Raw genomic sequence first — 116,821 nt, 5'->3', positions numbered from 1 at the left:
ATTGTCCCTTCTCTCACCGATAGCCCTGGTGGCCATATTAAGTCTGATTCTCTTGACCTTGATCTTGATTGCTGGGCATTCTCACTATTCTGTCTCGCGTTATTCTCTGTCTTCTTGCTGTGGCGGCTACTCTCCTCCCATTATGCTCTCTCCAACTCTCTCGATTCCTTACTCTGGTAACATTCAGTCTGCTTTTTCTCTCTGCTCTGGACTCTTCCAGATGCCTCTCTCTTACTTACAAGAAACACCTTTGCCTTAACCAAATCATGGAGCAATCTTGTTGGCAAGTTCTTTACTGTGCCCCCTCACATACATGGGCCACTTGTGTGGCTGGTGCTCAGGGAGGGGTTAGGGTGCCAGGACTAATGGTGTGAGCCATCATGCCTGGTCCTTAAAGGGTTTTTATCAGGTACTTGTCACAACAGTGAGGAGAGCAACTGATAGAGCTTCTGCTTTTGTCGTGTGGTGTATAAATTCCAAGATGAAACTGGCTGTGCTGAGTCACACTCCTTCACCTTTGGGGGCATGGGAAGCCCTCAGTTTTTAGGGTCAAGGTTACACATGATCTTCTTGCTGTCAGTAGACCAAAACTACAGTCAGCTCTTACCCTCATCCAGATTCTGGGCTCTAACACATACCTGAAGTAGAAATTAATTTATAGCTTAAGAGGTATTGACAGAGTATTAAAAAAGAATACAGAGGAGAAAAATATTATTTCCTGCCCTCATCAGTCAGGCAGAATGGAATGAATTCACAAGGAATGGGAAGGTAGTTTCTCACTCACCAACCACTGAACACTGAACAACCGGCTCCAAGTGTTGTTTTATATGTAATCCAGAAAGACTTGTCATCTCTCTTAGAGGGTCCCTGAGGTGATGTTAGGCAAAGAGGAGAGATAAAACATATGGACACGCCGGATGGTGGTACACACCTGTAATCCCAGCACTCAGGGAGGCAGAGGCAGGTGGATTTCTGAGTTCGAGGCCAGCCTGGTCTACAGAGTGAGTTCCAGGACAGCCAGGGCTATACAGAGAAACCCTGTCTTGAATAACCCCCCCCCCCCCAAAAAACCAACCAACCAAACAAACAAAAAGCAAAAACCAAAAAAAAAAAAACCAAACAAACAAAAAACAAAAAACATATGGACACATGAGTAGCAAAGCTGACCCACAGACTCAGCGTAGAGAAAAGCACTGATTCACAAACACTAAACACATAGTTTACAGGACTGGAGATATGGTTCTGTGGTTAAGCGCATATGCCCTCTCTTAAAGAGCAGAGTTTGTTTCTCAGCACTAGTGTTGGGTGGTTCATAACCATCTGTAACCCCAGATCCAGGGCATCTAATTCTTTCTTCTAGCCTCTGTAGGCAGCCGCATTCAAATGTACATACTTGTGCAAAGACATACACAAGCATATATTTAACAATAAATGGAAAAAATAAATTTTTTTTTTTTTTTTGGATTTGGTTTTTTTTCGAGACAGGGTTTCTCTGTATATCCTTGGCTGTCCTGGAGCTCACTCTGTAGACCAGGCTGGCCTCGAACTCAGAAATCCTCCTGCCTCTGCCTCCCAGAGTGCTGGGATTACAGGCGTGCACCACCACTGCCCGGCGAAAAATAATCTTTAAAGATATAAAAACAGCTTATAAAAATTCAAAGAGTAGTTGCAGAGGCAGGTGGATCTCTAGTTTAAGGCTAGCCTGGTCTACAAATTGAGTTCCAGGACAGTCAAGGCTACATAGAGAAACTGTGTCTCAAAAAAAAAAAAAAAAAAGCAAAATTCAGAGTGGAAAATAAATACCACTTAAAGCTTGTATTGAATAGTTTTGTGTCAACTTGACACAAGCTAGAGTCATCGGAGAGGAAGAAGCCTTGGTTGAAGAAATGAGGAGATCCAATTGTAAGGCTTTTTTTTTTTTTCAATTTGTGATCAGTGAGGAAGGGCCCAGTCCATTGTGTGTGTAGCCATGCTCCCTTGGGCTGTTGATCCCTGGGTTCTATAAGAAAGCAGGTTCTGGAAGGCAAGCCAGTAAACAGCACCCCTTTACTGCCTGTGCTTCTTATCTGATTTCTGAGATAGGATCTCACTATGCAGACTTGGCTGGCTGGACTAGAACTTGCTTTGTAGACAGGCTGGCTTTAAATTTACAGAGATCCATCTGTCTCAGCCTCTAAAGTGCTGGAACTCCAAGTGTGCACCATTATGACTACTCTAAAGTATTATCTTTACTTGACCGCAGTGGGTGGTTTGGGGAAAACCTAGGCATTTCCTATGATGTAAGCAATGCTGTAGCTAATAGTGTAAAATTATTTGTCTGACTTTGATTCCTTGCTATTTGTACATCATAGTAACTTAAACAAGTAGCAAAATAGTATAATTGTTTTGTGTGAGGTTATAAAGTCTTAAGTTACTCACTGATGAATAACAGTCTTAGATGATTCTGCCTCTCTCTCTCTCTCTCTCTCTCTCTCTCTCTCTCTCTCTCTCTCTCTCCAGGAAATTGAATCTATGCAGGTAGGGTAAGCCTCTCTCAGCTCTAAGTTGCCCAGAGTGGCCTCAAACCTGTGATCTTCATGTTCCAACATCCAGAGTAGGTAGATTACAGACAAGTATCACCGCACTGGCTTCCTCCTCAGTCTGTTTTGTGCTACTGTGACATAATACTTGAGACTGGGCTACATTCAATGAAATGTATTTATACATTTATTTAACTTTACCTTTAAATTCATTTATCCCATTATTAAATGTTAAATTAAATCAGTGGATTGGCGAGATGACTGCAAGCATGAGGACCTGAGATCAGAGCCACGGCACTCATGGGAAAGCTGTGCTGAGTGGCGTCCACCTGTAACCCCACTGCTGAAGGATATGGGTAGGAGGACATAAAGGCAACTATCATTATTCAGACGTCCTTGATTTTATAGTCAACCATTCTCTGTAGAGAGATGAAAATAAAATATATCAATATAAACTTTGTTTTCTCTTTTTCTTTTTGGTTTTTTGGATTTGTATTTTTTGAAACAGGGTTTCTCTGTATAGTCCTGGCTGTCCTGGAACTCACTCTGTAGACCAGGCTGGCCTCATACTCAGAAATCCGCCTGCCTCTGCCTCCCAGAGTGCTGGGATTACAGGCGTGCGTCACCACTGCCCAGCCTATTTTTCAATATACTATAATCTTTAGGAGGACATGAACTTTAAATGCCTTATTTAATGTTAGTTAAATGTCTCCCATTGTTTGCCTTCATGTAGCAGGTGCTTAACAAACATTTTCTGGCTAGCCGAGCCTACAAAGCAAGTTCCAAAACAGACAGGGCTCTTACACAGAGAAACCCAGTCTCAAAAAACCAAAACCAAAACAAAGAAAAAGAGATTTGTTGGATGAATGAATAAAATTCAAACAATTGTCAGAGAACAATCATTGATTAGAATTGTCATTATAGATACTCCTAAATTACAAATAATATCCTTCATAATCAGGCAAAACTTTGATCTTTTTAACTTTTTATATAATCTGAATTTCAAGACTACCAAAAAATTTAGAGTTATTGACAATTAAATATTAAAGAAAAAGCACATTAAAAGAAAAGCTAACAGAATTATAGAGAAACAAAGTAGAAGGATTGAACAGTCTGAGCCACCTAGTTGTGAATTCACTATGTGGTACATAATTATGCTCATTAAATGTTTGCTAAATGAACACAAATGTTCATACATTTAAGACTGTTTAATAGCAAGGATAGTACATTATAAGCAACTGGCTTAACCAGATCATCTAGGTAGTTAACAACAACAAATTCTTGAGAACTCATTACAAGTTCAGGATAACACCGTAGCCATTAAAAATACTCAGGTATTTCCCTAGCATGGTGCAATTCAGTCATAATCATAAATAATCATAAATTATTTCTTCCTTTCTTCATGATACAAAATCTACTTATGGTGTTTAGTTAGTAGTATTTTAAAGGAAGCCCATAAATGAGCTATTGGTCCTGATTAGGGCCAGTTATAACATGTTCAAGCAAAAAAATGAAGAAAGTACCTTTGGAATATACCTGGATATTCATGTGATGACAGGGAGTCTTTATTAAGAAATTCTCTTAAGGATTTTGTTCTTATCCTTCCTGCCACACCAGGCAGATGTATTTCTTTTAATTAATAGAAAATTTAAAAATATGATACTTGCAATTTTCAAAAAAGATTTTTATTTTGTATACATGGTATTTTGCCTGCATGTCTATGCATTATGCATATGTCTATGCATTATGTTCATGCCTGGTTCCCAGAGAGGCCCAGAATAACATGTCAGATCCCCGGAAGTGGAGTTACAGGCAGTTGTGAGCTGCCACGTGGGTGCTGGGAATTGAATTTAGGTCTTCCCAAAGAGCAGCAGGTGCTGAACCATCTCTCCAGCCCCTGATATTTGCAATTTTTTATACTTTCAAGACATTTGATAATTTAAAACTAGTTTTGGTAACTCAGTCAAAACTCATAAATTATAACATTTCTTCAAGAGAGATGGCTCAATGTATAAAAATGCTTATGACCGCCTTTAATCCCAGCACTTGGAAGGCAGAGGCAGGCGGATTTCTGAATTTGAGGCCAGCCTGGTCTACAGAGTGAGCTCCAGGACAGCCAGGGCTACACAAAGAAACCCTATCTCTAAAAACAAAAAAACAAAAAAAAAATGCTTATGATCAACCTAGCAACCATAATTCAACCTTGGGTTACATGACAAGGTCAAAGGAGAGAACTAATCTCCATATTCAAACACACACACACACACACACACACACACACACACACACACACAGAATGAAACATAAAGAAGAAAGTCGTATTGTATGCTTAGTGCCGTTTGTTGCCAATGGAAGTTTGGAAAGTTTTGTTCATTTTTGTTTTTTGTTTTTTTCCAAGACAGGATAGCCTTGGCTGTGCTAGAACTCACTCTGCCGACCAGACTTGTCTGGAACTCAAAGAGATCTGCCTGTGACTGCCTCCAAAGTCTAGGGTTAAAGATGTGCACCACCCAGCAGGGCAGTGGTAGGGCATGCCTTTAATCCCAGCACTTGGGAGGCAGAGGCAGGTGGATTTTTGAGTTTGAGGCCAGCCTGGACTACAGAGTGAGTTCCAGTATAGCCAGGGCTACACAGAGAAACCCTGTCTCAAAACAAAACAAAAAAAAAAAACAAAAAAGAATTGTATTTTAGTGACAGTTGTTAGGTTTATTTATTCTACTCCTTTAGAGGAATAGTGTTATAAAACTTTTTTTAGGGCTGGAGAGATGGCTCAGTGGTTAAGAGCACTGACTGCTCTTCTAAAGGTCTTGAGTTCAAATCCCAGCAACCACATGGTGGCTCACAACCATCTGTAACGAGATCTGATGCCCTCTTCTGGGGTGTTTGAAGACAGTTACAGTGTACTTACATATAATAAATAAATACATCTTTTTTTAAAAAAAACTTTTTTTTTAAAGTTGAGGTCTTCACAAGTGCGTTTGAGCTATGTTTTAGGAATTAGCTATTGAATTAATGTAGCATTTCAGAAATATTTGTTTGAATCTGCATACTTGGCTCTACAGCAAAAGCAGTGAATGCTGTCAGTTTTTTACAGTTGATTTCCATACTTTGTAGCAAGGAACCAGTATCAAGTTCTGGGGAAGATAACATTCTCTTTCCTACCAATCCTCCCCGGATCACTGAACCAGGTGTTATGGGCTGCCAGGCTTAAGGAGTATCACAATTACACTTTCATTTCTTACTTTTTCATCTGAAAAGTTACTTCTGGGTCTTCCTCCTCCTTCCTTCCTCCTCAAGCTACAGAACCTCCCTTTTCTTTTTCTCTAGATTACTCCCTTTCTTCTAGAATTGCCTCCCTTTTAAATTTTCTTTAGAAAATTTAAATGTTAAATTTAGATGTTCGATCGTATATTTCACATGGAATGGTGTGTGATTTTGCTTCCACTTTCTCCCCTCACAAGTGGTTTTTCTGGGTTGAGGAGCTCTTCGCGGCTGGAGAATTTGTGTGTTTTCAGAAGGTGGCACCATTCCCACGGTAATTACTACCATGAAATTCTCGCAGAAGCTTGAAAACTTCAGTCCAGTGGGCAAAGCAAAAACAACCCAGTTATGGGTTGAGTCATGTTTGAGAGGGACAAGTGGGAATTAGTGAATGGATGAAGTCAAAATTGGGACTTTATTATACGACTTAATAAAGCCGCAAGAACGAAACCTCTGTTGGAGAATTGAAATTTTATGTGTGCATGTGGTGTGTGGAGTGAATTTGCAGAAGTAGGTTCTCGCCTTCAGGTGGTCAGGCTTGAAAGTACCAGTTGAGCAGTCTCACAAGCCAGGCCCTGAAAGACAGAAAAATGTAAAGCTCACCTTCAAACAGAATTTAGGAAAAGCAGGAATAAGTATAAACTGAGTGCTTCCACGACAACTTTCTCTTTGCCACCTCAAGGCAGAAACTGGGCATAGGTGCGCGGAAGCTGCAAAAGCAGCTTCCAGAACTTCCCAAGTTCTTAAGGGGTGCTGTTGGGTGAGAACAACCCTCACCTTTACACCTTTCGCGTCCTGCCACGCCCCCGCGTCGCCTCCTTCCCCGGGGCGTTTGTTTACGTGACGTTGCGTAGTAGGCATGCCCCGCCCCCGTCCCTGCGGGCCGCCGCGTTTCCCGCGCCTCGCTGCTTCTCCCCTTAAAAGGACAATAGAGGCCGCGGGGACGCGCGCGGACGCCCTGCCCTCTCCCCGCCCAGCCCGCGACGCGCACGCGCCCGTATGCAAATCAGCTCGATTCAAGAGAATTTGGTCCCAGGAGCCGCGCCTGCGCAGAGGGAAAGCGGAATCTATACCTCCGTCCGCGGTAGCAACTGAAGAACTGCTGGAGACAATCTTTCTGGACTCGGCGCTGGCGGAGGGAGTGCTTGCAGGGGGTTGGCCTGGTGCAGTTTGCACCGTGGGGACGTTGCTGCGCGTGGAAGGTGAGTGGTTCTTGTCCAGACACCCGTGCAAAACTGTCTCCAAGGTTTTGCTTTCTGTGATTTTTTTTTTTTCCTTTCCTCCCTTTACCTCCCCCGCCTCCTCCGTCCTTCCCATACACAAACACACAGGAAGTTTTGTCTTGGAGATGGCATTGCGGGGAGCGCTCCCCTCGTGCTCTCCGGACTCCAGATTCTTTTGTACAGAGGTGTTGGAGATGCGCTTCTTAATTGGAGAGGATATTTGAGGTAAACCGAAAGTCAGGGTGTGGGGAAAGTGAGTGCAGCTTGGAAACGAACGAGCAGCGGCGGACTTGCATCCATGCTGAAGGTGACAATGACTTTTCTCAGTCGTAGTGTTCCCTGCCGACCTCGAGAGCAGGGTCCGGGTCACAGATCCTGTGTGGGCTCTGGCCGGGGGCTCGGGCGCCGCGTGCACCCGCGTGTTGCGCTCCCGCGGCGCTCGCGATGGTTTGCACGCGGGTGAACAACAAAGCCGGAGCTCGGAAACTAACTTGCCACTGCCTGGAGACAGCGGCCACACAGGCTGAAGGCAGCGGGTGAGGGCCAGCGCCGGGGTTGCGCGACGCACGCGGCGTGGCGTTGTTGGAGAAGTCCGCAGGGACGCGGCTGCGACAATGAGCGCGCAGCACGCGGTCTTTGCACTCGGCCGGTGCCGAGTGGTCTCTGCAGCCCAAAGTTCGCTGTCCGTCTGGTCACCTGTAGCGTGGGTGCGGGCGACACGGGAGGGGTGGCCGTGACCTGCGGAACCCAGCCGTGCGGATGAAGGTGGCGGCGCGGTCCGCTGCGTGAGGCACCCAACTCTTTTTCTTTCTTTTTTGTGTGTGTGCTTCACCTGACAAGCCACGTGCTTAGGGCCGCGACCGTGCTGCATCCCAGTGTCCAGCTCGGAGTGAGCCGCGGGATGCGGTCGCCGTCGGGGCTGTCGGGAGCAGGACAATGTGATTTCCTGGTGATGGCGTCTTGCCAGTTTCTAAAGCACAGCGAAAGTCGCCAACTCGGAGCATACGCACGGCGGCGGGGACCTCCGGGCGTTTCTCATCCGGGACTCCGCAAAAGTTTGGCCCTAGGGGCCAGCGGCTAAGGACACCCGAGCTCGCGTGGGTCCCAGGGCGCGGGTCCGGGTCGCCCCGACGTCGCCGATGCCGCCGGACAACAAAGGGCCGCGTGTGCCCTAGCGGCGCGGGCCGGGCGGGGCGCGGGGCGGCTTTTGTCCCTCAGGTCCTCTAGGAAACTTCAGCGGCGGCTCTGCGAGGCTGTGTCCGTGGGGGCGCCTCGGCCCGCGGGTCACCCGTGCGGCGCGACAGAGTGCCGCTCGGCGGGGCGCACGCGTGGCCGGGGCTCCGCGGCACGGGAGGCCGCGTCTGGGAGGTCCGTGCATCCGCCTTTGAAGTGGAACTGTTGCCATGTTTGAATTACGTCAGGCCGAGCGTGCGGAGCGGCCCCGGAGCAGAGGCGCGGCCTTCGGGCGGCGCCGGCGGGGCGCGGGCCGTTGTTCCAGCGCAGGTGAGGGCGACGAGTGGCGCGTGGTGCCCGGAGACCCAGGAGCGCTGGGCTCCCTCGAGGAGTGGCGCTCCGCGCCCTACCCCAGGACCTCAGACTACACGCGGCGAAGTTTCGGGGCGCCGGCACTTGCTCCTCCTGGTAGTGGGGACAGAGGAACTAGGGTGCGTGCCGCCTTTGTGTGTTTACACGTGGGGCGATCGGCGAGGCGCAGGGCAGGTTGGGCTGGGCAGCTTTTGAAGACGGTACAGTTCTGGTAACCGGCACCCCAGTCCGCCTCTTGTTATTTTCTTCTCACCTTTCCTTACTGCAGGTGAAGAATGACTGCGGAGCCAGAAGTGCACCGAACCCCTCTCCCCCCTCCATGTTAGGAGTTCGTTCCGAGTAGGCTCTTCGTCTTCTCTTAATGTTTTCTAAAGAAGGTTCAGGCAACTTTTTTAGTAAGAGATGTACGTAAAACTTGTTTCTGGCAGTGTACGGAAAACACCTGCTTTTGAATTGAAGTTTGTCAGACTTGAAAATAATTTTAATGATTTTCGTGCTGCAGAACTGAACGCGAAAGTCTGGGGTTCGTTTTTTTGAGTTCGGGAAAAGCCTAAATGAGTTTAACTTATTCAGAGGATGATTTGAAGGGTGTTTTGTATTTTGACTTTAAAGTATGCAGGACTCAAGATAAATCTCAGATGACCTTGAGAACTGCATTTGGGGAGTAGGGCTTTTTAGAGATAAAGGATGCTGGGAGAAGTTGCCAGAGTATCACTCTGCTAGGGAGCCCTTGCTAGTTTCACGATTCCTGGGAACTGGGGCTGGCCTTCTAGTTACCCTCTTACACTTTTTTCAAGCTAACTTTTTGGTATGTGGCTCCAGGCATAGCTCAAAAATTATGCTCTTTTGACACATGGATGCTTCTTTGGTATTTGGGGTTTGCTTGCAGTCTAGACAATCCAGCCAGCAACACCGTATCTGTTGTGTCTTTCACGATTTCTCCTGTGTTTCAGTTAGCTTGTTTTCATCTAGATGTGGCTTCGACTGGGAAATAGTATTTTATGAAGTGAAGTGAGTGTCAAGAAAATAAAAACTTTATATATTACAACCTTGGCTTTCCTTTGGGTGACTCCAGGGACATGTGAAAAGAACACGAGGTACTTTGTAAATATTGTTCTATTTTTGCTTAAGTATTTTTTAGACTACTTACTGCAAGACTTCAGTTTCCTAGGAAAGTTTTTATGCACACTTTATGTAGAACTAAATTATTCTGTTATAATCAAGTCATGTCTGTAAGAGATTTGAATGAGTTAAGAGAAAAAGAAAGGCAAGATCTTCACTGCTTTCTGTTATTTTTGTGGGTGGTTGGAGATTTTTAAAGAATATCTGTGTATGTGTATCTTCATATATGAGGCCAGGTGACTCTTAGGGAAGTTGGATCTCTCAACCACATGAATTTAAGGATCAAATTCAGGTAGGTGGTCAGGCTTTATTGGCTGAGTCATCTTGCCAGCTCTGTTTTAAATACCCACCTTTAACTTGCTATGCTTGTTTTGAACCCCATGGTATAACACCTGTTAAGTGTTGTACCAACTCCACAAGAGGTTAACCTGCCTCTGCATTCCAAGTGCTTGGGCCTTTAGGCCTGCCAGCCAGCTAAGATAAGCCTTTAAATGGAAAAATCTTTTGTTGTTGTTTTTGTTCTCTCTCTTTCTCTTTCTAAGATTAATTTATGTGCGTTGGCATTTTGCCTGTATGTATGTCTGTGTGAGGGTGCCAGGTCCCCTGGAACTGGAGTTACAGTTGTGAGCTGCCATGTGGGTGCTGGGAATAGAACTAGGGTCCAGAAGAACAGCCATAAATCCAGCCTCAATGGAGAAAAAACTGTTAAGCCAACTTCCTAAGGCTGCTTTGAGGACAGTTAATTTCCCATGCCAAGCCCATAGCTAGTTGCTTTGGAAATATGTCCTCGGGGTTGGAAAGTGGACATCTTGACAGTAGATAATACTAAAGCTTGGTTCAGTTCCTTTGCCCAGAGAAACCTTGAATGCTGAAGGAAAAGAGTGGGGGTGTGGCCCCTCCCCCACCATCAGAAACCAGTTCTGGGAAGGCACTACCCTCAACTTCTGTTTGTTGTTCCAGATCTGATTCAACCATTTTACACCAGAAAGTCCTGTGAAGACCTAGTAAATGTCACTGCTTTGTTCCTGATTTCTCTACAGTCCCGCCAGGGGGTCCCTGCACTTTTGAGACTTTGCAGATTTAATGAGGAAATTCTTGATGTCATTTGGTTCTCAAATTTGTTTTCTTCTTAAGAATTCTAGTATTGTAGGAATAATCTTAAAAAATCTATTCTAAAAAGAAAGGCTTTTGTTTCCAAGGTGAGAAGGCTTTCTTTCTCCACCAGGAATGCAAAGGTCACAGATAGTTGCTTTTACAGATTTATTTTGTTGTAGTACAAAAGTTGAAACCTGAGCTAACATAATTCATTTTGTTGTATATTTTGTTTCCATCTATTAATACACAAAATACATGTTGTGTATTTTGTTTCCATCTATTAATCCACAAAATACATGTTATGTGTTTTGTTTCCATCTATTAAAAGTTTGATTGGGTTTGACATTTTTATGTGGTTAATGTTAATGAATGCTGGATTGAAGTAGGCTCATTTCTCCTAATTGCCCCCTCTTGAAATAATAATTTTGTACCATTTGTTATAAAAATTGTTTACTATTAATCTTCTTAGTAATTCATTTCATTTACATTTTCTAGAAATACTTAAACTTTTTTTTAAACTATAGGAGCCCATAGATTAGAAAGTTACTTTTGGAAACTTAAAACCTTTTTGTTAATTTATGTGTATAAATGTTTTGCCTGCATGTATGTATGTGCACCAGATATGTACATGGTTCTTGCGAAGGCCAGAAGAAGGTTTCAAATCCCCTAGAACTGAAGTTAATAGATGTCTGAGATGGGTTCCTATCCATCCCTTGCCAGGAAAAGTTTATTCAAAAAAACTTTTCCATGTCTTCATTCTTTCAAAATTCACGTAGTTTTTATTCATGTGTGTGGGTTTCTACACGTGTGAGCCACCATGTGGGTGCTAGGAATTGAACCTGGGTCCCCTGGAAGAACAATAAGTGCTTTAAACTGCCAAGCAATGTTTAATGCTCTTGGTTTTTTTTTTTTTTTTTTTTTTTTTTTTTTTGGTATTTTTACAAGACAGGGTTTCTCTGTGTGGCCCTGGCTGTCCTGGAACTCAGAAATCCACCTGCCTCCCAAGTGCTGGGATTAAAGGTGTGCGCCACCACGCCCGGCTTAATGCTCTTGTTATAAATTATTATTTTCTTTATAATAATATAGTTGTTTTTCTAGTCTTTGCCCTTTATGTATGTTCATCTTTGCTATCCTGCTTTTTTGGAAGTACACAGATGGCCCATTTCTGTGTGTAGAGTTAGTACCTGGGTGTAATGTATGGCCTCTCGTCCTGCCAGGGTTAATTAACTCTGTGTGTGTGTGTGTGTGTGTGTGTTTTGGTTTATCGAGAAACACTCTGTAGCTTTGACCATCCTGGAACTTGCTCTGTAGACCAAGCTGGCCTCAAATTCAGAGGTCCATTTACCACTGCCTCCTGAGTGCTGGGATTAAAGATGTGTGCCAGGGCTGGAGAGATAGCTCAGCAGTTAAGAGTACTGACTGCTCTTCCAGAGGTCCTGAGTTCAATTCCCAGCACCCACGAGGATGCTCATAACCATCTATATAATGGGGTGCCCTCTTCTGTGTCTGAAGAGCAGTAGTGACCTCATACATAAAATAAATCTTTAAAAGAAAAAAGTGTGTGCCACCCACCACCTGGCCAGGGTTAAGCAATAAGTGAGATCTTATTTATTTGTTAAGCATTTTATTTAATAAATAAAAGTGTGAGAGAACTAGGCATTGTGACACAGTCCTGTAATCCTAGACTGGGAGATTAGGGGGAGAATCAAGAATTTGAGGTTATCTTCAACTATATGGTGAATTGAGGACCTCCTGAACACATGACAACCTCAAAACAATAAAATTGAGTTGATTGCACATTCTTAATCCCAACACTGGGGAGGCAGAGTCAGTTGATTCTGAGTTCAAGGACAGCCAAGGATACACAGAATTCCTGTCTTCAGCAATCAACTAAGCAAAACAATAAAATAATGATGAGGGGCTTGGAGAGGTAGCTCAAAGTTAAGCACATGAATTTTGGAGGACCCGGAGTTCAGGTCTTAACGCACACAGCTGCCTGTAACCCCAACTCCATTGGGGTTACATGCTCTCTCTGACCTCCACTGGTACCCACACAAATGAATATATGCACACATGTAAAAACCCATACACATGAATAAAAACTAAGTGAATTTTGAGCCGGGCTGTGGTGGCGCACGCCTGTAATCCCAGCACTCTGGGAGGCAGAGGCAGGAGGATTTCTGAGTTCAAGGCCAGCCTGGTCTACAGAGTGAGTTCCAGGACAGCCAGGGCTACACAGAGAAACCCTGACTCGAAAACAGAAAAAAAAAAAAAGTGAATTTTGAAAGAATGAAGACATGGAAAAGTTTTCCTGAATAAACATTACCTGGCGAGGGATGTATAGGAAGCCATCTCAGACAGAATGTCAGCCTGAGTCCTGGAGTGGCTAGTTGTCAAATCTGATTTGGCCCTCTTGGAATACCAGTATTACAAGGTGGGAGCAGCTGGTAGGCAGGATTAGATTCTGAGAAGCTTTGAATTCATTGCCAAGGAGTTCAGAACTTAGCCTGCCGCCAGAGTTGGTACCCTGGATGATTAATATTTGAGTTGTAGGGCTGCTGAGATGGCTCAGCAGGTAAGAGCACTGACTGCTGTTCTGAAGGTCCTGAGTTCAAATCCCAGCAACCACATGGTGGCTCACAACTATCGTAATGAAGTCTGATATTCTCTTCTGGTGTGTCTAAAGACAGCTACAGTGAACTTACATATAACAATAAATAAATCTTTAAAAAAATATTTGAGTTGTAGAAGATAAGCAAGTTAGTCCTGACAGAAGATCAGTCTCCAAGATGGACAGAGAAAATTAAGCAGCAGAATATGTAAGGATCTTTGAGATCTGCTGGAGGGCCATGGACAGAGTGAGAAGTAATCAGTTAATTTTTCAGATTTTTGTCTGTGGGCTGTGGATCATAACCAAGGAAGCTAGACACTGAAGAAAAGATTTGGAGGGGGCAGTATTATCATCAGTTTGGGACATTTAAAGATTAGAATGGTTCGTAGTCACAAAAGGAAGAGATTGGATCTGGTCAAGGATGTTGGAGAATTTCCTGAGAGTGGACTAGTCCAAACTAATGGCAAAATGTGATGTTGTGGGAGAGAACTCGCTGGCATTATTAAAACCGTCAGTTGAGTTGCATAGTGGATGCAGCCCTCCTGGTTCATCCTTACCACCACAAAAAGCAGTTGTCAGTGCTGAATGCTTGCCAAATGCTAGCCCTCCTGTTGGTCTTTACTATGCAAGAGTTGGGATTTAGTCCTATTTTAAGATGACATTAAAGGTTAGGAATGCACCTGAAGTTTGGGCCAGGTGTGTTTCTGTCATTCCTACTTTTTCCCTGAAGAAAATACTCAGTCGAATACACAGGATATACTCTAGGAATAGAAAGCTTTATATTGCAATTATGTACAGATCTTACCAAATTCAAGGGGAAAATGTATTTTGGTATTTTTCATATACTTGTTTTGTAGCATCATTGTCAACAACTGAGGTTTGAGGTTTTACTTTAATGTTACTGAAGGGCCAATGCAATCAGAAGCAATTTTGTTTGTTTGTTTGTGTGTTGTTTCGAGACAGGGTTTCTCTGTACAACCCTGATGGTGCTGGAGCTTACTCTATAGACCAGGGTGCCTCTGACTCAGAGATCCACCTGCCTCTGCCTCTGAGTGCTGGGATTGAAAAGTATTTGCCATCATGCTTGACTAGAAGCAATTTTCTCTTTTTTCAAAAAGAATAAATTTTAATTATGTCTAAGTGTGTGTATGCATTTGGGTATGTGCATAAATTCAAGTACCAGTGGAAACCTTCCTTTGGACAAGCAAGTGCTCTTAACCACTGAGCCATCTCCAGCCTCCCTAAACATTTTTTTAAATACCACCTAAACTTCAGAGGCCTGGGTTTGTGATTTAATTTTTAACCTCTCAGTAGACTTGTTCATGAGTTTGTATGCCATTCTTTAAGGTGAGTTTTAGGCTCTGCCAAATGCAGGCACAGTTAAAAATGCTTCAGCATATGGTTTTTCAGAGATAGGATAAATCTTTGGAGCTCTTGGCAAACAAGTGGGGGTCTACCTCTACTCAGCTTCCAGGCAAATTAAAATTCATTGCTTTAAAAGTGTCCTGGTAAATTTGGAAGCATTAATGCAGAGAACAGGCAGGTATCTAGGAGAGGAGAGGAAACAGTAATGACCTGTTGGTCTCCTACTCTCCCCCTGAGTGCTCATCAGTGACTTTCATTGAGTTCTGTAGCCAAGGGGCCTGGCAGTGGGAGAAACAGGAAGCTTCTTCTGTTGACCCTTTGTGGAGAGTGTTACTCCAGTTACACTTTGTTTGCTGGGTCCTGTGAGCGCAGGTGGTTAAAGAGAGCTGCAGTTGATTCAAAGCTACCATGAGCTATTGCAGCAACTTGTGACCCTTACCATGTGGTTACCAGTGGGTTTTCATGTTGACTTTCCTATTTTCCCTTTTTGTCTTTGCTTCTATTCTGTAGTATCTGCAGTGGAGTGGATTGTCTAACAGGTAGGTATCTTTCCATCTGTTTTGATTTTTTTTTTAAAGGATTTATTTATTATTATATTTAAATACACTGTAGCTGTCTAAAAGATGCACCAGAAGAGGGAGTCAAATCTCTTTACCGATGGTTGTGAGCCACCATGTAGTTGCTGGGAATTGAACTCAGGACCTCTGGAAGAGCAGTCAGTGCTCTTTTTTTTTTTTTAAGATTTATTTATTTATTTTTATGTATACTGTAGTATACTGTAGCTGTCTTCAAACACCCAGCAGAGGGTTTCAGATCCCATTACAGATGGTTATAAGCCACCATGTGGTCGCTGGGAATTGAACTCACAACCTCTGATGAAAGAGCAGTCAGTGCTCTTAACCTCTGAGCCATTTCTCCAGCCCTAAAGGATGCTTTTTAGTTTATTATTATTATGTCTTATGTATATTTTGTTTGCATGTGTGTCTGTGTAACCTCATATGTTCTGGTGCCCAAAGAGGCCAAGAGACGACGGTGTTAGATCCCTTGGAACTAGAGTTAAAGATGATTGTGAGTCACCATGAATATGTTAGGAATTGAACCTATGTCTTATAGCAGCAAGTGCACCTAAGTATTCAGTCATTTCTGCAGGCTCTTTTCTTATTTTACATAGTATCTCATATGGTCCAAGCTTGCCTGGAATTCCGTGTACTGTGATTAAGGTGTGCGTGTGCGTGTGCGTGTGTGTGTGTGTGGTGTTGGGGGAGCTGCTATGTGCATGAGTATGCAGTGGAGGCCAGCAGAGTTTTGGATGCTCTGGAGCAGGAGTTATAGGAGGTTATGAGCCCACCCATGTAGATGCTGAGAACAAGAGTAATAATCCTGAGCCATCATTCCAACTTAGACCTTAATCTTTCATATGGAAGGTTAGCTCACCTCTTTTGTTGTTCTAATAGTACCTTTAATTTTATTAATAGAGCATAGTGTTTATAATCATTCATGCTCTATAATTTTTACCAGCTATTCACTTTGCAACAAACTAACCACACTTTGATATCAATGTGAATAGAATATTTATACAAGGAAGTTAAAGGAAAGAGTGTGTATGTTGAATGGATACATTATTACGTATTAACTATATTGTGGATAATAAATTAGAAATCATAGCTTGTGGTTTCTGGTCTGCATGCATTTATGACTTTGAGATGCAGTTTGTATGCTATAAAATTTACTATTGGTAAAGCATATATAGTTCTGTGGGTTTAGATACTCAGTTTGTCATTGCCACCACTATCTGTACCTTTAGAGAAGACATTGCAATTTTAATCACTATTTTAAGTCCTTTCAGATTTTTTGCTTTGTTTCTAAATCCCTCAAACACATACATGCAGATGAGAGTGTGTGGGGTCTTCTCTGCTGTGAGCTGCACCTGACTTAGACTCAGTCAGAAGCAGGTGATGGCATATAGTGCAGAATGGTGTGGTGAGGATGCTTGCCTGTACAGGTAAGATAGCTAGCTGAGTAAGCTATTTGAGCAAGTGAGACAGTGCCACAGGAACCACTTACAGATTCATAGAGTTGGGAAGAAGGACTGCCACCAAGTTGCCAGACCCACACACCACCTTCTCAGATATATAGTATGATGGAGGGGAGGAGCTCTGCTGTGTCTGTGAGTTTGCTCTAGAGATTTTGAACATAAATGACTCCTTAGCGTTTATGAAAAATATTTTCAGTTGATCAGGGTTTCCCAAACCTCAAAATGGTTAAATACAATCAGCACTTAACCAGGTATAAACAAAGTGTTTGCTGCAAGTTCCCAGGTTCCTCTTAAGGGCAGCTCAGAAGGGGCTTTAATAGCTCCTTTAATACCTCAACACCTCTGTCCAATGAAAGACTTCCTGGGTACTTTTTTGGGAGCGTGGGGGTTGGATTTGTTTTTTTCCCCCGAGACAGGGTTTCTCTGTATAGCACTGGCTGTCCCGGAGCTCACTCTGTAGACCAGGCTGGCCTCGAACTCAGAAATCCGCCTGCCTCTGCCTCCCAGAGTGCTGGGATTACAGGCATGCACCACCACTACCCTGCTCCTGGGTACTTTTTGAATAGTGCTTCATTTCTCATAGCACAGTCTAGGAGAGGCTGGACCCTGGGTCTCTGTTTCCACTTACCCTTGTTCAAGCAAAAGCCCAGACCACAGGACCCTGGTGGATTGTTAAAAGCCACTTGACAGGGGCTGGTGGCTTTTGTGTTTGTACACACCAAGGAAGTTACTGATTGACAATGACTATTGTTTAAAAAAAAAGCCTCACTGTCATAGCCTCACAATGGTCATAGCATTTCTTCACAGTTTATTAGTATGGTAAATGGACTGATCTGGTTTCTCTTCAGATCCAGTCTTGAAGGCTTATCTCACAGCTTACACAGATAGTCTGAGTGCCCTGTAGTTTTAATATGGTGTTTTTTTGCAAGGAAGAAAGGGGGGTGAGGGTAGGATTTGGAGACTGCTTTGCTGTGTGTACTTCCTTTGTCCTTGCTCAGGAGGAGGCTGAAATTTCCTAGTGCAATTGATGATTGTAAGAGGAACTGCAGACTTTTGACCTTGATGGCCAGGGTGTTTAGAGAAGAAACAGAAATATGCACCTTCAAGAACTACATTGTCTACTTTCTTGAGTCTGTCACTTGATACTGTGTAGCTAAAGTGGCTTGACTGTTTGCTAGCAAGGACATTTCTTGATAGTTTTTCCTTGAGTTCAGTTTAGGAAAAAACTCATCTTTGCAAGTCTCATTCTTTAGTTTTTTGTATCATGTAGAGTACTGTTCTCATTTTTCTTATACTATCTAATGATCCAGCTACTTTGTTTTTTTTTTTTTTTTTTTTTTTTTGTCTTAACAGATTTTGCAGGTGGCTCTTGGTTTAGACTTAATAATTAAAGAGTGTTACTGATCTTACTTATCCATTTTTGCATGACTTTAATCCTAGCACTCAGGAGGTTTTTTTTTGGATTTGGTTTTTCGAGACAGGGTTTCTCTGTGTAACCCTGGCTGTCCTGGAACTCACTCTGTAGACCAGGCTGGTCTCGAACTCAGAAATCCACCTACCTGCCTTTGCCTCCCAAGTGCTGGGATTAAAGGCATGTGCCACCACTGCCAGGCTACTCAGGAGGTTTTTATTTAAGTCAGTATTTTCAGACTTTCTTCAGTCTCCAAAAATGATACATATGCCTCTGGAAAGAGGTTACTTTTGAACCTCTTTAATTGTACTTTTCTGTGGTTCACTGAACAACACTGGACTCCTGCAAAAGATAATTAGTAGCAGAAAGGAAGTTTTGTTGCTCAGACATTTCTTGTTTTTTTGGATTTGGTTTATTTGACACAAGGTTTCTCAGTGTAGCCCTGGCTGCCTGGAACTCACTCTGTAGACCAGGCTGGCCTTGAACTCAGAAATCACCGCCTGCCTCTGCCTCCCAGAGTGCTGGGATTACAGGCGTGCACCACCACCTGGCCAGACATTTCTTTAAAAAAAAAAACAAAAAAAACCTCCCATTACCACCCTTCTTCTCCTCCCAGTACCCCCTCATGAAAGTTCTCCCCATCTGCCTTTCCCCTTCTCTTTTGAGAAGAAGCCCCCTTCTGAATGTCAACCACCCCCATTTATCTCTAAAATAACATAAGGGTGGTTCTGTGGTTATAAATTCCAACACTATATGTACAAAGGAAATGGTCCCTTTTTCTTGCTTTGTATGATGCCTTTGTGGTAATTGGTAGTTTGGTACACACATTCTCTGTCTGGTTGGTCCATTGGGGTTTAAGTTACCATGTTTATTGTCCCTCTACCCACCCTCCCATGGCAGATAACAGCAGTCCTCCTGCCCCAGCTTCCTTAGTGCTGGGATTACAGGCATGTGCCACCACACTGAGCATTCACTGTCTTTTTGTCCCCTAATCCAGATCTTGAAGTTGACCTTAGCTGTGCATCTCAGTGGTCTCCAGCCTAAAGACAGTTTCTTCTTTCCTTAGTATATTTCCATAGAGGAGTTTGATCAGAGGATTAATTTTCACTCAGCAGTGCATGGACATCATTCTAAACTCTTAAGCTTAGATTTCTTTGACTTTCATATCTTTCAGCAAAATGTGACTGTATAGAACTTCCTGCTTAACAAAGAGAACATCACCACCCCTTCCATAGAGCACAGTAATAAGGTTAATATATATGTAGCTTCTTGTCTACTTGGACAGAGTGGTCATGGTGAATGCACATACTTTCCTAGCAGAGAATTGTATTAACTCAAAGGCACAGAATAAATACCAAGATTGTTTTATTAAAGTTTTACACTCAATCTTTTTTTGGGGGGGGGGGGAGGGCTTCGAGACAGGGTTTCTCTGTGTTGCTCTGGCTGTCCTGTAACTCACTCTGTAGACCAGGCTGGCCTCGAACTCAGAAATCCGCTTGCCTCTGCCTCCCAGAGTGCTGGGATTACTGGGTGTGCGCCACCACTGCCTGGCATACTCAATCTTAATGGCCTGTGGGGTATATGAGAAACTGCAAACATGGCTGCTCCATGATATGGTTATGGTTTTTATTATAGATATGAGAGCGAGAACTACCAGAGGAGGCATCTGGAAGAGTCCAGAGCAGAGAGAGAACATGTCCAGGGCTCTCTGAGAGAGAAGGGAGAATAACTAGAGTTAGAGAATAGAGAGAGCACAGTGGCAATAGCTGGGTTCTGAGAAGGATGAGTAACTGGAGGGAGGGCGCTTGAGGGAGTTTAGGGTAAAGGGGAAGGTGAGAAGGACTAGGGTACAGTTTGAAAGATAATACAGATATTTGTGATACTAGAGTATTTGCACAAAGAAGAAAAGGAGGTAGTGGATGCCTCCTAGTGAACAGTCCTTTTCTGTATACTGGCCCTGGTACTATACTGAGTAATAGTATGGATCTGGGGCACCTTCTCTACTTTGTTTGACTTGGTATTTTATAAAATTCACTGTGCTGGGGGTTGTGTAGAGCAGAGAAAAGTCCTTGCATGTTTTTTTCTTATTGCCCTCAATCCCTTTGTCTTCATAGCTTTGAACCAGAAGAAAAGATGTTTGGTTTTCACAAGCCAAAGATGTACCGAAGTATAGAGGGCTGCTGTATATGCAGAGCCAAATCCTCCAGCTCACGGTTCACGGACAGTAAGCGTTACGAAAAGGACTTCCAGAGCTGTTTTGGGTAAGATTAGTTATGTTCCATTCTTACAGGGAAAAATGTGGGGATATTTCCATGCAAAGCAATGTGCTTATAATTAAAATCACCAGTTTTCTAATGCCTGGGTTAGTGAAGGTTTCGTGTTCTTAAAATGAGTTGGTACTCACAGCTTACTCTGCCTAACTAGTTGTTAAACCCTTTATGGTTTTAGTTGGATAAACCTTTTTGTTCTTAAAAGCGTGTTTTAAAAATATATCCTTTTGGTCTACAGAGTGAGTTCCAGGACAGCCAGGGCTATACAAGAAAACCTGTATTGAAAAAAACCAAAAAATCCAAAAAAAAGTATCCCTGCCGGGCAGTGGTAACACATACCTTTATTCCCAGCACTTGGGAGGCAGAGGCAGGTGGATTTCTGAGTTCGAGGCCAGCCTGGTCCACAGAGTGAGTTCCAGGCAGCCAGGGCTATACAGAGAAACCCTGTCTTGAAAAACAAACAAACAAACAAAAAGACAAAAAAAAAATGTATCCTTATTCTCTGACCAGTAGTGGTCCTCCTGTGTTCTTTCTGCATTGCCTTTTGAAAACAGTTACAATTTAACTTGCTGAGGAAGATGGTGGTAGTAGTATACTTAATATTCTGCCCTGAAACTTAACAGGGTATGTTAACTTTTCAATAGATACTTGAATAAAATATTTAATATTTAACCATTTTTCATAGTAAAAGATAAGTATGTTTGATAAGTAAGTATGCACTTGGATGAGACATTGATTTTGAATGACTACGTATGAACCTTTTTCTTCCTTTTTTGGGGAGGTGTTGTTTGTTCGTTTGTTTGGCCCGTGAGCTTCTAGAGATTCTCCTGCTCCTACCTCATAACATTTACATATATTATATATAAATTATAGTGTGTGTGTATTTAGAACACTTGGGGTATAGACGTGGCTCAACAATCAGGAACCCTTGTTGTATTTCCAGGGACCCTAGTTCAGTTCCCAGCACCCACACGGTAACTCTATAATTCCAGTTTGAGGAGACCCTACTTTTTCTGTTCTCCATGGCACACAACACACTGATTTTTATAAATTTTAATTTAATTTTGTTTTTTTTTGTTGTTGTTTTGTTTTTGTTTTTGTTTTTTTTGAGACAGGATTTCTCTGTGTAGCCCTGGCTGTCCTGGAACTCATTTTGTAGACCAGGCTGGCCTCAACTCAGAAATCCACCTGCCTCTGCCTCCCAAGTGCTGGGATTACAGGCGTGTGCCATCCCTACCCCCTGACATAAATTTAATTTAAGAATACTTTTAATAATTTTATGTACATTAGTTTTTATCTACATGTATGTCTGTGTGGGGGTATCAGGTCCCTTGGAACTAGAGTTACAGATAGTTGTGAGCTGCCATGTAGGTGCTGAGAATTGAACTTGGGTCCTCTGGAAGATCAGTCAATGCTCTCAACTGCTGAATCATCTCATCTCTCTAGCTACTCCCCCCCCCCCCCCCCCCCCTTTTTAAGGCAGGCTCTCACTGTGCAACCTTGACTGTTCTGGAACTCACTATACGGACCAGGGTGGCTTTGAACTGAGAGATTCATCTGTCCCTGTCTCCCAAGTGCTGGAATTAAATTAAAAGTGGCATGCACCACTACACCTAGCTTAAACGATTTTTTAATTGGAATACATTGATTTGATTGACTGGGTCTCTTTAAGCTAATTTCTTTTTAATTGACAAGTTCATATTTCTCTGTATGTTTTAATCAAGTCTATCCTTCTCATCCTTCCAACTTTAACTGTCAAGATTCGTTCCCGCCCCTCAAGAATCCACGGATGGGACAGGCTTGGTGGTGCATGCCTTTAATCCCAACACTCTGGAAGCAGAAACATGAGGCCAGACCAGTCTACAAATTGAGTCCCAGAGCAGCCAAGGTTGCAATAATGAAGTCCTGTCTAAAACCAATAAATAAAATACATTTTTAAAAATTCTTTTAAGATGCCACTGAATTCATTCACTCAGTGCTGCTTGTTTATATACATGGGTGTAGAACCACTATCGGAGCATTAATTTTCTATCTGAAATGTACTAGAGAAACAATGGGAAGAATATGTTAGAATCGTCAGAAGTTAAGTTGCATTTATGAACCATAAACGGATGTGGTTTTCTCCAAGAGAAGTCTCCACTCGAGTCCTCACGAGTGAAAAGCACGATTACATGTTGATTTCCTTTCAGGTTGCATGAGACTCGCTCAGGAGACATCTGTAACGCCTGTGTGCTGCTTGTGAAAAGATGGAAGAAGTTGCCGGCAGGATCAAAAAAAAACTGGAATCATGTTAGTTCATCTTTTTTTCTGTCTCTTAACACTGTTAACATCACCATCCCCAATTTAGGAAATTCTGTATCACCAGGATAGAAAAGGCTAAAAGAATAAAGAAAAGCACTAGGCTGGCATGGCATTTCCTAGACTAATAATTCTGATTTAGACACGGTTCCTCTTCACAGAGAGTGGCATACATACTTTAGCTCATGACACACAGATTTAGTCTTGTTTGCCTTTTGTTTACTGCTTGCTAGTTGTAGGCTTCTGGCAGGTTACAAAGCTCTTAGCTGTCCATAGAGCTATTCTAGGGCCTGAATGAGATGGTGCTTGTGAAAGAAAAAGCTAGATGGTACTGTTTTGTATTTAAGCTGTGATCAGGTCAGCAGTGTAGATGTGAATTTGTTGGCCTTTTTTGCTCATGTTACTAGAATTTTCATAATATGTATTTTTAGATATATTTGCATTTTGTGAAATTAAATCTACCTCTCCGAGTATTCCACCTGTGTGAGTGAACCATAGGGGACTATGGGATCCCTTGGGCTGAAGTTTCAGGCAGTCGTGAAATACCTGGTACTAGGCATGGCAGTCTAGTCCGCTGGAAAAGCAGCCTCCTCGTAATTTAACTTAGATGATATGAGCAACAATTTACTTTTATTTTTAAGATGTTTTTATTTTAATGTATATGAGTATCTGTCTACATGTGTATATATACCATATGTCCTTGGTACCCACAGGGGCCAAAAAAAAATATTGGATCCCCTGGTACTGGAGTTAGGTGAACACTGTGAAACCAAACCCACTTCTGCAAGGAACAGCAAATGTTTTTAATCCCTGTGCCATTTCTCTATCCCCAAATACAATTATTTTTGTGTGCCAGGGGCTAAAGTATGCAAGACTAAAGCTGTGGTATTGAGTCCCCTAGTCTAGAGTTTTGTTAAATTCTTTTATAATATTAGCTGTATTTTTAGATGTTTGTTTTTGTTTTTTGCTTTAAGACAAAGTCTCGTGTATTCCTGGCTAGCTTCCATCTCCCAGAATGACAGGGTACCTTTGAACTTTTAATTCCCCCGCCTCCCAGGAATCAGGATTACAGGTGTGAGACACTATCTGGCTAAGACTTATGAAGTTTGCTTCATATATAATATTTTGCTTAAGTAGGCAGACATTTTTCTTTACACAACACAGTGCTGTTATCTTTTAGTAGTGATAAGTTACTACAGTAGGTTTCTTATGGCCCATTAACTTAATATATAAATAAGCTTTTCTTAAATAGCTTATCTGAAAAAAACCACACATGTGGTATTTGAAGGTGATGACTCCCTTCTTGTATTGAAGGCCTAAGTAGAACCATGCCATGCCAGACAAGGGAGAGAAAATGCTTCTGTAGTTGATGAAGTTTAGGGATTAGCATATAGAATGTCCGTAAGTAGTGCTTATTCTTTTATGTCATTCATGTAACAACAGGTAGAGATATCCATGAACCCTTAACTCTTGAATATAAAACTGGTTCTCAAGTAAGCATGGGTCTAAGTGGTATTAAATATTCAGTATTTTCTTCCAGGTGGTAGATGCAAGAGCAGGCCCCAGTCTAAAGACAACATTGAAACCAAAGAAAGTGAAAACTCTGTCTGGAAACAGGATGAAAAGCAACCAGATCAGCAAACTGCAGAAGGAATTTAAACGCCACAGTGAGTTTGCTGTTGAACACTAAGAGTGATGTTTCAGTGTGTTTTATTTTTGACTGGGGCTGGGTGAATGAATCCATTTTCTGCTTATAGTCTATTAAGTACTGAGGTAGTCCCCCACCCCCTTCCTTTTTGACTTGGTTCATATTTCTGTGAAATATAACTGATATCTTAAAGTAACTAAAGGGGCTTAGGAGATCCTGGAGTGGATAAGGGACTTGCTGCAAAAACATGAGGGCCGCAGTCAGAGCCTCTCACCCACAGAAAACCTGGGTGGAGGTCTGCAAAGAGCTCATTGGAAAGGTGGATGTTGTCCAGGCCTGACAACCAGAGTTCTGATTCCTCAGGACCAACATATTAGGAGAAAAACATTCACATAAGTTATCCTCTGACTTCTACATGTACACTATAGAATGTGTATGCCTACACGCGCACGCACACACACACGCTGCAATAACAACCAAAAAATTGGGCAGATATCTCTGTTTGTGACCACAATACTCATGAGCCAGCGATAAGGTATTCCTGGGACTGAGCATTAGGTTCAGTGAGAGACACTACCTCAGTAAAGTCTGGCTTTCACATATCAATAGGTACATGAACAAAAACTCAACATTCTCTCTCTCTCTCTCTCTCTCTCTCTCTCTCACACACACACACACACACACACACACAGTACTTAAAATAGGTAGCTACTATCTCAAGTCATTCTAAGGCTGTGTCTTTAGACTGCACTGCTTAACTGGCTGTTTTATACATAGGGAATTCATAAGTTCAGGAGATATGCAGCAAATTGGTGGACACAGAATGCAACCAGAAAGTTACATTTTAGAAAAAAACTTTAGAAATCATGACTCACATGGAGAAAAAGTAGCTTCTGACCTGTCAGGTGTAAGACACGTGTGCTGTGTGTGAAAGTCAAATTCATACTCTGTTCATATAGGTTGGTAGAGGTTGTTGTGGTTATCTACATACTCAGTTTAGACTTTGGACTCTGAGAAGGGAAGCAGCCTCTTATCACTGAGTAATACGTGTTTCACCCTGAGTTTATCCTCATGGATAAAACATATGAGTATTTCATATTAATAATGTAGTTCACAGCAGGTAGAATGAACAGGTTGTTGTCTCTTTTTTATGCACTTAGTGAGTCATCCTACAGTAAAGATAAACTAAAATTGCTAGGAGTTTTGGAGGTCCTCATTCTGAAAAGCTTGTTGCCCACCTGCCTTTGTGCCTAACTGATTGATCCTCGGTGATTAAGACTTACAAATTCAGTTCTCACTTTATGTAATTATACTTAGTATTTTAAGGTCTTAGATTAAATCTAAGAATATTTCAGCTTTTAAATGTAGAAAAAAATGGTACACACTGAAATTTCAAATGGTTCAAAAAACACTGACTACTTAGAATCATGAGCCCCCCTGCTGGTGTTATTGAGAGGTTTAAATGTCATGTTAGATTTACTTCTTTAAGGTGTGGTACTCTTGAAGATTTTGTTTTTAGGAAATTGAATGCTGTTTGTTTGTTTGTTTATTTTTGTTTTTTTTGAGACAGGGTTTCTCTGTAGCCCTGGCTGTTCTGGAACTCACTCTGTAAACCAGGCTGGCCTCAAAATCAGAAATCCGCCTGCCTCTGCCTCCCAAGTGCTAGGATTAAAGTTTTACTGCCCAGCTTGAATGCCCTTTATTAAAGTGAATTAACATACTAATAGACACTAAACTTCAGTTTAGGTGTCTAATTTTATTTACGTAAACATTTATTAAGAGGCATCTGTGAGATCCTTAAATTTGTAAGCTTTTCTTTTCCTTGCAATGGCAGAGCTCAAACCCAAGGCTTTGTATGTGTGCCAGGGAAGCACATCACTACTAAACAGTACTTACTGCCCTTGTAAGCACTGCAAACAGTGTTTTAATAAGGCCGAGGAGATGGCTCAGCAGGCAACAGATCTTCCAGAGGACCAAAGCTGCCCAGGAAAGCATCCATCTCTAGTAGATCAACTGTCTATAACTCCAGCTCGAGAGCATCAGATAACTGTGGTCTTCAAAGGTGTATGCACATCTGTACATGTGTGTGCACGCGCGCACACACACACACACACACACAATTTATTATTAGACTATTAGGCTTTGTTGTTTAGTAAATGTCTAATAATTGTTTCCTTAGGTTAGAGGACCATTTGGTCTTTCCATGTCCTGGATAGATGCAAAATTTAAGTGGTGCTTGTAATCTTTACAGTCTATAGCGTAGTATCTATTAACCAAAAGACTTAATTTCTGGCATTTATTTATTATTTGCTTGCTTGCTTGCTTGCTTGCTTGCTTGCTTTTTGACATCAGTTCTCTACATAGCTCTGACTATATCTGCTTTATTTTTTGGCATATAAATACATGGTGCAAACATGCTGTTGTTGCTTTAGGCTAGTAATTTACCTTTTTTCCTTAAGTTTTTTGCCTTCTAGAGATGTGGTACAGCACCTGGACTTTGAGGTTGCCATGATGAAGCTGAAATGTCTTCTTTTCTTTTTAAATGCAGATTCTGATGCTCACAGCACCACCTCAAGTGCCTCTCCAGCCCAGTCTCCATGCTACAGTAACCAGTCAGATGAGGGCTCAGATACAGAGATGGCTTCCAGCTCTAATAGAACTCCAGTTTTTTCCTTCTTAGATCTTACCTACTGGAAAAGGTAAAAGCAAAGAGAAATCTGTGTAGAGTCACTAGTCTATCTCAGCCACTGGCCACGGTATTTTCTATGTGTGTAGCAATTGAGAATAACTGGTGGCATGAATAGGACATTGAGTTAGTAGGAATTGTGTAGACCTTGGATTATGCATGTTCTTTCTGTTAAAGATCAATGTAAGAAATACATCAGGAACCAGGCTCTGGTGGCACATGCCTTTAATCCCAGCACTCAGAAGGCAGAGGCAGCCGGATTTCTGAGTTGGAGGCCAGCCTGGTCTACAGAGTTAGTTCCAGGGCAGCCAGGGCTATACAGAAAAACTCTTAAAGAAAGGCAGACAGACATCAGGGCACTTAAATTTATATTGATGGAGCAGATTAGCTGTTCTCACAGTGCCTTGGTTTCCTTTCTGCTTGCTACGATGAAATACTTGGGTTTTATCATAGCAATATTTTGGTTCACAGTTTCAGAGTAGTGCCCATCACCCTGGGGGAGTCACAGCAATAGAAGCCTGAGAGAACCAGCTATGCCACATCCCTGTCATGGGCAGGGAGCATGTGTGAACCCTTGAGTGTCTGTGCTCAGCCCACAGTGTGTGGCAGATCCTAGACCTTTCCCACCTCAGTTCTAGATCATTAGTAATGGGGACCACTTGGACCAGATACGATTTTAAAAGAGAAATACCTTTAAAGAAAAATTAGACTTCCTAGAACGTAGAAAACGGTTTTCTGTAGTTGTGCTTAGAACTATAAGATGAAAAACAGTACAGGGTGTACAGACAAAATAAACTCCTTTCACAGGAACAACTAAGACACAAAGTCAAATCTTTAGAAACTTACATAAAAAGCAAGCAAGAAAACGTATATGTCTTCAGTTGGCCAAGAGATACTAGTTCTGAGCCAGGTGTGGTGGCCTTGAATCCTAGTACAGAGGTCGCCCTGTTCTACATAGTGAGCTCTGTATAAGCCTAAATTATATTTAGCAAAACAAAACAAAAACAAAAAAACCCTACAAACAAGTGCATAGTGAGGAGGAGCTAATGAGCTTGCTTGGTGGTTAAAGCATGTTTCAATGAAGAGCAGTTGGTGCTCTTAGAGAGGGCCTGAGTTCAGCTCCTAGCGTCCTTGTCTGGCAGCTAACAGAACTGCCTAAAACTGTAGTCCTAGCTAATTTGATATCTTTTGGCCTTAGTTATTACCTTTATACACACAGATATATTAAAAATAATAAAATAAAGGGCAAGGGCTAATTATTTGTCTGAGGTATTAAAGATGCTAGCTAAATAAAATATACTGAATAGCTAGAATTTGAAAGAGTATCGAAAGCCAGTAGCTGGATTAGCATAAGTTAACGCACAGAAAAGGTGGCAAAACTGGAAAGTAAAGACAAAAGAAGCAGAACAGAGAAAGTGAAATAATACACTAGAACAGGGCTGTGGCGGGGCAGTGGTGGCACACACCTGTAATCCCAGCACTCTGGGAGGCAGAGACAGGCGGATTTCTGAGTTTGAGGCCAACCTGGTCTACAGAGTGAGTTCCAGGGCAGCCAGGGCTATATAGAGAAACCCTGTCTTGAAAAAACCAAATCCAAAAACCAAAAAAAAAAAAAAAAGAGAGAGAGAGAGAACAGGGATGTGTAAGGACCTAGGTTCAGTCCATACCTAGTTCTGCCCAAACAAATAGAACCCAAATTAATTAGTGGTTATAGTGATTACAGTTTCAGTTACAACACTCACAGCTAGCTATTGAAAGACCACTTAGTACCTTAGTACTCTAGCAAGCAGTAAAGTATTTTCTATACAAGATAAAGTTTAAAAATTAAAGAGGGAGTAAAATTACTAGACAAACAAAGTAATAGAAACAAACCCATATAAATGGAAATGTCAGTATAATACAAATTGGAACATAACTGTGGGGGCTTGAGGTTGATCCTTGGTTTCAGCAGAAGTAGGATCCCAGGCCTTTGCTATGACCAGGAAGTCTAACTAAAGTGGAGCAGTGAGGAAGGCTATTGTTGAGCTCTAGTTTCCACACCCATGTACATGCGCACACACCCCCACACCAAATAAAGATGTGTGGACAAATGATTACCAATTTTAGGAAGTAGAAGTGGGATGAGTATCTACAATAGATAAAATATGGAAATCCTAAACAGAAAATGCATGTTTGTAATATATCTTGTTCTCTTTTTTCCCCCCATTTAGACAGAAAATATGTTGTGGGATCATCTATAAGGGCCGTTTTGGGGAAGTCCTCATCGACACTCATCTCTTCAAGCCTTGCTGCAGCAGTAAGAAAACTGCTGCTGAGAAGCCCGAGGAGGAGCAGGGCCCGGCGCCTCTGCCCATCTCCACTCAGGAGTGGTGACTGAGGTTAATGTAGAGGGGAGCAAAGAGCGGTTTAAACTTTGGAAAGACCACAAAACAAACTGACCCTCCTATTTTTAAACTTGGACACCTGCTATTCTGCCAAAAGACATTTTCTAGAATAGTTTTTAATGGGTTACTCTCCTTACCCTTCATCCAACAAACTTTGAAGCCAGTCTCTAGCTTACTGCAAGAAAAGAAGTGTACATAATATTTAAGATGCTGAGTATTTCATAGGAAAGCTGAATGCTGCTGTAAAGTGCTCTTTAAGTCTTTTTTTTTTTAAAACAATCCCCTCTAATGAATGGAATTAGGGGAATTTCAGGGGACAGAGATGGGGTTTGTTGTGTGATAAACCATATGTAGTTTAGTCTTTCTGTGGAGAGGCAGTGGTTGGGGCATTTTTAAATGGCTGGCTACATTTGTTTTCCCTCATGATAATTTGTCATAACTCAGTAGCATGACCTGCCCCTAGAAGGTAGTTAAAAATTTTTAAATGCTAAGGCGTTGCCAAGGTTCTGATGATTCAGACCTGTACTACTGATTATTAAGCAGGACAGACTGAGCTTTCTTGCAAATAGCTTGAAGGAGGAAGCAATTTCTGAACACAAAAGTAGCACCGTGTCGCCTCCCTTTATCTTCATATTGATAAGACTTTATGTGGATCTCGTAAAACAACCAGATCTCCTTCTGAGGAAGGCCTGCCTCTAGCAAGGGCAAGGCCCTATAGGGATAGTACCAAAGCATCACCACAAAGTAGAGGACACATGTGGTTAGAAACTACTTAATCAAAGTGTGTAAGTCCTGGGGATGCACGGGGCACCGTTGATGCTGCTTGGGACACATTTCTTAGAGGGCTTACAGTATGTAAATAATTGACATTGGTGTTAACACGACTGTCTAGGATTCACTGAAATCCACATGATTCAGTTCTAGCTCTGGATTACCTCAGTTGACCTTTGTGGAGGTTTTATCTATAGAGTAGTTCTTTGCCTTGTCATAGACCTTGTTAGGGTTTGGGGTTTTGTTGTTTCGTCGATTTCCTCCCACTATTTAAAGTTGACTAGAAGAGAAGAGTTGTGTGTTGAGGCGGAGTTCTTTGGTTGGGTTGACTTCTTAACATCAAGATAGCTGAATGGAGTTCCACACTCCTAGATCTCAATGGCTCAGTGGAACCCAACTGAAGTTGTCCAATTGCCTCTTCTCAAAGTTCAGGAAAAACAGTAGTGCCACTTGAGACCTCGTAGCGGAGGTATACGTGGCTGCCTTAGAGTTCTGTTTCTCATGATTATTTTAGAAACTGGATTTTAAAGTCTTTTAGAATTTCACAACAAGGAGAAGCCACAGTCTGTGGCATCCTATAGTTTTACATTGTGTATTTCTTCCTTTTGGGAAAAATCTACCTAGTACAAGCTACCATGTGCACAGACTGCCCAATGAGTGGGTCATTTCTCCACAGCCCTGGGGTAGTACAGAGTCCAGCCATTACCATTCTCCTGCGTTACTTTAACATGGGATTTTTTTTTGTACATTTTGGCTGCAGTATTGGTGGTAGAATATACTTTGATGGATCATCTCTACTTCTGTATTTATTTATTTATTACTAGACCTCAACCACAGTCTTCTCCCCTTCCACTCTCTGCCTGTAGGATGTACTGTATGTAGTCATGCACTTTGTATTAATATATTAGAAATCTACAGATCTGTTTTGTACTTTTTATACTGTTGGATACTTATAATCAAAACTTTACTCTAGGGTATTGAATAAATTTAGTCTTACTAGAAAATTAAAGTTTGTCTTGTGACTTTGTTTTAAAGGTCTCTGGTAAGATTTTTTTTTCAGGGCCAGGAGAGATAGCTTAGTAGTTAAGAGCACTAACTGTTCTTGCAGAGGGTCCAGGATGGATTCCCAGGACCCACATGACATCTCAAATCCATCTTTGGCTCTTGTTTCCAGGGCTCTGATGTCTTATGTTCTCCTTGGGAACTAGGCAGGCTCAAGAGGCACAGATGAATGAAGATAAAACGATCCACTTACATAAAATGGATATAAAGTGTTTTTTCATGGAGACATGGTATAAGCTTTATTTTTGGTGAGCAGGAGTTGGGTAGCAAATATTCTTCAGACTCTAGGATAAGTGTATATGATATACAAGTACTTCAAGCCATGGTTTTAGCTTGAATGGAATGTCAAGGGTTGCTTATCTGTGGGAAGAGTTAGACCTGTACATTTGTGTGAAACAACTTTACAGAATTATGAGGAACTTGAAATAAAACCAAATATAGAAATTTTTAGCAAAGTTTTTGCTATAGTTATGTGTCCGGGCTGGCCTCTAATCATTGTTTGGCAGGTAAGATGGCTAAGGGTATGTGCTGCTGAGCCTGGCAATCTGGAATTTGGTCTTTGGAATCCACAAGGTAGGAGAAAACTAGCTCCCACAATTTTCCTCTGTCTTTCACACATGTGCTGTGGCACACTAGAGATTGCTTTTTCCTCTGACTTTAGTGTGCCAAGAGTCAGAGTGCTTTTTTTTTTTATATACAAAATATGTTTCTCAGAGTTCATATTCCAGTTTCTGTGAGCTGGAAAGCTTGAGTATAGACTGTTTGCTTCTGTCCTTCCAGAGTCAACGAGTCAATGTCAAGGCAGGAACTGAAGCAGACAATAGAGGAAACTGCTGACTGTTTGCTTTTCATGGTTCTACAACCTGAGACCACCTGCCCAGGAATGGCAAATTCCCCAGTGGCCTGGGCCCTCCCACATCAATTATTAATTAGGAAAATGTACCACATACTATGGAGACTGCCTTAGTTATTCTATTGCTGTGAAGAGACACCATGACCAAGGCAACTCTGATAAGGCGTTTAGTTGCGAGCTTGCTTATAGTTTAAGAGGGTTAGTTCGAATATGGTGGGAAGATTCTCTTTCTAGAGAAGTCTAGGCCTGTGAAATTGACAAATCACTAGGACAAATTGAACCAACACACTGGCATTTTGTGCTATATAGTTACCACTGAGTATGGAAGTAGGAAGGGGGATCTGTTCTGAAACACCTATGACCCAGGTGATCTTAAACATTTGGCCAAATGCCCTGCAAGGTTCAATCTTAATTACTTTTCTGCACCATGACCAGAGTAACTTAGAGAAAGCATTTAATTGGGGCCTTGGATAACAGTTTCAGAGGGAAATTGACAATGACTGTTATGGAGCGCGACAGCAGGCAGTCAGGCATGAAGTTAAATTGGAAGCTGAGAGCTTACAAATTGAGACAACAGTCATGAGACTTAACCAAGAGGTAGAGAAAGCTGGGTGGGCTTTTGAATCCTCAAAGCCTAGTCCCAGTGACATACCTCCAAGTCCACACCTAATCCTTCTCACTCATCTACCAGCTGCAGCCCAAACATTCAAACAAATATATGAACCTGTGTGAGCCAGTCTCATTCAAATCACCACTATACTTAAAACAAACCAACTTCTACTGCAGCTGAGTGGAAGTGTAAAGAGTTTAACTTGAATAAAGCCTGCTTTTCTGATTCCTGTTTCCTTTCTTTTTTTCTCTTCAAAGCAGGGTTTTTCTATAGCCCTCATAGTCCTGAAACTCGTTCTGAACACCAGGCTGGCCTCAAACTCAGAAATCCACCTTCCTCTGCGATTAAAGGGGTGTACCACCCTGTCAGGCAGTGTTTGCTTGCTTGCTTTTTTTTTTTTGTTAATTTATTCATAATTTGTGTACATTGGTGTTCCTCTGGAAAAGGAAAAGTCAGTGATCTTAACTCTCCAGCCCCATTGTTTGCTCCCTAAACCAGCTTGATGGTCCAGCAGTCAGTGCCTCTTCAATACAATAGAAAAGTTTTCTGCTTCCTGCAAAGACTGGTTATGGAGGATGAGTTCACCTGTTTGTGTGTGGTTCATGTGTGCACCATTAATGTTTGAAACATGATCTCTTATTAAAGCTGGGGCATAACTAGAAACACCAGGGACCCTCCTGTCTCTACCTCCCACCACTGAGATTGCAGCTGTGCCCCAACATGACTGGATACTAGGGATTTGAACTTTGGTTCTTGGCAGCACTTTGCCAGCTGATCCAGAACCCCAGACACACCAGAGGAAGGCATCAGATCCCTTTATAGATGGTTGTGAGCCACCATGTGGTTGCTGGGAATTGAAGTCAAGACCCCTGGAAGAATAGTCAGTGCTTTTAGTCGCTGAACCATCTCTTCACTCCCCACCATAGTTTTGTTTTTTTGTTTTTGTTTTGTTTCATTTTGGTTTTTCTTTTTCTATTTTTTTTGGTTTGGTTTTTTTGTTTTTTGGATTTGTTTTTTCAAGACAGGGTTTCTCTGTATCTCTATAAACTTGACTATAGAGTATGTAACTCTAGGTTGGCCTCAAACTCAAATCCACTTGCCTCTGCCTCCCAGGTGCTGAGATTAAAGACATGGGCCACCACTATCCAGCCCAGTTTTTGGTTTTTTGGAGACAGGGTTTCTCTATAGCTCTGGCTGTCCTGGAACTCACTCTGTAGACCAGGCTGGCCTGGAACTCAGAAATCCTCCTGCCTCTGCCTCCCAGAGTGCTGGGATTACAGGCGTGTGCCACCATCGCCTGGCCAGTTTTTTTATAAAAAAGATTTATTTATTATTATATGTAAGTACACTGTAGCTGTCTTCAGACACACCAGAAGAGGGCGTCAGATCTTTACGGATGGTTGTGAGCCACCCTGTGGTTGCTGGGATTTGAAATCAGGACCTTCAGAAGAGCAGTCAGTGCTCTTAACCTCTGAGCCATCTCTTCAGCCCTCAGTTTTGTTTTTTAATGCCAATTTGAAATGTATTATAGAAGGTGGAGGCACGAAGATCACGATTCTAGACCACCTGAGGTATATGAAATCCTGTGTTAAAAACAGCTTCAAAACAGCCAGAATTTACTGCCAGCTGTAATGTAGAACTGCAGTTCTCCAGGCACCCTGAATCCAGTGTCAATAGATCCAGCATCCTGATGCCTGGTAGTTTTTGTGTGATGTTTAATGAACTGGGACTGGGAAGGGAGGAGACAGCTGAGTTGGATCAAAGGTAGGTAATTTCATGGGCTCATTCATGAGAGAAAGGAACCAGAGAGTTCTGTTAGACAGTTTAGTTAGCTAGCAGTGGAGTTTGGTTACTCATTGTTGGTATCATGTTCCCTATCCTGTGGACAAAGGCTACTTATTATTGTGGTATGTTGAGTCTAGGGGGTATTAGATAAATCTATTCAGTGTAGAAAGTAACTAAAATCAGAGCTGCCCTTTTGTCTCTATGTCTGGAAAGGAGGAAATTACTCTGTTTTGGAATGTCTATACTTACATAGCTTACCTGCACTTAACTTCAGGCAGGGCATTTTGCAGCTGCAAGGAAAGATGGGGTTTGTGCCTGTGTTTATGTTTCAGTCTCTTTTTTTTGTTTTTTTGGAAACAGGGTTTCTTTGTGTAGCCCTGGCTGTCCTGGAACTCACTCTGTAGACCAGGCTAGCCTGGAACTCAGAAATCCGCCTGCCTCTGCCTCCCAGAGTGCTGGGATTACAGGCATGCACCACCACCACCTGGCTATGTTTCAATCTTAAATAATGGCTCAGCAGTCTCAAGTTGTTAAGCAGGTCCCTGGTTGTATTAGAAAAGGAACTGAACAGTTGTGTTGCTGTTTAAGTAACAAGTGTATTCTTGGTCTTGAGCTACCTTTACAAACTCACCCTTGATTGTTCCACAACTCAAGGTCCTTGCTTCCTATAAGAAATAGCAAATCCCTTATAACCCTACAGCTTTTCTGCAGGTTACCTGGGGCCTCTGAGCCTTAACATCAGGTTGCAAACTCAGCTTCAGTTAGAGCCGAGTTCACCTGTCCTCAGACTCACAATCCTGGCTAGGGGGACAGGCTACAACCCCCAAGTTGAGTAACAAAACCATTTCATAGGCTGCAAAGTGGGTCGGAAGTACTGAGAAAACTGACCTCGGAAGCAGGCTCAGCCAATTTTCTTCTGGTGCATTACTTAATGAATGTCCACCAGGTGGCATTAGTAGAAAACCCACTGAGAAAACCTATATAATTTCAGATGGATTTATGTAACCCAGGCTGGCCTGGAACCCACAAAGATCTTGCTGCCTCTACTCCCCGAGCACTGGGATTAAAGGCTTGTGACCCCATGCCCAGTAAGTATTCCTCACCCACCTTTTAATGACAAAATGTTGGTGGCTGGAGAATGGCTTATCAGTTTACTGCTTCTGCTACAATCTTGAGGAGTGGGGTTTGGATTCTAGAACCCACATAACAAGGCCCACACAAACACTTTTTAGCCCTGAGTTAAGCATGCTGTCTCCTAAGGAACAGGTAGAAAGTGATAGAGATCACCCAAAGTTCTCTAGGCATTCACACACACTCACAGATACATATGCACAAGTAATCATTTAGAAAAAGTAAGAAAAGACTTTAACTTTCTTAATACCTTCATTTTAGACAAACTCCCTGGTCACCCTAATATTTTAGGGCAAAAATGAGTTAATCTGTTGCTTCACCCATAGTTTATTAATTACTTCAGCCCAAATGTAAATGTTAAAAATGGTTTCTTTTGTGTGTGTGTGTGTGTGTGTGTTTTGCCTATATGCATATGTCTTGGATTCCCTGGAGCTAGAATTAAAGTTGTGAGCTGCCATGTGGGTATTGAGAATAGAACCTGAGGCTCTTAAACCACTAAGCGATCTCTTCAGCTCCCTTCCCCTGACAGGATCTCACTTTAGCTAGGCTGGCCTCAAATTTGAGGCAAACTCAGGGAATCCTGCCTGTGCTTGCCTTCTGAGTGTTGATATTACAGTCTGAGTCACCACACTCAATTTACAATCTGTTTCTGTTTGTTTAGCCAGGATAATTCCAGAATTGAGAAGCAGAAGCAGGACGACCGTACTAAACTCAGAGCCTCACCCGTGACATTTTAATTTTTTTTTTTACAGTTTATGTGAATGTTTTGTGTATAAGTGTTTTGTCAATATGTTATGTGTGCTGTGTGCCTTCCTGTGCTCTCAGAAGCTGGAAGAGGTTGTTGGATCAGGTCAGGATTAGTAACTAGCAGCCCTGGGAACTGAACTGAGATCCTCTGTGAGAACAGACAGTACTTAACTGCTGAGTCATCTTTCCAGTCTGCTAATTTTTCTTGGTACAGTCTCAATATATAGCACCCACTGCCTTGGTACTTCACAGCAGTCCTGTCTTAGCCTCCTGAGTATTGGGCTTACATATGTGTGTAACATGTCTAGCTCTTTTACCTTTTTCTGTAGTTAAATTGTCAAGGATAGAAAGAAGCACATTGATGTCCTCCTCTGCATGTTTTACCCAGAAGACTGCCAGACACATGCCCAGAGAGTGCAATGTGAGTAAGCTGGCAACCATTGACAGCAGCTTCATACTTGTCAGCGTATTTTTATTATTAACTTACTGTTTGTCTTATTTAATTTTAAAATTTTTAATTAACTTTAATTAAAATTTTAATTTAGCCGGGTGTTGGTGGTTCACGCCTGTAATCCCAGCACTTTGGGAGGCAGAGGCAGGCTGATTTCTTTTCTTTTTTTTTTTTTTTAAGATTTATTTATTTATTATATGTAAGTACACTGTAGCTGTCATTAGACATACCAGAAGAGGGAGTCAGATCTCATTACAGATGGTTGTGAGCCACCATGTGGTTGCTGGGGATTGAACTCAGGACCTCTGGAAGAGCAGTCAGTGCTCTTAACCACTGAGCCATCTCTCCAGCCCGGCAGGCTGATTTCTGAGTTCGAGGCCAGCCTGGTCTTACAGAGTGAGTTCCAGGACAGCCAGGGCTATACAGAGAAACCCTGTCTCGGGAAAAAAAAAAAACCCAAAAAAATTTAATTTAAATTTTAAATTATTTAAATTATTACTTATTTACTTTGTGTGTGTGTGTGTGTGTGTGTGTGTATCCCATTGATTGAATTCAGGTTGTCAACCAAGCCTGTGTTTACATGGGAATCTGACATTCTCTTCAGGTTTATGTCAAAGTCCTCACTCAACATATACATCCTGGCTGGGCAGTGGTGGGCACGCCTTTAATCCCAGCACATGGGAGACAGAGGCAGACGGATTTCTAAGTTCGCAGCCAGCCTGGTCTACAGAGTGAGTTCCAGGACAGCCAGGGCTACACAGAGAAACCCTGTCTCGAAAAAACAAAAAACAAAACAAAAACAAAAGCAAAAAAAACAAACCCAAAACAAAAGATATACATCTCCCTCCTCCCAGAAGATACATATACACATAATTAAACACAAAAATAAAAATCTTAAAAAGAGTAATTTGAAGCACATCATTGTGATTGTGGATTGTATTAAGAAAGCTGAACTAGATATATTTTAGTCTATATCAGGCTTTCCAGGCCACAGTGAGATCTGTCTTTTGTTTTTTAAGTGTAGCCCAGGGTGGACTAAAGCTCACTACATGTAGGTAGGAATAATCTTGAACTCCTGACCCTCCTGGTTCTGCCAGTCAAACGCTGGGCTTGCAGGCGTGGTCTGCCAAAGCTTGGCCAATACCTTGTCACATTTAAAAGAAATGATCATTTTTAAATGTTTATTTTGTGTCTATGTGTGGTCAGTTTTTATTGTTGTTGATTTTTGTTTGTTTGTTATTTTGTTTGTTTTGATTTTTTTTTGAGAGGGTTTCTCTGTGTAGCCCTGGCTCTATATCCATCTGTCTTAGTCATCAGACCCAGAGGCGTGGGCCCTGCTTTGGAGTGAAAGAAAAGATTGTACTCTGAAATAGTTGTAGGCCTTGGCTAATTTGTATCCTCAGGAACTGGGCTATGTATGTGGGACTGGATCCTGGGGACCACAGGGAACTGAATTTAAAATGGGAAAAGGGAGAGTTTACTTACAACATCTTTTCATTGTACAGTGTTGATGCCCTGGCTAGTCCAGGAGATGGCGCTAATACACTGTACGGCTGTGTCTTTCAAGTATTGCTTCTGCGACCTGAGGAAACACTGGAAGCTCTGCTGTAGCTAATGGTCAAGAAAGGAAGTGGCTATGCCAAAATTCGTATATTAGGGCTATGCTCCCTGCATAGCTACTGGGGAGGTTGAAGAAGGAGGACTATGAGTTGAAGATCTGGCTTCAAAACAGAAATGTAAAAAGGAGGAGGAGGAAGAGAAGGAGGAAGAAGAAGAGACGAAGGAAATGGAAAGAAAAAGAAGGGAAGGAAGGGGAAGAGGAGGAAGACAAACAAGTGGTTATCGCAAGATCTTGAGAATACCATGTAAAGCAAGCGATACCCAGCAACAAGAAGTTGCTAAGTTAAATTTATTATAATACATTTGACTTACTGCTAAAACAAATTAGCACGGAGCTAAAATAAATGAGCATTCTTCTCAATAAAACTGTATTGTAAAAAAGAAAGGAAAAGGAAGACAGAAAGAAAAGAGAAGAGAGGGAAATGGACTGGTGGGGTGTGTGACTGGCATGTGAAAAGTTCCTGGGAGGGCTGGCAAGATGTTTCAGTGGGTAAGAGCTCTGCCTGCAACCACATGGTGGATCATCTGTAGTGAGATCTGACACCCTTTTCTGGAGTGTCTAAAGACAGCAACAGTGTACTTACATATAATAATAAACAAATCTTTGGGCGGGAACGAGCAGGGACTGAGCGAGCTAGGTTAACCAGAGCTGACTGGAGCGAGCAGAGGTCCTAAATTCAATTTCCAGCAACCACATGGAAGCTCACAACGATCTGTACAGCTACAGTGTACTCATATACAATCAATCAATCAATCAATCAATCAATACATTTTTTTTAAAAGAAAACCTCTTGGGTTTGATCTCAAGAACCTCATATTTTGTTCAGAAAACCTACATCACTCACATTAAATGGAAGACCTGAAGGATGTTCTATTCCATACATACACACACACACACACACACACACACACACACACACACACACACGCATGCACGTATGCAGAGAGAGAGAGAGAGAGAGAGAGAGAGAGAGAGAGAGAGAGAGAGAGAATAACATGCAGAAAAGGGGACCAATGTGAAAGGCAAGAGCTGGTGAATATAGTTAGTGACAGGAGATAGTATCAGAGAATCACAGTACTGGGCATGTCAATTCTGAAATACCAGAGGCCTGGCCAGAGCAGCACTGAGCAGGGTGGGGGCAGCATCAGATGGACAGCCAGAGCAGCTGGACATGGAAGTCAGTGTTGGAACAGTCAGATCAGCTTGTAGCCGCTCACCAAGGCCCAGAGTCCTCCCTCCTGAGGTAGATTTGTTGTTCTGAGACAGGATCTCGTTCCTTAGCTCTTTGTTCCTCTCCATCTTTTCCTATACTAAACTTGTGCCAGCCAAACTCAGGGCCTCTTTGCTCATATCATTATTCAGCCAGTGTTATGAACCATATTTCAAAAACCTACCCCTCTGCTCAGACATGTTATTACCAGTGTGCTTCACCTGAGTACGAGCGAGACGTTGCTAGTGCAGAATGCTAAACATTTCCCTTGCTTGTCTCTCTGCCTCACCCTTGACATGTAACTATTATTCCATACTGAAGCCAAAGAGTCTTATACAAGAACTAAGACTCAGATTAAAACATGACATCATCTAATGACTCTGTTTAATGTCCTCTCTTCATTTCCCATCACACTTAGAATAAAAAACTAAGCCTCTTCTATTGCCCTCAAGACCCTGAATGACCTTGGCTTCCTTCTCTGTTCTGTTTTTTTTTTTTTTTAAATCACTTTCTCTCTGGCTTGAAGCTCTAGACACACACACACACAGGATCTCTCTCTCTCCTCCTCTCTCACTCCTTTTCCCTCTCTGTCTCCCTCTCCCTCTGTCCCTCTCTGTCTCTCCCTCATTAAAAACATCTCAACCTTGGGCTGGAGAGCTGGCTCAGCGGTTAAGAGCTCTGGCTGCTCTTCCAGAGGCCCTAAGTTCAATTCCCAGCAACCACATGGTGACTCACAACCATCTGTAATGGGCTCTGATGCCCCCTTCAGCTATGTCTGAAGACAGCTATAGTGTACTCACATACATTAAATAAATAATAATGATTTTTTAAAAAAACCCTCAACTTTAACTCAATACACTCCTGAAGTGTTCTTACTCAGATATTCATGAAGCTTGTTCTGTGTCAAAGATGAAGAGTTAAAAAAAGAGAAGTGTAGCTCTCTATCCTTTCTGCCACCACCACCATGCCATCCAGACTGAGGAAGACCCAGAAACTCTGGGGCCACATGAGTCATGGCCGCGGCCACATCAGAAGGCACCCACAAGCACCCACGAAGCCTCGGGAATGCTGGAAGCATGCATCACCACAGGATCAACTTTGACAAATATTATCCAGGTTATTTTGGGAAAGATGGTATGAGGCATCACCACTTGAAGAGGAACCAGAGCTTCTGCCCAGCTGCCAACCTGGATAAATTGTGGATGTTGGTAAGTGAGCAGACATGGGTCAATGCGGCAAAAAACAAGACTGGAGCTGTTTCCATCATTGACGTTGTTAGGACTGGGCTACTACAAAGTTCTGGGCAAGGGAAACCTCCCTAAGCAACCTGTCATCGTGAAGGCCAAATTCTTCAGCAGAAGAGCTGAAGAGAACATTAAAGGTGTTGGAGGAGCCTGTGTTCTGGTGGCTTAAAGCCACTCTGGAGGTTAATCAAATGCTAACATTGAGAGAGAGAGAGAGAGAGAGAGAGAGAGAGAGAGAATTGTAAAGTGAATAAGTAAAAAATTTTTAATTAAATATTTTTTTCTTCTTTTTAGTTTGATAAACTTGGAGTGAGTGGGTCTATTCACTAGGATGTGTGTATTAGGGGAAGGAACTATAGAGTTCTGCCCCAGCTGATATTTGTAGGGTGCTTGATGCTATTTAACCTATTGCCGCAAAGGAAATTACCCCTAGATTTAGTATATAGTGACTTAATATAACTTTTTGTTGTTGTTGTTGTTGTTTTGTTTTTGTTTTTTGTGTTTTTCGAGACAGGGTTTCTCTGTGTAGCCCTGGCTTTCTGGCTGTCCTGGAACTAACTCTGTAGAACAGGCTGGCCTCGAACTCAGAAATCTGCCTGCCTCTGCCTCCCAAGTGCTGGGATTGTGTGGCTCCCAAGCGCTACCACCCAGCTTTTTGGTTTTTTTTTTTTTTTTTTTTTTTTTTTTTTTTTTTGTTTTTTGTTTTTTGTTTTTTGTTTTTTTTTAAGACAGGATTTCACTATACAGCTCTATCTGGCCTGGAACTCACAAAGATCCATCTGCCTCTCCCTCATAAATTCTGGGATCAAAGGGCATACACAAGCATGCCTGATTTAACACAGCTATTATTAGTTCAATTTCTGTGGATCAGGGATCTGATTGTACTCTGGCTATGTTTTCAGAGACAGTTAAAACTCAGTCAAGAAGGACCAGCTGCCTACTCATTTGGACGGTTAGGTGGGTGAGGTTCCTTGCAAGTTCTACTAAGTCTTCATTTTCTCATAGCCTAGTAGTTAAAGGCTTGCCCCAGTTTGTTTCTCTCTCTCTCTCTCTCTCTCTCTCTCTCTCTCTCTCTCTCTCTCTCTCTCTCTCTCTCTCCTTCCTCCCTCCCTTCCTCCCTTCCTTTCTTTCTTTTTATGGTTTTTTTATTGGATATTTTCTTATTTACATTTCAAATGTTATTCCCTTTCCCCAGTTTCTTACTATTCAAGCCTCTCTCCTAAGAGCACTTCACAGTGCTGTGGAGAGATGAGATCATTAGCAATAGGAGGGGAAGTAGGAAGTGGTATCAGTTTGCAAGTTGGAGACCTAGGAAAACCATTGGTAGAGAGTTTCCTTCTACCTAAAGAAAAGGCCTGAGGCCAGGAAGCACACGGCAGTAGGCAAGATTGATCAAAGTGTCTACCTTAGCTCAAGCAGAGTAAATTTATTCTTTGTTATGGTTGTGTTCTTCTTGGGTTGGGTGATGCCCACTTCACTGGAGAATGTACTTTCCTTTACTCAATTCATTCATTCAAATACTAATCTTTTCTGGAGATATCTTCACATATGCAGACAAATGCAAATTTTTTATCAGCTATCTGGGTGTCTCTTAGCCCAGTTAAATTCATTTATTTAAAAAAAAACAAACAAACCAAAACACCATCAAAGGCAAGTGGTGGTGGTGCATGTCTTTGACTCCAGCACTCAGGTGGATTTCTAAATCCAAGGCTAACCTCGTCTACAGAGCAAGTTCCAGGACATCTAGGGCTACACAGGGAAACCCCATTTCAAAAACAAACAAACGGGGCTGGAGAAATGGCTTAGTGGTTAAGAACAGTGGCTGCTCTTCCAGAGGTCCTGAGTTCAATTCCCAGCAACCACATAGTGGCTCACAACATCTGTGGTGAGATCTGATGTCCTCTTCTGGTGTGTCTGAATACAATGTACTCACATAAGTAAAATAAATAAAATCTTTAAAAAAACAAACAAACGAACAAACAAAAATTCACCATCCACTGTCACTTTTGTTATAGTCCACGTGTTAAGAGGAAGCCATTAGGTTCCAGCTCACACTCAAGGGAAGGTATGACAGATCTGAACCAAGAATCAGAGATCACTGGAAACTGTTGGGAAGATGGGTCATTCAAAACACTCTAAATGTCTTAATTTACTTAATCTTTTTTCTTTCTTTTCTATGTAAAGATTTGTTTCTCTTATTTTTAAGTTATGTTCGTGTGGATATGTGCACATGAGTACAGTGCCCGTGGAGGTGGAAGATAAGGAATCCTCTGGAGCTGCAGTTGAGGCAATTGTGAAAACTCACTATATGGAACTAAACTATGGTCGTCTGGAAGAGCAGCAAGTGATCTTAGCTGCCAAACTATCTCTCCAGCCCCAACTCGTAGGAATCTGATTGCACCTTGGTCATCTTAAACTGTGCTAATATTGTTTCCATTTATAACGTCAACATCTAAAGTGACTGTCTGAGGTTTATCAGCTTTCAATCCAGGCCACCCACTTCAGCGTTTGTGTCTTTTTCTTTTGAGTGCTGGGCACTGAAAGCAGAATCTTTAGTGTACTAGGCAAATACCAAGCTGCATCCCAATAATGCTATTATTTTTAGATAGGATCTGTCTTGCTCTGTAGCTCAGGCCGGCCTTGAACTAGCCATCTTCCTGCCTCAGCCTCCTGAGTGCTGGGGCATCTGGGATATATCATCACATCCGGCTCAGCATCTGCATTCTCAGAGAGTTGGCTAGAATGTGATGTAGAGGCTGGAGGTAGGATCGTGTGGAGAGCAGTGGGTTGGCAAGGAGAACTGGAGGAAGAAATTCCCTAGCGCTGAAAGGAGAATCTAAGCTAACCCTTAAACTGTGCTAATATTGTTTCCATTTATAACGTCAACATCTAAAGTGACTGTCTGAGGTTTATCAGCTTTCAATCCAGGCCACCCGCTTCAGCGTTTGTGTCTTTTTCTTTTGAGTGCTGGGCACTGAAAGCAGAATCTTTAGTGTACTAGGCAAATACCAAGCTGCATCCCAATAATGCTATTATTTTTAGATAGGATCTGTCTTGCTCTGTAGCTCAGGCCGGCCTTGAACTAGCCATCTTCCTGCCTCAGCCTCCTGAGTGCTGGGGCATCTGGGATATATCATCACATCCGGCTCAGCATCTGCATTCTCAGAGAGTTGGCTAGAATGTGAAGTAGAGGCTGGAGGTAGGATGTGTGGAGAGCAGTGGGTTGGCAAGGAGAACTGGAGGAAGAAATTCCCTAGCGCTGAAAGGAGAATCTAAGCTAACCCTTAGGTAGCTCCTCTCTTGCTTGCAAATCTCCAGTGCCAACGATGGTCACTTGTTCCTTCCTTATTTCCTTTCCTTCTTTAAATGTGACAGATGTGGTGGTACACACCAGCACTTGGGAGACAGAGGCAGGAGGATCTCTCAACTCCCACTCTCCCCTCAAAAAAGACTCAGATATTTAACTCACTGTCATGCAGAGTTCCTGGGACTGCCTTTGTAGCTCACTGGCTATAAAGATGAAATATAACTTGAGATTTTTGAACAACTTACTCAAATCATTCACTTAACTGTCTTTTATTAAAATTGAACTCTCCCTATTAAATGTACCACTGTGGATGCTATGATAGTGGAACATAAGCAATTTGTAAGTTGCTCACACAGATTTTACCAGGCTCGTGACTTTGGCTTTCTCTATTATCTACATAGCAATCAAAGTATCTCTGTCACTTAACATATGAAGTTGAAAATAATTTCACAGTATTTCTGGTTAAGCTGCTTTTCACATTGCTGCTGCTGTTTCTGTAACTAAGTTTTGTTGCATATCTTAATGAATCTGTGCTGTGTTCTTCCATTTGGTTCACTAATAACTCACTATGGTTTAATTTTAGGGAAATTGAATTAAATACTATTCTTCAAAATATGCAATAACCATTTTCTTCAAATGAACCATAATTCAAAGCTAACTACTTTTTCTTCATTTGTGAAAATCGATAACAAGTCAATGCTTGAAAGCTCGTTTTAGCTAAGCAGAATGGGCAGAATTCAGGAATTAATTGGTAGGAAGTCTGACCTAGAACCCAGAGAGGACATTATTGGAGAAAAACAAAATCACCTGTTATCTAATTCATAATTTAGAGTTGTAGAGTATAATTGGAAGGCAACTTTGTTTCTTGTTTAACAAACTACCTAAAGTAGAACAATGTTGTTCTGCATTCAATACTTATTAAATAGTTATGAAGAGAGATAAGTTGTAAAAACCTACTTATAAAGTGGGTGTGGTGTCGATCAGCTCTGATCCTAACATTGAGGAGGCAGAGACAGGAGGATCAATACAGGTTCAAGGCCAGCCTGGTCTACATGTTGAGATATATATTGAGACAGGTCCTGCCTTTAAAAGAAATGGGAACAAGACTTGGGAGAAGACTCAAGGGTTAAGAGCACAGGCTACTCTTCTAGAGGACCCAGGGTGGACTCCAAGTATACTCTCGGCAACTCACAACCGTCCGTAACTCCATTTCCAGGGATCACAACTCTTTTCTGAATTCTGTGGGCACCAAGCCTGGGTGTGGTGCACAGACATACATAGAGGCAAAACACACATATACAGAAGATAATAGCCATTTAAAAAATTAAAACATCTTAAAAACAAACAAACAAACAAACAAACAAACAAACCAAAAAGCCAATAGTGTATAGAGAATGTTGGAAAAGTAGTACCAGCTGGGGAAATCTATTAATTTTTGTTGTTGCTTGAAGAAGCATCTTGCTGCGTAGCCCAGGTTGCCTAACTCTTACCGTGTAGCACATGCTGGCTTAGAACTTGCAGCAATCTTTCTGCCTCAGTTGCCCGAGGGATGGGCTCACAGGTGTGGGCTGCTCTGCCTTGCTTAACTATTTAGTTTTGATAAATGCATGACCTTTATGGTTATACTGTTAGATTTAGGTGAAGGACAATCAACTTCTAAGGGATACAGTTGTCAAGCTGATGATTACTCCATTTATTAGGCCAGTTTTATATATTTTCATGTTGTTGCTTGGGAAGCACTCCAATGATTTACATGGCTCTGCCAGAGCCTTCTTATCTACTAGAATCGTTAGACCTTCCTTTATGAAAGTGTTCATTTTTATGTAACTAAGAGACCAATACAGTTATTCTCCAAAGAATATCAATATCAATATTTAAATTTAAAAGGCAGCATACAAGAGAGTCACATTTGAATCCTGAAAGTGTTCTGTGGATCTAAATAAGTACATCTGATAAGCTTTAGTCGCCTGAGACCCTTGTCATGTGGCTTAGGCTCAGCTCCCTGAGGACTGGGTTATGGGCGAGGCTGCTCTTCTTTCTCCCTTCCTTCCTTGATTGACCCCCTGCTCCCATCTTCCAAACAGGGTTTCTCTATGTAGCTCTGGCTAGGCTGTCCTCAGACCTGTGGCAGTCCTTCTGCCTTAGATTCCCAAGTGCTAGGATTATAGGCATGTGTATTTCTGGGTTCTCAAGCCTGTGAAACATCATATACATTGAACACCAAGATATAACTCAGGTTTGTCAAATAAGCCAGTGAACAGGTCCCTGTGGCCACACTGCTGGAGAACCTAACTGGGTTCTGGCAAGGACTTTTGTGCTTTTTGAACCTCAGTTGTGATTCTGATGGAATACTGGGCCTGGTAACTCTGTCAGTCTGCCCCCTTGCCTTACACTATTAACAACACCAAGGGGGAGCTTGTTAGACATGTGTGTTCCCATCCCATCTAGTGGAGCCCAGAGTCAGGGACTAATAGTCAAACCTTCCTGGTGATCCTGATGCTGGGTAAGTCACCCTGTAGTCTCCCAGCCTTTACAGCGGTGCCGATGGGTGTCTGTGTTCTCCCTTCCCACAGCAGTAAGGAAACAGGACTTGAATACAGCTCCTTCTCCCTTAGTGTTCTTTCACTTTTACCATATCTGAAGAAGTATGTCTGCAAGTGATTATGCTTTTGTTTTGGGGAGTGAGTCTGAAATCTGATGTAGAACTCTCAGCTAACTCTGCAGCACCATGTCTGCCTGTGTGCCACCATGCTTCCCAATGAGTTGACAATGACAATGACAACGAGTTGAACCTCTGAACTTGTAAGCCAGTTCCAATGGAATGTTTTCCTTTATAAAAGCTGCCATGGTCATGATGTCTCTTCACAGCAATAGAAACCCTAACTAAGACAGAAGGGACTGGGGTATTGCTGTGTAGGTCTGTCAACAAAGCTGAAAGGAGTTGGAGATCTGAACTTTGACACCAGGCTTGGAGAGGCAGAGTTTGGAGTTTGCCTAGTTGTCTTTTGGTCTTGCTTTGGTGCAGCATTTCCTCCTTGTGTTCCCTTCCCCTTTTGGAATGGTACTGTATTGTATTCCAATGATTCATTGGAACTTCCTCTGTAAACCAGGTTGTCTCCAAACTAAGATCTGCTTGTCTCTGCCTCCTAAGTGCTATGATTAAAAGTGTGCACCACCAGCCGGGTGGTGGTGGCGCATGCCTGTAATCCCAGTACTCTGGGAGGCAGAAGCAGGCAGATTTCTGAGTTCAAGGCCAGCCTGGTCTACAGAGTGAGCTCAAGGACAGCAAGGGATACAGAGAAACCCTGTCTCGAAAAAACTAAAGGAAAAAAAAAAAAGTGTGCACACCACCACCACCACCACCATCTAGTTGTGATCTTCTTTTTCATTTTAATTTTACAGGGAGTTACTGTTAAGAGATTGCTGTGAGTCTCAGAAGAAACTTTGAGCTTTGCACTTTTAAACAGAGTTGAGACTGTGATAAACTGTGGACGGGGACTTTTGAAGTTGGACTGAATGAAGTTCTACATTATGATATGCCACAAGCCCATGGGAAACAGGGAGTGGAAAGGGGTGGTTTGAATGAATGTGGCCCTCATAGTCTCAAAGGGAGTGGCACTATTAGGAGGCATGGCCTTCTTGGAGTAGGTGCAGCCTTGTTGGAGGAAGTGTGTCACTGGAAGGGCCAGGTGACAAGGTGATGTGGGCCAAGAGAGACCAGGTTCAACATCTCTTTCTCCCTCTGCCTGCCCATCCAGATGTAGAACTCTCAGCTAACTCTCCAGCACCGTGTGTGCCTGTGTGCTGCCATCCTTCCTACCATGATGATAGTGAATTAAACCTCTGAACCTGCAAAGCAGTCCCAATTAAATGCTTTCTTTTATAAGAGTTGCTGTGGGCATGGTATCTCTTCATAGAAATAGAACAGTAACTAAGACAACTTCTCTCAATCAAAGAAAAGAACAGCTTTTTTTTTTTTTTTTTTTTTTTTTTTTTTTTTTTAAATAAGACGGGGTCTCACTATGTAGCCCAGACTGGACCAGCTAACTCAAAGTGACCCTTCTGCTTCTTTTGCCTTTGTAGAGATGAGATAAGAGAATGCTAGCTCACTTTCTTGGCTGTATCTTGTCCTTGCACTCTCCCATGATGGGCTTCTTAGCTGCCATGGGGTAAGAAGCTTTTCCTTGCAGTCCCCACAGGCCAAGACACAGCCACGCAACCAGTGGTTTGTGGAAGGGAACCTCTGAAGCCGTGAGTTTATTTTTCTTCTTTGGATTGATGTCAGTTATTTTTGTCATAGCAACTCAAAGTGAGTAATATGGTGGCAGATAGGTAAGAACACCAACAGCAGTTGACCTGGAGAAAATGCTACTCCAGTGTTGACCTGGAGTCCTGTGTGTTCCTATTTGCAGCTACATTTGTGCTGTGTCCTTGGACATATGTACTGAAACCTGGGCAGCTCCAGCAGTGTGAATCATGTGAATGGAGATATGTGCTCTTCTAAGATGGGGACTGTCTTAATTACTTTCCTATTGCTCTGAAGGGACACCATGGCCAAGGCAATTTACCATCATGATGGGGAACATGGCAGCAGACAGGCTGATCAATAGTTGAGAATTTCCTTTTTTTTTTTTTTTTTTTTTTTTTTTTTTTTTGAGTCAGGTTCTCTCTACATAGCTGTGGTTGTCCTAGAACTCCATCTTTAAATCAAGATGGCCTTGAACACATAGAAATCTGCCTGCCTTTGCGGTGTGAGTGCTGGGATTAAACATGTGTCACCACTCCTGGAAAGAGCTCACATCTTAGCTACAGGAAGCAAGCACTGAAAAACAGACTTGATAGGCCTGGCAAGGGCTTTCGAATCCTCAAAGCCCACCTCCAGTGACACACCTTTTCCAAAAAGGCAATGACTCCTGATCGTTCCTAAATAGTCTGCCAATTGGGAACCAAACATTCAAATAAATGAGTTTTGAGGGCCATTCTCATTCAAACCACCACAGGGGCTTCTTGATTTACTCTTCTGTAAAGACCCAGCACCTTGCCTTTTACTCACTGCAGGAACTTTCCATGGGTTATGTATTTTCCAATTTCTTTTCTTTTCTTTTTTCTTTTTTCTTTTTTTTTTTCTTTTTTGGTTTTTCAAGACAGGGTTTCTCTGTGTAGTCCTGGCTGTCCTGGAACTCACTCTGTAGACCAGGCTGGCCTCAAACTCAGAAATCCACCTGCCTCTGCCTCCCAGAGTGCTGGGATTAAAGGCGTGCGCCACCACTGCCCGGCATTTTCCAATTTCTTATGAAAATCAGTTTGTTAATTTCCTTTTATTTTCCATGACCTGTAGGTTGCTAACCTGTAGGAAGAATATCATTCTCTCAGGATTCCCACTGAGATTACAGGAAATATTATTTTTTTGAATAATTAACCGAATTTATTCTGGCACAGACATTCGCTTTAAAGCTTTAATGAATGTGGCATGATTTGAAAGAGGCTAATTTCCAATAGCTTTAAAAATAAAATTATGATGGATGAGGCAGATGGATAGCAATTTATATCAATGAGTCAGAAGCTCAATTGCCATAGGGGATATAGAGCTTCCTTGCACAGCTTTGTCTAGTTAATTTTTTTCATTGTGATATGTAGTCTATGTTCATATTCCTTTGTGTGTGTGTGTATGTGTGTGTGTGTGTGTGTAAGCTAGAGATCAATTCTGGATGTCTTCTTTAGTTGCCCTCTATCTAATTTTTTTGAGACAAGGTCTCTTGCTGAAACTGGAACTCCTCACCACTTATGCTAGACTGGCTCGGCTGGAAGTCCCAAGGTATTATTCTGTCTCTGCCTCTCTGCATGTAGTTTACAGAAACATCCTATCATACTGTGTTTTTCATGTGGGGATCCAAGCACTTGGGTTTTCATGCCTATATGGCAAGCAGTTATTGACTGAACCATTCTTCCATCTTGTTTTTATGAGACAGATTCTTACTTTGCCAACTAGGTTGGCCTCCAACTTGCAAAGATTTTTCCTTTCCCAGTGTCCTGACTGCTGAGATTAGAGGCCTATGCCACAACTGGCTGCCTGATAGTAATCACAAAAAGAATTCAAAGTAGCACTTTTAAAAATTTATTTATTTTATGTATGCAAATATTATTATCACTGTCTTCAAACACACCAGAAGAGGGCATCGGATCCCACGGTAGATGGTTGTAAGCTACCATGTAGTTGCTGGGAATTGAATTCAGGACCTCTGAAAGGGCAGTCAGTGCTCTTAACTGCTGAGCCATCTCTTCTTCCCTACTTTTAAATTCTTATTTATAATTTCTGTTGTGCTGGCGATGGAATCCTGGGCCTCATACATGGGCCTCATACATGCTAGGTAGGCAATCTACCACTTTACCCCACCCTCATGCCTGTCATCCCTTCTCTTCTGTTTTTTTTTGCTTTGTACCTAAGTGGTACAAGCTGGCCTGGAGTTCGTGATCCTCCTGCCTCAGCAGCTGGCATGAAAAGTTGGGAGTTTTTCTCACCTCATTCTTCTTTCTTAATTTTCAAAAAAACATTGCTGCAACATTATTGTGGGGCATTCTTTTACTGGTGTTATTACAGGCTTATTGCAACTGAAATTTAATTATTTGTGATTTTATATTTTCTCTTGATTCATCCTATGGTCCATGTTGTTAAATAAATTAACAGATTTATTAACAAATCTTCCATTGAGTAGTTAGGATTATGGCTGGATCTAATGACCCAAATTATAGTTATGGTAAATCTGGAAATCCCGTTTTTTGGGGTGGGGGTATCAATCTCCCTATGTAGCTCAGATTACCCTCAAAATTATAATCCTCCTGACCTACACAGGTACCAGGCAACCATGATACATAAACATACATGCAGGCACACATAATAGGTAAAATAGAATAAAACACAATGAAAGAAGATATATACTACTACCAGGATGGACTCAGGATAGGTCAGAAAAGAGTGTTGGATACCCTGGAACTGGAGTTATAAACAATTGTGAACCACCATATAGGTGCAGAGAATTTAACCCAGGGAGGGCCTATTGAAGAGCAGCCAGTGCTCTTAACCACTTGGTCATCTCTCCTCCCTGTCCTATTACGTGCCTTAATGTTGTTTTAACTTTGAATCTCTGAACCCCACATGCAACTTGAATATTAGACAAACATTAGGTTGTTTGTTTTCCTTAGCCATCCTGATAGCAATTATCAAGAAGTGCCAAAGCCAAGATAATTTTATGTGTTTTTTTCAGATTTCTTTCTTTTCTTCCTTTCTTTTCTTTTTCTTTCTTTCTTTCTTTCTTTCTTTCTTTCTTTCTTTCTTTCTTTCTTTCTTTCTTTCTTTCTTTCTTTCTTTCTTTCTTTCTTCCTTCCTTCCTTCCTTCCTTCCTTCCTTCCTTCCTTCCTTCCTTCCTTCCTTCCTTCCTTCCTTCCTTCCTTCCTTCCTTCCTTTCTTTCTTTCTTTCTTTCTTTCTTTCTTTCTTTCTTTCTTTCTTTCTTTTTTTTCTCGAGACAGGGTTTCTCTGAATAGCCCTGGATGTCCTGGAGCTCACTCTGTAGATCAGGCTGGCCTCCAACTCAGAAATCCACCTGCCTCTGCCTCCAAAGTGCTAGGATTAAAGGCTTGCATGTGCACCACCACTGCCCCGGCTTTGTCCAAACTTTCAATTTGTTTACTTGATTATGCTTTTGACTATCCTGTACTAATTATCCTTGCCTCGAGGATAGGACTAAAAACCAATTCTATTTGGTAAAGTACTTGGGGGCAAGTTTTAATTTATTAACTTTATTATTTTGTTTATTTAGTTTATGAGGTATTGTTTTTTGTTTAGGTCTGTTCCTGCCTCCCTGGGATTAGGGAGTAAGCCACCCCAAAACCTCATTTGATAACTAGGAGTCACCACCAGTCCTTCAGAAGCTGATATTCTTCGTGTTTTCTACTAACTTTATGCAATCCAACAAGTAATTCTACCAGCTCTTTCTGTGCCAGTGAAATGAATTGCTTCATAGCAACACATAGCCTTGGCGCATACCCTCCTATTACAAAGGCTGCAGTCATCTACTCTGCTCTGGTGGCAGGGCTGTCCCATAGCATTCTGCTCTTACAGGGTGAGTCCTCTGAAAGGAAATGGCAATCTTTCTCATTCAACAATGAAAAATCATCTGGGGGCGGGGCAAGGGTGCTCTTGTATTTTAGAAGTGCCCATTTAAACCATTAGAACCTGAAGGCTGGTTTATCTGGTCATTCTGCGCAGGACTTGCTGCTTTTTTTTCCCATGGATTGAAATCATCTGCATTAGGGCACCCAACCAGCCAGTGCTGGCTGAAACAAGCGGGCCCATCCAAGCCACCAGGTGCAGAGCCTCAGGCGCAACAGAGAAGCACAGGGAAGGTACGCGCCAAGAGCAGACTTGCAGAGAGGGGCACCGGAAAGGATCAGTACCCCGCAAGTCCCGGGTACCGGAAAAGGGCGGACTGTGGTGGTCCAGAGTACGAGGAGAGGGGCGAGGAGTGGGAGGGGACACCGGAAGGCGAAGCTTCCAAAGGGCAGCTCGCGCGCTAGAGGGCGGGGCAGGGTACCGGAAATAGGCGGTATTTGGGCGTGGTCGCTCCGTGCGCGGCCTACATAAGTTGCGCGCGCCTTGAGGGAGGACAACTTGGGCGCGAGCAGCGGAGTTGGCTGGGTGCACTGTCGGCGGTGGCCGCAGGCAAAGCTGAGGAGGGAGGGAGGGACGGGAGGAGAAGGAAGTGCGGGGTGGCGTCGGCCCGCGTTGCAGCGCGCCGGGCCCCCGCGCGCTTTCAGAGGCAACTGGGGAGGTGAAGCAGGGCGGCGGTGGGGTGGGTGGGTCTGCGCGGCCGCGGCGGGGTGGAGAAGCGTGGTGCCCCAGCCTTCTGGGGTCGGGCTCCTCAGCGGCTTTGCAGAGCGCTCTGCGTCTGGTGGGTTGCGTGGGCCCTGAGACCCGTGACCCTGGCTGAAGCTCCTCTACTTGGGCTCTTGGGGCAAAGTTGTGCAGGGGCTATCTAGGTCTGGTCTTGCTCCTTACCGGCATGATTCTTGAATAGAGGTGAAGTGTCCGACTTCTTGGTTTCCCGGTTCCTTGGTGCGGGCAGCGGAAGGCTTGACAGTATAGGAGTGAATGATTGTGAGTTACTGTAAACACAACTGGAAGCCACCTCGCAGTGCAGTTTGTAAGACTTGGCCGTGGTGTCCAGGGGGATGCACTTGGTTAGGCTCTGGACAGCCAAAGAGGTAGTTCAAGAAACTTGGTTCACTTAGACTTTGAGATAGATTGAAGTTGGGGCTGCAGTAAAGGCTCAGGTAAAAGGTGCTAATAATGTGGAAAGTGATCGCATATCCCTCCGCCCCCATGATGACCATAGAAATTATTCAGAATGAGGAGATCAGAAGCCTTTTGCTTGCTTGGCAGTTCTTCTCCATGTGGGGAATAGAACTTCTAGAAACGTTCCTATAGTGTAAATTTTGCCTACGTATAGGCTGTCTTTATTGGCTATAGCTCGCAGCCAATTAATTACCTTAGTAGGGGAGTGGAAGTAAGCTGTCCGAAGCAACGTTATGTTTTGAGTTAATTTTATTTTAAAGAAAGGGTTTCTAGAGAAGTGAAAGCTCATTGTGCACCCTTAGTTTACATTGGTACTTAACTCCTCCCACCCCCATCCTTTAGCCTCATCTGTTTCAGTGGTGCAACTCTCTTCATCCCTTTTCGGTTACCAGTCACCTTCAGGCCATTCAGAGGAGGGAAGAGTGGGAAATATGAAGTCAGCCAAGTCCCAAGTGAACCCCAATCAGCAAGGGGAAAACCAGCGGACTCTGAGCCCCCTGCAGTCTACTGTCAGTTCTGCTGCATCTCCTTCCCAGGCATACGAAACCTATATTGATAATGGACTTATATGCCTTAAACACAAAATTAGGAACATCGAGAAGAAGAAGGTAACTTTTTACCCCTCCTATCCCTGAATGTGCATGACCTTAAGCCAGGTTAAGGAACTGACATTCTTTGTATCAGAGAACATAGATCTTCCTACAAATTTAATTGACCTTGGTATTTAGTTGCCTGGGAATAATTAAGCATCCAGGCTAAATGTTTGCTTCCTTTGCCATCATAGCTGAATAACTATTCTTCACACACTGCTTTTGAAATATTTGAAGAGTTGGCTATTTTAGGTCTGATTCATTTCTTGAGTTATATTATTGTAGCTTGGATAAGGAATCGCTTGATATTTTAGTTTGTTTTCCTTGTGACTATAGCAAGTGATACAGCAGTACTGCTGCTGCAGTCTTTGGAAGCATTTTTCCATGAGCCAGAAAATATTTCAGCATTAATCCTCCACCCCCCTGCTGCTAGATAGTATTGTAGACAGTTTTGTAAAGAGACTTGGATTCTTATTAGCCTAACATTACAGTAAGAAGTATGGTAAAGATCCAGATAATTTCTCATTTCCTGAGTCATTTAGCCTGTGATCCAGTCATCCCAATCCCTTGGGAAGCACTGTTGTGTCATGATTCTCATCTGCTTTTGACAGATAAAGCTGAATAACTATCTCCATCTACATCTTTCACAAAACTTAGTAATATCTTAGAAAGGTTGTTTTATTTTTGTTTTTCGAGACAGGGTTTCTCTCTAGACCAGGCTGGCCTCAAACTCATAGAGATCTGCCTCTGCCTCCCGAGTGCTGAGAATAAAGAGGAAAGCCACAGCCACCATCACCACCTGGCAGGATGGGGGTTTTATGTTTTTATTTCTTATTTTTTTAAGTGAAGAGGTATATGTACTTCCCTTGCTTTGGACGTTAGTGCTGAAGCCAGTGGCACGTAGTTTCTGTTTATCTTTTTCCATACATCTTTGGGATGCATGCATTTGATTAGTAAGTTGTTCCTGGGTCAGCACAAGTTCCTTGCACTGAGAACTAGTCAATGCAAGGTCTGTTAGTGGAAATTCATTAATGTTTTTCCTCAGTGCAGAAACTGAATATGTGTATTCCAGTATTATTCAGCCTTACCATAGTACCCCTTTAATTCCAAATGCCTGTCTGCTAGACCAGGTGCCTTTGTTTCCACCCTCTAGGAAAGCATTTTAAGACTGATATAGTATAGTGGTTTATGTCATGAATTTGTGACTAATAGATGGATTTTATTTTTATGAGTTTTATCTTTAAATGTATGTTTTTAGTTTATGTGCATTGGTGTTTGCACTGTGATGGTGTCAGATCCAGGAGTTTCAGACAGTTGTGAGCTGCCATGTGGGTGCTGGGAATTGAACCTGGGTCCTCTGAAAGAGGAGTCAGAACTCTTTTTTTTGTTTTTGTTTTTTGTTTTTTCAAGACAGGGTTTCTATGTGTAGCCCTGGCTGTCCTGGAACTCACTCTGTAGACCAGGCTGGCCTCGAACTCAGAAATCTGCCTGCCTCTGCCTCCCAAGTGCTGGGATTAAAGGCATGGGCCACCACCGCCCAGCACAGTCAGCACTCTTAACTGCTGAGTCTCTCCCCAGCCCATTTTATATATTTTCTTAACTAGAAAATTTAGTATGAAAGATAGCTTTACATTTTGGCACTTCTGTTCTAAAGTTAACTGTTACGACTATGCCACCCAGGTCAACAGGTAACAACAGTATATGCAAGCATGAGCTAGTGTAGATGAGTTGGTCAGATGTGGTGCCTCTGATGTTTTGTGCTGGATCAGTTGTTCTCAACCTTCCTAATACTGAGGCCCTTTAATACAGTTCCTCATGTTGTGGTGACCCCTCCATTATAAAATTATTTTATTGTTACTTAATAACTAATTTTGCTACTGTTATGAATCATAATGTAAATATCCAAGACACAGGATATCTGATAAGAGACCTCAAAGGGGTCAGGACTCAGAGGTTGAGAACCACTGTGCTAGATTATTCCCTGTTGTGAGAGGCTGTCCTGAGCATTATGGGATGTTTATCAACAACCCCGGTGTCTGCCTAAAAAATACCACAAGCACTGTGTACCTCCCCTAGACTCTGTAATTTGTGATAACTTGAGCTATTTCTGGGAATAAATTGCCTTGGTTGAGCACCTCTAGTTTGGGGCGTATGATTGACTTAAAACCCTACTTAGGAAGACTTATTATAAAAAGAGGAAAAATTCAGGCTGTTGAAATGGCTTCATGGTCATTGGTAAATCTGCTTGCTGCACAAACCTGATGACCTGAGTTCAATCCCAGGATTCTGCAGTGGAAGGAGCTCCTCAGCTCCCAAAGTCCTCTGACCTCTACACATACACATACACATACACTAATAATGATAAAAAGATTTGGGTCTGGAGAGATGGCTCAAAGGTCAAGAGTATGTGCAGAAAGCTGGTCATTGTGACAAATACCTTTAATCCTAGCAACTGGGGTAGAGACAGGCAAATCTTTAAGCTCAAAGTCAGTCTGGTCTGCAAGGATTCCAGGACAGCCAGAGCTATGTAGAAAGACTCTGTCTGAACAAAAATAAAAAATACTTACAGTCTTCTAGAGGACCTCTGTTTGATTTTTCGCTCCCATATCAGACAGCTTACAAACTATCTACAACTTCAGTTCAGTGGTGGTAGTGGTGGTTGTGGAGGAGGAGAAGAGGAAGTGGAATGTTCAGTGATGACTCTGGCCTCCTGGGGTACCTGCACTTATCTTGCATATACCCCCACATAGATACACATAATTAAATATTAAAAAAACTTAATTTTTTGTAATTTCAGAGTAATATTTTTTAAAATGTTAAATGTTTTTATTTTGAGATTCTAGAAATAGAGTTATTTCATGTAACTGGCACATGAGCTAATATAAAAATTTCCATCAGTGGATTATATATACTAGTTAATAGCAATGAACTTGCCCTACCATACTGACAGCTCTATCTATCTTATTAGCTTGCCACATATTTTTCCCATAATTTTTTTTATCAGTGTTGATATATTCTAGTTAGGTAACTGCAATGTACTCATTCACATTTCAGTATGCTACACACATCAGAAACTCTAAACACACTGACCTGTTGTTTTTGTGCCTGATTTTGGGAGACTTAAGTTTCTACAATGTATTTAAATATAAGGAGGAGCTTATTCTTAATAGTGCTACTATAGTTCTTTTTCTAAAATAAGCCTTAATGTACTGGGATACCACATTTTTAGTATTGCTATTATTCACAAAGAAAGTTATTTCTGTGAGGTTCTTTGAGTTCATCTATGTTGGGAACTGAATCCTCTGACCTGTTCCCTGCCACCCCTCAGTTTTTTTTTTCTTTTTCTTTTTTTTTTTTTTTTGAGACCGGGTTTCTCTGTATAGCCCTGGCTGTCCTGGAACTCACTCTGCAGACCAGGCTGGCCTCAAACTCAGAAATCCACCTGCCTCTGCCTCCCAAGTGCTGGGATTAAAGGTGACCACCCCTCAATTTAAGTTGAGAGACTGGACCTATCTCAGAATTGTGAATGTTAAATGACTGAGGAATGAAACATCTGCCACACTGTCCTGTCACCACAAGCACTGCCCATTGTTTTAACTCCTTTGCAGGTGTACCTCCTGATGTATGACTGGTCGGTCCACTTTCCTGTTTTAAGTGTAGGGAGAGATAATAGAGATGAAATACCAGCATCAGAGTTTCCCAATGACAGTGGTTTGTACCTATAGTGTTCAAATTGTTCTCAGAGCTGAGGCTGCTGCATTTTTGAGATGCAGACAAATTCTAGGGAGTACACAGCCCTAGTTAGATGTATGTTTTTTTTTTTTTTTTCTATTGGTCAAGTACCCAAAATATTTACCAAGTTGTGGTAAGTCTAGCTAGAATCTGCTGGCCTGATTACATGGGACAAAGACAGACTGATAATTGTTCTGTTTTGTTTTTCCACCTGACTTGGGACTCAAATACAGTTGCTCTCTGCCTGTATGGAATTGTAGTCTGGCACCCTAGTTTATTTCAAGACTCTTGCTTGCTTCAGTTTTATATCAGACTATACCATAGATATATGTTTCTCCTTTTTAGCTCAAATTGGAAGATTATAAAGATCGCCTAAAAAATGGAGAGCAGCTTAACCCAGACCAGTTGGTAAGTAGTTGTAAGAGTCTTTGTTAGACCTACTGATCTGCTTTCTTTTCTTTTTTTGTTTGTTGAGCTAGGTCCTCTACATAGCTTTGGCTACCCTGGAACTCACTGTATCATTCAGGCTGGTCTTGAACTCACAAGTTACACCTCTCAGTGCTGAGATTTAAGATGTCACCCCACCTGGCTGGTTTCCTTTCTTGATAGAACTTGATAAGGATTTAGTAAAGCTATAGACTTGATAGGCTGAAGAGGAGATAGAATCCACTGGTTTTCCCCAGTGACTTTTGCTGTTTTGCCTGTTAGATCTTACAGATGGGCTTCTTTCTGCTGTACTATTAGATGATACAGGTTAAATAGCACAAATTAGATTAGATGAGTTACCATAGACATTGAAACTTAATTTATGCCGGGAGTACTGAGTATACTCAAGTTTTTAACTCTTCACTGGCTTTCTATAAACTTGACACCTTTCTATTCTAAAATCTGTTCCTTGTAGCTTTGTCTCATGATTCTTTAGTTGCTCTCTTTTAATTTCTTTTATATTTGAGCTATGACCCCAGCCTTTTAAAAATTATCTTTACTATAAACATTGGTGATAATTTTCTTATTTTGAACTCACAGTGATACTCTTGCATCATCCTTTGATATTCTGGCATCACAGACAAATGAGGCATCATGCCCAGCTACAACTTTATCTTTTAAGTGTTTGACTTGTTAATGGGTATACTTGGTAATTTCAATTTTTATCTAATTTGTGGAGTTCCACAATTTTACAATATGGACTAAAAAGAAATATTTTATTGATATTTGCTGTTTGGCTTGATGACATTTCCTGGTTTTTTAAGAAGGGACAAAATATACTTGAAGTTATTTAAGATTTAGTTCTTAAAATGTTTGTCTATGCATGTCTATGTGTGGGTATGTGCATGTTAGTGCAGGTGCCTGTGGAGCTATTGGATCCCCTGAAGCTGTAGTTATAGGCAGTGCTGCTAGCTGCCCAATGTGGGTTAGAGGAACCAAATCCACATTCTCTGGAAAGCAGCAAGTGCTTTTTGACTACTGAATTGTCTTTCCAGCCCTGAAATTATTTGATCTGGCTCATGGGTCTGTACCTTTTCAAGTAAAATGACTCGTTTTGTATTGTAGATTTTAGGCATTTAAGGCATTTTCCTCCTTGCAGTATTGTGATCTTCTCTGGCCCTGAAGTTCTGTGGTGTAGCAATTAAGATTCTGTTGAGACTTAGTTTTGAATTGTGTGAACTCTGAGTATGGTGTACCCTGCAGCTGGTGAAGAGGTTTGCCTGATCAGCCAGGATTTATTTCTTTGGTGGTTGGCTTCATGCTCTGCCCACTAACTTAAAATGTGGAAGCTTCTCTTTCTGTAAGAGTTATAGAGTGGTATCACTGATGTTGTTGTTGTTATTGTTGTTTTTTAATCTGAGGTCAGGTAAAGTGCTTGGTGTACAAGCATGAGATCCTGAGTGCAGTCCCCAAAGTCTTTGTAACAGGCTGAGTACAGTCGTGCATTCTTGCAGTCCCAGCACTGGCATGGTGGAGACAGATCCCTGGGGCTTCCTAGACTATTTGGCCTGTTTCAGGCCAGTGGAATCTGTTACAAAACAAAACAAAACACCAAAATAACAGTGTAGGACTGGAGAGATTATTCAGTAATTAAGATTTATTTCAGAGAACCCGAGTTGGGTTTTCTTTTCTTTTCTTTTTTAAAAAATATTTATTATTTTATTTATGTAAGTACACTGTAGCTGTCTTCAGACACTTCAGACACTAATGTAGATCTCATTACAGATGGTTGTGAACCACCATGTTGTCGCTGGGATTTGAACTCAGGACTTCTGGAAGAGCAGTCAGTGCTCTTAACCGCTGAGCCATCTCTCCAGCCTGAGTACAGTTTTCAATACTCTTATCAGTCAGCTTACAACTCCAGCTCCAGAGGATCTGATACTTTTGGCTCCTTGGTCACCAGAATTCATATGCACATATCTATACACATACATGTGTAGCACTAAAAATAAATGTTGGGGGCTGAAAGGATGGCTCAGTGGTTTAGAGCAGAGGTCCGGGTTCAAGTCACAGCACCCACATGGTGGCTCACAGCCATTTGTAGCATCATCCATAATGGCATCTTCTGGCCTCAGTGACCAACAGGCACACAAGTGGTACACAGACACACATACAAACAAAACACTCATACACATTAAATTAAAATTAAAAGAAGCCTAAAAAAGACCAATGGCCTAGGCTTGGTGGTGCACATCTTTAATCCCAGCACTCTGGAAGCAGAGGCAGAGGGATTATGAGTTTGGAGATGGCCTGGTCTACACAATAAGTTCCAGGAAACCAGGGTACATAGAGAGATTCTGTCTCAAAACAAAAGAACAATAACTACGAATGTGGACAGTGCTTGGAGAATTACATCTGAGGTTTCTCTTTGGCTTCCATACTCACATGAGAACATATACACACAGTAACATAAATGAGGAATCACAGAGATTTTCTGTGAAGGCAGAATTTGGTCTAGGACTAGGCTAGGAGGACCTTTCTTCATGGGGTGGAGAGAAGGAGGAATGGTACACATTAGGACATTGAGATAGTACCTGGTTAATATTGCTGCCTCTTGAGAGGGTGTGAATGGTACTCCTTCTAGTTTTAGAGCCCTCTAAGGATTATGTGCCATCATTACATTTTCTGCCCATATAGCTGGAGGGCTTCTTTGTCTTCTCTTTTATGAAGTAATATGGTACTGATAAAATGTTCCCCATGGTCACAATCTTTTTTTTTTTTTTGAAAGATTTATTTATTTCACGTATATGGGCACACTGTTGCTTTCTTCAGACACACCAGAAGAGGGCATCGGATGTCTATTACAGATGGTTGTAAGCCACCGTGTGGTTGCTGGGAATTGAACTCAGGATCTCTGGAAGAGCAGTAGGTGCTCTTAACCGCTGAGCCAACTCTCCAGCCTCATAGTCACAATCTTAATGGATAATGAAGCAAACATCAGTGCTCATCTTGACTCAAGTAATACATACAAACACCACTGATTCTTCTTTTTGGTATTTTTTTTCCTCTTCTGTGCTCTTAAAATCTTTCCCTTCCCTTATGCTTTTTTCCCCTTACCTTAGATTTTATTTTTGTGATTTTTTTTTTGTTTTGTTTTTTGTTTTTTGGTTTTGTTTTTTTTTTGTTTTGGGTTTTTGGATTTGGTTTTTTTCGAGACAGGGTTTCTCTGTATAGCCCTGGCTGTCCTGGAACTCACTCTGTAGACCAGGCTAGCCTTGAACTCAGAAATTTGCCTGCCTCTGCCTCCCAGAGTGCTGGGATTACAGGCGTGCGCCACCACTGCCCAGCTTTTGCTTGTGTGTGTGTGTGTGTGTGTGTGTGTGTATCACATGTGGGCTTGGTGCCTTTGGAAGTCAGAAGAGGATATTAAATACCTTGGAACTGGAGTTCTGGATGATTGTGAGCCACCATGCAGGTGCTTGGAATTGAACAGAGATCCTCTGCAAGGGCAACAAGTGCTCTTAACTACTGAACTGTCTCTCTAGCCCCTGCTTTTGTTTTTAGCAAAACCTGTTCTATTAAATCTGATAGAACTGCGTTTTTTTATACTTTATGATTAATACATTGCTATATATTTTACAGGTGTTTTTCATTCTATTTGGGACTATTCCCTAAATTTATAATAATGTACATACCTATTTTAATTTTTGTTTACTTACTGTGTATAAATAGATGAATATTTGAGTTTTTGTTTTTAATAGTATAAACAATTCAGCTTTCATCACTTTTACATATTTTAATAGGTGGAAGGCTTTCTAGGGAACATATTAAAAATTGGTCTATAGCAGTGGTTCTCGACCTTTCTAATGTTGTGAACTTTCAATACAGTTCCTGTTGTGACCTCCCCAATCATAAAATTATTTTATCATTACTTCATAACTTTAAGTTTGCTATTGTTACAAATTGTATTGTAAATAGCTGATATGCAGGATATCTAATAGGCAACCCTAAAGGGGTTGCAACCCACAGGTTGAGAACTGCTGGGCTATAGAGTTTATCTGTAGTTAACTTTATAGATAAAGGTGTCTGATTTTTAGAATTATTGTATTCATTTATACTAAGAGTATTTAGGAGTTCCTCTGTCTACATACTGTTGTTGTTATCTTGGAGATTGAACCCAAGGACTTGCTTTTGCTAGATCAGTACTCTACTTATCCAGCTTGTCAAACTTTTTTCTATTAGCTGAAATAAACAATAATGTACATATCACAAAAGAAACCTAAATGTACAAATTAATTTATAGCATGTTTGTGTAGTCAGGCAGTTATTACCATAATCCAGTTCTAGGAAATTCTGTCAACTTCTGAGGTTCCCTTTTATCATTTGCTGTGTTTTTAATCTCTATAAATGTTCATTTTCTAGACATTTTTTTTAAAGATGGTATATACTTTTAATCTTAGTGCCTGGGAAGTAGAGACTCTGTGAGTTCAAGGGCAGTGTGCTTTATATAGTGAGTTTCAGGACATCTAGAACTATATCATAGAGAGACCCTGTCTCAAAAAACAACAAAAGAATTTTTTTTTAAATTTTATGTGGGGTTGGAGAGATGGCTCAGTGATTAAGAGCACTGACTGCTCTTCCGGAGTTCAATTCCCAGCAACCACATGGTGGCTTACAACCATCTGTAATGGGATCTAATTCCCTCTTTCTGGTGTGTCTGAAGATAGCTGCAGTGTACTCACATACAAAAAATAAATAAAATCTTTAAAAAAAGTTTTTATGTGATTGAGTGTTTTGTCTGCATGTATGTCTTTGCAACACTTGTGTGCCTAGGGCCCTCAGGCCAGAAGAGGGTGTTAGATTGCTCATGTCAATGCTTAGAATTGACTAGAGTTTTCTGGAAGAGCAGCTGGTTTCCTTAACTACGTAGCCCTTAAAATAAAGGCTTTGAATCTGGAGTCTGTTTTTTAAAATGTCGCAAAGACTTTTTCTTTTGGTGAGGGAAGGTGGTGCTAGGAAATGAACCTGGGGACACAGGCATTGCTTTCTATTAACTGAACTATATTCTCAGAACTATGTCTGACTTTTTAAATTTAGCATAATATTTTTTTGAGGTTTGTCTGTTTTGTAGTGTGTAGCAATGTTTTATCAGTTTCTGTGTAGTTGGGTTTTTATTTGGGACTGTTACGAATAATACTTCTAAATGATCTATTTTTACTTTATATGCATTGGTGTTTTACCTGCATGTATGTCTAAGTGAGGGTGTCAGATCCCCCAGAACTCGAGTTACGACGGTTTTGAGCGGCTATATGGGTACTGGGATTGAACCCAGGTTCTTTGGAAGAGCATTTAGTGCTCTGCTGAACCATCTCTCCAGCTCCATGAATAATCTTTCTATGTATATTGACATATACATGTATGTAGATATGCTTTCTTTTGAGTAACACTTAGGAATAAAATAATGCACATTTTGTAATTGTGTGTGTAGTTTTTTACATATATTTACTTATTTTGTGGATGTGTGGATATTCCTTCGCTATAGCATATATGTGAAGTCCAGAGAACAACAGTAGTCTGTTCTTTCCTCTTACTGTATGGTCTCTAGGAATCCAAATTGTCAGTTTTGATGGCAAGTGCATTCATCCACCAGAAATCTATTGGTCCTACTGCACTCTTTTAATTACTGAGACTTTCCTATATCTCTAACTGTTTGAATAAGTTCCAAAACTTGTTCTGTTCCAAGTTGACCTTTTTCTTCATTTTAAATTAAAAGGGGTCTGGGTATGGTGGTATACACTATTAATCCTAGAACTCAAGAGGCAAGGTAGATCTCTGAGTCTGAGCCTAGCCTGGTCTAAAGAGTGAGTTCTAGAACAGCCATAGCTACATAGTAAGACCAAGACTTTGGCTCAATAAAATAAAAGCATTGGACTGGAGAGATGGATGGCTCAAAGTGGTTAAGAGCACTAACTGCTCTTTCAGAGGACTTGGGTTCACACCTGTCTGTAATTCTACTTTTAGAAGACCTGATAAAACACCAATGGACATAAAATAAAAATATTTTAAAAACAATAATTGTGAACAGAATTATAAACAACAATAAAAAGCAAAATCACATTTATGTACTTGTTTTGTTTGTATGTGTGTGGGTAGGAGGAGGTCAGGAGATAGCTTGTGAGAGTTAGTTCTTTTCTTTCACCTTGAAGTCCTGGCAATCAAAGTTGATAGTCAAGCTTGACAGCAATTGCCTTTACTACACTGAGCCATCGTATCAACTGGCCACAAACTGTGTCTTAATCCACATAGATTTAAATTTCTAGGACAAGCTCAACTCATTTCTGATTACCAGTTTAGTTCAAGTATAATATTTCTCTCCCTTTCTACCCCCTCTCTAACTTACGTGTATGAAGTGTTTTGCCTGCATATGTGTATATCTACCATGTGTGTGCATGGTGTCTGTGGAGACAGAAGAAAGTGTTAGATCTCCTGGAACTGGAGTTACAGGTGGTTAAGAGCCATTACATAGATGCTGTGAACCTAACTCAGAGCCCCTGCAAGAGCAACAAGTACTCAACTCCTGAGCAATTTCTTGGCCCCTCTAAAAATCTTTTTGTTGTTGTTTTTCGAGATAGGGTTTCTTTGTGTAATAATAGAGCCCCTATTGTCCTGGAACACTCTTTGTACACTAGACTGTCCTGGAACAGAGATTCCCTTGCCTCTGCCTTTTGAGTACTGAGATTAAAGGTGTGTGCCACCACACATCCAGCTTAAAGGTAAATATGCATGAAGTATTAAAAAAATATTGCTTCTTTAATTTTAGTAAGATATTGCTTGTTACTGTACTTATATTGTCTGCTACAGGTAATTATTTACACACTTTTCATATGGCTTGTTACAGTATTTTTGATGTCTGTTACTGGTAATTATTTATACCTTCCCCCCCCCACCATATTGTAGATGTTTTGCAGTTGCTGTTCTTCGGTATATTATTTCTGTAGTGCATTTGAATGGTGAATGATATTGACCAAGGTATCTTAAAGCCCATAGATATCTTTAATGTAAACATCATAGATAGGATAGAATTAGGGCGTGTGTTTACTTATTATTATTATTAATTTTATTACATATGTATATGTATGTAGGTGGGCCAGATGACAACTTGCTGGAGTTGGTTTTGTCCTTCCACCATTGTGTCTGAATTCAAGTCTTCAGTTACATCTCACTGACCCATGGCTCTAATTTCTAATATAAAAATTGAAGCCAGCATGGTGGTATATGTAAAGATGTGTTTGAGGATTGAAGCAGGGGAATCACAAGTTTGAGTTTAGTCTGGAGTACATAAGAATGTGTACATGTATGTAGGTATCCATGGAGACCAGAAGAGGATGTCAGATCTTCTAGAGCTGGAGTTACGGGTAACTGCCTGATGTGGTTGGTGGAAACTCATCCCCTGGAATAGCAGTGTGTGCTCTTAACTACTAAGCCATCTCTCCAGCCCTTTAGCAATTTAAGGAACACTTATTACTTCTGAGATTGCTGCTGATTTGTTGTTTTTTAATTCTATCTGGTAGGAAGCAGTGGAAAAGTATGAAGAAGTACTTCATAATTTGGAATTTGCCAAGGAGCTTCAGAAAACCTTTTCTGCACTGAGCCAAGATGTGAGTATGTTTTCATTACTTATCTTAGAATCATTTTAATCACTGGCCTTGAAGAAAATACTACTACCTAAAATATGGTGTTTGTTTATTATTCTATTGCTGGACTGTCTTGACCCGCCAGCTCCCAACTGTGACATAGAGGCTTTTTTTTTTTTTTTTTTTTTTTTTGTAATTTATGAAAGCTTAGGTACTATAGCTTAGGCTATTTTCCAACTAGCTCATATAACTTTATCAACTGTTTATTCTAGTCCATGAGAAGGTAATATACCTTTTCATTCAGTCCTGTTAAGTCTAACTTCAACTGTGTCTAGCTAGTGAATTTCCTGCCTAGATTCTTCTCCTTTTGCAGTCTGGAAGTCCCACCTTCTCTTTCTTGCCTACCTATGGCCATCAGCACTTTATTAAAGCCAATCAGAGAAAGCCTTACAGGTGAGGAAGGACAGAGACATACCTTTACATAGTGTTCAAAAATGTTACCCCAACATCATTCGTTTGATACCGTTCTGATTATACTGAGGAAGTCTCACTAAGTTGCCTAGGATGTCCTTGAATTCACTACATAGCCCAGACAATTCTAGAATTAGTGATTCTTTGCCTTAGTTATCTGAGTATATTGGATTATAGGTATGCACCATTGTGCCCAGCTCTAGAATATTTTTAATTTTTTGCTAAATTTATTTAGGTTTTGTCTAGTTGACTATGAATAGATTTCTCATATCTTTTTGTTTAGGTAGGTAGATGTATATGTATAATAATTAAAGTTCTGTCTTCTCAAAGCTGCCCTGTCATATTTTAGTTTCTACTCAGCCTTTTTCCCCTTCAGCTATGATGTTCATTTTTTTTCTTTTTTCAGATTTATTTATTTTATGTTTATGAGTGTTTTGCCTGAGTGTATGTTATATGTACCATGTACATACCTGGTGCCCACAGAGATCAGGAGAGTTTGTTAAATCTTGTGGAATTGAGTTATAGATGGTTGTGAGCTGTCATGTGAGTGCTGGGAATTGAACCACGGCCTGCTGCAAGAGCAGTGCTCTTAAACACTGAGTCATCTCTTCTGCCCAAGAATTAAATCTTTCTAAAAACATACCAGATGCTAGATGTCTGTGTGGTTCCACTAGATTTTTTCAACAGCATAGTTAGAGATATAGTAGCCCTGTTTTAAAGGTTTGGAATCTGAAGCTCATTGCAAATGGCCAGGACGTGACCTTGGGTTTTTTGATCCCTTGGAAGATGTGTTCTTTTTCCTAGGGCATGGATACATGTTCTGCTGCCATGGTGCTCTAGAGATTCGCATGTGCCTTGTCAGGTTATGGTGGTCCACGAAGCGTTCTAGTTGCTGTCTGTGCTTTACACTCATCCCTTCGTCCTTCCTTCATTTCTTTTTTCCTATCTCTCCCCAGCCCCAATCTCTTTTGAATCAGGGTCTAACTATTTAGTACTTGGCTGGTCTAGAACTCAGAGATATATCTGCCTTCCTCTGCTTTCCCAAGTGCTAGGATTAAAGACGTTCATCACCACGCCTGGCCACTGCTTTAGATTTCTTTCCTCTTGTGATGTGACAGTAATCTAGAGTTTGCCACCACCAGCTCTTTTATGTATTTTTAGATTAATTTATTTTTTAAAGATTTATTTATTTTATGTATATGAGCACACTGTAGCTGTCTTCAGACCCACCAGAAAAGAGGGCATTGGTTCCCATTACAAATGGTTGTAAGCTATCGTGTGGTTGCTGGGAATTGAACTCAGGACCTCTAGAAGAGCAGTCAGTGCTCTTAACTGCTGAGCCATCTTTCCAGCCCAGATTAATTTATTTTTATGTGTGTGTTTTGCTTGCATGTGTATATATGTATACCATGTGCATAGCTGATGCCTCAGGAGGTTCCAGGATTACCTGGAGCTGGAGTCAAGAATGGTTATGAATCACTATGTGGGTGCTGGTAATCAGCCTAGGGTCCTCTGCAAAAGCAACAGCTGCTCTTAACTGCTGAGCGATCTCTCCAGCCCTGAGCATCACCTCTTGAGTTAAGTTCCCAAGGTATTTGCCATTCCCTTCTGTTCTCTTTTTTTTCTAGTAATTTTTGGGCTGCTGTTAAACATTTCTTTATGGCTGTTGTTTGATCACTTGTATAAATTGTGGGACTTTTTTTCAATGCTGTTTATTCACCTTTTCCTTAGTTTCTTGGGGTGACTTGTGTCCCTTGGCAAAAATGTTATCCTAAGTCATGGTTTAGAAAATAAACTTTCATTCAACATTGCTAATTAAATTGTTTATTTTATATAGTCTCCTTTCCAGACTGTCAACAAAGCAGAAGAAAAAGGTCTAAGGTCTTCTTAGTTTCTACACAGATAAGGAGAAGCAAGTCTTTAGTGGCTTTTTATATCATCTGATCATGAATTAGGAGATAGTGTACTTTGTTGACTTATTTAACATATGTTTGAGTTTCTGTTACGTATAAGTTTCTGTACAAGAAAGTGATGTTTTGATGAACAACTAAAATATAAGTCTTTGCCATCATGGATGCAGAAAAAAAAGAGATACATAGAGGCCAGAGGTATAGCTCAGTAGTGATAAAACACCTACCTAGTGTGCACATGGCCCTGGGTTTGATTCCCAGCACTGCTAAAAAGTAATAAATAAATAGATGAATTACACACATGACTGTTTGATGTGACAAATACTTTGCTGGAGGGCTTTCAGGTTGGCATAAACCCATAAAAGACCTGATTTAATGTTGAGAAACAGGCTAAAGAGAATTATGAGGTGATGATATGTTATGTAAGTACGTATGTATTTCTGTGTGTTGTGGGTATGTGTTAGTGTTCATGGATGTGCATATGTGTGGAGACCCAATGTTGACTTTAGGTTTCTTTCTTGATTATTTTCTACTTTACTGAGATAGGATCCCACCTGAATCCAGAGGTTGCCTGTCAGCTAGTATAGTAGCCGGTTTCATCAGGGATCCTGTCTCTGCCTGCTGAATGCTGTTGTTATAGGCAGCCACCATTCCTGCCTGGCTTTTATGTGGATTCTGGGGATACGAGTTCTTAGCCTCACACTTGTGCTTGGGCAAGTACTTATCCACTGAGCCATTTCCCCAGTTCTCTATCTATGGCATATACAATCCTGAACCTTTCAGGTAACTGCTTTACTTGTGTATACAAAGATAAAATCTCTTGGAGAGTTAGAAGTATCTTTCCACCCTCAGGCAGACACAGACCCTATAGCTTTGGGAAGTGTGACTGATGCAGTCCATATGTAGGCCTCAGAAGAAGCCTTACTGATCCTTTGCTCTCTTCAGAACACAACCCTCTTTATATAATCCCTTCCTAGTGTCTCCTTTCTCTACTAGTAACCAAAGTTAGCTGCTTCCATACCATTAGATAGGAATGACTATTAAATGTTTCTCGAGTGTTTTTCTTTAATCTTTTAATCTCAATTTATTAGGATTTAGGAACATATTTTAAAAATTTCTTTTTGTTTTGCTTCCTTTATATTTTTTCCCATTCTTTTTCTTTCTTTCTTTTTTTTTTTTTTTCGATCCTTTGTCTTGCTGTATAAAAAAGGGCTTGTTTGGATCTTATCACATAGCCAGGATATGCTCAAATTTGTGATCCTGTCTTAGCCTTGTCCATGCTGAGATCTTAGGCATATACCACCATGCCTGTCTGGATATATTTTTGTAGACTTTAAGATACTTGGTACTTGTATTAGTAACCCATTTATAGGAAAAAAATAATAGTTTTTTTATTTCTTTGCTGTTTTGTTTTTAAAAATATCCAACATTATGGAAATATAATCATAAAAACTATGTAGAAGAACTGTGTTTTCTTAGTGGAAACAGGTACACTATTATTTTAAAACTTTTAGACTTTGTTTTATTTATTTATTTATATCTATCTATCTATCTACTTATTTATTTATTTGTCTATTCATTTATTTATTTTTGAGACAGGGTTTCTCCGAGTAACCTTGGCTGTCCCAGAACTTACTCTAGACCACACTGTCCTTTTTTTTTCTCTTTTTTCTTTTTGGTTTTTTTGATTTGGTTTTTTTTTTTTCGAGACAGGGTTTCTCTGTATAGACCTGGCTGTCCTGGAACTCACTCTGTAGACCAGGCTGGCCTCGAACTCAGAAATCCAGCAGCCTCTGCCTCCCAGAGTGCTGGGATTACAGGCGTGCGCCACCGCCGCCCAGCTTTAATTTTTTTTTCTTTTCTTTTTTTTTTTTCACACCGTCCTTGAACTCACAGAGATCTACCCGCTTTTGCCCCTCTAGTGTTGAGATTAAAGGCATGTGCCACCACGGCTTGTCCAGACTTATTTTTCATTTTATGTATATGAGTGTTTTACTTGCATTTATTTATGTACACCATGTGTGTTGTGTGCCTGGTGCTCAAAGAGTCAGAATAGGGTATTACGTAGTGAACTGGAGTTATAGGAAATTGTGACCCAGCATGTAGAGGTGAGCCTGGACCTGAGTCCTCTGAAGAACAAGTGTTCATCACCACTAAGCCGTCTCTCCAGGCTCCAGTTGTCGTTGTTATTATTATTGGCTTTTGGAGACAGGCTTCTTTTCTGTCTGGGAACTCGCTCTGTAGACTAGGCTGGCCTTAAATACACAGAGATTCATCCACCTCTGCTTCTCGAATGTTGAGATTAAAGGTGCTACCACTGATCGGCCAGTTATTATTTTTGAGATAGGATCTCAAAACGTAGGCTGAGGGGGCTGGAGAGATGGCTCAGCTGTTAAGAGCACTCACTGACTGCTCTTCCAGAGGTCCTGAGTTCAAATCCCAGCAACCACATGGTGACTCACAACCATCCGTAATGAGAACTGATACCCTCTTCTGGTGTGTCTGAAGGCAGCTACAGTGTACTTAGATATAATAAATAAATCTTAAAAAAAAAAGTAGGCTAGGTTGTTCTGAACTCCCTATGGATACCAGGCTAACCTTGAACTCATAACAGTTTACCTTTCTGTGCCTTCTGAGTACTGGGATTCAAGGCATGTTCCATCATGCCTGGCAATATACTTTTTATTTAAATGGTATGTCATCTTGCTTATATAACATGTTAAGCTTCAAGATATAGTTATAAACCTTAACATAGACTCAGGGTGCATAATTTGCACACAGAAATTATTTCAGGGGAAACTTAAGTAGCATTACTATTTTAATGTCTTTTTAAAAATCAATTTAATATAGCTCCATCTAGACTGATAGACAAACTGTTACTAAAAATGAGTCTTGTATAAGACCCTGTGTTTAATACTCAACTTCATGATGAAAAGCAATCACAAGCCACTTATTTCTCAGACTCCCTTTGCTTCGCCCCAGCAGGGGAGCTAATGCAGGTGATGGCAGCCGAAGAAGGAAGTTCACTTTTCTTTGGGGAGGGTAGTCTTTGGCACATGATGTTTCATCTTACACATACACAAATACACAGTACTAACTGGACTTCATGGGCTTTAAAAAGATGGTTAAAAAAAAAGTTGAGGGCTGGAGAGATGGCTCAGCGGTTAAGAGCAATTGACTGCTCTTTCAGAGATCCTGAGTTCAATTCCTAGCAACCACACTGGGATCTAATGCCCTCTTCTGGTGTGTCTGAAAACAGCAATAGTGTACTCATAAAATAAAAAAATAAATTAAAAAAAATGGTTGAGAAGGTAGATATGTTGGGGTGGCTGGGTGGATGGAGTGAGCTAGATGGAGGGATTAGGGGATGGGTATGACCAAAGTTCATTGTGTTATACATGTATGGAATTTTCAAAAAATAAAAAATGAAAAAAATCCTAATTCAATTAAAACTTTAATGGTTGAAGAGGGTGACATAACATATTTGCTATAGGTATTTTTAAGAAAAGGTTGAGTTTCTTGTCCCAAATGTCCGGGGTCAGAAGTTTTGGGTTTTTAGAATAATTAATTACATATATAAACTTAACTATCTTGGGGATAAAACTTCTTAATATGGAATTCATTTAACACAGCCTAAGGGTAATTTTATATAAGACCTTTAGAGTATCTGTATATTTAATTTCATATGTATTTATTTTGCATGTGTGTGTTGAGGGGTGGTGGTATGTACATGCATTCCATAGCACACGTGTGGAGCTAAGAAGGCCACTTGTACTTCTATTATATGGAGCTCAGGATTGATCTGTCAGGGCTGGGAGGCAATGCATTGAACCACTGAGCCATTTCCCCAGCCCAGTGTGCCTGTGTTTTAACTCTGACCCATCACATGGAGATGTTGAACATTTCATTTATATTTTCACATTGGTACTCACGTTCAGAATTTGGATTTTTGAGTTGAGGATACTGAACATATATTATGTTTGAAGATGTTTTATGTTTATCAGATTTCACTTTCATATACTTTATTCAGTCTTTGGTTGTTATAGACTGAACATTTAAGTTTTTAATATTTTAATTTAATTTTTCTTCTGGCAATGAAAAAAAATAAATTCCAAATTAATAAAAAAATAGTTACTCCAAAAAAATTGATACATACAAGTAAGGAAAAGTTTTTTTGTTGTTGTTTTTTTATTTAGTTTCTTTGTTTTGTTTTGAGGGAGGGTCTCATGTAGCACAAGATGACTTTGCCAGTGACTAAGGATGACCTTGAACTCCTGATTTTCCTGGGTGTACCACCATACTCCACTTAGAGCTCTGAGATTAGTGTGGACATCTGTTGGTTCTTTGGTCTGTATAACTTGGAAGTAAGAGTGAGCTGTTTCAACTCCTTATGTTCTGGTTACATAAATAATAAACCAGTTTATTACCCAGTGACAATGAAATGGATTAAACTATTCAGTTGGTTTTGTTTTGTTTTATTTTGTTTTTAGGCAGGGTGTCTCTACATAGCCTTGGTTGTCCTGGAATTCACTATATAAGCCAAGCTGGCCTTAAACTCACAGAAATCTGCCTGCTTCTGCCTCCTAAGTCCTTGGTTAAAAAGCATGTGCCATCACACGCAGCTTCTGTTCAGGTTTTCAGTTGCGAAATGTATCATCTAACCCCAGGTATTTGTGGTTGGCTTTTGTTGTATATGGATTGCTAATACAGGTGGTTGAGGTATGTGAACCTGCATTTCTTTTAACAGCTACTGAAAGCGCAGAAAAAAGCCCAGAGAAGGGAACACATGCTAAAACTTGAGGCTGAGAAGAAAAAGCTTCGAACTATTCTTCAAATTCAGTATGTATTACAGAACTTGACACAAGAACATGTACAAAAAGACTTCAAAGGGGGCTTGAATGGTGCAATGTATTTGCCTTCAAAAGAACTTGACTACCTCATTAAATTCTCAAAACTGACCTGCCCTGAAAGAAATGAAAGTCTGAGGTAAGTTAGTCAGTAAAAAGATTTTCCTGAAATAATAGAGCTTGCAGCACTTGTAGCTCTTCTCTTATAGGTATGGTTAATCCCTAATTTACAAAGAAAATATTAATTTGATTCAGTATGGGAAACTTAGGTGTGTTTGTTAAATCATTTAGAGATTCAGTAAATTTGAATGTTCTCATTAACATTGTCTTTAGTGTAACACTAAAGACAAGGATTTTAAAAATATTGCTTGGCTGGGTGTGGTGAGACCCTTTCTCAAAAACAATCAAACAAACAACAACAAAAAGCTTGATAATTCCTTTAACCTTATGTAGATATTAATTGTAATGCTGATTATAAATAAATTAATAATTTAAAACTATATAATGAGGCTACCTAATATTTCCTTCCATAATTAATTACTGTTTTTATATTGGTATAAATCAGCTGACAGATCTTTATGCTTTTGATTTGTTAAATATGGAGTGGCCCAACTCTTTGTTAGATGTAGAAGCAGAACTAAGCAGAATTCAGCTGTTATTAACATTAGCCTGCTGTCAGGAGAAGCTGGCTAAAGCTACGACTGCTCTGCTTAGAGAGCTGCGTGCCTCACTCTGGGCTGCCGCTCTGCTGCATTGCCACCTGCTTGTTGCTTGTTGGTTGCCTCCTTCTCACTTCAGTTGGCTTAGGTAATGGAGCTTCCTTCACGTTGAAGAATAAGCTACCCTCTATAAAGTGACCTTAAATGAAGCTTTGAATGTTTTTATTTCATATTTTTTCTGAGATACATATTTGATAATTAATGATACTGCACTGGCAGCTTAAACTCTTAGGCTATTCTTTGGTAATTGTATTTGATAAAATCTTTTTTTATTCATTTAAAGGAAAACATTAACTTTTGATAAATCTTTATAAAATTGAATATTTTCTTCCAAATAGTAAAAGGGTAAAGTTAGCATATTTGTATATTGTGACTTTTGATGGGTTGTATTTCATACGTTGTAGTGTTCTTCATGTATATATGTATGTCTAAAGTCACTCTGTTTTGCTGCTGCTTTTCCTTGTCAGTGTTGAAGACCAGATGGAGCAGTCATCCTTGTACTTTTGGGACCTTTTGGAAGGTAGTGAGAAAGCAGTGGTAGGAACAACATGTGAGTTTTCTCTCCTTTGGACTTAGGCAGAAAATAGTAAACTTTTTGTCTAGAAGTTTAGTATGATATTGAGGGTCTACTTTGTCAGTCCATCAGAGTTTACATATCTGACAACACTGTATTCATTGGAAAAATGGTCCATTTATTTATGTTAAAGTAGTTACCCTATATTCCTATTTACTAAAAGAGAACTAGTGAAATTTTGAAGTGACAACTAATATGATTTGGGAATAAAATCTAAGAACTAGTTCTGACTTCAATACTATCTTAATCATTTTGAGGTTCAGTTTTATATTCTGAATAGTGTGGTACATGTTCTATTATTTAGTATGTCATCGTAAGAAATGACAGATATTTGAGTAGTCTGCTGAACAATTAAATGACAACATTCAAATGGCTAGACATGAAATATGAAGTACATAGCTTAGGATCATGAAGACTCCCTAGAAGTTAATGAACATTTTTTTGTCATTAGCTAATTTCTTTCTCTTTAGAAAATATCCAAGTCTGGGGCTGGTGATATGACCTGTTAAAATGCTTGCTGTGACAGCATGAAACCTGAGTTTGATCTCCTGGTACTTGTGTAAAAAAGACAGCATGAAACCTGAATTTGATCTCCTGGTACTTGTGTAAAAAAGACTGGCCATGCAGTGGCTGAAATCCCACTGCTGGGGAGATGACAGAGGACGACCCCTGGGACTTGCTGCCCAGCCGGTCTAACTGAATCAACAAGTGTCTAACTGAATCAACAAGCTCCAAGCTTAATTAGAGAGTGACTGGAAAAGACCCCTGATACTGACCAGTTGCCTCCACTGGCATGTGCACATGCAACCACACACACATACTCACACCTACAGGAAAAATACTCATGCGTATATAACTATGAAGATTTGTAACTCCATTTAAAACAAGTGAAAGTTTATATGTTTAACCCCGGCATGGTGGAATGCATCCCTAGTCAGTCAGGAAGCAGAGGTCAGAAGATAGCTTACGCAGAGGAATTCAGGGCCATCCTGAGCAACATGGAAAATTCTTTCTTGAAAAGAAAAATAATCAGAAAACAAAAATAAAGAAAAAACTGGTTTGAAAAAGAGCTTGGCTTATAGAATGAAATATGCATTTATTGTATAGTCAAACAATTGCATGTCTAGAACCCATCAGAAATGAAAACATGTGCTCACTTAAGTACCTGTATGTTTATACTATCTATTCATAGTGGTTTTCAATTGGAGTTGGTGTAGATGCGTGGCAATAAATTGATAAAATATGATATATTTGTCCAGTAGATTTTTAGCAGTTAGGAAATGGCTGAAAAGAAAACCAACAAAAGAAAAACAAACAAAAAAAGGCTGGGTGGTGATGGCGCACACCTTTAATCCCAGCACTCTGGGAGGTGGAGGCAGGCAGATTTCTGAGTTCGAGGCCAGCCTGGTCTACAGAGTGAGTTCCAGGACAGCCAGGACTACACAGAGAAACCCTGTCTGGAGGTGGGGGGGGGGGGAATAAGAAAAACCAACAAAAGGAAATGGCTGGGCATGGTGGCTCATGCCTGTAATCTCAGCACTTGGCAGGCAGAGGTAAGAAGATTATTACAAGTTTGAAGCCAGCCGGGTCTACACAGTTCTAATTCAGCTAGAGCTACACAGTGAGAAACAAAGAAAAACCTAAAGCCCAAAACAAACAGTAACAACCAAACAGCTCCTAATGCATACAACAGCATGGATGGATCTCAGAGTAATTATGCTTAGTAAAGAAGCCAGACAGTACATGAGTATATAGCATATGACTTCATTCATGTGGAATTCTAGAAAAGGTCACTAGTTGCCATGGAGGAGACTATTTAAGAGGGACTTGGGAGATTTGGTAGGTGATAAAAATGCTTTAAAGTTGTAGTTCTTTTGGTGGTAACATGACTTTCTATCCATTAAAGCTATGCATTTGAAGTAGGTGAAAAATTTTTTTGTAATACTTCAAAGCTAACTAAAATATAGCCATTGTACATGCCTATAATTCCAGCATCCAGTTGGCTAAGTCTGGAGAATTGCTGTGGAGTTTGAGGCCAGCCTAGGCTACAAAGTGAGACCCTGTTTCCAAAAACACAAAAGGCTGATTAAAAAAAGAATTAATGTTATTCTCCTAGTTAGGGTTACCATTGCTGTAAAGAGACACTATGACCAAAGCAACACTTACAATGGACAATATTTAGTTGGGGTTGGCTTACAGGTTCTGAGGTTCAGTCCATTTTCATCATTGCAGGAAGCATGGCAGTGTCCAGGCAGGCATGGTGCTGAAGGAGCTGAGATTACTACATCTTGTTCCAAAGGCAAAGAGGAGAAGATTTTCTTCCAGGAAGCTAGGAGAGAGGTCTCAAAGTCCACTCCCACAATGACACACTTCCTCTAACAATGCCACACCTACTCCAACAAGGCCACACCTCCTAATAGTGCCACTCCCTGGGCCAAGCATATCCAAACCACCACAGTTAGACTATTCCACTGAGTAATAGACACAGACCAATTGTAGATGTTCTGCCTGATTTGGAATTGGTTTTTATTGGGCATTTAAAATAAAATATGCAACTTTGACATTATTTTTATGATTTTTATTGATAGATTTTAAAAAACTATCAAGTGCCAGTATGTTAGGAGTGACAGACAGTATAACTTGAATGAAATATTTTTCTTTTTTGGATTTGTTTTTTTTGAGACAGGGTTTCTCTGTATAGCCCTGGCTGTCCTGGAACTCACTCTGTAGACCAGGCTGGCCTCGAACTCAGATATCCGTCTGCCTCTGCCTCCCAGAGTGATGGGATTACAGGTGTGCATCACCAACGCCTGGCTTTGAATGAAATATTAGTGAAGGAATTTTGTAATTGAAAAATACTTAGCCAGAACTGGTAGATCAAGCCTATAACCCCATCCCCTTAGGGGGTGAAAGCAGGCGAATAGCCAATTTGAGACTGCCTGGACTATGTAGTGAGAGCTAGTCTTCACATAACTGACCAAATAGAACAACAACAGAAACAGAAGTGTCCACGATAAGGTTTCCAATTGGTTATGATTGAGGAACTAGCTTTTAATTCTGCAAATTCTTAATGAATGGTTAACACAGAGTAGTGACTACATATAGTGTCTTGGTGGCAGTTGATAAAAATGTCTCAGCTCAGGGAATATATGCCTTGTCAAGCTCTCTGATTTAAGTTCGTTGATTTTTAGTCATTTTTCAAATAGTGGAAATAGAGATTCAAAGAAATTTAAGTGATTTGTTAAATATCTAGTCTCATCTTTTTTGTTTATATTGATTCATCATGAAGTGTAAAGATGAATTACTCTTTATTTTTTACAGACAATTCCAGGTATCACCCCTCACCCCCTTGCCAATCCTTTCTTGTGATGATTGACTATAAATAGGATAGCATTGAGAGTCTTAATCTCCATAACTTTCAATGACCTCTTAGGTTATGTGCTAACTAACCTAATTACTCTTTCTTAGACAAACATGTGAAAGACCTGCTGTCTAAATTGCTGCACTCTGGTTATTTTGAAAGTGTCCCAGTTCTCAGGAATTCTAAGGAAAAAGCAGAAGAAATGCAATTGCAATCAGAAAAGAAAAAACAGTTACTGAAGATTGAATCTATCAAAGAGTCAGGTTTGTTGTAATCTTTGAATTTCTTTAGCGTGTATAACTATGTAGCCCAGGTTAGTTGGACTTGTCAATTTATAGTAGCCTGGTCTTGAACTTGGAAGATTGTCCTGCTTTTATCTTCTGTATACCAAAAATAGTCAGTTTGTATCAGGACTCCTGTTTTGTTTTGTTTTTAATTTTTTTTGCTTAGAATACAAAGAACTGGTTACATTATGACATTTATTCCTAGTAACTCTTACACTCCCTCTTGGTGGTGTCCTTCTGCTTCCATGATATATACTTCATTATAGAGGTTGCATCTCTTACTGCACTTTAAAACCGTCATTTTGAAATAATTTAGTTTCTATTTTGTTTTGAGAAAAAGCATTAGGTTAAAACAAGGCATTTGTGAAACTTGAACGAATCTCTTTGTTAAACTATAATAGGATAATTCCATTTATAGTATAGTTTAAATGTAAGTCATAGCAGAAAACAGTATTTTGTAGAAAAATGTAAATTTGAGTTCAGTTATTGATTTAGGGGAAAAGAAACAAAATGAGGGTTTGGGGATTTAGCTCAGTGGTAAAGGTGGGTGTGGAGTCGCATGCCTTTAATCCTAGCACTCCAGAGGCAGGTAGATCTCTGAGTTTGAGGTCTGTCTGCTCTATGAAATGAGTTCCAGGACAATGAGGGCCATTAAACAGAGAAACCCTGTCTTGAGACAAACAAACAGAAAGAAAAGAAAGAACGAGAAATGTATTACTTGACTAGCCATTTATTTTCTTCTTTCTCTTTTTAAAATAAAAAAAATTGTGGCAAGGTCTCATGTAGCCCAGGCTGGCCTTAAATTTACTATATAACTAGGATGACATTGAACTTTTGATCCTTCTGTCTCTGTCTCTCCAGTACTAAAATCAAAAGTTTGTACTTAGTTTCCTACTTTATATTGTGTTAGGCGCCTTACTGAGGAACCCAATTTTTTGTGTATAATAGGCAAAAATAACCAAGTAAGCTACCTCCCAGTCCTACTTCACTGATTGGACTAGGACTATGCTAGGAAATGAAGCCTTCTCAAATGCTGGAATATGCTTCCAGAACCAGATGGTCAAGAGAGGAGTCCTGGGATTCATCTCTTAAGGTCCAGTGCTTCCGTGTCTCCCTCTCTTACTCTCCTTACCATAGTATGGTTTGGCAGAGGCTCCATTTCAAGCTGATTTGTCTTTGTAAACTTTAACTGTCTTTATAGTTTTAATAAGGCTATTTGTGGGTCAAAGGAGAGAATTGAGGGCAGCCTGGTCTACAGAGAGAATTCTAGAACAGCCAGGGCTGTAGAGAAACCTTGTCTCACGAAACCAAACCAAACCAAACCAACCAAACAAACAAAAAGCAAATAAAATATTTTTAACTGAGTATGATGATCCACACTTGAATCCCAGCAGCCAGGACTACATAATGAGACCCTGTCCTTAAAGAAATGAAATTTTAGTGGAAACTTGACTTGAGTCAATCTTGTTTTTTGTTTTTTTGTTTTTTGTTTTTTGTTTTTTTTTGGATTTGGTTTTTTAGAGACAGGGTTTCTCTGTTATAGCCCTGGCTGTCCTGGAACTCACTCTGTAGACCAGGCTGGCCTCAAACTCAGAAATCTGCCTGCCTCTGCTTCCCAGAGTGCTGGGATTACAGGCGTGCGCCACCACTGCCCCGTGAGTCAATATCTTATATAGGAGAAATACTAGCTTCAATTATAATTATCCCTAGAACCCATCCCTTTTTTTCCTGTTTTCTTTTGTGTTCCACTCCTTGTTATGTGGTGTACAAGTGCTCTGCCACTGAGCTATAAAACCTGGGCCCTCCACATACATATGACCAATAAGCAATAGATGAAATAGTCCAGCTAATAATCTATTTAATGGTATTAATTCTTTCTCTGTTTTTTTAAGTCCTTTAAAATTCATGGTTGGAATGAATTATAGGCATAATAAGAAAACTTAGAACTTGTCTTTATTAATACTTTTATCTTCTCAGAATCTCTTATGGAACTTGTACAGCCAGAGATACAGCCACAGGAGGTAAGAAGAGATCAGGTCCTTTGCTATGGTTGTTTTCAACTTTCATCTGTTACTTGTGGTTTAGTCTGAGGCTTGGGCAGACAGACTGAACTTGAATCCTGCCTTGTGGTTTATTGGCTTAGTGTCTGGCTGGATTTTTGTTCTCTTCTATGTAGTGAAGAGGAGGACCACATCTATCCCATGGTGAGAGCTAATGGGGCTAGTCTGACAAACAGTAACCATTCAGCATTAGCTATTACTGTTTTAAACCCTTATGTCAGACTTTTAGGATGTTCAGAATTTTTTTTATCAGAATTTACATAGTAGCAGAAAAGAGTGTTTACTCTTTGAAAGTGACATTAAAATTTGTGGAAGTTGAAGAGACCCAGAGAACCCGATGCACAATATAATAGATAATGTGAGCAAAATAGAGAAAATCTAGGCATTGAGGAGACGTACAGATAAACAGTATAATTTAATAATTGAACTATCCTGGCTGTGACTTTTAAAGGAGGGTGACAGGTATGTAGAAACACTCAGGCTGGCAAAGGCAAAAGGTAAAGGGACTTCTTAAATTGATTGTGGTTTCATATCATGTAGTTTCTTTTAGTCTTAAATGGATTTCTATTTTTGAAGTGTCAAAGTTTACATTTCTGTTAATTGAGAAGAAAGAGTAGATACAAAAATAGGCCAGTTTCCTCAAATAGGGTAAGGACAAGAGTTTCATGTCACATGGTTTCATGTGAAACTAATGGACATAGGAATTCTAACAGAGTTGAACATTATATTCAGAGTCTGTGCATTGTAAGCCTGAAGCACATTATTTCTCTGACTTAGTTTCTTAACAGACGCTATATGACAGAAGTAAAATTTTCAAGAAAACAAGAAAATGAACAATCCTGGGAAGAAGATTATGCTAGGAAACCAAGCCTCCTCAAATGCTGGAATACACTTCCAGAACCAGATGGTCAGGAGAAGAAGAACGAGTCCTTGGAGTCCTGGGAGTCTTCTCTTAAGTCTCAGGAGGTGTCAAAGCCTGTGGTTTCCTTAGAACAGGGGAAGAAACTCAAGCCAGCATTTCAGGACAAGCAGAAGCAGCAGGTTTCTATGGCACCTGTCAGTCAGTGGAAGCCAGAAAGCCCTAAGTCCAAGGTGGGCAGCACTCAAGAAGAGCAGAATGTACAGGAGACGCCAAAGCCATGGGTGGTTCAGTCCCAGAAAGATCAAGATCCAAAGAAGCTACCTCCTGGAACCTGGGCAGTATCTGTACAGAGTGAACAGAGTGGCAGCAGATCCTGGACTACTCCTGTGTGCAGAGAACAGGCTTCAGTGCAGCCTGCAACTCCAGCATCCTGGGAAAACAATGCTGAGAACCAGAAACACACCATAGTTCCACAATCACAGATTTCTCTAAAGTCCTGGGGAGCAGCTTCGGCAGACCTCTTACCAAATGACCAGGTCTTGCCCAGGAAGTTAAATGTAGAACCCAAAGATGTGAGTAGATGTCTGTGTCTGCCTCTTTCTGTTAATGATAAGATCTCAGGATGTGAAATTTGTATGGAATGATCCTTGTATATAATCTTTGCTGGTATGGTTGTTAAATTATGTTATTAATTATATATAATTAATTGTAAATTATAATTATAAATTATTTAATTTATAAATTACTTAATATTGCTTATGAAGCAAATCACTTTGGTTTTTTTTTTTTTTTTTTTTTAGTCAGAAACTTTCTGATCAAGTCTTTGGTCATCTAATAGTGTGAAGAATTCTCTCCTTTGGAGAGATGAAAGCATCAGCATTTTGTAAATAAACAAACTACTTCCCAATGCTGCCTTATAGAAAGAGAGTTTTAGAGTTGTCCTTTTGTTATTTTCTTCTTCCCAAAATAAGATTTCTCTTTGCAATAGCCCTAGCTGTCCTGGAACTTGCTTTGTAGACCAGGCTGGCCTCAAACACACAGAGATCTGCCAGCCTCTCCTTGAGTGCTGGGATTAAAGGCCTATGCCACTACACCTGAATTTTGTTTTTGTTTTTGAGACAAGATTTCATTATGCAGCTCTGGTTGGCTTGAAACTCAGTATATAGACCAGTTTTGCCTTAAAATTCATAGAGATTCACTTGCCTCTGCCTTCTAAGTGCTGGGATTGGAGGCATGTGCCACTACTCCTGACTTTTTCTTCGCCTTGTCTTTCCTCTCTTCTAGTCCTAACTTTTTTCTCTCCTTTTCTTTTATACAAGTGCTAATGTGCTTATATTATTCCTGCCCTTGTAGAAATTTGACAGCTATACCTTATTAACTTATAACATTTAATAGTAATTGTATGATTGCTGTTTTTTGAGAAGCATATTAAAAACCCAGGTTTTATACTCCAATAAAGCTGTTCAAAACAACAAAACTCTAATTTGAGAGTTTGAGACCAGCCTTGTGTACATAAAGCAAGTTCCACACCAATTAGTGCATAATGAGAGCCTGTCTTAAAACAAAAAGCAAACAAACACATAGAAAACCAAACCAATCAACCAACCAATCAAAAAACCCCACAGGGTTGGGTTTTTTTTTTTTTTTTTTTTTTTGCTTTTGTTTTGTAGGTGCACTGGGTATTTTTACCTTCACCGTACTAGAATATTGATCTCATGATATTTTGAATGATATTGAAAACCAGGATGTTTAATTGTAAAAGTCCAAACATACTGAATTTGCTTTTATGAGACAGGCAACATTGTATTGAAGTTTTAGGCTCTTTCAGTAACTAAGAAGGCACTCACTTCTCTGTGAACAGCTGACCTCAGCTATAAAGAATATGGCTAATGACTAGAGAAGTGGCTCAGTAGTTAAGAGCATTCACTGCCTGTTCTTCCAGAGGAGGCTGGGTTTTAATTCCCGGAATCGTTGTGGCAGCTCACACTACAGATAATTTAATTCTGGGTATCTGATGCGTTTTAAACTTTGCATGCATCAAGCACATAAATGGTATACACACACACAAAACACATATATGTTAAAAAATAACAAGGGACTGGAGAGATGGCTCAGTGGTTAAGAGCAATGACTGCTCTTCCAAAGGTTCTGAGCTCAATTCCCAGCAAGCACATGGTGGCTCACAACCATCTGTAATAGGATTGATGCTCTCTTCTGCTGTGTTTGAAGACAGCTACAGTGTATTCATATGCATTAAATAAATAAATAAATAGAAGAAGAACTTTAAATTGTTAAATTGTTAAGGTAAATTCAGTATGTCTAGCAGTTTATCATGAGAGCTTCTAACAGTAGAAGCCTCCAAGAGTATACTTTATAATTAACTATAATAAAATACTTCATTTCTGTTGTGTATGTATTGCATATGGGTATATATATAGTTATATAGTATTTATAAATATTTTAATGTCTCTGAAATCATATGCATCTTAAAAATGTGATAATAGTAATTCTTGTCTTGATGAGAAACATACCATTGGTATGTGTCATAGTCAGTGGGTTCTTATCACAGAGAACAAATGGTAGTAACTATCTATAATGGAACACTTTTAATGAAGGCCCTTTATTCTTCGTCCTTTTATTTTTAATTAATTAATTAATTAATTTTTTGTTTTTCGAGACAGGGTTTCTCTGTGTAGCCCTGGCTGTCCTGGAACTCACTCTGTAGACCAGGCTGGCCTCGAACTCAGAAATCTGCCTGCCTCTGCCTCCCAGAGTGCTGGGATTACAGGCATGCGCCACCACTGCCTGGCACCTTTTATTTTATTTTTACTTTTTATTTATTTATTTATTTATTTATTTTTTGGTTTTTTGAGACAGGCTTTCTCTGTATAGCCCTGGCTGTCCTGGAACTCACTCTGAAGACCAGACTATCCTCAAACGGAGAAATCTGCCTGCCTCTGCCTCCAAATGCTGGGATTAAAGGTGTGCGCCACCACTTCTCGGCTCTGCGTCCTTTTAGAAAGAGACTGTTTAGCCAGGTGTGGTAGTGCATGCCTTTATAGCCCTCTGGAGGTAGAGGCAGGCCTGATCTACAAAGTGAGTCTAGGAGGGCCAGGGTTATTATAGAGAGATACCTGTCTTCAAAAACAAACAAAAAACAAAAAGCGAAAGAAAGAAAGAAAGAAAGAAAGAAAGAAAGAAAGAAAGAAAGAAAAGAAAGAAAGAGACTGCTTTATTTTCTATTAAAGTTGTTTTGAAAGGGGGAAACTGAAATTAGAAAATGGAATTATGTGAATCCTTACTCTGATAAATCTAATAAATACTTCCATTTGATTTCCAGATTTGATTTACTAGTAATGCAAGTTTCCTGGTGAGTCTCACATCTGGTGGGTTTGTCTCGTAGGTGCCTAAGCCCATGCCCCAGCCTATAGATTCTTCCTCTGCCTTTCCAAAGGATCCAGTATTGAGGAAGGAAAAACTGCAGGACCTCATGACCCAGATTCAAGGAACTTGTAACTTTATTCAAGTATGAGCTGTGTTATTTTATTTTTTGCTTTTTGTTCTTTGACAATTTCTTATGTGTATCGTGTATCTTGATCATATCAAGTTTAAATTCCCCTGTCCGGTGGTTCCTTGTGTCCACTTATACTTCCCAATACCACCTTCATATTCTTTCTTCCCTCTTAAAAACAATACAGCATTTCATTAGTTCTGTCTGCATGTGTGTGTGTGTGGCCCATTTACCAGAGCAAAAGTAATCTACTCACAGGCACAGACCTAAAGAAAAGTGGTTATGTGTCCCATCTCCTATATCGTGTCTTCCCCTGCCTCATGCATGATAGCACCCCAGAAGCTATCAAAGGTGATAGCTCTTCATATAGGGGTAGAGCTTCATGAGTCCCTATCTCATCCTTGCTGGACTATAGACTGGCTTGGGCTTCTGCAGATCACCATAGCTTTTATGAGTTCATGAGTGCAAAAGCTATGTCATATCCAGAAGAGAGCATTTAACGACACACCTGCCTATCTGGATCTTGCACTCTTTCGGTGCTCTTCTCTGGAATATTTGCTGAGCTGTGAAGGAGTTGATATAAATGTCCCATTTAGAACTGAGCATTCAAGTCACTCTACACTCTTTGGCCACTTATGAATTTATGTGTTGACTGCTGCTCACTGCCAAAAAGCTTCTCTGACCAAGGATGAAGGTAGTACTAATCTGTGGGTATAAATATAAATATATAAAAGGCAGTTTGATAAAAATTCTAAAACGATAGTAGTTTTTCTTCCTAGGGCCCTTGGTCCCTGCAGCTCTAAGTCATGGTCTACAGTATCAGGGACGAATTACTTCCTGTGGAACAAGCATAAAGTTCAGTCAGGAAATGGTTGACTACTCTCATAACTTTCCTGTTACATATTGTGCCTATGAGACATTTTAAAAATGAATTTTAAGTGATATCTGTGGAATTAGTAGCTTGTGTATAAAACATTGTGTTGAAATTCTTAAGACTCTAGATCATGGGGGCTGGAGAAATGGCTCAGTGGTTAAGAGCACTGACTGCTCTTCCGATGGTTCTGAGTTCAAATCCCAGCAACCACATAGTGGCTCACAACCATCCATAATGAGACATTACATAAGACTCCCTCTTCTGGAGTATCTGAAGACAGCTACAGTGTACTCACATAAAATAAAAATCTTAAAAAAAGACTCTAGATCACATTATGTTGAATGGTGTTCTGGTTCTGCAGTTTCCTTGCTATTCAGGGCAAGTTGTTTCACTTTCCGCTTAGTTGTTGTTATTTTTTAATGTGGAAAAAAATTGTAGTCTTCACTTTCTAAGTTTGTTGTATGTAAAGAAATTAATTAGACTTATCAAAAACATCATGTGTATAAGTGTCAGGGCTGCTGTGGATCTTTGGTAGATGTATTAAAACTGAGAACCTGTTTGCTGCTTGGTCTTCCCAGGTCCCACTGCCTAAAAAATTATGAGACACTCATCACCTGACTTCAAAGCTATATAAGATTGGAAACTTGTGCTTAATCAATAGTTAAATTGTGTAAAAGACTATTTTCTCTATGAAGACAGGATCTCCTCACTGTGCAGTTCTGCTAGCATGGTACTCACAATGTAGACCAGGCCTGTCTTGATTTCATAGAGATCAGCTTGCTTCTGCCTCCCAGGTGCTAGAATTAAAGGTGTGATCACCAATCCATTATGAAATGCTGAGTTTAATGAATTGTATGACATAGACTCTTAGAAAATTTCAGAACAGCACTATATTACTGAGGCCTGACTAAAGTAAAGAAAGTAAATTTAAATAGAGGAGATAAGTATTGAGCTTTGGATATAGGCCTGGGTGTAAACACCAGTTCTATTTCTTGACAGCTGCATAACGCAAGTCTAGTTCTTTCATTAATTTCCAGCCCTCTAGTTTGCAAAATGAAAGATAATTTGATTATCTTTCATTTTATTTCAGGATAAATGAAAGAAGTAAGATACTTTCTGCAAATTTCTAGCATCAGTAAGCAGTGTCTGAGAGGTTTTCTTAAGAGAACCCTGATACACGGATATGAGAAGGGAATAGTTTCTCATCATAAAATGTTTTACCAGCATGAACCAGTAAGTGGTTGAGATAAAAATAAGTAGACCTTCTCATTCGTTAGGTATAATAAAAATTTAAGTTCAAATTGGACTAGACTAACATTTATGCTTAAGACTCAGATCAAGTGTGCATATCTAAATTGGGCCTTAGTATCCTGTTCTAGTTTTAATATTTGACTCAGTCTTGAGGTTTGTTTGACTCTTTAACTTGTTAACATTACAAGGTAAGAATTAGTTAGTTGCCTGAAGCTTAGCCAGCATCTTTAGTAATAGCTATGGTCAATACAATGAACTACTTATTAAATGAATCATCTTTGTTTCTTTTTGTTATCTAAAATCTTCTCTTTAGGAGTCTGTTCTAGACTTTGACAAACCCTCAAGTGCAATTCCATCGTCACAGCCGCCTTCAGCTTCTCCAGGTAACCCACTAGAAACATAGTAATTTTAAAGACTTAAACAGCTTTGGAGCTAACAGTCATTTCTTTTATAAGTTATTCACTCACTCCAGCTAGCTTGTGTTTGTTAATTTATTCTACTTGTATCCATCAATCAGCAGAGTTATATAAGGATAAATTATCATTAGGACATAAACATCCTTCAGTAACATATTTACATTTGTTAGAAAATGTACTGTCCTCAGATTGACAAGTAAAAATGCCTAATAGCTGCTTTAGCATTTTTCCATGTTCTTTCTGGGACCATGATTTCTGAGTACAGTCTACCTGACCTTTGAGTTGTAAATCTAGTGTGGATCACATGGTAATGAATGATGGAGTTCAAATCTAAAACTGATGTGATGCTTCAAAGCTTAGGGCTCTGGTTCCTGTGGTAAGCATTTAACAGCTGCTAAAGACTGATGCTGTAATGCTGGTGAAACAAGGAGAATAGTTCACATAATAGTTAACAGAAGTGACCGACATTAATGAGCAAAGCCAAACTGAAAACTATATAATTGTAAAAAGTATATTAATATGTTTAACCACAGTGAGGAAATCCAAGCAGATGATCAACTAACACTTATGAAAATTATGTGTATCAGTTAGTGACAACTCACAGTGGCTTAATCTTTGTCTTTCACATTAATTTTTTTTAAAGATTTATTTATTATATGTAAGTACACTGTAGCTGTCTTCAGACATCCCAAAAGAGGGTGGCTCTCATTATTGTGAGCCACCATGTAGTTGCTGGGAATTGAACTCAGGACCTTTGGAAGAGCAGTCAGTGCTCTTTGTGTGTGTGTGTGTGTGTCTATATTCTTTGTTTATATTCCAAATGATTTTCCCTTTCCCGGTTCCCCCCTCCCCATAAGTCCCATAAGCCCTCTTCCCTCCACCCATTCCCCAATCAACCCCTTCCCACTTCTCTGTCCTGGTAATCCCTTACAACGCTACATCAAGCCTTTCCAGGATCAGGGCCCTCTCCTTCCTTCTTCTTGGGAATAATTTGATATGTGAGTTGTTATTATCCCCAATAATTAAGTCATAGGTTTTTTTTTTGGAGGGGGGGAGCTTTGGAATGTTGGCTTTACCCATATAACCTTAGAAAGTCATCCTGAACCACACATGGAATTATTGTTCCTGACTAGTATCCAGTCTACTCTCTTCTAAGTTATATAGGAACATGTTCTTCTAATTGACACTTTGTAAAGAGTAAACTTTGTTTTCTTAAATTGATATGTCTTAACTTTTCTCTCCCCTTAATTGTTTGGTTTCCTTTAGTCTCTACAGTATCTGCAGAACAAAACTTGTCAAACCAAAGTGATTTTCTTCAAGAGCCATCACAGGTAACTTCTGGATTAATTTGTTTTACACTCTTCTTTGCTATATGGAGAGGACTTCTTATTTTGGTAAGAGTAATCAGACTTATTCTGATATATCTAATTGAGAAAAAAATTTTTTTTATCTTAGACTAACTAGAAGAACATTTTGTGTGTGTGTATGTGTGTGTGTGTGTGTGTGTGTGTGTGTGAATGCATATTGTTATTAGTGACAAAGTCTCTTAATATATCCCAGGATGACCTTGAATTCACTTTGTAGCCTAGGCTTTAGAACTTGTGATCCTCCTGCCTCAGGAATGCTGGAATGTTGACCTGTGCAGTAGCATTTATTTATTTATTTATTTATTTATTTATTTATTTATTTATTTATTTATTATTTTTGGATTTGGTTTTTTTTCCGAGACAGGGTTTCTCTGTATAGCTCTGGCTGTCCTGGAACTCACTCTGTAGACCAGGCTGGCCTCGAACTCAGAAATCCGCCTGAGTCTGCCTCTCAGAAATCCGCCTGCCTCTGCCTCCCAGAGTGCTGGGATTACAGGCATGTGCCACCACTCCAGGCAGCATTTATCTTTTAATACCTTCTAGGTGAGCCTGCACACTTACATTTAGAACCACTGGTCTCAAATACCATATTTACTCACTAGTACTTAAAACTACTTCTGGCCATTCTACTTGAAGTAATTTCCAGGCAAGAGTAATTGCAACTTACAAATGAATACTAATATGAAGATTTTGTTGTTGTAAGTAAAGTGTTTTTTCCCCACTGTGGTGCTGGACATTGAATGCCTCTAGCTTCTGTGGTTGCCTACTAGGCAAGTGTTGTGCTATTGAGCTATAGCTGAAACCCTGTTAAGTGAAACTTTTAAGTAAAATTTATCATTTTGTTTATATTTTAAGCCAGGATTTTGCTCTGTAGTCCCATGTAGTCCTGAACTTGTGATCTTCTTGTTTTATTCTTCTAGCCTTGGGGTAATATATGCATACATTCCACTGGACTGGCTTCCAGTCTTTTTAGCTTAACTATTAAGAGGACAAAGGAGGGTTAAGTTAGAGTTTCTGGGATTCTCCTTTCTGGTGTTGTGTGTGTGTGTGTGTGTGTGTGTGTTATTTTCCTCCCCCATTTCCTCCTCCATCTTCTTCTTTAAGACAAAGTTTCTCTTTGTAGCCCTGGCTATTCTGGAACTCACTTTGTGGACCAGGCTAGCCTCAAATTTAGACATCCACCTGACTCAGCCTTTGCCTCCACAGTGCTGGGATTAAAGGCATGGGTCACCATTGCCTGGCTGCTGCTGCTTCTTTTTTTTTTTTTTTTTTTTTTTTTTTTTTTTTTTGAGATAAGCTTTTTGACATAGGGTTTTTCTGTGTAGCCTTGGCTATCCAGGAACTTTCTCTGTTTACCAGGCCAGGCTGGCCTTAAACTTTGAGATCTGCCAGCCTCAGCTTCCCAAGTATTGGGTTAAAGGTATGCAGCACTATTCTTTGTATGCCTGACTATTCATTGCTTCTTGATGTCACTAAAATGAAGGTAATTGTGCTTACTCACCATGTTTGTTAGGATTAAGAGTATATATATATATATATATATATGTATAATGCATTTAGCATACTGCCTGGTACCACTGAGTGCCAGTAAAAGTAATATATCAAGAAGTCCAGGGCCCAGGAAATATGAAGTGAACACTATGTATTGACAATTCTTTCTATCTTCCTTGTGTCTAGGCTTCTTCTCCAGTTACTTGTAGCTCAAATGCTTGCTTGGTTACTACTGATCAGGCTTCTTCGGGATCTGAAACAGAGTTTGTGACCTCAGAGACTCCTGGGGTAATGAGACCCATGGTCTTAATTTCTTTGCTGTTTCAAAGAATTGCAGAATGAACTTATTAGTTACTGGCATGATTGATGGAATTAAAATGTTTGTATTTATGATACATTACCTTCGGTAGATAGTGTGGTCCTAGAACATACACAGTTCACTATTGTGGCTTTGCCATGTATATAGAATTTAATAGTATCTTACCTGATACAATAAATATATTCAGAATTATTATCATTTTTAATTTTTTTAAAAGATTATTCATTTTGCTTCATGCATGTATGTATGTGTACCACATGGTGTTTGGTGCCCAAGGAAGTTAGAAGAGGACATTAGTTCCTGTAACTGAAGTTATGTAATTGCTAGGAATTGAACCTAGGTTCTCTGCAAGAGCAACAAGGTCTCTTAATCACCGAACCATCTCTCCAGCCTCTGTATTACTGTTTTTTGAGATGATCTCCTGTAGCACAGGCTGGCCTTGATTTCCTGAATCTTTTGCTTCCACTTCTCAAGTGTTGGGATTTCAGGAGAGTATGGCCAAGCTTAGTCAATTTATTAATTTATTTTAATAAGTAGCATACAGGACTAGAGAGGTAGTTCAGTGACTAAGAATGTATACTGATTTTGGAAAGGAGTCAAGTCTTAAGTCCCAGCACTCATATCTAGTAGCTTGCAACTACCTGTAACTCCAGTATTGGAATGTGAGACGTTTGGCTTCCGTGGGCACTTGCACTCATGTGTACAAACAGATGTATTCATACATACACAGACTTAAAAATAAAGTAAATCTCTATAATCAGCAAAGTATTAGGTTTCCTTATGTTATTTTAATTATATAATAAAGAAAAGCTTCAGGTAGAATTAAGAGAAATTATTCATATAATTGAAGATTTGGTTTTTATAGTGTTATTAGCACTGACTGCATTGGAATGAGTTATAGTCTTTCTGGTTCATCTTATCAAAGTTTTTTGACAATATGAGGTTTGTGTGTGTAGTTTTAAATTTCATCCTTTGCTCTTTGAACAAATACTTGAGCTAGATATGGATGGAATGAATTTGGGGGGATGAAATTTAATAACTTAGGTTATAATTTTGAGGTGAACTAATAAATGAGAATTCATTATAGAATGAAAGAAAACATGGATGATTACTCTTTATAGTGTTCACTTGCTCTAAATTAGGATAGTTGGCTTTTTGACAAAGAAAAAGTGAGTTTTTTTTTTTAACCAAATGACCTATAATGGTCTGATTTATAATCTGGTTGAGATTGGGTTTTATGTCATATTAATTTGGCTTTATAGTTAAGGATTACTTAAGTTAGATACTTTTTTTTTTTTTTTTTGGGGCAGAGGACTTAGAAATCCACTATGTTTTTTAAATAAAGAATTAACACTAACTAACCCAAAGTTTTTCTTAAACTCAGTCTTTGCATGTAGTTGGAGTAATATTAGATTATTAGTTAGAAAATAGCATTTTTTTTGCAGAACTCTTGGTGCTGGTAGGAAGTTGAGAACCCCTTGTGTGACACTCTCTTTGTCAGCACCCTATCTAAGCAAATGCACTATGCATCCTCAGCAGTCTAGATTGAAATTGTAAGCAAACGCTGCTCTCTGCATTCCTGTGTTCCCATGTCACCCTAAAGAACTTGCTGACTTGTGTCAGCTTGGGGCTTAGTGTAAGTTAACCTCCTGGCATATGGCAAGTATGGCTGATGTTGCATTTCTTCTCCTCCACAGATGGTGGTCCCCCCCTGCAAGCCAGCATCTGCACTTTCTTCTCCAAATCCTCCCCTGTCAAAGGGCTTCCAGTTACCTTCTGCAAGTGGGAGCTCAGCAGCCATTAGCACAGCCCCCTTTCAGACCATGCAGACAGTGAGTATGAAAGAAAAACGATGGCTATGGAAGAGCCAAGGTTTCTCCCACACCTAGCTTTGGTACTGGGTGAAAAGTTTGCTTTCATGTTGCTCTCATTTGGGCTTCTGGAGTTTAAATTTGTCACTGTTTGTGACAAAGTATTAAATCTACAACCTCCAGAATTTTCAAGAAGTAATTTTTAAGTTGAAAATAGATTTTTTTTATTATACATATTCTGATTATGGTTTCCCATCTCCTTATTCTTCCTAGGCCCTCTCTACTTACCCTCCTCTCCACTCCACACCCTTTCTATCTCTCTTTCAAAAATAAACAGGCAGCCAGGCAGTGATGGTGCATACCTTTGCTCCCAGCACTTGGGAGGCAGAGGCAGGTGGCTTTCTGAGTTTGAGGCCAGCCCGGTCTACAAAGTGAGTTCCAGGACAGTCAGGGCTACACAGAGAAACACCGTCTTGGAAAAACAAAAAAAAAAAAAACCAGGCATCTAAGTAATAATGATAAAGTAAAATAAAACACAATAAAACAAACAAACAAACAAATAAATAAATCAGAATATGACAAAACACCAGACAAGAAAAAGAGCCAAAGAAAAAGCACAAGAAATGCATTTAGAAGTAGAGATACATATAGGAATCCATTAAATATCCCCAAACTGGAAGCCAGTGTGTGTGTGTGTGTGTGTGTGTGTGTGTGTATGCAAATGACCTGTAAGGTGGAAAAAAATGTCCTGACTTAATATGATGTAGAGAACTTACAAAAATGCTATTGAGCTTATTTTGTGTTGGCTATTCACTGCTGGGCATGGGGCCTACCCTTAAGAGTGATTTGTTCAAGGAGTATTTTTATCAGAGCCTTGTTTCCCCTCTGAAAATTAACAGGCAAAGCTTTGAACCCATGTGAAAATGAATGTGGTTGATCCCCAATACTCTCTCCCCACAAAAGGAATTTGTGAGTGGTAAACATTGTTTTAGCAATAGTTATGCATTCTTTTAATCATTACTGATACTGCATTACTAAAGGTTCTAGCTTTAATAACCTCAAATAAGAGATAAATTAATTAAAATTCATTCAATTTTTAGTCTCATTCTGGCTCACAGAGTTTTAGGTTTCTTCAGATTTGTGGTTGTTCTGAAATGTATTCCTCTACAAATTGTAGTGTAAAACTTTCTTAAGAAGGTGATGTTGCAGGGGCTGGAGAGATGGCCCAGTGGTTAAGAGCATTTGTTGCTCTTATATAGTACCCAGATTTGGTTTCTGGTACCTACATGGTGGTTTACAGCTGTCTGTAACATTCTATAACGTCCATTGGATCCCATTTTCTCTTCTGGCCTTTCTGGGTAGCAGCTATAGACATAATGCATATATTATATATGAAGCCAACATGTACACACACAAAGAAAAGTCTTTAAAAAAGAAAAGAAAAAGATAATGTGATACCAGATTGTGTATTTTGGGGTTAGAAAACCACTTGGTAAGGGAGTAAGTGGCTTTATTGTTGGTGCTTCCTGCTTTATACCAGCACCTTGAGAATAATGATAGTGGGTAAACAGAGTAGAGCAGGCCCAGTGCAGGGCTGCTGAAACTCACAGAAGCAGAAATTCACAGACCACTCCCCCCGCCCCCACTATGGCTGGACTGTTTAAGTTTCTTCTCCTTGTTTTTCTATACTTCCTGGCAATCTCATAATATTAGCACTCAAATTTATTTATTTTTTAAAGATTTATTTATTATACAAGTACATAGTAGCTGTCTTCAGACACCCCAGAAGAGGGTGTCAAATCTCATTACGGATGGTTGTGAGCCACCATGTGGTTGCTGGGATTTGAACTCAGGACCTTTGGAAGAACAGTCAGTGCTCTTAACCACTGAGCCATCTCTCTAGCCCTCAAATTTATTTTTTCATTTGCCTAATCAAAAGCAGACAGTGGTTCATCATATGATGAAATAGAATCCTTCACATGGTATTACCTATTGAAGTATAGTCTAACCTGTCAGACTAGTCCTCTGGGCTTGTCTTGTTTGGTTTTGTCATAGTGCCTCTTTGTTGATGGCTCCTTGTCTGCTCTTCCTCTTTGAAGCCTGCCCAGTTCAAACAGGTTCTGTTGTATTGATTTTTAATAGGGGGTTTCTGCCCTACTCTATCCAGTTTAGTTCCTGTGTAAACAACACAGAGACATCAAATTTTATTAACAAGTTGCCGGTACTGTGCTGGGCAGGCTCTGAGCTGTTTTAACCCAACTAGTCTATTAATAAGCAGATAAATGTCCTGTTATTTGCTGAGTCTTGCTCTGTTCCATGTGTGTCTTCAGGGCAATCTTTTCTTGGTCCTCATGATCCATCCTGTCTCATGGATATCTCTTCCTTTTCCTCTCCTTTGTCATTTCTTCTTGTGGTCCCTACCTGAGATTCCCTCACTCAATTTGAATTTCTGTCCTTTTTTTCTCTCCTGCCCAGTTACAGGCTCTAGCTTTGTATTTACCAATCAGGTACTATTGGGGAACATTCTTTACAGAATATTGGTCAATACAATGCCCATGTCCAGACTAGGGTACAGAACTCAGTATCTGAATACACAGCACACAAGACAAACCCAACATCTCTCTCTCTCTTTTTAAAGTTCAATAAAAGTCTTTTTCTCTTCTAAACTATATAAGATAATGACAATTATGAAAAACTATTATGTAAGATTTATATTGACAGTGTCTAGTCCATTTGTATATATCAATTTAGGAGAAAGCACTCTATTTTCTGTTCTATCTTGGTGAGTTCAGAGTTTTGTTCCTAAATCATTTTCTATCATAATTGTATTACAAACCTGAAAACATCTTATACTTAAACATATTTTCTCAAATTCTTCATAATATTGGAGCATCTATCTTCAGCCTTGTGGCACAGAGTGTCTGAGACATTTTTTTGTGAAGCAAGAATTAGAAAGGGCCCACCTAGCTTGTCTTTGCAAAGGTTGGCAGTTGACTTTTTTTTTGTCCATTTTGGATATCATATTGTCCAAAACTGAAATAAGGATAATTTCTTGTCCAATGGCTAGCTTGCCACTTCTTTTCTCTTTCTTTTTCTTTTTTTTTTCTTTGAGACCAGCTTGCCACTTTTGAAGCAAATTCCATACGGAGGTTCTTCAATACTCATCATCTTCTTTGAAGTAGAATTTAGGTTCTCAGCCAGGCGGTGGTGGCGCACGCCTGTAATCCCAGCACTCTGGGAGGCAGAGGCAGGTGGATTTCTGAGTTCGAGGCCAGCCTGGTCTACAGAGTGAGTTCCAGGACAGCCAGAGCTATACAGAGAAGGCTGTCTCGAAAAAACCAAATCCAAAAAAACAAAAAACAAAACAAAAAAAGGAATTTAGGTTCTTCCAGGAGCTGACATATCCATTATTAAAAAAGCCTTAAGATAATAAAAGATCTTTAAAGGCCATATTCTGTGAATCTCTGAGGTTTTTAAAGACTATCATCTATCTATCTATCTATCTATCTATCTATCTATCTATCTATCTATCTATCTATCTATCTATCGTATATCTGAATAGGCAAACATTTTATTTTTAGATACTTACTATATGTTCAACAGAGGGAATATATTTCTGTAATAAACTAAACTAGTTTATAATATCAGCTTTTAAAGGATCAGAATGTAACATTGCATTCTAAAGAATTTTATAGGTACAGTACCTAAAAAGGAGTTGATACATAGTATGTTTCAACCAAGTATAATCTTAATTTCTATCAATGTGTTGTCATCTTCTGGCTCCTTCTCATTCTCTGGCTTGTCTGTCTTTATTTGTGCCTCACTTGTTCTCTCCTCAACCTGTCTCTGTAAAACTGTCCTGGTAAAATGCCTCCTTCTCTCTCTGCACTTCAAGTGGCTTCCCTTTCCCCGCTTTTCTCGTGAGAGTTGGCCATAGCCTATTCTGTCAAATCTTTCTCTAATTCATCACTTTGCCACTCAGTTAGACACCACTTTCAAACATGGGTGCTTTCTTCTACCAACTAACTTTATCCTCATTGTTTGGGATTAAAGATGTGTACTAAGGACATGCCTGTATTATAGCCAGAGGAATTAAAGATATGTGCTAAGGTCTCAGCTACACCACAGCTAGAAACAGGTTTTTTTCAGTAAATAATATGGTCTCTGGGTTCAGAGTGTAATCAAATATTCTGCAACACTTCTCTGATCAAAATTCAAAACAACATAAGTCTATGGTTATAAACAGAAATATTTAGAAATCTGACAGATTTATGACAGAATAACTGTCATAAAACACTAACAGTAGCTTTTGACCAGATTTATTGTATCAGGCATGAAATCCCTTCTGTGGTACTGGCTTCACATCCAGTGGTAAAGGCTTCATATCCAGTCAGAAAACAGCAGGTTACCCTATTAAACATTATGCCATGATAGCGCCACTTGGCTCATTTTGCCTGCCGGGTTAGTATTATAACATGCAGGGCCCATCACCAGTTAAGATGATGCCTTTTCTCCCCTATTAGCTCCAATAGCATCTTCTAACACTATGTAAATCATCCAGAAGGGAGAGAATTTCCTAGTCAGTTTGATTTCTCTTATGTTCTGCATCCAAGTGAGTGGTACCTTCAGCAATAGGGTCCTACTATTTTGTTATGGTAGGCAACACAGAGCAATGGCAATACCCTGTGGTCTTTTGGAGCGTTCTTGACCAGTAACTCATAGGGAGGAATTCCTTGATCTGGCACTGTTTATTTATATGAGACAGGGTTTCACTGTAGCCCTACCTGGCTTGGAACTCCCAGTGTAGATCAGGCTGGCTTTAAATTCAGAAATGCTCATGTCTCTGCCTTCCAAGCTCTGAGGTCAAAGGCAAGCAATATCATACCTAGGCATAGGGATAATCTCTTCTGTACTGTGTAGAAGCATCATCTACCAATAAAAAGCTGATAGCCCATTAGTAAAAGGCAGAAATAGAAGATGTGAGTTCTGGTCGAGAGATTGGAACTCTGGGAGATAAGAGGCAAGAGATTCACCCCAGACTCGGAGGATGTCAGATGTTTGAAACTGAGGAGAGGTATCTAGCCATGTGGCAGACATAGAATATTTTAAGTAGGTTAAATAAGTTACAAACTGTTATTACCTTGAAGTAACTCAGAGTTATCTGGAAGGAGGTAACTTCCGGTGAGACATTATTGAAGTCAGATTGGCCTGTGGGTTCTTCTTGTCTGTAGGGCATTGTCTTGATTGAAAATTGATGTAAGAGGACCCAGAAAGCCCTTCCAGCTCCCTGTAGTGTGTGTGTGTGTGTGTGTGTGTGTGTGTGAAGCTGTATACGAAAGCTAGGTTAGCAAGAGCTTAGGAGCGAGCCATCATGCAGCATTCATCAGTGGTTTCTACTATACTTCCTTAACTGTGATTGAGTTTCCTGGTGAGATGTAATGTTGCATAGGCTAGCAAGCAGGCCTGCTTTCAAGTTTCTGCTTCAATTCTTGTCCTGACTTGCCTCAGTGATGAACTGTGACTTGAAAGTGTAAGCCATATAAATCCTTTATAAATAAAATACTGCTCAGAATTGTTTTTTGTTTTTAATCACAGTAACAGAAGGGAAACTAGAACATTCAATTAGATTATAATTCCCAATATTTCCCCTCCTTGAACCTGTATTCTATTTCTACCTCTATGAAGTTACTTAATCTAGGTAGAAGTGAAACCATATATATCTTTTCAAAAGCAATATTATTTATTACTATTATGTGAAAAACACTACAGCTTGCATGTGGAGGTCAGAGGACAAGTATAATGGAGTTAGTTCTTTTCCACCTTCTCTTCTTGGATTAACTCAGGTCACTAAGGTTGCTCAGTGGGTAAGCCTCTTGCCCCAGGGAGCCATCTCATCTTTTCCAATTGTTTTGTAAATTGCTTGTTTCACTTAGCATAATCCTTTTGATAGGTAATAACAGCATATTTTTATTCTTTTTATGGCTGAATAATACTTAATGTACTTGTCTCATTTCATTTAGATTTTTTTTTGACGTTTTACTCTTGGGAGTAATGTTGCTAAGCTCATATCTCTTCAAGTTTTGACTTTTACTTCTTTTGGAAGAATATCTAGACATGAAACTGGTGGGTTTATATTTATCTTCACAAGGAATCATCATCTGTTTTCCACAGTGCTTGTGTCATTTTACCTTTCCAGCAGTAATAAGATTGCAGTTTCCCCTGCTCCCTGTTTAGTCTTCCTTTCTATCTTTTGACAATGGTAGACACATTGCGTATGAAGTGATATCCCATAGTGGTCTTGGTTTACATTTTCCTGATGACTACGAATGATCAGGCTTTCCTGTTCTTATTAGTTGTTTGTTATCTTTGGAGAAATGTCTGTTCAAATTTTTTGCCCATCTAATGCCTTAGTATCTGGTAGAGTTATACAGATGTTATTGAGTCACTTCCTCTAAACCATACCCAGTGGCTTTGTGTGCTCTTTCTTTTAAGGTGTTTAATGTTAATGCACCTCTGCCTCCACGGAAAGAACAAGAAATGAAAGAATCTCCTTATTCATCTGGCTACAATCAAAATTTTACTTCATCAAGTACACAGACAGTATCCCAATGCCAGCTCCCAGCTGTACAGATAGAACAGACAACCCAACCTCCAGAGACTGGTAAGGCCTCTGCATATATGCTTTTATAAGTACCACATGCCAGCTTGGTGCTTTAGTGGCATACCCTCTGTATCCCTTCTGAAGACTTAGACAGTAGCTTTTAAAGTAAACAGTCTGTAGTGGCTTTATAGCTGTAAGTGCTATCTCTTTAATGTTTCTCTGGTGGTAAGAAGTACTTGATGTCTTTTCCTCTGTTTAGTTAAGTATATCTCTAGTGGTGAATTAAATCACTTTGGCTCCTAGAGGATGTCATATGTGTATGCATTAAACCCTCCCAAGAGCTCTGTGGATTCTTGAATGGAAGATACACACACACCAGCTAATTTTTTTGTTTGTTTGTTTGTTTGTTTGGTTGGTTGGTTTTTGGATTTGGTTTTTTTTTTTTTTTTTCAAGACAGGGTTTCTCTGTATAGCCCTGGCTGTCCTGGAACTCACTCTGTAGACCAGGCTGGCCTCGAACTCAGAAATCCGCCTGCCTCTGCCTCCCAGAGTGCTGGGATTACAGGTGTGCGCTACCACCGCCCGGCACCAGCTAATTTTTATATGCCTTGACTAGCTCAAGGGTTGGGCACTTCTAAACCTCTCTGAGGCTAGCACACATTTCCCTCCTGTATTCCTAGCTTAACATCTTTTAAAATTTATATTTCATCCCTGCTACACTGTTGTCTTCTGGGGACCCCCCCCCCATAGAGCCACATCTACACTGTTGGATGTTTTCTCTCCTGAAGCTTTTAAATCTGATCCCTCTGCCTCTAAGTCATGGCATTTCCCTTCTTCCTCCCTGTTCTCCTGGTCCCTTGCCCGCACAATCTCAAAATCCTGCCCAGTCTCCCTGCCCAGCCATTAGCTGTATGTCTATTTTTAATTCTCAGTCGAAGGCAGCTGGGGACAGGGACCTTCAGGTCTGGAAGTGTGGCTTTTGGGAGCCGAGATAAGACAAAGCATTAGAACCAATTCCCAACATTTACCTACTAATTTAGCTTTTGAGGTTTTTTCGTTTGTCTTATTTTTGTTGTTTTCCAAGTCAGGGTTTCTCTGTGTAGCCCTGGGTATCCTGGAACTTGCTTTGTTGACCAAGCTGGGCTTGAACTCAGAGATCTCCTTGCGTTTGTCTCCCAAGTGCTGGGATTTAAGTTGTGTGCCACTGTGCCTAGCCCTTAGCCTCTTTTTAAAGAAACTTTTTCTTTTTCTTTTTTCTTTTCTTTTCTTTCTTTCTTTCTTTCTTTTTTTTTTTTTGAAGATTTATTGGTGGTGGGGGCTGGAGGTCCTCTGAAAAGAGCAGGAATGGCCCTTAAGTGTTGAACTATCTCTCTAGTCCCCTAATTTGAACTGTGAAGAGGTAGAACTTGAGTGTCTGCTTTAGTCTTGTTGGTGCTTGATTTTAAGTTCAATTGCTTTGATTATCTAGACAGAGGCTGAGCTATATAGGGCCTCTAGATACTCTGGTGAAAATTATGAATCTATTGTTTTACATTGTGTTACCCTCTAAGTACAGATGGTGGGTTTTATAGAAATTAAAGTTAGGAGATAAATGCTATTGTACTATTAGCTCATAGACAGTTTTAATCTTTTAAAGCTGTTTTGAATGCTGAAAGCATAGGTAACTTTTTAAAATTTTTGTTTATTTATTTATTGCCTTCCTTCTTAATACAGAAGAACTGGTAGGTTTGTAGTGTTGGTATTGAAGCCCTTAACATGCTGAGCAGATGAGTTGAGCCTCTGGATGTATTTTCCTTTAGTGATGAGAGGTTAAGCAGAGATTCCAGAGCTTAGTGTGGAGGCACTCCTGCTGTTTCCATATTGCTGAAACAGAGGCACTTTACCTAACAGACTCTGTGGTCATAGACTTTCTCTAGTTTGAATTCTAGTAAGATTATAATTCATGGCCCGGGGATGTAGTTCAGCTATAAAGTGTTTGTCTAACATGCAAGAAGTCCCAGGTTTCATCTTGAAAACTGGCATCAACTAGGCATGATGGAAGATGCCTACAATCCTAGAACTTGGGAGTTGAAGACAACAAGATAAGAAGTTCATGATTATTCTTGGCTGCATAACAAGCTCAAGACCAGCCCGTGCTACATGAAACCCTTGACTCCCCACTCACTCTCCATAAAAAGTAGGATTTTCTTTTACTCCTTGATCTGGAAAATTTAGCTTGAGATATATTACTTTGTAGCCCTAGTACACCAGGAACTTGTAGTGTAGACTACTATGGTGTCAAAGCCAGAGAGATTCACGGGTCTCTGTCTCCAAGTACTGATATTAAAGGCTTACATCATCATAGCTGGTGTCATTCTTAACATTTTTATACCTTGTAAAAGTAGAGGCTTTCCTAGTTCATTCTTGTTCTGAATAACGTTATGGAAACCTCTTCATCTATGATAAGCTTTAGGTATAGTACCTGGGCGTGTTCTAGGCTATTCTAACCCAGCAATGCTGCCCTGGCCTACTTAACAGTCATGTGGCCTGTGACCTGCCACCTCAGTCTTACCTGGCACCTCCTCCTTTGTTCACCTTTCAGAGATGACTCACTTCCCTGGTCCCCACCTGAAACCCTCTCTCTAAGCCTGGGAGTTTTCCTCTCCTGCCTAGTAATAGACTGCTTAGCCCTTTATTTGGCCAATCAGAAGATGGTGAAGAACAATGTTTTATAAAATATTGACTCAGGCGATGCTTCAAAATAATGACAATACTAAAGAAGGGACTGCCACCAAATCCCTGGGTACAGGAATCAGCATTGTAAATATACAGTGCACAAAAACATCCTCCCACAGATATGATACCACATCTGAATTGTACATTCATCACCCTGTCCCGCACTGGCTGTAACTCTGTATCTGCTTACCACTAACTCCTTTTCATTTCCTATTGGCCCCTGCAATCAATCATTCTACTTTATGAGTTTGAATTTGACTACCCAGGGGCTAGAGAGATGGCTCTGCAGTTAAGAACACTGACTGTACTTTTGAAGGTCCTGAGTTCAAATCCCAGCCACCACATGGTGGCTCACAACCATCCATAATGAAATCTGACACTCTTCTGGAGTGTCTGAAGACAGCTACCGTGTACTCGTATATAATAAATAAATAAATCTTAAAAAAAAAAAAGAATTTGATTACCCTGCCTACTTCATGTAAGTTGGCTTCATATATTTGTTCTGTTTTAACTTATTCATTATAATCCCTATAAATCTTATTTATTCTGTGACATGTGCCAGATATTTTCCCCTCTATAACTGAGTAATACTCTGTTTCTCATATATGCTCATATATCATAAGCATGTTTTTAAAGGGAAAAATATGTTAGAGGTTTTGATATATATTTCAATATATTTATATATATATTGACAACATGGGGCCTTTGTTACCATTTAATTCTTGGACTCTAAATTGTTTTCTCTTAAGCTACAGGCTACCCTCCTGATGGGACTGTTCAAGTAAGCAATGGCAGCCTTACCTTTTACCCAGCACCTACAAGTATGTTTCCCAGACCTGCTCAGCCATTTATCAGTAGTCGGGGGGCTCTGAGAGGATGTTCACATGGAGGGAGGTTACTAATGAATCCCTATCGGTCTCCTGGTGGCTACAAAGGTATGCTTTGAGTCTAGTATACTAAATTATTTTAATCTATATATTCACCTGATTGAAATTTGACTTTTCTCTTATTCTTTTGTCATTCCCATTTATAATTGTCTATTAGTAGATGATTTTTTTTTTGTTTTGGTTTTTTGGATTTTTTTTGTTTTTTTTCAAGACAGGGTTTCTCTGTATAGCCTTGGTTGTCCTGGAACTCACACTGTAGACCAGGCTGGCCTTGAACTTAGAAATCTGCCTGCCTCTGCCTCCCAGAGTGCTGGGATTACAGGCGTGCGCCACCACCTCCCGGCAGATGAAATATTTTTTTACTTAGGCTCTTAAGCATTGAGTTATCTCTCTAGCACTCCATTACTTTAATAAACTTATTCTCTGCACAGACCTAACTTGCTGTCTGCAAAGAGGATTAATTCTGTGATTTACTAGGGAAGGGAGGTTGATCAGCCTGTTTTTCATGTAGGATTTTGATTTTTCTTTTACTGATTGATTTAACTTTTAAAATGTGTCCTAATTAGACAAATCTCATTTGCAGGTTACTTTCAAACTATATTGCATATGACAAGAGAATCTGAGTCCATATAGGACTACTAAGGTTTAGTTATGGGTCTAAGTATTGTGGTGACAGCTTGATATTAGCAAAAGTGCTTGATGCTGAGGTTTAAGTACCTAAGTACATTAGCCCCATCTTTGCCTAACCACAACCTGTGTTTCAACAGTATTAGAAGTCAGGGAAAAATACTGGGTATGGTGGTGCATGCTTTTAATCCAACATATGGGAGGCAGAGGCATATGGATTTCTGAGTGTGAGTCCAGCCTTGTCTATAGAATGAGTTCTAGGACAGCCAGGGTTATACAGAAAAACCATGTCTAGAAAAACCAAGATTAATAAGTAAATAATAGCCAGCATAATTATGTGTATATTTCTGTAGAAACATTTTAGTATGTTTTTACTTACAGACGCACATCTTTTTTACTCTGGTCCATGGTGTCAGCAAGATGGGTAAATAGTATGGTCTCTGTACTACCTGGAAACTCCAGAGTGTCTGACAGGACTAGAAGTGGCGTGACAAACAATACAAGAGATTCAAGCCCACTTGGGCACAGCCTTAGGGGCTGATCCATTTGGAGGTGCTTCTCATGCAAAGGGTATTGTGCTGGAAAGAGTAGGGGTTGAAGCCAAACAGCCAAATTTTGTTATTAGAAAGTGTGTCAGGATGCAGCTCAGCAAGAACTACAAGATGGCCACAGCGTTTGTGCCTGTTGATGGCTGCTTGAGCTTTATTGAGGAAAATGATAAGGTTCTGGTTGTTGGATTTAGTCAAAAAGGTCCTGCTGTAGGTGATAGTCTTGGAGTCTACTTTAAGTTGTTAAAGTCGCCAGTGTTTCTCCATTGGCCCTGTACAAAGGTAAGAAGGAAAGACTAAAACTATAAATTTTGACAATGGAAAACCAGTAATAAAATTTCATATTCTGATAAAAACAAAATGAAAACATATCTAATGGTGACATTGTAAGATGTCCAGTTTTTTTCCCTCCAGTTTAACTTTTAACACCACAGAGTTTATTGAACTTCATTTCCTATCATTTTATGTATGTTGTTAATTCATTAGGTTTTGATAGTTACAGAGGACTTCCTTCAGCTTCAAGTGGGAATTACAGCCAACTGCAGCTTCAAGCTAGAGAATATCCTGGAACACCTTACTCTCAAAGGGTAAGTAGGAATAGCTGTTGCTACTAAACTTTGGAATGATTTTGGTTGTTTGACATGAACATTTTTCCTATCAAGTGAGGATGGAATTTGAAAGGACCTTAATCATGTTCACATAAGCTCATTTACTCTTCCACTTTATAGGAAAATGGTTAAGAGGTTAAATTTCTTGTTTGTGGTCACACAGGAAGTAAATGGGATAAAAATTGGATTGCAAAAGTTTTTTCTAAGCTCCTAAGGTTGTATATCTTGTAGTGTTACTAAATTGCCTTCAACTTAACTTACCTGTTATATATAGCTGTGTTCATCTTTACAAGTTTAACAGTTTTGTTTATTTGGATTTGACCACTCAGGAAGTTTTCTTCCTTATATCTGACAAGACTGATATGGGTTTACACATCTCAGTTTAGCAAACTTTGCAAACTTTCTTTCTTTCTTTCTTTCTTTTTTTTTTTTTTTTTGGCTTTTGGATTTGGTTTTTTTTCTGAGACAGGGTTTCTCTGTGTAGCCCTGGCTGTCCTAGAACTCACTCTGTAGACCAGGCTGGCCTCGAACTCAGAAATCCACCTGCCTCTGCCTCCCAAAGTGCTGGGATTACAGGCGTGCACCACCACCGCCCGGCTCTTTGCAAACTTTCTATCATGGTCCTATTTAGATTAACATACCACACCAGAACTTTTCTTTTAAAACTTTGTTTTATTTACTCTGTGTGTGTGTGTGTGTGTGTGTAGATAACATGGTATATGTATAGAGGTTAGAGGAAAATTTGTAAGCATGGATTATCTCTGTCATGTGGATTCTGGGGATTCAGTTGGGCTTGGTGACAACCATCTTCATCTACTAAGACCTCTTTCTGTCCCTAGTATTTACATTGATTTACAGTCTGGGTTGTATTGAAGAATTGTGCTCTTCCTGCTTAACTGTGCCCTTTATATTAAAATGAATGACAAAGGCCATTGTCCACTTCCGTGATTATTCAGTACAGTACTTGTTACATGGTGTTCCTTAGATGCTAATTAATTAATCTGTATTTTTAATTTTCATGCCAAATTAAAATATTCATGTATTCATTTCAGGATACTTTCCAGCAGTGTTATAAAAGACCAGGGACATCTAGTGGTCTTCAGTCAAATTCAAGAGGTAAGGGTACTTATCTGCATAGATTTACCTAAAGCATGGTTTAATTCACTATATCCTCTATCAACTTCTCTCTGAAGCACAATGCTTTTACTATTTATTTGTTGAAGTTTTCAATTTGCTAACCAAAATTGAAATTCAGTGCTAACCTGCATGGAATGAGGCAATAGACTATTAGGAAGGGTATTAGCACTGTCAGTTTACTTGTGTATGTTTTCTAAAAAGTGTTTTTTTCTTTACATGAATGTAATTTAACCTTCGACACAATTTCCTATGCTAACTTTAGGTTGAGTCTGATGATTCAGAATGATGGCTTTAAAGAACTTTTAAAAAAAGAGTTATTTATTTATTTATTTATTTATTTATTTATTTATTTATTTATTTATTTTAATGTGTGTTTTACCTGCATGTATATATGTGCATCATGTGCATGCTTGGTGGTACCTTGGAGGTCAGAAGGAATTGGATCCCCTGGAAATGAAGGTACAGATGGTTGTGGCCCACCATGTGGGTGCTGGGAACTGAACCCACTCTGCAACATCATCAAGTGCTCTTAACCATTGAACCACCTCTCCTGTCCCCAGAATGATGGCTTTTGAAAATGAACAGTGCTAACGCTAGTGCAATGATAGATTTGATAAGCAGCAGTTAAAACACAGGGTGGTGTACTTAGACTTGTTCAAATGAGAAGAGACCATTAAATGATTCAGTGTAATTGAAAAAGAATTACTAAAAAGAGAAATTTCAAAGGAAAACAGCCTTTCTACTTTGAGAAAATGGTCTTCATCATATTGAGCAGTGTATTTTACACAGCACCTAAAACATTATTATTTCAGATCTGTGGAGAAGGTTGTGTTGGGTAAAGTGCTTACTATGCAATATGAAGACTTGAGTTGAGATTCCTGGCATGTATGTAAAAAGCTGGTCTGTGGCAGTTGCCTATAATCCTAGTGGTAGGATTTTAGATCTCAGAGGCTTGCCAGGACATTCTATCTGGCTATCAATGAGTTCAAGGGGCAGTGAGAGACTGTCTCAAAAAACAAGGTGGATAGGGACTGAGAAAGATATCTGATGCAAACTTATGCATACATATGTGCACCCACACCCACATGTTCACACACACAGACACACACACACACACAGACACACACACACACACACACACACACACACACAGACACACACACACACACACAACTTTATAACATAAGCTGGAATGAAAACCAAGCATTTATCTTGGGGCTTAGTCTTCCTTTCAGAACATCTCTGAGTGGCTAATAGTTGGTACTTCTATGTCTTTTTAGCTAATTTTAAATTTTCTTGAGCCCTTTTATATTATTTACTTTGAGTAGAAGATTAGTCACTGAAAAATTAGCTGAATGAGACTTATGGAAGTAAGATAAGTAAAAAATGTCCAAATCTGGTTTTAGTTTTCTGATATTGATGAGTTTGGTTAAGTTACTCAATTTTGGGAGGACAGTGCATTTTCTTGACCTTTTAAAAATAGCAAGCAATCAACACAAGATTACCTAGGACCTTCTGACTACATTTTTATTGCTTTTGTTTTGGAATCTTGTGTTTCAGTAGCTAATATTAAATGTCCTGTCAAAGATAAAGGCCTCACTGAAAAACTCACTGTTATTAATGAACAGCAGGGTGGAGCGACTCCTCTCAGGTGAGCAGCCCAGAAAGAGACAGCGAGACTTTTAACAGTGGAGACTCTGGGCTAGGAGACTCTCGGAGCATGACCCCAGTGGATGTGCCAGTGACAAGCCCAGCAGCCGCCATCCTGCCAGTACATATCTATCCCCTGCCTCAGCAAATGCGAGTTGCCTTCTCAGCTGCCAGAACATCCAATCTGGCTCCTGGAACTTTAGACCAACCTATTGTATTTGATCTTCTCCTGAACAACTTGGGAGAGACCTTTGATCTTCAGCTTGGTAGATTCAATTGCCCAGTGAATGGCACTTATGTGTTCATTTTTCACATGCTAAAGCTGGCTGTGAATGTCCCATTGTATGTCAACCTCATGAAGAATGAGGAGGTCTTGGTGTCAGCCTATGCCAATGATGGTGCTCCAGACCATGAGACAGCAAGCAACCATGCCATTCTCCAGCTCCTCCAGGGAGACCAGATATGGTTGCGCTTACACAGGGGAGCGATTTATGGAAGTAGCTGGAAATACTCTACATTTTCAGGCTATCTTCTTTATCAAGATTGAAATTCAGTTCAGAGTAAAAGAATGAAATTCTCACTAGTGGATCTGAGGAAAAGTAGTCCTTGCCCTAGTGATTGGTTTGGGAAAATATTTTTGTTCCTAGAGAAAGAATGCAGTCCTTACTTTTTTGTTTTCTTTTTATGTGAAGACTTTGAAGCAGAATGATAATTAGCACTAATCTGGCACTTTATAAATAGTGATATAGCCTTGCTAGTCACACAGCGAATGTGTATTGTTTGCACTTAACCCGAACTGTGTTAATGGTCAGCTTACTGAACTAAATGCCTCAACTTCAGACAAGTTACCATGCCTCGTTGTGCCTCAATAAAAAATTTAAACTGCACCTCCTGTTGTTTCTGTTTCCATAAACATTTGATAGAGAGTTAAGAATTTATCACTGACAACTCTGGAATTAATGGGTTCATGGTGTTAGTTTAAAAGAAGACCTTTATATTGTCTAGGTCCTTCTATAGTCACTTTTCTCTGATGCATATGTATCTCATTTAAAGATGGTTGTTGTAGCTGGGCAATGGTGCTGCAAATCTTTAATCTCAGCACTTGGGAGGAAGGCAGATGGATCTCTGTGTTAGATGCCAGTTTGGTCTACAGATCAAGTTCTAGGACAGCTAAGGCTACACAGACAAACCCTGTTTAAGAAAACAAAAAAACAAGCAACCAACCAAGATGGATCTTTTCTACTGGCCGAAATGTCTATTCTCCTGGAACATATTATAACTTCCTTGCCATAGGGCATATTCTCCATTTAACTACATTTTGTTGTCTGCTGTGTGTATTAAAGCAAGGCATAATAAGAGATATACATGTGTACTCTGTGCTTAGTAAAATGCTAGGTTTAATTGTATAAAGTGTTGAGTAATAAAAAAGTTTAGGTTTTTTTTTTGTCTACATCTTGCCTCTGCTACTCCTAATTAACCTTGGGCTAGCTATTTCACCTCTAAGACTGAGCTCTCTTTCCTCCTTTCTTCCCTCCCTCTTGTTTTTAAAGACTATCTTCCCATGTGTATATAGGACTAGTGTAATGGTGCAGTTGTGAAATTTTACTAAGGATATATCTAAACACTTAACAGTTCCTGGCACATAAACATTATGTGCTATAGTTTTCTTTTTTCATATTTTATAGTTTGAATGTAAATCTCTTAGTTATTAAACATTTTATTTCTCAGTTCCTGTAAAGAGTTATCATCAGTAGTACTTTGTTACAATATTTAGAAATATGTGGACTGGAGAAAACATTTTTGCTTATCAGTTGATGCAGCTCATCTTCCAAGGCAGAAAATTGTTTTGATTTTTGACTTTCAAGTCCAGAACACAAAGTACATAGAGAATTACTATGATACTATTAAATAAATGACTCATAGCAGATCAGTGCTCAAAAGCAGCTAGTTTATCAGGTCCACGAGGTCTTTCTTGAGCTTTTAGTTTATTTAGTCTTCCTCATCACCATATGATCAACATGTTTACAATATTGTTGGCAACTCTGTTCTCTCCAGTTAAGTCCAATTAACAATATATTTGCTGACTAGGTTGTCTCCTAGATGTCTGGAACTTCCTATGTATACCAAGTTGTCTTAGAACTTAACAGAAATCTGCCTGTTTTGTCTTTAATTAGGAAGTTTGTCACATTCTTTTGGGAATGTCTGCTCAGGGATTCTGGTTACTTGTGCTATTCTAAGGGATATTGCCTCTGACATTTATTAGTATAGTACTAAAGTTCTTAAATTTACAAGCCATAGTTCTCACCAGGCACCATGACACAGAGTCCTGCTGAGATAGGCCCTTTTAGAATAGAGGTGCTCAAGCATTAGCTAAATAACTCTCCCTGACAGATTTCTTAATGTGATTTTAAATGTTCTGTAGTAAATTTTTAAGATTTATTTGTTTTAAATTAGATGAGATCAAATGCGTTCTGGGTGTTGTGGCCATAGACTGTTGTGCTTTGAGACAGGGTCTCATATATTCTAGGCTGGCCTCAAACTTGTTCTATATCTGAGGTTGGCCCTGGATCCTTGTATTACTACCACATCCAGTGCAGGTATTATAGATTTGCACTACCATGCCTGGCTCTAGGTAGTTTTCAGGTCTGGGCTATTAGCTTTCATTTTCTCTATACCATATGAACCACTAACAGATTAGTAAACTGTCCACAGACAGGGTGGACAGTTGTGTGATATTCTGTTTGGATGGCTAAGGTGTTAAATACTTTAAAAGGCCATAGTGGCAGTGCCTTTAAACATTTGCTTTGGTATTTCAAACTGTAAGCATGTCAGGTATTCTTACTCTGAGCCATAACTCCTAGCAGGACCATCCATGGGACATCTCTTGGATATAGACCTGACATTTTATGACTTTACCTCTTTACTTCTTTCTCTTCCCATGCCAGCTTTTGTGAATGGAGATGTAGGTTTTCCAGTTACTCATGGAAGTCTCTAGTTGAAGAAACTATCACAACACTCAGCTGGCATGTGCAAAAGCAGCCTCCATAACCCAGTCCAGTTTGCCTTTGATAGTGCCTTCCTAAAAGCCATCAAAGCTAGAATTTTACAATCATTCTTGTCTTCCTATAGTTAACTTTTTATACTTACCTAACCACACAATTATTTTGATTATACTCATGAGATGTTACATACTTTTCTCACCCATGTTCCTATTTTGGCCATCCTCCTTCAGACCTCCATCACTATTGTGTTCATTTATTTTCTTCCCACAGTACTTATAGATCGACACAGCCTCACACTGTATGTTGTATAAACAAAGACTGAATAAGGTAGCTTTCGGTTAAACAGACAGTCTTTATAACAGTTAACACTGGGCATTCCTATGTTTATCTCATTAAGTCCTCATAACAGCTCTTAGACAGGCTAGTCAAGTCAACAATGTGAGGACATTTTTAAATGTAGATATCCATGTATGCAAGGTAATACAAAAAATAGGGATGCATAATGAGCTATAGGTAAGTTAAGTTATAGATTAAGGCAAGTCATTTAAAGTGTGATGACATTTGAGAGCAAAGTTTGAGCTTACAGTTTTATCCTGACTTTTCCTGTTGTCTTTAGTTTAATAACATTATCTTTAATGAATATTGCAATTTTATTTCTATTGGTGTAACAAAACTTCTGAGCAATAGCAACTTCGGGAGGAAAGGGTTTATTTTATCTTACAATTTTAGGTCACATTCCATCATGAAGTAAGGGTAGGAACTTAAGATTTAATCAAGAAAATCTTCACAGACTTGCTTGTAGGCCAGACTGATAGATGCATTTGAGGTTTCCTCTTTCCAGATGACCCTAGCTTGAGTTAAGTTGATAAAGAGCTAGCCAGCACATTGTGTGTGCCCCAAAGACAGGAAAGTTTTCATGGGAAATTGGCTTTAAATTTTGTATTTTAAATTATTTATTTAGAGATAATTATAGGATCACATGTAGTTGTAGGAAAAAAAGATGGATTCCCTGAAATCTAGTTTCCTCTGACAGTAACATGCTACAAAACTATAGTCCAATACCACAGCCAGGATGCCAACACTGGTAAGACATTTTCATCACCACAGAACCCTCAGGTTATATTACGATATCTCTACCCACTGCCCCTTATGTTCTCTCCAGTGTTAATCCTTTGATCTTCGAATAGTTTTTAAGGGATTATATATATATATATAGACAGTACACGGCTAGTTTAAGTTTGGCATTCTCCTTGTAGACTCCTTGTGAACTCTGTTCAGGTTGATGCATGTTCTTTATGTCTTAGTTCCTTTATGTTTCTATGATAAAATATTATGACAAAAGTAACTTGGAGGGGGAAGGGTTTATTTGAGCTCACAATTCCAAGTTACAGTCCATACTGCAGGGAAGTCAGCAATAGGAACTTAAAATGTCTAGTCACATCACATCTATTATAAAGAAGCAGAGGAAGGATTCAGGCATTGTGCTTAGCTTGCTTTCTCTACTCACACATATCTGCTGGCCAATCTCTCCTCTCAGTCTTTTCCCAGCACCGGAACATTTGCCCTCCACTTCCTGCCCAGCTATTGGCTGTCAGATCTTTATTACAGCCAATCAGATACAATTCTAGATTGCCTTAGGCAGGTGAGGAAGAATAAGTATTTACAAAATAGGAGACAGGTAATAGACCTGAATAGAATAGAAATAATGCCAAGATCCTGCCAGCATTTAGCTCTCTGCTGATTTAGAATTAGCAAATATACAGAGGTACACCTTCATACAATGTACCCCAGCACCCAGTGAAGAAAAGTTGCTTTGGCTGTCCTGGAACTCACTCTGTAGACCAGGCTGGCCTCGAACTCAAAAATCCTCCTGCCTCTGCCTCCCAAGTGCTGGGATTAAAGGCATGCGCCACCACCGCCTGGCTTGAAAAGTTGCATTGTTTTCAGGTTTAGGCTATAAGAAATATGGTTACACCCATGTATAGAGAGAATCCCTTGTAGGCACCACCTGTCAATAAAGAAGCTAATGGCCAATGAGCTAAGGCAGGAAATGGGAGATGACAGTGGCAGGAAGAGAGGATTCTGGGAAATAGTGAGAGTATAAGAGATTCAAGAGAGCCATGGGAAATGAATCAAGGAGATGGATGTAAACCAACAAACAGGTAGATGAACTCAAGGTTATGCTGAGGAGATGTGACGAAAGAAAGAAGCAGGCTGGACAGAAGGAGAAGTAGACATACAATAGTTAAAATGGTTAAGTTACAAGCTGGTCATGGAATGAGCCAAAGATTATGGCCAAGGCATTTAACAATAATTACTCTTGGAGTTGTCATTCTGGAAGCTGGGGCTGGGAAAGGAAAAATGGATTTAAAAATTATTTCAACAGATGGTGCCCAAAGTGGGGTGCCACCTGTAGGCTTAGATTTTTCTCTAAACCTACTTTAGGGTTCTTAAAATGCTTCAACCTCCTTCCTAACCCACCGACTAGAGGTAGGGGAAAAAGAAGGTTCATTGAAAAAGGGGGTTGTAGACCTGTTTAGGAGTAGTTCTTTGAGCCAGGCAGTGGTGGTGCATGCCTGTAATCCCAGCACTTGGGAGGCAGAGGCAAGAGGATTTATGAGTTCAAGGCCAGCCTGGTCTACAGAGTGAGTTCCAGGACAGCCAGAGCTTTACAGAGAAACCCTGTCTGGGGGGGGGGGGGGGGCGGGGGGGGCGGGGAGGGAAGTAGTTCTTTTGGAGCAATTCGGCAATTCCACTCTTCATTGTCAGAATTCTAGCAGTCCAGTACAATAGCAAATAGCAGCAGCTCAATCCAATAGAAACTGCAAGGCTCTATACCACGAGAAGCTCATTGGCTCCTTTCTCTCTAGGAAGTAAAGACCGCAGCAAAGAAGTAAACCTAGAGAGGCCCAGCAAAGGTATACAAGGTGTCCCAATGCAAGGTATCTTTTCACTGTGGGTTTCTACTTACACTCTTTTCAAACATCATGTGCTGTTCAAGTGTCTGCTCCAGCAAAATATAACATGCTCTCTTGTTGTTACTTTGTTTCCAACCCAACTCTAGAGTAAAAGAAAGCTCAACTCAATCAGTTAATGAAACAAGCTACAAGCCTAGATTGGGCGACCTTCCACTACACTACTCTATTTTCATCTATATTATCCGATATAACTTGCGGTTTCTCCAGGCCACGAGCTTTTCTCCCTCCGTTTCTCCCCTTCTTCTCCCCTTCTTCTCCCCTTCTCCCCTTCTCCCCTTCTCCCCTTCTCCCCTTCTCCCCTTCTCCCCTTCTCTCCTTCTCTCCTTCTCCCCTTCTCTCCGGTAGCTCCTTCCCCTCTTGTTTATTTCCGATGCTCCTCCCCTAGACTCTTAGCTCCTCCCACTTCCTTCTGCCCAATCATTGGCTCAAGCCTTTATTTGAAAAGTTAAGGTGGGGAGAAGGTTCTCAAGGCAATTCCTCATCTACAACCCCTCTGAGGAGTGGAATTAGCACCAAAACACAAGCCCACGGCTATCCACACTCTCATGCGTCTGTTTCAGCAAAATGTCCTCTCAGAAGACAGCTTCCAGGAAAATATCACGTTCATTACACAACTGAGTTTCCAAAGAAACCAGAAATTTCTACTTTACCCATGTACACGGTTTTTTCTTTCCTCTCTTCTCTCCTTTTGTTTCTTTCGGTTTTTTTTTTTTGTTTGTTTGTTTTGTTTTGTTTTTTGGTTTTTTTTTTTTTTTTTTTTTTTTGGTTTTTTGGATTTGGTTTTTTCAAGACAGGGTTTCTCTGTATAGCCCTGGCTGTCCTGGAACTCACTCTGTAGACCAGGCTGGCCTCGAACTCAGAAATCCGCCTGCCTCTGCCTCCCAAAGTGCTGGGATTACAGGCGTGCACTACCACTGCCTGGCTTCTTCTCTCCTTTTATCTCTTCGTCTTTCATATCCTCTCCTCTCCTTTCCCTTCCCCTCTTTTCTTTTCTAAGACATGTTTTCTCTGTTAGCCATGGCTGTTTTGGAACTTAATCTGTAGACCAGGCTGACCTGAAATTCGCAGAGACCCACCTGCCCCTTCCTCCTGAGTGCTGAAATTAAAGGTGTGCACTGCCATGCCTGGGGCTTCATGTACAAGGTGGGTTTTTGTTGTTGTTGTTGTTGTTGTTTTTTTTTTTTTTTAATAGTACTCTGCTCTAGAGCAAAAGCTTAGAAGTGTAAGTGCTAGCCCATGTGCTGGCCCTGTGTTTTAGTTTTTCTTGATCTTTTGTTTTCTTTTAAAGATACTGATAAATTATTTTCCATAGTATTTATGCTAGTTGGCACTCTGACCACTAGTATAAGTAATCACTTCTCTGTATCTTTACCAGCATTTAGTAGTGCCACTGTTTTTTAATCTCCTGTCTTTATATTGAAATAACTGCTATCACGTCTGGTAGAGAGAATCTCTTATGTACTGTATGGTTGCATCACTTGTAAGTAAAAAAACCTATGACCTATCAGAAAGGGTAGAATAGAAGGTGGGATATCTAGTAGGTATAAAGGATTCTGGCTTAGAGCCAGGCAGGGATACATGCCTGGAACATGGAAGAGGTCAGAAGCATGGGAGCTGAACAAAGGTAATCAACCACATGGCAGAATTTAGATTAGAGTAATGGATGATTAATTTATGAGTTAGTCAGGGAACAGTCAAAGTTTATGGCCAAGGTGCTTGTAAATATAATTAAGTCTCAGAGTCGTTACTCTGGGTGCTTGGGGCTGGGAGAAAAAACTTGCATTTAATATTCCCCCTACTCATTAATCTTCTTTAATGAGAACATTCTGGTAGACATAAATAGGCATTAGAACACATTTAGTTTAACTAAAGAGAATGTGGTTAAAACTTTGTCACTTGTTTATTGTGTTGATTTTATTGCTGTGAAAAGACAGTATAACCACTGCAACTCTTAAAGGAAAACATTTAATTGGGGGCTAGCTTACAGCTTGGGAGGTATAGTCCTTTATTATCATGGTAGTGAGGATGGCAGGCATGACAGGCATGGTTTTGGAGAATAGTTGAGAGTTACATTCTTTTATTTATTTATTTATTTATTTATTTATTTATTTATTTATTTATGATTTGGTGTTTTTCGAGACAGGGTTTCTCTGTATAGCCCTTGTTGTCCTGGAACTCACTCAGTAGATCAGGCTGGCCTTGAACTCAGAAATCCTCCTGCCTCTGCCTCCCAAGTGCTGGGATTACAGGTGTGCGCCACCACTGCCCGGCTGGAATGGGCTTTTGAATTCTCAAAGTTCACACACTTCCTTCAATTAGGCCTCATCCCCCACTCCTTCTACTCCATCAAGCAGTTCCACTGTCTGGCGACCAAGCACTGAAATATATGAGCCTGTGGGAGCTGTTCTTATTCAAACCACCAGTTAGAGTTACAGAAGTTCTGAAATAATTCAAGCAGAATGGATAGAAGAGAATAAGAAAAGAGCTGAGGATAGAATCCTAAGCAGAGTGTGTGTGTGAGCTGGGAGATAGTATGGTCAAAGGGCTAGGAGATACTTTGTAAATTCATCCTGTCTTTCTGTCTGTCTACCACCTTCCTTCCTTCCTTCCTTCCTTCCTTCCTTCCTTCCTTCCTTCCTTTCTTTTCTTTTCTCTTTTCTCTTTTCTTTTCTTTTCTTTTCTTTTCTTTCTTTCTTTCTTTCTTTCTTTCTTTCTTTCTTTCTTTCTTTCTTTCTTTCTTTCTTCTCACTTTATAGGTCAGGCTGGCCTTGAACTTGTGGCAAACCTTTTTAACCTCCTTAGTGCTGAGATGACAGGTGTGAGCATCATACCCAGCAACAGACTTTAAATAAAGTTACTGGAGAGATGGCTCAGTGGTTAATGGTAGTAGCTGCTCATCCAGAGGACCTGGGTTTAATTTCCAGCAGCCACATGGTGGCTCACAGTGACCTATCCATCTATAACTCTAGTTGCAGAAGAACTGACATTTTATTCTGGCCTATTTGGGTACTGTGTGCACAGACATACATGTAGGCAAAATTCTCATATGTGAAATAAGAAAAAATTAATAAACAGAATAAAGTGCATAGCCATCCACTGGGAGACAGTTTTAATATGAAGAATTGAAAGAAAAAAAGGTCAGATGCATGGGGATACCTGCTTGAAGTGTAGATGGAAAGAGAAATAGTGAAGAGCATTCTTTGCAACAAAAGATAAAAAGCAATTAAGAATTAGCATTTGTGGTGGTGGCTTGAATATGCTTGGCCCAGGGAGTGGCACTATTAGGAGGTGTGTGTGGCCTTGTTGGAGGAAGTGTGTCACTGTGGGTATGTCCTAACCATGTGGGAGCCAGTCTTCTAGTGGCCTTTAGATAAAGATGTAGAATTCTCAGCTCGGCCTGCACCATGCCTGCCTGGATGCTGCCATGCTCCTGCCTTGATGATAATGGACCAAACCTCAGAACCAATAAGCCAGACTCAATTAAATGCTGTCCATATAAGAGTTGCCTAAGTCTGTTCACATCAGTAAGACCCTAAGACTTCATTAGTTAAGGTTTTAAAGGTATTTTTTTTTAATGTTTTTAATTGGTATCTAGCTGTCTTGTCCAGGTTGGTGGCTACTGAGACTCAATCCCAGGTCCTTTTGATAAATACGTGCTCATAACTGCTGAGTCACCTCTCCAACCCACCAAATTGATTTTAATGAAAAAATATTCAAAATAGAGGTAGAGTTTATAGAGCCAACTCTGGAGAAGATGGGATCGATTCCATTCATGATGTAGAGAATGAGGTGCAGAGGTACACAGGTGAATCTGGGGATGGGTAAAAGGAGCTGCCAGGGTTTTGCTCATCTTTGTAGGGCTCTTTAAGAAGGAGTGGGGTACCTGAAAACATTCCTGAAGGATTCAGAACAGCTACTGTAGGAATGAGATAGTGCTGGCTAA

General features: G+C 40.2%; 3 protein-coding genes and 2 pseudogenes across 9 annotated transcripts; 4 read left to right on the top strand and 1 right to left on the bottom strand.

Moving 5' to 3' along the window:
* Window positions 1–4,845: 4,845 nt before the first annotated feature.
* Window positions 4,846–8,337, bottom strand: LOC127679432 (uncharacterized). The gene is made up of 2 exons (XM_052175345.1): window positions 6,854–8,337; window positions 4,846–6,355 (listed from the first exon to the last, which is right to left on the bottom strand). The coding sequence occupies exons 1-2, from the start codon at window positions 7,872–7,874 to the stop codon at window positions 6,342–6,344; spliced, it is 1,035 nt and encodes a 344-aa protein (XP_052031305.1). The 5' UTR covers window positions 7,875–8,337; the 3' UTR covers window positions 4,846–6,341.
* Sinhcaf (SIN3-HDAC complex associated factor) lies at window positions 6,890–31,253 on the top strand. Of its 4 annotated transcripts, none has more exons than XM_052175352.1 (6): window positions 6,890–6,982; window positions 20,302–20,448; window positions 22,647–22,746; window positions 24,296–24,422; window positions 26,952–27,102; window positions 29,300–31,253. In XM_052175352.1, exons 2-6 carry the CDS (start codon window positions 20,321–20,323, stop codon window positions 29,460–29,462), a joined length of 669 nt encoding a protein of 222 aa, XP_052031312.1. In that variant the 5' UTR covers window positions 6,890–6,982; window positions 20,302–20,320; the 3' UTR covers window positions 29,463–31,253. The 4 variants fall into 4 exon arrangements, with proteins under 4 accessions (XP_052031312.1, XP_052031315.1, XP_052031314.1 ...); XM_052175355.1 differs by lacking the exon at window positions 6,890–6,982 and adding an exon at window positions 7,142–7,228; XM_052175354.1 differs by lacking the exon at window positions 6,890–6,982 and adding an exon at window positions 8,443–8,506.
* A 9,425-nt stretch (window positions 31,254–40,678) lies between these two features.
* Window positions 40,679–41,127, top strand: LOC127679436 (60S ribosomal protein L27a-like; annotated as a pseudogene).
* Window positions 41,128–53,145: 12,018 nt separating this feature from the next.
* Caprin2 (caprin family member 2) lies at window positions 53,146–107,785 on the top strand. 4 transcript variants are annotated; one of them, XM_052175338.1, is made up of 18 exons: window positions 53,146–54,223; window positions 58,283–58,345; window positions 65,935–66,021; window positions 73,126–73,364; window positions 74,412–74,494; window positions 77,987–78,142; window positions 80,141–80,184; window positions 81,001–81,657; window positions 84,489–84,611; window positions 87,035–87,104; window positions 88,404–88,468; window positions 90,182–90,283; window positions 92,012–92,146; window positions 98,618–98,786; window positions 102,191–102,376; window positions 103,990–104,090; window positions 105,164–105,227; window positions 106,880–107,785. In XM_052175338.1, exons 1-18 carry the CDS (start codon window positions 54,047–54,049, stop codon window positions 107,443–107,445), a joined length of 3,087 nt encoding a protein of 1,028 aa, XP_052031298.1. In that variant the 5' UTR covers window positions 53,146–54,046; the 3' UTR covers window positions 107,446–107,785. The 4 variants fall into 4 exon arrangements, with proteins under 4 accessions (XP_052031298.1, XP_052031297.1, XP_052031300.1 ...); XM_052175337.1 differs by having other exon boundaries at window positions 106,877–107,785; XM_052175340.1 differs by having other exon boundaries at window positions 104,000–104,090; window positions 106,880–106,995.
* Window positions 103,376–103,885, top strand: LOC127679437 (40S ribosomal protein S23-like; annotated as a pseudogene).
* Window positions 107,786–116,821: the final 9,036 nt, after the last annotated feature.

This window comes from Apodemus sylvaticus, chromosome 2 (genome assembly GCF_947179515.1).
Source record: "Apodemus sylvaticus chromosome 2, mApoSyl1.1, whole genome shotgun sequence".
Taxonomy (NCBI): Eukaryota; Metazoa; Chordata; class Mammalia; order Rodentia; family Muridae; genus Apodemus; species Apodemus sylvaticus.
The sequence above is the reverse complement of the archived record's forward strand: the minus strand, read 5'-3'. Positions and strand labels throughout refer to the sequence as shown.

Excerpts from the sequence above, each read along its gene's own strand:
- Caprin2 (XM_052175337.1), top strand. The coding sequence starts at position 54,047 with ATGAAGTCAGCCAAGTCCCAAGTGAACCCCAATCAGCAAGGGGAAAAC. Across the intron at positions 58,346-65,934 it reads AGCTTAACCCAGACCAGTTG|GAAGCAGTGGAAAAGTATGA; the intron begins GTAAGTAGTTGT and ends TCTATCTGGTAG. Across the intron at positions 84,612-87,034 it reads GAACTTGTAACTTTATTCAA|GAGTCTGTTCTAGACTTTGA; the intron begins GTATGAGCTGTG and ends TCTTCTCTTTAG.
- LOC127679432 (XM_052175345.1), bottom strand. The coding sequence starts at position 7,874 with ATGCAGCACGGTCGCGGCCCTAAGCACGTGGCTTGTCAGGTGAAGCAC.
- Sinhcaf (XM_052175352.1), top strand. The coding sequence starts at position 20,321 with ATGTTTGGTTTTCACAAGCCAAAGATGTACCGAAGTATAGAGGGCTGC. Across the intron at positions 20,449-22,646 it reads GACTTCCAGAGCTGTTTTGG|GTTGCATGAGACTCGCTCAG; the intron begins GTAAGATTAGTT and ends ATTTCCTTTCAG. Across the intron at positions 24,423-26,951 it reads GAAGGAATTTAAACGCCACA|ATTCTGATGCTCACAGCACC; the intron begins GTGAGTTTGCTG and ends TTTTAAATGCAG.